The sequence below is a fragment of the Centroberyx gerrardi genome, chromosome 17 (assembly GCF_048128805.1).
Source record: "Centroberyx gerrardi isolate f3 chromosome 17, fCenGer3.hap1.cur.20231027, whole genome shotgun sequence".
Classification (NCBI taxonomy): domain Eukaryota; kingdom Metazoa; phylum Chordata; class Actinopteri; order Beryciformes; family Berycidae; genus Centroberyx; species Centroberyx gerrardi.
Window position 1 is genome coordinate 3,237,530 of NC_136013.1, and position 144,179 is coordinate 3,381,708.

At 42.4% G+C, this 144,179-nt stretch overlaps 6 protein-coding genes and 1 non-coding gene across 15 annotated transcripts in view; 2 read left to right on the top strand and 5 right to left on the bottom strand.

Moving 5' to 3' along the window:
• The window catches only part of brf1a (BRF1 general transcription factor IIIB subunit a), a 100,253-nt gene extending 93,811 nt beyond the window's left edge, over positions 1-6,442 (bottom strand). The window contains exons 1-3 of the mRNA XM_078289488.1: positions 6,287-6,442; positions 3,530-3,738; positions 1,083-1,163 (exon numbers count right to left, since the gene is read on the bottom strand). Coding sequence (XP_078145614.1) covers positions 1,083-1,163; positions 3,530-3,713 — 265 coding nt within the window. The 5' untranslated portion in view covers positions 3,714-3,738; positions 6,287-6,442. The remainder of the gene's footprint in view (positions 1-1,082; positions 1,164-3,529; positions 3,739-6,286) is intronic.
• A 10,745-nt stretch (positions 6,443-17,187) lies between these two features.
• Positions 17,188-32,247, bottom strand: zfyve21 (zinc finger, FYVE domain containing 21). Its single transcript, XM_071906137.2, has 7 exons — positions 32,094-32,247; positions 29,436-29,486; positions 28,327-28,495; positions 25,496-25,571; positions 24,508-24,599; positions 21,951-22,081; positions 17,188-20,978 (listed from the first exon to the last, which is right to left on the bottom strand). Exons 1-7 carry the CDS (start codon positions 32,217-32,219, stop codon positions 20,943-20,945), a joined length of 681 nt encoding a protein of 226 aa, XP_071762238.1. The 5' UTR covers positions 32,220-32,247; the 3' UTR covers positions 17,188-20,942.
• trnak-uuu (transfer RNA lysine (anticodon UUU)) lies at positions 30,760-30,832 on the top strand. Its single transcript has one exon. It is a non-coding gene; the product is annotated as a tRNA-Lys (tRNA).
• A 977-nt stretch (positions 32,248-33,224) lies between the features above and the next one.
• On the bottom strand, positions 33,225-88,933 carry klc1a (kinesin light chain 1a). Of its 6 annotated transcripts, none has more exons than XM_071906118.2 (16): positions 88,495-88,933; positions 80,395-80,662; positions 77,792-78,022; positions 76,168-76,246; positions 69,305-69,533; positions 67,503-67,590; positions 64,430-64,531; positions 59,503-59,676; positions 58,628-58,727; positions 58,275-58,327; positions 57,221-57,288; positions 56,447-56,555; positions 53,882-54,016; positions 44,551-44,681; positions 41,363-41,429; positions 33,225-39,172 (listed from the first exon to the last, which is right to left on the bottom strand). In XM_071906118.2, exons 2-16 carry the CDS (start codon positions 80,659-80,661, stop codon positions 39,107-39,109), a joined length of 1,899 nt encoding a protein of 632 aa, XP_071762219.1. In that variant the 5' UTR covers position 80,662; positions 88,495-88,933; the 3' UTR covers positions 33,225-39,106. The 6 variants fall into 6 exon arrangements, with proteins under 6 accessions (XP_071762219.1, XP_071762217.1, XP_071762218.1 ...); XM_071906116.2 differs by having other exon boundaries at positions 53,855-54,016; XM_071906117.2 differs by lacking the exon at positions 88,495-88,933 and adding an exon at positions 83,012-83,143 and having other exon boundaries at positions 53,855-54,016.
• Positions 88,934-90,215: 1,282 nt separating this feature from the next.
• On the bottom strand, positions 90,216-96,670 carry coa8 (cytochrome c oxidase assembly factor 8). Its single transcript, XM_071906141.2, has 5 exons — positions 96,364-96,670; positions 94,320-94,517; positions 91,909-91,972; positions 91,439-91,529; positions 90,216-90,370 (listed from the first exon to the last, which is right to left on the bottom strand). Exons 1-5 carry the CDS (start codon positions 96,508-96,510, stop codon positions 90,250-90,252), a joined length of 621 nt encoding a protein of 206 aa, XP_071762242.2. The 5' UTR covers positions 96,511-96,670; the 3' UTR covers positions 90,216-90,249.
• On the top strand, positions 95,549-104,212 carry bag5 (BCL2 associated athanogene 5). Of its 3 annotated transcripts, none has more exons than XM_071906140.2 (3): positions 95,549-95,578; positions 100,218-101,117; positions 102,248-104,212. In XM_071906140.2, exons 2-3 carry the CDS (start codon positions 100,252-100,254, stop codon positions 102,786-102,788), a joined length of 1,407 nt encoding a protein of 468 aa, XP_071762241.1. In that variant the 5' UTR covers positions 95,549-95,578; positions 100,218-100,251; the 3' UTR covers positions 102,789-104,212. The 3 variants fall into 3 exon arrangements, with proteins under 3 accessions (XP_071762241.1, XP_071762240.1, XP_071762239.1); XM_071906139.2 differs by lacking the exon at positions 95,549-95,578 and adding an exon at positions 96,682-96,966; XM_071906138.2 differs by lacking the exon at positions 95,549-95,578 and adding an exon at positions 97,403-97,514.
• Positions 104,213-138,463: 34,251 nt separating this feature from the next.
• Positions 138,464-144,179, bottom strand: part of trmt61a (tRNA methyltransferase 61A) — a 19,933-nt gene continuing 14,217 nt past the window's right edge. For both annotated transcript variants that reach the window (XM_071906130.2, XM_071906129.2), the window contains exon 4: positions 138,464-138,989. In XM_071906130.2, coding sequence (XP_071762231.2) covers positions 138,670-138,989 — 320 coding nt within the window. In that variant the 3' untranslated portion in view covers positions 138,464-138,669. The remainder of the gene's footprint in view (positions 138,990-144,179) is intronic.

The window sequence follows — 144,179 nt, forward strand, 5'->3', positions numbered from 1 at the left end:
CATCAGGCTGAGCGCTCAGAAGAAGAGAGAGTTGCCTTGGGTTTTTCATCCTTTTTTTTTGCAATGAAATTACACAATATGAAAGAAGAAAGGAGTGGCAAAAAAAAAAACAGAAAAATATCAATATATGCGGTACGGCTGTCAAAGTGACGTAGTCTTGAACGGTAGTGTACTTGTATCTCCATTTTATTGCTTTCTTGTGGTTCAGCACACACTTTTATGTTAATTTCCATCTGTTTTTAATTGTATCTGTTTGTTTGTTTGTATCTGTTTATCTCTTGTATGACCTTTTATTCCTATTTTTTATTATTTTTATTATTCAGCTCTATTATTCATTTAATTGTGGTAGTTTTACATCACTGTCTCTCTGGGTTTTATTGTATGTAAAGCACTTTGTAAACATTGTTTTTAGAAAAGTGCTATACAAATAAAGTTATTATTGTTATTATTATTATTATAGTGTATGTATATGAATGTACAAAATATTAGGAACATCTTCCTGATATTGAGTTGCACAATCCACACCTCAACTGTCTTAAAGCTTAAAAATCCTTCTGTAACTCGTCTGCTTCTCTTCATCTAAATCTCCTCTTTTGTGATTGGTTTAGATTTAATAAAGAAAATCAATAAAGGGATCACGGCGTTTACCTGGATTCACCTCATCAGTGTTGCTCATGAAAAGAGTCAGTGTCCCTAACATTTTGAGCAGTCCGTGTATATGCAATCTGGGTATGAAAGTGATGCGGATTGTCAAGATTTCCCACTAAAACACTGGAGAAAGTAACAGAACGGAGCTTTACATGAAACATTTTGCTTCACACCTGCACATGTCCTGACCTCTCCTTGTGAAAACAGAAAATCGTATAAAGCAACAAGACAAGTGATCAACATGAACAACATGGCAGATGAAGAGGAAGAGACGGACAGATTAGACTTGTAAGCCTCAAAAGCTGCAAAAAAAAAGGGGTGTGGCTAAACGGCAGGAAGGTGTTTGTTGACGTCTGGTTGGCTCACTGAGATGATGTGTAAACCCGTGCTGTAACAGGGCCAGCGGCGCCCCCTGCTGTGTGCTGCTGACTCACCCTTCAGCAGCGTCTGGGCCCGGGACTCCTTCCCAAGACCGGTGTAGTGTCCGTCCCCAAAAGAGGGGTGCTTTCCCCCAGCTGCAGAGACAGGGGAGACAGGAGGGGGGTTAAGTGAATGATACTTAATCTTAATGCCTAACAAACACATTAATGCCTAATAGTGAATGATACTTAGTGTCTATTAAGGAGATTCATGGCATCACCAGCAGCACAACACTGGTCTAACACACAGACAAATAAAGTAGAAGAAAGTGAGAACATACAAAAAACTTACTACAGGTTCTGGGTCAAACATTTTTAACAGAGAGAAAGAGGTAAAATCCACACACTGTACTGATAGCTCCCGATGGCAAGGCAACATTTCAATCTCACAGAGGTAACACAGGCCACATCCTGCCAAATTTTGACATCAATATAGATGTCATCAATACAGTGTGTGGATTTTACTTCTTTCTCTCTAACGCACAGACACAAACTTTAAAGCCTCCAGCTTAGTTGTCTGATGTACAAAGTTCAAGTTTGTATATCATACAAACTTGCATAAGGAGCAAAGCAGGAAGACTTGAAAGTAAATCAGTGGAGATCAAAACACTTTCCACCCCCTTTTTCACACAAATTGAAAAATGACTTTTTCACCGCGTTAGTTACCAGAAAAATTGGACGTTATCTGATCAGAAAGCAACCGAGCACACAGCCTGGAGCTGTAGGACATGTGGACACCATGCAGCCAGCAGCAGCAGATACAAACCACCACTGCATCAACAAAAACTAAAACTAACAATATGTTAAAAAAAATAACTCAACAATGGAGGGTGTCAGATGGACTGTTTGGGGACAGAGAGTCTTCTGTAAGGCCTGCTGCCAGTTTCCAGCAGTGGGATAAAGACATTAAAACAAATCTTAGTGGCACAAATCGAGCGTTTAGTTGCCAGAATGCAATGCAAAGGTATTATTTCATACTTAATATTGCCTCCAAAGACGACCAAAATGCCCTTAAAAAAAGTCAGATCAAGGAGGAAAAAATGCCCCTCGAAAAAAAGTGAATTTCCTACCCTGCAGTGAACCGCTTCCTCACTCGTATGGGATGGGACTGTCACTTCTACACAGTATTTAATTCCACAGCGCGCTCTAGTGGCCAGGCAGAGGAACTACCAACACAGAAGAAAAACCTAAACTCTTCAGAGTCTTCTGCTCACTCAGCAGGAGCAGAAGGCCTGCAGGTCTGAAGGTCAGACCCAGTCACAAGGTAAACGTTACAGACAGAGATAAGCAGCTGTGGAGCAGAAACCCGAGCGCTGCAAAACACAAAGCATCAGCGAGAAACCGATCTCACATGGAGGATCTTAGTAGAGCTGTCAGAATAACAAAAAGCTGTTTCCTGACGTTTATCATTCAATATCTCTGAAATATAAAGGATCAAGTCCATAAAAGTGGTGTCATTTTGTCAGTGAAGGAGTTGAAGTAGCTGCCATCCTTTAAAAAGAACTACAATTTATTTTTGTTTTGTTGCCATCCATCATTTCCTCACAGTAGGCATCAAGTCTTTCAGCATGGTGGCTCTTATTTTGTAAAGAAACTCTTCATATTCTCTAAACTAGACTCTCTTCAAAATTAGACTAAATGCCTGTGCAATTTGTTATAAAAACAGACAGCATGGAAAATAAATCACTTGACTTTGTGTCATACATCAAGTATTTAATGCTCTTTTTTTTTTTGTTTCTCTTCATTTTCAGTTTGACTTCTATCAGCTGTCTCTTCCAGCTCCACTCAATTTCCATTCATCTGCCTTACAAGCTAAATAAAACTACTTTATTGGGCTGGGCGACACTGCAGATTAGAGTCCAGCTCATTGACTTTGTCTTTTCTCTCTCTCTCTCTCTCTCTCTCACAACACACAGAAATCTTTGTCTAAACAGGAATCCCATTAAAAAGAAAGCAGCCAGATCCAGCATCCAAAATTACTATCAGCCAAGCACCAAATGATGGTAAAAATGGTCTTTGGCAGATAAATCGATAAGGCTCACCTGCCACACTGGACAGTAACTATAATTGTTTCAGCTCTACATGGAATAATATTGAAAAACAGGTGGAGTGACATTCAGTATTTCTATGAGAAATTCAGTATTTTGTCCAGTAAAAGTTTGTCTTGGCAGTTTTTTTAACATGAATTGTTTGAAGCTGAAGATGAGGACCAATGCCGAAAATGTGTAAGTGTTTTTAAGATGAGCCCATAAAATAAAGGCTTGTTAAAGTTTTTCAAAGAAGCGTTCCTTGGACTTTTGTTTCTTTCAGTTACACTCTGCACCTGCTTTTGGAGTTTGACACTTTGCACCATTTCGTAGCGCTCTCTGTTTTCTTCTTAGATCCAGTTCATATCTTTAGTTTCCCCGGCCTCGGCAGGAGAACCAGACCGGGGTTGCGGGACCGTGCCGGTGCGGACTCACCCTCTCCGGAGACGAACTGTCCCACGGCCAGCGAGCCGCCGCCTCCCGTCTCCACGAACTCCACCTCGGACACGATGATGTTGTCCTCCAGCACCGAGCCGCAGCCCATGCAGACGGCGTTGCCCCGCGCCTGGTCCACATCGATGTCCGAGCTGCCGCACGTCCTGCACGCCCTGGAGCTCATGGTGCCGCGCCGCACGCCGCAAAGCCTGATGGGAAGAGACGAAGGAGGGGGGGGTTTGAAATGAAACCGTCAGGATTCAGGAACAGGATTCAGGTGTGTGAGTTTTTCAGGTTCAAAGGATTTGTTTTCTTTGGTTTTTTACACATAATTCCCATTTATTTCTAATTGAAGATTACCATTTTCCTGCCTTTAAGGTTTTTTAACTAGGGAAGATTTTTGCTCTTTTCAGAAAAGTCCTACTTAACATTTATAGAGTTACACAAATTCACTAGAATTTTGATAGTCGATTAATAATTTTAGTCAGCAATTTGAAGAATCATTTTGAGCTCTGGTAACTTGTGATGGGCATTCATCATTGTCTTTGACATTTTATACACCGACTGCTTAATCGAAAAACAATCAGCACATTAATCGATGATGAAAAGGTGTCGAGGGACGGCAGAGTGTCACTCCTTCTCTGTCCCTGCACAGTTTTTCCTTTTCAGTCAAGGCCTGCTGCTCTAACCTTAAAACTAAACCAGTAACAAAGCAATCAAGTGTGTGATTTTCAGGCTTTCAGGTTTTTGGGACACGCCTCTCGTTGCTGATTACAGTTTCTCTGTATCTGTGCGTTTCTCTGTCCCTCTACTTGGGGACGGTAACAATTTTCTGCTGCCAAAGGTGAAACACCTGCCGTGATAGAACGGACTGAGGCGTGGACAAAAGTTTCAGCGCGTAGAGAGCAATGCAATAAACATTTGTTATTGCAAATGTTTAAATTAAGTGCAGGATTGAGTGGCACGGTGGCGCAGTGGTAGCGCTGTCGCTGTCTGGGTTCGATTCCCGCCTGGGTCGCTGTTGGCACTGGGGGCGTGTTCCCCCCATGCCTTCGGTGCCTAGTGCCCAGGTGGGCTATCTGGTAAACAGGGCCTTTCTGTGTGGAGTTTGCATGTTCTCCCCGTGCTCACTTGGGGGGTTCCCTCCATATAACATTGATAAAAACCCCCACTAAAAACATGCAAGAAGATCGTCGCCTGACCAGCGATGGACATTAAAAAGAAGTCGGTCCCCGGGCGCTGTAAATAGCTGCCCACCGCTCCTTCCCAAGATGGGAAAATGTGGAGGATAAATTTCACGGCGCCATTGAAAGCATGTGTGTGTGTGCGCCAGCCAGCCGCCATGCACGTGTGTGCATGCGTTGTAGATGGTTGCATGTGACCAGTGAGTTTGTCGACTCTGCTGGCATCATGTACAGATCCTATTCACAGGGTTCCCAGGTCAAATTCCTTGACTTTTCCATAACCAAGTTGTAGCACTTCCACGGCCTGAAATATTATATATATATATATTTAGCAAGTTCCCTGACTTTCCCTGTCTGGAATATGCCTCTCAAACTTCAATGATATTCCAGAAACTGGGGGAATACTGTATTTTGTTCTAAAAATCAAGGCTAGTATAACAGCAAACGTCACTGGACCAAGACTGGCCTTTTATCACATATCAGTCAAGTCATCCACTACTGATAGGATGGAGGTTCCTCCTGACCGCAGTTACAGAAAAACAGTCTGGAAAACCTGCAATGAAATGTTATTTTCTTTGCACATTTTATGGTTTTCTTTGCATTTTCAACCATATTTGGTATACATTAGTTCTTCATTTTAAAGGTAGTATAGGCCAGAGTTTCCCATACCATTGAATAGGTGTGGTGAGTCTCCCTGCTTTAAAGAGCTGCTAACAGTAAAAGAATTTCATTAGTCTGGGTCTCAGTGGAGAGTTTTAGTGTCCCATGATGGTCTGGATGCTGTTTCAGAGGCTTTTCCACCCGGACAAGAAGAAAACTCTGGGTTCAAACACTGAATACATGTATTTTTTGTGGCATAAAAAGAGTCAAACAGTCAAATTTAGATATTGAATAGTGGCACAAAACCCTAGTCTGCAGAACTGACGCCTCAAACTGCAAACTGTGAGTCTGGATGAAGGTCTGGCGGCTCACACAGCAGACAGCCTCCAGACAGGTTCAGTCGCACTTTGCGGCTGGTAAACGTGAAGCTGGAGTCTGCTGGTCTGCTTTCCAGCCCGGTGAGCGTCAGACGAAGCAGACTGAGCTCAGATCTGGATCATTCTCCATCCATACATCCGTGTTTGGAGAAGTTCACCCGGCCGGCTGCCGCTGCCGCTGCCGCCCTCCTCCTCCCATTAGCTGGCTAGCTACGTGGCATGCTTAGCAACCCGCTGTGTCACACAGCGCTTTCTTGTTAGCAAGCCAAGTGGCGAGTCCTTTGACTAGCTAACATTAACATTCACAATCCCAAATCGTCTCTCGTATCTATTTCTACTCTATAATCCATGTGTTATTTCACCGAGCCGGTAGTGTTTGCAGCTGCAGTCTCTTCTTCTCCTCACATGGAGATCTGCTGCTGACAGCTGATGATGCCAACAGAGAGCTAGCTTGCTAAACTTGCTAGCCGCGAAGCAAGAACGACTTCAACACACGCTGACGGACACTGACATGATGCGATAGGCATGCAGCTACTGAACTAGCCTCCTGGGTAGCTAGCACACAGACAGTGAGTGTGTTGGATAACGATACATACCGACAGTGAAGTCCAACAGTAGCCGCCTGTCGCCACGCTGCTGGCAGCTGGGGCGCGTGTCAGAGTCTCCTCACCACGCGAGTACAGCCGTTTTCTACGATAATACTGATTTTTAACGTATTTCTCATTGATTGTTTAACTTATTTCATTGTAATTTTATTTCCAGAGTGCAGCCCGTGTTGTGACAGCCCACAGCGGTTTACATATGCCGGAATAGCAGTGCAATCCTCAACACAACACACCCAACATGTGCGTTTTGATGCTGGGGAGACGGGCGAGACCAACGCAGCTCCAAGGGGCGCTGCTGAGCCTGGGTGTTGTTTAACTGGAATATTTTTGATATTACGAGTCATTTTTCGGAAACTTAAGGTGGTGCCGTGTTGTTTTAGTGTCACAAGAATGTAAAAACACCGCTGTATTAAAATACCTTCATATTTAAGCTGTGGACCGACGACAAGATACCCCTACTTGAATATTCAATGAACGTGTCCATGGTGCTTCAGTACGTCGCTGCGTCCACAAGCTGTAAAATTAAAGGGACAAGGAAAAAAATAATTAAATTAAATGTAGCTTTATTTAATTTGTTGTTCAATTAACAATGTTACAGTGCCTGACCTTGTCAATTAAAGCCATGTCTCTTTTCCCCTCTTAATATTAAACTTCATTCCCCCTGTTTGTGTTTGTATTGCACTTATTCTTTTTTTTGTATATCCCCTTGGTTGTATACATTTTGTTGTTGTGCAATAATAAATACATCCTTTGAGGCACAGTGGTTACTGGGAGAAGTGTCTTTTTTCTTCTGTATATTACTGTAGGCAATTATGGCAAGGAAAACATTTAGTGCTGCAGTAGTAGCAGGATCGTTGGTGGAAGATACTCCGTCAGGGCTTTCTTCATGTAGTGAGGAGGAGAGGCAGTGATGAAGAGAAGTGCAATTAGATTTAATGACATCTGGATTTCCAAACATGCCATTCCTGTTTGCACCACAAGGGGTCGCACAACAGCCCGCAGGTCCAGAGGGCGCAGGATCTGAGCGTGTTGGACTGAGATTAAAGAGAGTTTTCAGAGCATGAATACACCTGATTTAGTCTTTCACTCAACTGCTTCAAACCGACCATGCTGCTACACGCGCTTCTTTGTGTCTGGTTGCTTTTAACAGAATGGTGAGCAGAACCCTTCAGTATGGTTCCTCAGCCTGGTTCCTCGGCCTGGTTCTTCGGTCTGGTTCTTCAGCCTGGTTCCTCCGCCTGGTTCCTCGGCCTGGTTCATCAGTCTGGTTCTTCGGCCTGGTTCTTCGGCCTGGTTCCTCGGTCTGGTTCTTCGGCCTGGTTCCTCGGTCTGGTTCTTCGGCCTGGTTCCTCGGCCTGGTTCTTCAGTCTGGTTCCTCAGCCTGGTTCTTCAGCCTGGTTCTTCAACCTGGTTCCTCAGTCTGGTTCTTCAGTCTGGTTCCTCAGCCTGGTTCTTCAGTCTGGTTCTTCAGCCTGGTTCTTCAGTCTGGTTCCTCGGCCTGGTTCCTCGGTCTGGTTCCTCAGCCTGGTTGCTCAGCCCGGTTCTTCAGTCTGGTTCCTCAGTCTGGTTCCTCGGCCTGGTTCCTCAGCCCGGTTCCTCAGTCTGGTTCCTCAGTCTGGTTCCTCGGCCTGGTTCCTCAGCCTGGTTCCTCAGCCTGGTTCCAGGTGGAACAACGTTTGAAGCGTCAGTTACATTTTCCCGCGAGCAGCCATATGGAACACATTTGCTATCTTTTAAATTTTGGCCGTTTTGTGGTGGAGAAGACTAAACTGAAGCTCTGATATTTGCAAAAAAAAATCAGCTAAATTGGCATAAAAAGAAGAAGATGGACGACAGGAATCCCTCCGTTATCCCTCCGGTAGGTTAACATCAAACTCCATTCAAAAGTTATTTAGGTTACGTTAAGTTAGTTAGCTAACTTCAGGCGCAGATGAATCCCAAATGATCCATGAACATTTGGTTTCAGAAGTTAAATTCTTGTGCCGCGAAATATATACTTGTTTACAACACTGTAAGTTAAAATGTAACGTTAGTTGCTAGCTAGTTATTAGTTATTGCTGCCTAGGTAAGCGCTAAGCTAACAGTTAGCGTTAGCTGTGATAACTCCCAGTTACCATGGAGACCGAGATGATTTTTTAGTAAGAGGGCGATCTTTGAGTTTATATGCACCAAACAAAGCTGTGATATCAGTTTGAACCAGGCAAAGCAAGCTACAATATCCCAGGAAATCGTCCTGTCTACTGTCATCTTTGCCACCTTTACCAGCTCATCCTTTATACCTGTAAGCTAGGTTAGTTGTAACGTTAATGGGTTACTGGAGACAGCAGAAAACTTCATTAGTGTGAATGGAACTGTTGCTGGGAAAATGAAAACAATTCAGAGGTGGGGAGTCACACTTTTAATAGCTTGAGACTTGCTGCATGAAGAGAAGACTTGAGACTTGACTTGACTTGGTTTCTGGTGACTTGGGACTCGACTTTGACTTGTACTTTGATGACTTGAAAACGTTTCTAAAGTCTTGACTTGAGATCTTGTGTTTGTGTAAATGATTTCTGTTTTCTGAATTTGTGGAATGATTGAATTCATTGAAGTTGCAGATAGTTTCAGGGGTCTCTTAGGCTATTTTCTTTGCTTTATTAAATCACTGTATATGTCACACAGCTTGAATACTGAGATGGTAGACGCTCAGATCAATCTAAACGGTGATCTGTGGTGAACTTTGACCTTCTCACCCTGGCTCCAGGACGAGTCGGAGGCTAAGAGCCGCGTCTCCGGGGTGGTGGTGAGAGCTCTGCTGGAGAACGTGCTCCACTTCCTGAAGCTACTGGCGTTCCTCAGCAACTGCATCATCATCGCCCTCCAGACTGACAGAGTCATTGCCATGGTACGTATGGGTCGGCCGGACGATTTTCTCCCCTGGCTCCAAAATGAGGTTTCCCCTGTCCAGGAATTAACCAGCAAGGACTTTCTAGAGCCTGTTCAAGCCTGTCAGAAAACACTGATAGATCTCATTCAGCTCTTTCTCACAGAGCTCTCCTTTAGCTCTTTTTCAGCTGGAAAAAAAACCAAAATTGTAATATTAAAGGACAAGTTTGGTGATTTTTGGACCTATATAAAATTAGTCTTTTCCATCCCTGTGGCAGTTGGACCCACAGACAATATTGTCTCCAGAGTCAGCTGTCGGTTGAAACGGCGAGCTCCGCTTCCTCTCGCTGCTAACAATGAGTCCAAACTGTTCCTATATACAGTATATTTCATTATATATAGGAACAAAATCTGCAGTCACTGAAAATATCCTTCACTGGTTATTGCTGGGTTTAATCCATAGACGGTAAAAACTAATCTTCAGATGAAACTGGACTGTATTATAGTTTTCCCACTGCGGTGCTAAACTGTGTCATGACAATACAATGCTAGTCTACATACTTCTGAATACTGGCAAGAGGGTGAGTAACTAGGCAGATCCCAGTGCATCACAGTTTGGTTCCATTTTGTTCAGCAATGTGAGAAATCCCATTTATTTTTATTAATTTATTTTTATTTTTCCAACAACAAACACAGATACAAAAAAAGACACAGAAGTTCATTCACACGTCGCCACACAGCAAACAATCAGCAGACAAATGAGCGGAAACAGTTACAGTCGACGTTAAGAAGATTTGAAGAACTTAAACTTGTCTCATTTTCCTGTATGTGGCGTTCCCTCCATCACAGGAGTACAACACCTCCTTCGCCGTTTGTGATGACATCGTCCTCGCGTTCTTCATCTGGGAGATCCTGGTCCAGTGGTGGGACAACTTCAGGATGTTCTGGGTGGTGAGACGCAGACCAGACCGCGACCGCAGGAGCAATTCAATATTAAGTCATGATATGGTTATTTTGGGATGTCATGGCGCACAATTCTGTCTGAACTGATGATAACAAGCAAATTAAACGAGCATTTTAAAAACTCCAAACAAAATGAGGCACATTTTAGGGAATATTATTTGAAAATTTCAGTTTTGTTTGACATCACGCCGCTAACATCCCCGTTCTGTTCGTCGGGATTCGGGATGAACGTTAATTTGATTATTCAAGGTGATTTTGCACATGTGAGCGATACCATGATACACAGTATATCTATCGAAAAAGAAAATCCTGAAGATTATCGTGATATTGATTTCACCCACGTCGCCCAGCCTCACACTGGGGCGTCGGACGCTTTCATTTTCAGGGTTGAAAATGTACATTGGATGCTACACAAATAACTCATTTTCACCGCCGTTCATTTATAGCAAGCTTGTAAAATTCTAATCATTTTGCTCTGGGTGAAGAGTTGAGGCTGTCTGTCTTCTGCGTGTTTGTTCCCTCTGTTCTCGGTCTCGGTCGTGGCAGAGTGGCTGGAATATTCTGGATTTTGTGTTGACTGTAGCTTTGGTCGCTGGACCAATGCTGTTCCCTGATGGCGGTGTGACTTTACTGAAGACCATGAGGTGAGGGGACGAGCGCTCACACACACACACACACACACACACACACAGTCCTAGTCCTCCACCACACCCTGAAGCGGTCTGACTGTTAGTGTACCTGCCTGTGTGTGTGTGTGTGTTCTGCAGGGTGCTGCGTGTGATCCGCTGTACCCGGGGCATTCTGTCCATACTGGGCAACGCTGAGATACTGAAGGTCATCATGCAGTCCATCAAAGAGATGCTCTCCATCCTCTTCGCCCTCCTCGTGCTCATGACGGTGCAGGACACTCGTCTCTCTTCCTCTCTCACCTGCTGACGCTCCTCACCTGTCTCCTGTTTAAAGGTCCCAAGAGGGAAGGGAAATCCTGTTTTACATGATATGATATCATGTAAAACAGGATTTCCCTTCCCTCTTTGATTATAAAGGAGTTGGATGGTCTATCTAAACATGGTGAAAGTATCAAAACGCACGGTCGCCAACTAAATCCACACAATCCATATTAGAAAAGCGAGCCTCTAAACGAGCCGTTTGGACTTCAGTAACTTTGTGGCGTCACAAAGGTTCGCTCATTGTTATTATTATTATATTATATATATTATGGATTCACCCCGACCGCCGCTGAATAAGAATAAGACATTGATGACCCCTAGAGGAAGTACTCTATTGATTTTGATATGTTTATGATTATTATAACTATTATTAATTAACTGATTAAATTCATGTCCATGCTATTTGGACCCATATCTCACCAATGGTGCATAATATTGTATTGAAATTTATCAAGAGAATTGTTCAGGCAATTATGGAGATTTGTATGAAGTTTGCACTTTCTGTGATTATTATTAATAAAATAGTTCATTAGTTAAATGTATTATTGAGTGTTAAAAAAATAGTTAAGGTAAATACCTTTTATTATTGGGGAGATAATCCCTAGAGGATTATATCCATTCATTTTGGAGTGTTTAGGAGTAATAATATAATTAACTGGTTAACTTTATTCATTTGTCATATAAAAATAGTTATCGCATGCAAGCTTTATTATTATGAAGATTAGCCCAGAAGGAAAAATTGTATTATTTGGCAACTATAAAAATAGTTGGGACATACGCGCAATATAATTGGGAAGATTAACCCTGGAGTCTCATTGTGTGATTATTGAATGGCTTTTTATTACATTTGACTTAATGGCGTCTTCGAGGATTGGGGAATTTCGGGGATATACCCCTGCTGTCGCCCCGACAACATCGACAACGAGTTTTTGTAAGAAATAATAGACTAACAAAGTGTTTTTTTCAAAGCGGTAAAAATAAGCGGCAAAATAAAACACTGGAGAGTGAGAATATGGGATCTTTAAATGACCCCTCTGTTTCCTTTTCCACTTACCACTCCTCTTCTTGTAATTGCTCTTTGGTCTCTTTCATCCCATTTCCAAAGCCCTGATAATGATGTCACTGAAAGACAGAAAAAGTCACGGTGCGCTGCCATGTCAGATAATATCCTAAATATTGTGTGTGTGTGTGTGTGTCACCAGATGTTTGCATTTCTTGGCATGAAGATGTTCAACAGTGTTGCGCCCTCGGCCTTCAAGGACTTTCTCTCTTCCCTCTACACTCTCTTCTTCTGCCTGACCCAAGAAGGATGGATAACAGCCTACAAAGAGTTTAACAAGTACGCGCTATGCAAGGTCCAGTAAGGCGGCGGCCACACTGATCCATCAGTAAACACACAGAATTATTGACGGATAGATTTCTGTCCATTGGTTTGTTTTGGAGATAAATTCAATAAGAAACTGACCTGGAAAACCAACAGTCATCCCAACGTTACACCAGGCTTTCTCCGTTTTATCTTTGTTTTGGTCGTACCGTCGTCTCTGTGTTTGTTAGTTTTTCCAAAACAAACGTAGGAATGCCTCTGATTGGCTGAACAGATGGTGACAAAAAAGTTCAACTGGGTTGAACTTTTTGTCTGTCAAAACGGGTGGAAATCTGACAGACGGAGCGTCATCAGTCCTGTCTGGACAACAGACAGCTCTCACTGAAAATGAATTAAAATGAACGGAGATGGACTGACAGACGGATCAGTGTGGCCGCCGCCTAAAGGTAAAGAAAAACATTCTGTGTGTAGTACATAGGCCAAATAAAAGTAATTTATGCTCTGTAAGTACTGAATGTTCATTGCTGCAAGTTTCAAAGCTACTAAAACCAACCGAGCAACCAACCAATCAAGAAGAGTTTCACAGTCTAAATGCCATAATTAACATAACAGTTACAGCTATAAGTCTGTGACTCATGGCATTACCATATCCACAGCAGAGTGAGTTCCAGTGTATTAATGGTTTTCCTGCTCTGCAGTACCAATGATTGGATGAAATACATCATGGCCTCATGCTACTTCGTCATCTTCATCACGGGTGTAGTCCTCCTCTTCAACAACCTGTTGTTTGGCGTATTGCTCACCAACTTGGAGAAGTCTGAGTCCTCGCCGTCTGAGTCCTCGCCGTCTGAGGTCAGTCAGCTGAGTTCGGTGTCACCACAACCGGGCTGTGCTCCCCAAAAAAGTTGCAACTCACAGCGCTGCAGAAAAAGTTAAAGAGCAGCATTGAGTTTATTTAATAATATGCAGTAAGTCTTCCAACAGCCATTCTGATTGGTCGTCTACCTGGCCCACTTCACCGTACTATTCTGTATACTGTACTTCTTGCCCTATTATGCTGTGCAGTGCCACCGAAATATATAAAATGTACATATCACCAGGGTTGGGGCGACTCGTGAGCTGAACTGAGGATGCATGGTAAATTCCGATTCAATTCCCGAGTTGGAATTGGAATGACATGAACTTCCACTTCTAAGAGAGTTTGTCTCGACTCGCTAAACATTATAAATCAAACATTATGAATCAAATAAAAGACAGTTCAACAAATCAAACATTCAATCATGATGTATGTATTTCAATTACATGTTCTGCATGAAATACCACCTGAAAGGTCCCTTCATCGTTTTTATAGTATTCAGTCGGTCCCACATGGGACCATGTGGGACCATGTTGCACGGCACCACATGGGACCATGTTGCACAGCACCACATGGGACCATGTTGCACAGCACCACATGGGACCATGTGGGACCATGTTGCACAGCACCACATGGGGCCATGTGGGACCATGTTGCACAGCACCACATGGGACCATGTGGGACCATGTTGCACAGCACTATACTTTATCACATTATACACACCTGTTGCTCTAGTGTTTTAAAAAGACGGTACCTTACTGTATCCAGTCAAACCACACAGTTATCCAGCCAACTGCCATCACCTCTGCTCTCCCTCTCCTCCCTCTCCCTCACCTCCCTCCCTCACCTCGCTCTCCCTCACCTGCCTCTCCCTCTCCTTCACCTCCCTCTCCTCCCTCTCTCTCTCTCCCTCACCTCCCTCTCCTTTACCTCCCTCTCCCTCACCTCCCTCTCTCTCTCTCTCCCTCACCTCCCTCTCCCTCACCTCCCTCTCTCTCTCCCTCACCTCGCTCTCCCTCACCTCGCTCTCCCTCTCCACCTCCCTCTCCCTCATCTCGCTCTCCCTCACCTCCCTTTCCTTCACCTCCCTCTTCTTCACCTCCCCCTCCCTCACCTCCCTCTTCTTCACCTCCCTCTCCCTCACCTCCCTCACCTCCCTCTTCTTCACCTCCCCCTCCCTCACCTCCCTCTCCTCCCTCTCCTTCACCCGCTGCCAAAGGAGGAGGGAGTTGTGAGCAACGAGAGCCTCATCAAAGAGCTGCTGGCTGCCACCCGCCCGGAGAGCCTGAACGCCAACAGCCTGCAGGAGTTCACCGTGATCCATGCGGCCATAAAGCAGAACATGGAGGAGTACAACCGGAGCGCCAGGGAGCTGCGGAGGTAGGGAGCCGGCAGCCGGGGACGGACGGCACGAGGCCGGGCAGAGTCCGCGCTAGACTCGGATCTTAACGGGAAATTTCAAGAGCCAATGCGACAGACCGAGGAAGAGGGGAAAAGTACGGAAGTGTAAACACAAGGTCCAACATGCGCAATGGCTGCTCAGTCTTTTCACCGTCGCTTAAGACTGGAAAACTCTCTCAGTGTGTCCCCAGCTTAATGCAGTAGCAACGCTCCAATAGATGATAGAAATCATTTTAATCGTAAAGCACAACAGATGTTCAGGGATTTGTCTTGGCGCCCTCAGTGCAGAAACATATTGACATCCTACATTTTGATTAAAAAAAAAAGTCTTATATAAAAAAAAGAGTCTCCCACCTTTTTTCACCTATTTACAATTATTGGTATTAACGTATTAATTTCTGCGTTCCATCGGTATAAGTTTCCTCCGACCGGATTCCGGTGTTACGCTCGTTCAAACTGAAAGGTTTAATAAACATAAAGAAAGCGATTCACTTAAACACAATTCAGCAGCAGGACTAGTTTTTTGTAGAATCTGCTTTGTTCTCGTTCGTTTATGTGCTAGAAGCGTGATTCTCAGACTTGTTCCTCCAGACGATGGCAGTGAATGGAGAGAGAGAAAAAAACGCAATTCTCCAATCTCCTCTACCGGAGCAACAGATCGCAGAGAATCACAGATTTGGGGGTTTTATCACGGCCATGAGGTAGGAGATGTGAGAACATGAGGCGCCATGGTAGCGGGCCCGGTGCAGCATGAGGAACTCACACAGGATAGAATGAGAAGCGTGAAATAGATCCCGGTCCTGTCTGTCTATACCTTTGTCTTTGAGGACATTAAATTAGATGACTGTGCTCAGGTTACAGCGCATACAGTATATGTCAGTATTCACGCCGTGCATGTACCCTCCTTTGCCCAGCATCGTGGCGGAGATGCGCACGGCGACATTCAGCCAGGAACAGGACCAGGACCAGGACCAGGAATCGGAACAGGAACAGGACCAGGACCAGGAACAGGAATCGGAACAGGAACAGGACCAGGAGGTGATCCGGAGAGGCCAGCATGCCGGCCGCATACTGCAACACATGCGGGAGAACGCCGTGGAGCCGGGACCCGTCGGAAACATGCTGAGCACACTCGGCACCATGGAGAAGGTCCGCTGAGAAGGCCGATCACGGCTCTGCTGCTCATCCTGTTTCACAACATTAAAGCAACATTCCACTTAGTTTTAACACGGGGGCTGTTCAGGACTCGACCGCCATGAAAACCAGAATATAAACTACTGACCAAGATCAGATGCAGCTGGACCAGTTTGAGGCGTTTAGATTTTTACTTCTCGTTCATTGAATGAGCCACGAAAACAGACTGAAAACTGACACTGAACACGTTGGAGAACAGATTCAACATCAGATCCTGCTGCTGAGATTTTAAACTGACTGTGGGTCCAACGTTTCAGAACAGAATTTCACCAAATAGCAAATTTAGTGATAGAGGAGAACATAGTGGAGGGATACCACTTAGGAGAGATAGTTCCTGTTTGGGAGACCAGATCTACTTTGATTTTTAAATTCTATTTTTAGTGTAAACCAAGGATAGAAATGCAAAATGACGAAGGACCCAGGATGCTTTGTTGTGTTAAAAGCAGGATCTGTTGTTGAATCTGTTCTCCGACGTGATCAGTGTCAGTTTTCAGTCTATTTTCTTGCCTCATTCAAATGAATGGGAAGTAAAAAATCTGAACTCTACAAACTCGTCCAGCTGCATCTGATCTTGGGGAGTCGTTTATATTCTGGTTTTCATGGCGGTCGAGAGCAGAGTGACCCCCGTGTTAAAATATTGCTTTAAGCTTCTTGTTAGCACCTGACTGTATTGATGAGGAGATGAAATGGAGAGTTAGATTTAGTTATGTTGCAGGCTGCATCAGGACAGCAAGGTCTATCTTAACTTGTGTGTGTGACCACCATCTGTGTGTGTGTGTGTGTGTGGTGTGTGTGTTTCAGGCTCACGTCATAGAGTCATTGTCAGCCAATCCGATGCTGATCCATCGGCGCCTGAAGACTAGAGCCAAGGCTCTCCAAAAAGACAAAAACCTCCACGGAGCACAGAAGTAACTCTTACTGAAATATATATATATATGTATAAATAAATAGAGAAATGTGTATGGAAATAAATAGTTTTAAAAATTATATGAAAATAAACATATGGAAATAAATGAACAAATAAATGTGACAAAAAATATAAAAATAAAGCATTCAATTCTGATTCACAGCAATTTATATTTCTATATTAAAGTTTTTCTGTATCGATTTTCCACTTTTTTTTATCCCTTTATATTCTTAGTTTTTTTTTCATAGTTTTTATCCTATTAAAACCATATTGCAGCGAAAAGTCCTAGATATTTAGTTTTCTTTAAGATATTAAACTAAATATTATACTGGACTCTTGATTTGTTCTGACTTCAGATCTCATTAAGGAGTGAAAACATGCAGCTCTTTATTTAAGAATCCCTGCTGTAAACAAACGAGGAACGCCACAAACTTATAAACACTTGATTTTATTCTCAATAAGATAATCAAACAAAGGGTGTACATCATTTTCAGCATAATAAATGAAGCGGTGGGATAAAAAGGGCCGTAATCGGTGGGACCGTAAAGTGCAGGTACAAACACTGGCTGACAAATGACTTGGTAATGTTCAACGTAGTGCAAACTTCCAATCTGAATTAATAACGAACATTAAATCATAACTGAAGACGTCGCCTGCTGGGGCTGCACAATTAATCGTGTATAACCATAAATCGTGATTTTAGGAAGAATATTGGATATTTAAAGCTGCACTGGGCAACTTTGCATGTTGGAGCTCTAAATGGCAGAAATACAAGGTAGACTGGTGCCATTTAGATGAAACTTGGGAGTGATGATGCATTTTGGCACTGTGTTCTGGGGCTTAGATTCAGTTACACTGATTGGCCTGATGGGGGCGCTGCAATTTGAAACCTGCAAGTCAAAATCTCAAACTTTGAAAGGCCATAACTGCTTCCAGCTGGAGGGACGATGTTTACTTGTAGTAGACATAAGTGGCAAAAAGTACAATAAAAAAAATTTAATTCCTCAAATCGTTGAGGCTAATAATTGTGATTGCAGCATCAAAATAATCAGGATTAGGATTTCAGTCATAACTGTGCAGCCCTCATGTCTATCTTCATCACAGACAGAATGCATAATGGATGTGAAGACGGACCATCAGACCAGCTCAACATGGATAAGGGTGATGGAGAAAAAAAAAAAAAAAAAAATTTGCATAACTTCATAATCATAATACCTCTGGGACAACATCGAGAGTGAAGTGACCACACAGACGTCTGTTTACACAAAACCTCCCAGTCTTCCTCCGACCCAACTTGTTCTGATGCCCCAAACCAAATTATGAGTGATTTAAAATATTCTTAGGTGAGCAGCATTATAAAAAAAAATAATAATTACATCATTGGGGACGGGGTGGGGGGTGGGGGGGCAATATTGTCAACTTGATACAGAAAATGTTTTTATTTGGTATGACATGAACGTATGAAAAGGGGAAAAGGCCAACAAACCCACATGATAGTGTCAAAGTCAGAATTTGGACATTTTCAGCTCGTAGGTCAAAATTACAAACCTCCAAGTGTTCCAGCTTGGAAAAAACTGAGAGAAAAATGGATTTTGTTTACCCAGCGTAAAATACTGTTTCCTTTTGCAAAAGCCAAAGTTAAGTCAATGATATTTGGTAATCTCAGCTAGCTAGTCAGCGTAGAAAGTTAGCAACTCTTAACTGCAACTTTACATCTCAAATTTGTGCGTTTAACCATTTAGCACACAGGTGTTTTAACAGATGTAAAGGTCATGCAAGGCTGAAAACTGATTATAAATATGTTAACGGTAACACTGTGAGATAAAACTGCGTCTGGGAAAACTTTTCCTACTTGGAGTTCTGACTTGAAGGGCCGGTCCGCCTCATTTTTCCTTATCGGAAGTCTGAATTTCGGACTTTCAGGAACTTGAACGCAGCACTGCGGGCAGACGGGCCGGAAGATCGATTTTTCTTCCACGGGGCTACAAAGGGCTGCGGGACAGTTCACTAGCCTCTTTCACTATTTTCCGAGACAAATAGTTTTAGTTTAGAACAGGACCTACATGTGAGCCACCGGCCACAGTCGACATCTAACAGCATTTGGCCGACGGCAGGCGGTCGTTCAGTTCCCCGTCCTGCTTGTGGCTCCGCAGATCAGTTATAAAAAAGGGAAAACGACCGACAAAAATCAAAACAAAGTGTTTAGGCGTTTGCGTAGGAAAGAAACAATTACTGTACACAAGTGCTACAAAAACTATAGTCATACTTCAGCTTTAAAAAGTATGTAAGTACATACACAGCGTTCTTGTGTTAAAATAGGAATATTTAACAAAATAGTTCATACAAAAATTCGATACATGAGACTACATTTAAAGCATTTATTAAAGTGTTGTGTGTGTGTGTGTGTATTTCACTAGAATCAGTGAATAGTCTGTAGTTCCCTTAGACAGCGAGGCCTAAGGATGTAAATCTGCAAATAGAGCTGAGTTACAAACAGAATGTACAAGAAGACAAAAACAAAACACTTCACTTGAACCAGATGACACTGAACCTACATCTCATTTACCGTAAAACTCCTAATAATAAGCGCCTCGTCTCTTAACAGCCCAAGAGGAAAAATCCACCTTCAGAAACTCTCACACTGTTATATATCATCAATCTGTGATCTTCAGTTCATTCCAGGAGTTATTTAGTGATGAAGAGTTGTAATTTACTTTTCTGGTGAACCAACTTTCCCTCAACCTGCCTCGTCTACTTCTACTGCAGTAAGTGATTTACTACATTTCCCAGAATGCCTTTTGACAGCCCCAAGAGAACGGGTGTGAACTTGTTGCGTTCAATCAAAGCTCAGAAGGTGAGCGTACGGTCATATAAATATAACTAGCCAACTAGTTTGTGAACATTGGGGCGTGTTTATGGCTGTGGCCACGCCCCCTTACTCAAACCCCAGCCTGTCTCTCTGCTGCATTGCATTCTGGTCTCTCTCCTGCTCCTGCGGGTGGAGAAATTGGTCTCTCTCCTCTTCTACGATGGATTTCTCCCTGTGTGATTGTTGAACATCTCTCGGTGCAAAATGGCGGCTCTAGAAAGAAGCCCTCGCTCTTTTATTCGACGTTTACCGCTGATGTTTTAGATCGCTGGAACATTTGTAGCTGCACTGGAAATATCTGCAAAGTATATCAGCAACAGATGTTTTTTTCCATCAGTGTTGAAGTGTTTTAAGGTGGATTTTTGCTTTAAAGCTGTGTGAGACCATCCTTCATCTGGAAGATCCGCATTCTGACCTCGGACCTCCCTGGAGGCGGGAAGTGAAAACAAAACTTCCCTTCGGGGAATCGATAAAATATCACTCTCATCGTTTCTGCCAGGAAATAAAAAGCCTTGCGGACACACACACACACACTTACAGCAGCGTATGAGATCATCGTGTCATCATGAAATGTCTGGGCGACTACTGGAAGTTTTACGGCGTCTCTCGACCGGTGACGAGCGGTTATGACGGGTTGGACCTCAATGATCACGTTTCACAGAATATATTTACCGTTAAAAGTTCAAGCTCAAGTGTGAAAAAACAGACCGTAGGCATCGTGGGATCATGTGGGACGTCGGGGCCGGGCCACAAGAACAACTTCCAACTCTCAATTCTGAGAAAGTAATGGAACAGATATTGATAACGGCCTCCCAGAATCGACAGATACCGATCGGCCGTGGAAAACTCCGTTCCTGCTGCCGCGCTGCTCAGCTACTGACATTTTAATGGAGAAACGTCACTCTGTTGCATGCCCTGATTTTTTTAAGTATTAAAAACAAAGACGAATAAAAGGACACTCTGAAAGACGTAAAAGACGAAAAAGAAAAAATAGGAACAATCAGCCTACTTGTGGTAAACATGACGGTTATAGAGGTAATAAAGTTTCTTTTCTACAAACATTTTCTTCCAAAAAAATTACCATGATAAGAACTGGCATCGGGAACTGATGAGGAATCAAATGGATAAGCAGAATCAGAATTGGCGTTAATAAAATCCAAACGATACCCGTCCCCCAGCGAGGCGGGGAGAAAACACTTGGGTGTGTGCTGCCTGGAGGCTCCGTCTGTCCGTCTGTCCATCCGTCTGTCAGTCTGTCAGTCCGTCTGTCCGTCAGTCGTCTGTCAGTCGTCTGTCAGTCTGTCTGTCCGTCTGTGCCTCACTGGTCCCGAGCCTCATACAGCAGTTTGGCCGCCTGTAGGAAAGACGGACAAAGATGGAGTCTGAGATCGAAATCAGTGGGACTCCATTTGCACCTGGTAATAAACTGGGTAACACTTTATTTTCTGGGTCCACAATTTCCTAACCATTTCCTAGAAAGGGAGCTGTTCATTTCTTGGAAAGTTTCCTGGAAATGAACCATGAAATGATGTAGCAGTCGATAAGATGCTGCACACTTCTAAAAGAGTTTCCTGCAAAACTATAAACTATTTATTGGAAAAATAGCAGGCAAATTTGGTAACCCAAGTCATTATTCATATAATTATATGATATAGTTATTTGGTGAATTCCTTCCTCTAATTTCTGATTTTCATTATTTCATGAAATTTACATAATTTCATGGTTCCGTCTTGGAAATGACCAGGTACAACAGATCCTGCTTTTAAGACAACAAAGCATCCTGGGTCCTTCGTCATTTTGCATTTCTATTCTTGGTTTACACTAAAATTAGAATTTAAAAATAAAAGTAGATGCGGTCTCCCAAACAGGAACTATCTCTCCTAAATGGGATCCCTCCGCTATGTTCTCTTCTATCAATAAAAATGCTATTTGGTGAAATTCTGTTCTGAAACGTTGGACCCACAGTCAGCTGAAAATCTCAGCAGCAGGATCTGATGTTGAATCTGTTCTCCAACGTGTTCAGTGTCAGTTTTCTATTTCTATTTTCTTGCCTCAATCAAATGAACGAGAAGTAAAAATCTGAACGCTACAAACTCGTCCAGCTGCATCTGATCTTGGTCAGTAGTTTATATTAATAAACCTATTATTAATTAACTATTTTAAACCCTAACCCTAATATAAAACCTCCTTGTTTATATTCTGGTTTTCATGGCGGTCAAGAGCAGAATAACCCCCATGTTAAAACTAAGTGGAATATTGCTTTAAATTAACACTTAATTGAATCAAAAACAAACAAACAACAGCAGTCTGAGTGTTTGCTGTGTACCTTGTGCATCGCAGCCAGCCACGCTGAAGCCACCTTCTTGTCCTCCGCCGCCTCCATGCGGAGCTGCTGGGAGTCCTGGGACCCCATTGGTTTGTAATGCAGCAGCATGCCGCTGGCCCGCGAGGTTCCTCCTGCACACACACACACACACACACACACACACGCACACACACACACACAGCTTCAGTAAGACAAAAAGACTGATGGGACTAAACTGTTTGTCAAAGAAGATTTCAACTATTTCTCTGTCTTTTGAGTTATAAAAGAAGACAGAAATCATTAGGCAGACCGTTCAGATGGTTGTTATTTTTCTGCACAAGACACTTCACAAGTTATTTAATGCAAACAATACATTCTTATATAAAAGAAATGAGGGAAACTGACAGAAAAATGGAAAAGGGGAACAGTGTGGCAAACGCCTGGTGAAGAAAGACAACCGAAACTCAAAGTGTTGGCTCATGCCTTTACCAGTAACTGCTTCCTGTATGACATCATATCCCTGCTGCTGCCGTCAGCATTTTGACCGAACACAGCTGTAGCAGCGCTGCACCGCCTCAATATCAATATCAATACCAAGCCGTCAAAAACACTCAGTGCATGCAGACTGCTCGCAAATACACAGATGCAATAACAAACATATGTGAAACAGACGTCAACGGAATACAAATCGGATTAATTTTGAGGATTATTTAGGATCTATGAGGAAACAGACACTCTGACACGGCTTTCCCAAACATAAGAATGAAAGATGGATATGTATACTCCTTTTACGATGAGGGAGGTGTGGACCGGACTCGAAATGCTCATAATGTTCATAATCCGTCCAGCGACAGGCGGGTGTTATGCAGGAGTCGGGGCAGACATGAAGACATGCTCACCAACAGTCAGGCTGTGGATCCCAAAAGCACCTTAGCACCGGCAGCGTCATCGTTTGGCTCACAGTGAAGCACAAACCATCTTGGAAGTTATTCCTCGTGATCTAGAACAATTTAATCAACGTTCGCAAACCGATAAACAAAGTCCCCAGAAGTTCATTCATTTCCTGTAGAGCTGAGCAACCAATGAAACTCGACGTTTGACAAGCTTTTCGGCAGAAGAAAGTCGGCCACGGATGAACTGTTCGCGTGCATCAGCCAATCAGATTCCCGCGCTTTCTCATTTCCCGACTGATGTGATTTAATTTCACTAACAACAGTTCCACCTGGCAACTTCAAAATGGAGGAGAAGTTGATTCCAGCCGTTCAAAGCTTCCCAGTTCTCTACAGCTTTTATTTGAAAGACGACAGGAATAAACATCTCAAAAACGAAGCTTGGAGAACAGTTGCATCCATCGTTGGGGTCGACGGTAATCTCCGTTTAGTCATTTTACTGATTTTTAACTGTTTAGTTTTAGATTAATGCAACCTAATTAGTGCTCGCTAGCTAGATACAGTATGTTAACTCATCAAAACACTGACAGTGTTAAAGCAAAACCAAAGCAGCTGAGCTCAGTGATTAACAAACCACAGAGGAGGAACTGATCAGTGAAATCTGCTGCTGTAGTGTCAGGAGGGAATGAAAACCTGCAGACTAATCAGGTTCAAGAAAGGAGGAAAGTCTGCAAATAATATAATATATACCAAATAAATACAGCAGCAGACCAAGAAATGAACGCATGTCAGCACGAGGCCTTCATCAACGAAAAGGCCTGGTGATGAATAAATATTTGTCTTTATTTGGTAGTGTGGACTTTCCTCCTTTTTTGAACCAGTTTGCACAAGACTCTGCACCCTGAGGGCATCAAGAGGAGTTTGAAGGCAGCTTCAGTACAAACATATTGGTATCGGCCTTCAAAAATCCACATCAGTCGAACCCTAGATTGGAGAATCCTACACCAGAGGAATAACATATAGGAAGATGCCAAGATGCTTTTGGGAATCCGGGTTACTTCATGCATAAAGTATCTGAGAAAACAGGATTTTCAGGTAGCTTTACGCACTCAGACTGAGACCCGGGGAAACCAGCTGGGGAAACCAGACAGGGGGAGGGACAAAAAGAGTGATTGACAGGGAGGGGGGAGACTGGGTGGAGTTAACCGGGGCTAACCTTCAGAGATATAGTGACTGTCCAGCAGACTGGTGTAAGTGTGAATGTCATTCTCTGAGCCCAGAGGGAGAAGGGCCGGGCCGAGGCCGAGGCAAAGCAGCAGAGGGAGAGAGCGTGTTAATACCAGAAATACCAGAAGGGAAATTAGGTTATCGGTGTTAATCAATCAATCATTCAAATGGTTAGGAAAAAAACAAGACAGACACAAGAATTTCCAGTACAGCAGAGGATGTCTCGCTTCATCATTTATGCTATGAAAAGAAGCAAGAAATGATTTTTCTTCTGTCATAAAAAGCCTAAAATATATCACTAAATATAGTCAATAACATGCGTGAAGTTCTAGTCTTTACGATGTGATTTTTGAGGATTTCCTGGGGTTTTTTCTTATACACATGTAACCTCCGTTTATTTCTAATTCCTGCCTTTTTTTTTTGTGTTCTATTTGAAGTGACGGTCCTTTGCAGAGCCTCACCTCCTGGGCTGGTCCCGTCCGTCAAAACCTGCATGCTGGAGATCCGAGACAACTCCACCTCAAAGTGGCTTTCGCCGTCGAGGAACAGGTACCTGATGGGTGGGGAGGGGTGGGTTGGGGGGTGGGGGGTGGGGGGGTCAGACAGAGAGACATTTGCTTTTCTTTCCCAAGCAGCTCCTGTGGGGGAATTGTATGAAGAAGCTCAGTCTGGTTGTATCAGTGATTCTCAACCTTTTTCATACCAAGGATCGCAAATTCAGTCCACATTAGAGCCACGGACCCCCATTTGATGAGATTTTGTCTCTCGGACCCAAATCTGAGACTATTTTTTATTGTTAGATATGATTTTGTCCCGAATTCCAAGACTATCTGTATTGTAGGTAGAGAGAAAACAGAGAAACTAAGATCAAAACAGTCATTCTTCTACATTCTATAACTGTGTTAACTTCTTGTAAATTAAATAATGGTGAAGTTTAACAATTCATCCATTTTCTGGGGACCCCCTGGAACCTCCTCAAGGACCCCTGGTGGTCCCCGGACCCCACGTTGAGAACCACTGCCGTAGATTTATGACGGTATAGCCTGATGTTTTCTTTGGTACTCATTGGTATGGTAGTGTATCGTTCTGTTAAACTCTGAATTGGGCCTCTATAGGAATGCTCACCTTGGATTATAGCACAAGGGATATTAACATCATATCCTGTGTATTGAAAAATGCAAAAGCAAATGGGCACAACATACAAAGACAGAGCAAGTCTAAAGTCTGAGGTAGATAGATCAAGGCGGATACAATACGGATGCAATGGTTTGAGGTTTTGATGATACGATTATAGTGTGAGGAACAAAGAATCACGGTTTTACGTTTTTTAATTTGAATTGAACTGAAACTGAAACATTCCAGGTGTTGTCTGCAGCCGTGTCTGCCACAGAAAACACAATCATTACATTACTTGCCAAGATGCTCACAGCTGACTGCCAGTTACACTACCTGTGGTTGTTGGAGAGACGGCACATCATGGTTTCAGACTTCTCCGACGTTTCCAAGGTGACGACAAACGAACCGCCTGGGGAAAGGAAACAAAAACAGAAAACTGAGAAAAACTCAGACAGCAAACATCCGTCCCTCAGCGACTCATAGAGTATCACAACAAGAGTAGAAACATTTTTATTTGTCGCTCAGCCTCACTGTGGTGTTTCTGCACTGCTCTTCCCACAGATCACCTGTCAATCAAACAGTGTGGGCGGAGCTTGGATTCTCTGTTGATGCAGTTTGAGTTTCTCTTTTCTCTGTCTGTTCAGCCATGGTGGCTATCGCTGCTCATGCTAACTACCCAGTTCTTCTTCTGCTGTTTATTCCTCCAAACAAACCGGAAACGTAAAACGCATCACTTCCTGTGCGGCAGAGGATTTTTCCCAGGAAAGAGCTACCAGACACCGGCTGGTTAGAACAGACAGTGGAGAAGCTTTATGGACTGAATATAGGTTGGATCACTGTTGTTTTAATTCCATTGTTCCCACACATTATCTATTTCAAAATTCAAACGTTCCAGACTGAATTTTGTGACTGGATTTGAAGATTTCAATATAAGATTTGTTCAATATAATGTATTCACTGCTCATGTCTCAGGACTATATCGCTGTGTCGATGTGAAACGGCATGTGCAGCAAAACTTTTTCATAATTTTCCAGTACTTTTTGATATAACTTTTAAAGGCATGGTAAGAACCGTATATCAATCAGAAATAGAGACATTTGTTTATATGAAAATGTCACGGATGATAACTTTAAAATGTACAAGGCATCTTTTTCTCAACAATCCATACTTGTTTCCAACTGAGCTATTGATAATGCCGTCATCAATAAAGCATGCGGCTGCAGGCATGAAGCTGCACCAGGCTGCTAATGGATTTTTCATTAGGAGCCTGGCTGAGTGCTGCTGCTCATTTACACACACACACACACACACACACACAATGACCTGCACTAAACACACACATACACACAGACCCGCACTAAACAACACACACACCCGCACTAAGCAACACACACGCTGACCCGAACAACACACACACTGACCCGCACTAAACAACACACACACACACTGACCCGCACTAAACAACACACACACACGCACTAAACAACACACACACACACCCGCACTAAGCAACACACACACACTGACCCAAACAAAACAACACACACACTGACCCACACTAAACAACACACACACACAGACCCGCACTAAACAACACACACACACCCGCGCTAAGTAACACACACACACTGACCCGAACAAAACAACACACACACTGACATGCACTAAACAACACACGCACTGACCCGCACTAAACAACACACACACCCGCACTAAACAACACACACACACACCCGCACTAAGCAACACACACACACTGACCCAAACAAAACAACACACACACTGACCCACACTAAACAACACACACACTGACCCACACTAAACAACACACACACTGACATGCACTAAACAACACACGCACTGACCCGCACTAAACAACACACACAAACATACTGATCCCACATTAAACAACACACACACACACCCACTGACCCACACTAAACAACACACACACACACACACACACACACACTTACTCACACTAATGGATGGATGCACTCTGCAAGATTATTCTAAAGATTATTTTAATGCCATTTCTGCTTTGTTTGATGGCGTACTGTTTGGAGTGACAGGGAAGATGGGGTGTGTGTGTGTGTGTGTGTGTGTGTGTGTGTGTGTGTGTGTGTGTGTGTGTGTGTGTGTGTGTGTGTGTGTGTGTCATGTGACAAAGGCCATAAACCCATGATGAGAGAGCAAACGTTCCCACTGTGTCCCTGATGTAAAATTCCAGCACTTTTCTAGGACTTTCCATAGTCGGAGCGCTTCCACGACCTGAAAAATGTGATTCCTTCCTGGTTTGTTAAAGTTGTTTTTCAGCTCAGAAAAGTTGTAAAGATCTAAAAAATCTGGTTTCCACTACAGTCGGGCTGAAAACCATCTAATGCAGAGACAGGCTGGAAAACACTTTCTGCTATATTCCTGCAAAATTCCCTGATTTTCCCCCGACTTCACCGGAGAAACCTGACCAATTCCCCTGTCTGGAACACACCTCTCCAAACTCCATGATATTCCAGAAAGTCTTTTAAAGCCCCCAGATCTTGAATATTTGCCTGAGATGCAACTTTGGTGCGTCCAGATATCTTGTAGTGTGTATCCACCCTTTTCCCTGTTAACTATCAACACATAAAGCTGCTCATATGACAGAGCTAATGGCAATACTTCAACGAAGGAGTTCAATCGATTGATCCACGTTACTTATGCGCAGAGATGTGATCGAGACTGATATGGGTTTTTGAAAGAAAGTCGATATTTTGTGTCAATCTTATAATCTGACCATTTTCACGCCCAGAACATGACAAGCCTTCACCGTTTCCCCAAAAATTTGATTCTTTGCATCATCTATATCAGTAAAGCTCTCCATTAAAATCCATTCTAATTAACTGTTTTAAGTGGTCAGCAGTTCCTTAGAAGATTAATTTCATATCCGGTTTTCCAGACTGTTTTTCTGTAGCTGAGGTCAGGGAGGAACCTCCATCATATCGGCAGTGGACGACATGACATAAAAGGTCAATATCGGCCCGATATATCGTCTAACATTAATCAGGATAGGGCAGGAAAGAGGAATCCAATGAAAGTGAATGGCATGGTTTGAAAAAACACAAAACAAAAGCTAGTACCATTATACAGCACATACAAAAACAAACAAACATGTTTTAACCCCTCACCTCCCATGAGCACTTTGAGCTGTTTGTCGTAAAACTCCATCTCCTTCTGGGACACCAGGCTGCACTCGCCACACTGCCGCACCGGATCCACGAAACACATGCGGGGCAGCGCCACCTTCTTACTGCAGCACTTATCACAGAAACACCGGCCGCACCGCCGGCAGTGGTGCTGCCAAGGCAACAGACAGTCAGTTAAATGACACATACAGGAGTCAGGCTGTGGGCTGCAGAGAGTCTTACTTACTGCACCTTTAAATAAAGAGTTTAAACCTTGAGACAGGGTTCCCAACTTATTTTATCATTCCAAAATAGATTCATACTAATTTTTCACAACTCTACTACTGCAGTGTCATGTAAAGCAGCTTTTACAAATGCTATGACATTCAAAATGTGTTTAATTTCAGACCAGTTGCATTTTAGCCTCCTCACTTTTGTCCCATTTTTCCAAATTACTCCTGTAAATATTATTTTCAAGTTTACCAAAATGATAAACGCAGTATCATTATTTAAAATGTCTCTTCCAAAATGTTAATAATAGTTTACAATTTTCCAAAACATTTCCAGTCCTGGAAAACAAATTATCAAATTCCATAACTTTTCCAGGATTTTCATGACTGTGGGAACCCTGTTTGGTTTTTGTAAAGGACATCATGTGCAGCTCAACATCAGGAAGTTGGTCTGAACATTTTGCGGACAAAGTGCTTATTCAGTGATTCACGTTTACAGTAAACCAACCATCATTTCCATGTCTTACTTTAGTTTCAAATGTACAGCTGGCAGGTAAAATAATGAAGGTGGCAGGTGGATTCTGGATGTATCAGAGGTTCCTGTCCTGATCGTACTTTAAAACATATTTCCTAGCAAAGTTGCAAAGAAATGGGGAAACAAATAGCAGAGCCAAGGATCTACGGTGCTACTGTGTTAGCAGCAGACACTCCTTGGACAGAAATATGTCACCACAGAGCCAGCAGAGTGTGACGCTGCCAAACTGCATCTCAGGTTTCACAACAGACAGAAGAAACAAGCGGCTCAAATGTCGTCAGCGTAACTATTTTTTCTTTCCTCTGTAGATAGTCAGATAAAGTCGTGGTTTTCTGTGGCACTCGGACCTTTCTGGTGATGAAGTCGAACTTGGTGTCACACTGCATACATCTGGGACACTGGAACAGAGGGAAAAACAGGATGTTACACAACACACTGCGCCGGGCGGGTTCAGGTTCAACGGCAGCTGGACAAGACAACAGGAGCTCAATCACAGCAAGAATAACAGGCTGGACTGAGCTGTGTGGAGGTCACAGGAGTCACAAGTAGTTTAACCAAGACCTTTTTAAATTATTTTGTCTACCAGCATCTGTATGAATCAGATCTAACCTGGACAGATCTTCTCAAACTAAGGCTAAAAGCAAAGTTATCTTTTAAAAAACTTGTTAGAAGACATTTGATTGAGTTATGGTCAAATGCTTAACTTTAGTTTTGTACTGTTGTGCCATGCATATGTATTTCATTCACACTTCTGTTTGATTGAGCTTGTCTTTAGCCTTTTGATATGTAAGAATCATTGTTTACTGTACAAATGTTACTTATCTTATTAATATTTCTGCTTGTCTTTCATGCTGCAGCCCATGACAAAGTGCTCCCAATTTTTGATTTTACTGTATCCTGGTTTTAAACTTTGTGCATTTGTTTTGGCTATATAGCCTCCTCCAATGTAATGTAACCTAATCACACACACTCACGCGCACACACACACACACACTCTCTTAATTTACTTGTTTTTTGTCTTTTTGTTTGTTTGTTTGTTTTTGTTTGTTTATTGTCTTGTTTTTTTTTGTTTTTGGTTATTGTTGTTTCCATTGTATACATCATATAATTTTATTTTATTTTATCATGAGGTACTTTTATAAACCTAAAACATATTTTAGTGGGACCCCAGGAAGAACAGCTGACACCCTTGTGTACAGCTAATGGGGATCCTTATCAATAAACAAATAAACCTAATCAAACAGTGTTTCATGGGCTAACAAGTATGGATACAAGAGTGTTTAACATGAAAATGTGGAGTCCCTGGGATACAACACTACATGGGAACTGGCAGGGTTAAAGGCTCGTTTCCCACCGGGGCGACCCGGGCTAAAGCTGCCTGCACTCACAGGATTGGATAAAACCACCCACCCATGTCACATTCTGTTAGCTTCCCTGCTACTGAGGCATCCATTAAAACTAAAACATACATCCATCTTTCACTCCCAGGAAGTTGGTGTTCCTGTTGCATGACAAATCAGATTAAAAGAATTTTACCTCTTGAAAATAAACCAAGGTGATGTAAAGTGGTGAGGTGACACAAACTGCCATAATGAAGCCACTTATATCCAGTGTAACGTTAAAGATTCTGTGTTAGACGGGGCTTCAAACTACATGTCAACAACACTCAGAGCCCGGATAGCTCAGTCGGTAGAGCATCAGACTTTTAATCTGAGGGTCCAGGGTTCAAGTCCCTGTTCGGGCGGTAGCTTTTTAGGAGATCAATAAAGTGCAATCTTAAATGGAAATACAACCATGAAGGACTGGAACCTAATCTTCCCTTGCTGCCTCCATAGATACTCTATGAAAATCTGTTTCTGATCCCTCTAGGTGTTTACACCTGTGCTCAGATGTGTCTGGTGTCTCGTCAAAGCATAATGTTGAAAACTCTTCTGGCAACACAGGTGCCAGACAGACAGGAGGGTATTGTGCAGAGAGGTTTGACGAGCTGCCACACAGTGTTTGGCTGACTTTTAGCCATGACAGAGACTGTTCTACTGAATGATAAGAAGTTATTTATAACTGACAATCCATCATCATAATGGCTATTCCTCCCCCAGTCTGTTCCACCATTACAGAAACATCCTGTACACGGAAAGCAGCAGATGAGAAATGATTAACTTAGTTAACAGGACCTGACTGACAGAGCCAGGGCAAAAAGCCTCTGAGCAGCCAGTGACAGCTGCTGTTTGTTCCTGCTGCCTGTCATGTGTGTCTCCTGCTGTGATGCAACAGCCCTGACGAGACAGAGAGCTATTGTAGCCACAGTGTGGACAGTCAGAGTGCTTTGCATGGCATGGGCTGCTAGCATAGCAGCTCCATCAGCTAGCAAAAGGTAACAAGCTAGCCAACTGTGGCTGCAGTTGTTAGCCAAGCCACAAACAATGGATGCATTGTCACTTCACCAATCTGTTGTAGCTTCACATCATAACTGAAACACACTGGTGTTTTCAGGCGTATCTGAGCATTTCACTCTGCTTCTGACAGCTAGCTGTGGCAGTTAGCTGTAGCTAGCTGGTTCAGCTGCCAGGCTGGCTGGCCGTGCCTGCAACGCCCAGTCCGGGGGGCCAAGTGCGATGTCCAGAGCTGCGTCAAGCTAGCCAGGGACAGCCAGGATAATACCGGAAGTTAAGCGATTTTACTTCCAAAATAAAAGCGTACATTTTGTCAAAGGAAAAGTGTTGAGGTATCTAGCCTCAATACGCGTCGTTTTAGCACGCACCGGGTATTCTGGAAAAAAATCAAACGATTGTATTTTTGTTTACTACAAATTGTAAATATAAATCAAATATATTCTTGATTTTCACTTTGATACTTGATATTATTAAAAAACGTCGCATATGTTCACCAATAAGGTTTTGTATTTTGAAAACGTCAACCGGAGTTCCTGTGTGTTTATTCTGGCTAGCTTCACACTGCTGTCCGGATGGCTGTGGATCTGAAATAAATCCCGCCGCTTCTCTCACCTCTTTATCCGGGACCCACTGCGGCTCGTCCAGCGAGAACGGGCTGTTGAAGGCGCCGTTCTCCGGCACCATGCGAAGGCCACTCGGGCTCCGGACTAGCTTTTTGCCATCAGGCACTGAAGACATTTTCCACCAACAATTCCTCCTCGTACAGTAGCGACTCCCTCTCTGTCACAAACTCCTGGACACGCCCATCCGCCTGATTGACAGGGCGTTCAACAAATGGCTGCGACCGTTGGTGTCACGTGATGCACTGGGCGCAGAGAGTTGTTTTGGTTTTTACAACCCCGCCCATTGGCTGAAAGTAAAACACTGATGAAATGAGAAAATAATTCGTAGTTTGTTTTAGGAAGGAAATTTGAGCCTCTGGAATGTCAAAAAAGTTCATTATAAAGGCGTAGTATTGAATAAATGACATGTTCTAACAGGAAAACTGGAACAGTGAAGGTGTTAAAGCTACAATCTGCAACTTTTCTCCTGAAGACAGGAAGTGCACTGTTAGCCCCGCCCTCCCTCCAACACCTGTCAGTCATCTTGATGAGCTGTCATCCTCCAGGTTTACTGCTGCTTCACTTTGCTTCCAAATGTGATTTTATAGTCATTAAATCAGATTGGAAATTAATTCTGAGCATTATTTAAATTGGTACAAGTCGCTTTTTTTTCTACCAAAGCATAAACAATGTCACCCTGTCTATTCAAACATTTGACTTATTGAAAAACAGACAAGAGGCTGGAAAGCAGCTCAGATGTTAAGGTTTGATGCCCTATGGAAAAAAAATGTAATTTAATCATGAGAAACTCTAAAATATGTTAAAAAAAAAAAAAAAAAACCTGTTTAGCAATACTGATCTAGGCCAGAAACACGTTGAGCACAGTTTTTACACTTTTCATAATGAATAGAAAATTAGAATAAAGGCTTTTGAACCTATTTTGGATCTCTGTTGCTGCAGAAAACAGTTGAAGTACTCTCTGTACAGCAGAGGGAGCTGATGGAGCAGACTTCACCTTCTGTGCCACAGCTTTTCTTCACCCAAATCTAGTCTGTTTCCCAACACCAACCCAGAGAAAACCCCTCCAACCAAACATCACATCAAATAAGGACAATTCAAAATAATCACAGTGGAAAAGACATGATTTTGAGCATTTTATTCTTCAAATACATTTACGCCATACAATATTCTGCTGGACAAACATCACTACCGTTCAGGTAAAAGGGGGGTAGAGCAGGAGCACTTTAGTCTGCAGCCATCTGTCCCCATTATCAGTGAAATTAGAGAGCAACAAAACCAGAGGTGTGACCAAGTCAGCTTTGCTCGAGTCCCAAGTCAGTCTCAAGTGTTGAGGCACAAGTCTCAAGTCAAGTCTCAAGTCTAAATGTAGAATAGAAAGTCAAGTCAGAACAAATCAAGAGTCCAGTATCAATTTAATATCTTAAAGAAAACTAAATATCTAGGACTTTTCAATGCAATATGGTTTTAATAGGATAAAAACTTGGTAAGAGCATCATGAGTTTGATTTCTATAATCAGTTTCAACTTCAATAAATTCAATCATTCCATACAAATTCAGAAAACAGAATTTAAATTCAGTCGTCCGCTGGAACAAATCTCATCACTTTCAATCTAAGTCATTTACACAAACACAAGATCTCAAGTCAAGACTTTAGAAACCTTTTCAAGTCATCAAAGTACAAGTCAGAGTCAAGTCCCAAGTCACCAGAACCCAAGTCAAGTCAAGTCTCAAGTCTTCTCTTCATGCATCAGCTGAATATTTACCGGTGAGAACTTTGTAAAAAAAACAAATCAAACGGAGAGCAAATGGCTGCCCGGTCTCTCCGTCTCGTCACAGTCTTGGTTTCAGCTTGTTGCTCTCTAACTGCACCATGAAGTCTGCTGCAAGTCTTTCAAAATATACAGTGGACCATTCTGTTCAGATTTAACAAGGAGAAAGGGGGGCAGAGTTCGAAAAAATAGTTCCACATCACACATGAAATTTAAAAAAAAAAAAAAAAAAACAGAGCACATGTGCAACTTGAGATTCAAATTAGGGATTTTCACACACACTAAATTTCTTCTTTGTGCTCGTAAAACGTTTAGGTTCAGGAGTCTGTCGCTTGAGGTGTGGAGCGGCGGGCCAGGTGAGGAGGTTTGTACGCCGTGATCCCAGAATGCACTGTGTTTTACTCTTAAAAACACATTTACCCTTTACAGTGCTTTTTATTCTGCCGTTTTAATTTTTATGTTATTTTAATGCAGTGTAATGGTTTTAACCCATTCGCTGTTTTCGATTCATTGTTTTAATCAATGCATTTTATGTAAAGCACTTTGAGTTACATTCTGTGTATGAATGGTGCTGTATAAATAAATAAACTTAAACTTAAATAGGCTGATAAACACCAAGGAGGAGAGTGGGGTCTGTTTTCAGGCGTGAAACTGTACTAAACTAGAAGAAGAAGAAGAAGAAGAAGAAGAAGAAGAAGAAGAAGAAGAAGTAGTAGTGATGTTAAAGGGGCAGTGAGTAAACTTTTTACTGCCCCATAGCACAAAATGACCATGATATATCTGCAGGGGGTTGATGGGGTTGCTGATCAATACTGTGATTTCTTCTTCTTCTTCTTCTTCTTCTTCTTCTTCTTCTTCTTCTTCTCTCTTTCTAACCTGTACTCTGTTTTGGAACAAAAACTCCCCAACTACTGGAGTTTCAACATTTTCCAGCTCAAAACCTCAAGCCAAAAACTCAAAAGACAAAGTAGTTTTATTATTCCAGTATTCAGCATGGTGATATTTTACCTTCTGCTGGATCTCTGCTCTCAGTAGCTAGCTTACTGCTCTCTATTGTGAAAATGTGACTTTAGTGTTTATGTCAGTTACAGGCCACCGTAGCTCAAGGGTACCACGGACTTGTATGGGAGGAGATTAGTGCCGTCAGTGTTGTTGCAATTCCTGCTGGTCATCGATGAAGTTCAGATGACTTAATGCCCCTTTAAGACGTACAGATCAGGTTGAACCCTCCACACCACCGCTCCACACACCAACACCACACACACACACACACACACACACACACACACACACACAGGGAGACAAAAACGACACTTTGACAAACTAAAGGACGGTTTAACAGGAAACACACAACTCCGCTCCAGGGAGCAACGTCTACTCAAACATTTCACTCTTGTCTGTGCTTCATCTATAAATTTACATTCACTTCATCATCATCGCCACTCAAAAATAGTATTTGTATTAAAAACAGGTTGTTCTCAGTTTCCAGACAACTTCCCTCCTGTGATAACCAGCATCAGGCTGCCATTAAAGTGGATTTCTATATATTTACTTCTAGATGCCCGCAGCTTGTTCTTGCTAATGTAAAGGCAGCGATACACAGGGCAACGTTTTGGGCAACTTTGACCGAACTTTGGGCAACAGTGTCTAAAAGAATGAATGTAGAATTATTCACATACCAAGGGGAATATAGCATAGTCACAAGAACTTTGTACATCTTCTTTTAACATATTCAGTCTTAATTGCCTTTTTAACATTACATAAAATTGTGCTTTATTCATTCATAAAATGCAGGAAATTTGGCTTCTTGTGAATATAAAAATTTTCTAAAAGTATCAAATTATTTTCCATTTTATCTTATAAAAGATATTATGTATGCATTACATCAAAGAAGTCCACCTCTACATTAATTCCAAGGTTTCTCCTTAAGAAATTCAAAATTAAATCTGAAACAAAGCACTTAGTTGCCTGTTGCTCGTCTACATTGCCCCAAAAAACTGCCTGGTCCATCACTTCCATTAGAGTTAATTTATGTGCCTCATTACAGTAAGACAAAAGGAAAAAAAAAAAGCACGAAGCAGGTTGACTAACAGACTGATCAACAGTCAACAAGGAGCTTTCAACACACTCAGCTTCGACCTACGATGACAAACACAGTGAACCGAGCTGAGTCATCACTAAAGAGACAGATTAAGAGTTTCATTCCAAACTGAAATATCCGCCGAATAAAAATGGGACACCAACTCTGACTAAGTGTTTGATGGTATGAAAGTAAAAATCGTTTTGGAAATTAGTTCTCTTCAGCCTTTTACTTGTATTTCGGGGATGTAATCATTTGATAACAGGTAAATTTCTTTTTGTTATTACTGGATATATGGCGTTTTGGAATGAAACCCTTCATATATATACAGGGAATTCTCTGGTTAGGTCCAGACACTTGTTGACTTTTATCAAATTTACAATTCACAATTCTAACTGAAAGGTGTGAAGGGTCTTTTCCAACAAAGAGTAACGTCAAACAAAAGCTTATTGCACTCCCCTGCCAAACAGGACGGTTAAGTGTTCAGAACAGCTACTGCAAAGCTAACTCGCTAAGAAATAAATGCAGTAAATAAACGCATTAGTCACAACATCTGTTTAGAGAAGGTCAATATAAAAAAAAAATCAAGATAAAGAGTAAATTCGTTCAGCTTCTCCATTATTTCCAGTGCAAATCCCTCATGGCTGGTTGTTCATTACCAAAGCATATTCAATTCAGTGGCTTTTGCAGTTTTATCAACATGGGCCGGGTTTCCCCAAAAGCATTGTGTCTCTGGGTTCATTTGTTCTCTACTCTAAGTGAACGGAGCAAAGATGAATTTAGTGTAAAGATGTTTTTGGGGAAATTGAACCTGCATAAAGAGGGAGGAGGGTAATCCCTGGTCCGACACTTTTTAATTCAAATATAAAGGTCCTCTGCCTCGTCACAGGTCACACATAGGCAATAAGTAAGACTTTTACTGTCCCATCGCACAAAATGAGCACAGTGTCTGCAGGGGTCGATCGGGTTATTGATCAATAACAATGACTCAATGATTACTTCACCAGCTGCTGAGATTTCTGGCTTTCAAAACTCACTTTCTGGCCCAAACTGTTTATGTCAATTACAGGCCACCGTAGCTCAAGGGGACGGGACGGGTGTGAGAGGTGACGCTGTTCCAGAGGATTGTGCAGGAGAAGAAATCCCTCTGATCACTGATAGAGATCAATAAAGCTCATAAATCAGGCTACCTAATGGCCCTTTAAAAAGAGCATAAATAACGGTTAAAAAAAGCTCTGATAGGCTTCTCTCTTTCTGGCAGCTATTCTAAAATTAACCGAGGCTCAAGGCTTTGGATGACAATTACTGCATTGCTTGTGTTTAAGTCAAATTGTCCTCAGGCTGTTTAATGAAGATCTTTTATTCTTTATTATGTGATCAATGAATAAATTCCAGTTATTTATAAAGCGCTTTGGACTGACTGACTTCAAAGTGAATCGAGTGGCATATTATATTTGTCCCATTACATCTGAATATCTATATAAGGAACACTCCAAATGTATGATTAACATAGCAGTGTATTATTTTGGTAACAGCATATATCAACGATCTATAATATATTTGCAACCTAAAACTCTTCTGAAAATGGTCAGAAATTATTCTTGTACAATAATATATTTTTTTTAAATAATTCAGAATTTGCATTATATTTATTGGTGATTAAAAAGCATGTCGACTTTACTCGCTTGGTAAAGTGTAGTCTTGTCATTCGATACACAACAAAATACCTGGTAGCAACTGGTAAACAATGCTGTAACATTTCTCCTACCATTATTGGAGATGGTTTTGTAAGAGTTTGGTGTAACATGAGCCTGGCAGTCAGTGTGTAAAACTTAGTGACGTCCTGAGAAAGTGTCAGTTGACCTTCATGTGCCAAAGCCACGATCCTGCCTCATTACTTCAGCAGTAGACTGTTTAACCGCATCTTTAACTTTCAGGGAAACAGCACTACCAGTTTCAAGGCTTATTATACCAAGACATGAAAGACACCCTTCAGAGCAGCGCAAGGAAAGAAAAAAAAAAAAACAACCAAAAAAAAAACATAATTTACAAAACCCCAAATGTAAACATAGAACTTCATACATCAAAAAGCTAGCTCTTCCATTAAAACACAGGACAGAAGATTTTGGACGTAAAGGAAGTGAGAGGGTAATTTAAAACTGTCGCACACCCGCTCAGCAGAGGAGTTCAGGTACGCAAACGTTTCTCGGAGGCAGAAATAATCTCATTGGCTGAGTTAAACTTCAGTGGGCGGAGCCAGTCTATGGGCGGAGCCAAAGAACCACAGGCTAAAATATAAATAAAAATATAGAAATGGCAATTATTCGTCTTTTTTCATTCATTCATGATCATGGCATCATGAAGTTTGAAGGTCAGCAGCTAGCTAACTAGCTTACCTAGATAGCTATAGGCTAGTATGGCTAGTTTGAACTTGAAGGTCAGCTAGGCTAACTAGCTAACCTAGCTAACTTAGTATGACTAGATTGTATTTTTTCAGTTAGTAGCAGAGCGCTAGGCTTCATAATATTAGCTTCCTCCTCTCTTACCTCTTGTCTTTTTCACTGAGCTTTGCTTAACTTACTTAGCCAGAAAAACTAGTTCTTTGGCTCCGCCCACTGAGGTTTAACTCAACCAATCAGATTAGCTCTGCCTCCCAGAAAAGTTTGTAGAACTAAAACTCCAGTCTGCACCTGCTTCATTCAAGTGATAGCATCGTGTAAAAGAAACTGATCAAACTCGTTTACGTCACATGGGCGCTCGACCGCAACAGCACACACACACACACATACAGTACACGCACATACAATTAGACACAGATATACACTCAAATCCAAAACATACAGCAGGCTACCGCATGTTCATATTCCAAGCTCTCGTGTTCCACAATATATATTGATTAAAAAAAAACACAAAAGTGAGGAAGTGAGAGGACACAACGAAAACACCACGATAAATCCCCCTCCGAGAGAACCAGCACAGAAGATGCCTTTAAAAAGTGCAATGAAATAGTGAGAACCTGTACAGTGAGCACTTGGTGTGATGTTGAGTCGGCGTTGAGTCGGTAAGGCAACGTGATGCGGGTGAGGAAGCGTTCACAAACAGCTATGTACAGAGCGGAGGGAGCGCCTCGGCCCTCCTCCGGGTCAGAAACCTTCAACGCGCCAGGTCAGTGTGGCTGGCACTCAGGTCGCGACTCTTCCTCAGACGATTATTTCGTTCCTGGAGAAGATGCCGGGAGAGGAAATGGGATTAGGGAAAAGGTAAAAAAAAAAGGTGGAAAACAACAAATCGGCCAATTGGGGAGAGGGAGGAGGGAAAGCACTTGTAATGCAGAAAGTGAGAAAATGTATTCAAGCTTTATTCAACATTGCATAAAAAGAAATGTGTAGGAAAGCTGTGGAACATTTCTCACGGGCTCATGCACACTTGAGCAATGTGTTTCCAGTCAGTACTCTTCCTCAGGCAGCTTTTGAGTTTATGCTTGAATACATTTTCTTTCCTTTCTGCAGAACAAGAGTCCACAGGATTCATAACAAAACTTGTCTGAGGTTCATCAGTGAGAGCTATTTACTTTCACCAGATGACAGAGGCGGGGACTCGAGTCACAGATTTAATTGCTTGAGACTTGACTTGATGCATGAAGAGAAGACTTGAGACTTGACTTGACTTGGGTTCTGGTGATTACTGATTGTGATTATTGATTAGTTACAACAGTGGAGGACATCATGTTAGTCTGTGAGTCACACTGATGTTATTTCTCATGTGTCATTAGTGACGAGTTGGACATGGCTGCCTGGAAAGGCAAATACTCTGGTTTGCAATATGAACCGAAAGAACCTCATGGAGAGAGAGAGAGAGAGAGAGAGAGAGAGAGAGAAAGAAAGAAAGAAAGAAATGGATAAAGAACTGAATGGAGGGGAGAAGATATTGACTCTTGATAGTGTAGGTCAGACCAGGGTCAAATAGTATTTGCAAAAACTTCTTAATGGTTTGTTTTAACCTGCTTGGTGCACCAGGTGGGCGGGGTTTCCACATCGGGGCAATTCTCATAGTGTTTGCTAAGACACAGAAAAGTGTTTTTGAGTTTTGCTTTCATCGCTAACTGCTATAACACAACAGTGATCCAACCTATATCCAGTTCATAAAGCTTCTCCACTGTCTGTTCTAACCAGCCGGTGTCTGGTAGCTCTTTCCTGGGAAAAATCCTCTGCCGCACAGGAAATGATGCATTTTATGTTTCCGGTTTGCTTGGAATAAACAGAAGAAGAAGAACTGGGTAGTTAGCATGAGCAGTGATAGCCACCATGGCTGAACAGACAAAGAAGAGAAACTCAAACTGCATCAAGAGAAAATCCAAGCTCCGCCCACACTGTTTGATTGACAGGTGATCTGTGGGAATGAGGATTATTCTACTGTTGATGTTCACATACTTTCCTTCGACTGTCTCAACTTTCTGGCCCTCGCTGCATCATCCTATCCAGCAGCTCATGTGGGACTGAAACATTTACATCTTTAAATTTGTCTGATAATCTTATCCAGAGTGAAAATTCCCCCCTCAGATACTCTATATACTGTTATATACTATACTATTCTATACTGTTGGATATAAATCTGATTTTCAATGTAATCCAGGAGATATTTAGTGATGAAGTGTTGTAATTTACTTTTTTGGTGAACCCACTTTCCCTCAACCTGCCTCGTCTACTTCTACTTCAGTTAGTGGTTTCCTACATTTCCCAGAATGCCTTTTGACATCCTCCAGAGAACAGGTGTGAACTTGTTGCTCACAATCAAAGGTGGGCATATGGTCATATAAATATAGCTAGCTCAGCAACTAGTTTGTGAATATTGAGGCGTCTATGATCGCGGCCACGCCCCCTTAATCAAAACTAAACCAGTCTCTCTGCTGCATTGCATTCTGGTCTCTCTCCTGCTCCTGTGGGTGGAGAAATTGGTCTCTCTCCTCTTCTACGATGGATTTCTCCCTGTGTGATTGTTGAACGTCTCTCGGTGCAAAATGGCGGCTCTAGAACCAAAACCTGATGTTTACCGCTGATGTTTTACATCCTGAAACATTTTCTCATATCAAACTCCATTGTAGCTGCTGGAAATATCTGGAGGTGATTTTTTTTTTGTTGTTTTGTTCTTTTTAAAGTTAATTTTTGGGGCATTTTAGCCTTTATTTGATAGTTCATCGCTGATAGACGGCAGTGTGCGTCTCAGCAGGATTTTCCCTTTAATGGAAACACGCCGGCCATCACAGGGATTCAACCTCAACCCTTTCCGTTACGGGACGGTCTCCCCAGCCGCCTGCCCGCCCCCTGGCACCACCACAAGGCTAAAAAACCAAACCATAAAGAGCGGCTGCCGACACCGTGTGACCCCGGCCTGGAGGAGGTGTTTCCTTACTTGGTAGTGTTCCCCCGCTGCCTTGTCCGCCACGTTAAGAACCCCCAGAGAGCTGGCTCGCTTCATGCTGCACCCAGAACAGTGACATGCAGGGAGATGTCAGTGGAGGGAGGGGGGGGTCAGAGGTCAGAGGTGAGGGGTGAGGGGGGTGGAGAGTCAGGGGTGAGGATGGTGTTTTTAGCTCGGTGGAGATGGAACGTGTGTCGGTTAATGACATTTATGATATTTACACACACAGGTTAGTCTCACTGCCACCAGATGAGTCAATGTTTAAAACGCTCTGTTCAGGTTAAATACAGAAAACCCACCGAAATCAGACAGAGTGGAACCTGTGGGGTCGAGTGGCAGCAAAGTATTTACAAGCACAACACACATGTCCGGTTTCTCTGTGTCTCTGTCAACTTTTATCATCTTCCCTATAACATTTAGAAAAGTTATTATTAGGGATGGGACGATATGTTTATCTCACGATATGTGGTTCATGATTCAATACGACCACGATACGATGTGATAAATAAAAGTTTCATGACGACAAAGTCTGACTGTGCAGAATTCTGTTTATTTCTGAGCCACAAATCTTTCTAGCGATGCCATTGGCTCGCTAGAATGTAAACAGCAATTTAAAAATGTCATTACAAAGTGACAATAATATAATTTGGATGGAGAGCTTGTAAAACTGTGATGGTCAAGCGTCTCATTAGTGATTACTACAGCAGAATAACATGGAGCCGATATGAAGTTTCATTTTTCTGTCCCACAATACGCATCGCCACATTTTTGTATTGCCGATATATCGTCCCATCCCTAATCGTTATGCTTATTTGTATTAACTTGTAGAGTTTTCACAATAAGATCATGCATTCACCCAGTATTATTAATTATTATTGGAGCAGAAACCTGAGCTTAACATGAACACACTGCAAAACATGTCCACACCAACGAGACATTTTACCCATTAATCAGTCTTAAAGGGGCAATAAATAAGATATTTACTGCCTCATAGCACAAAATGACCATAACTTATCAATTATGATCAAAACCAATGACTCAACACACAGGAGAGATCAATTCTACTGATGTTACAATTCCTACTGATCATCGATTAAGGCTGGTAAAGGTCACAGATTAATAAATACACCTTTAAAATAAGAATTTTTTTTTTTAAATATCATTTTTAGAAACTTGATTTTAGTGATGATCTGGGATTTTGTTTTTATTGTCGACGATTTTGTTTTTATTGTCTTCCGCGTTCTTGTTTTACTAGTTTTCAACGCCGTTTCTCTCGTTTCCAGAATATTCCTGAAACAAGCGACAGCATCTTGAAGCCGACTGCTGCACCTGCCTCAGGAAAACATCACTTGAAAACAGATGAAATGACTTGTTAAGATGGACATCGCTGCAGTGCTTTACTTTAACTTTACTGACATCAGCCTCCTGAGTCAGAGAGTGATGATGATGATGATGACGACAGAGTGACATCATCAGCAACAGAGGAGAGCGGCACAGAGAGGAAAATGGAAAACGAGTGAGTAACACAGATGAGGCATGCAAGTATACATTCACATGGAAAGTTTATTCATAAATAAAAATTCAAACACAGCATAGAATTCGAAACAAAAACAGCCATGCAGACAAGTTGTTGTTTTTTTAAAGTAAAATTCACAAAGAAATAGAAAATAATAAAATTCCAACGCTAATAAAATGAACTATATTTCAAAACCAATTGAAATAAATAGTCCAAAAGCCACAAAATGTAATAAATAGGTGTAACTATTAAGAGGTTAAAACAAAAAATAAATGAGTTCCACAGGCTGTAAAGCATAAAGGCATTTCAGAAGCAGACATTAGTAGTTTGTGTCTCATCACAGACGCTCCTTCACACGCTGCCAGTGAGTGAAGTCATGAAGTAGTCGTGTTAGTTTTTTTTTTTCCACTGCACCAGCACCGTTCTGCACCTGCACCGGTCCTGATACGGCATCAGCACCCTTTGGTTCTCTACTGCGATACTGAACAGGTTTGGTGGGAGGAAGCAGCATGTAAACCAGAGCCAGAGCCAAAAATGTCTGGGTGCCTTGCGTCCGCGCTTCCATCATACCCACAGACCTTATTAACACGGTGGCCATTTTGAACACTCGGGGTGGGAATTTATAACCGGGAGATTGTTATAAATCAAGTGTTACTTCAACACATAAATGAGGACTTCAGACGGACCAGACAGTTAGCGAATTATCGAGCAATCTCAGGAACAGCAACCATAATGACAGCTTGGATTTAGCAGGGAAGTTAGTTAGCTTACTAGTTAGCAGAGGTCCCAAGTCAGATTCAAGTCTTGAGGCACAAGTCTCAAGTCAAGTCCCAAGTCTAAATGTAGATCACCAAATCAAGTCCAAGTCATTAAAGTCAAGTCTAAATGTAGAACAGCAAGTCAAGTCAGAACAAATCAAGAGTCCAGTATCAATTTAATATCTTAAAGAAAACGAAATATCTTTTAATAGGATAAAAACTTGTCAAGTCAAGTCTCAGGTCTTCTTTTCATGCATCAAGTCAAGTCTCAAACAATTAAAGTTACGACTCGAGTCTGACTCTAATCCGACTCCTCACCTCTGCTAGTTAGCATGCTACTAGCTAGCTGCCTTGGCTAGACTCTGGTAGCTAGTGATAAATATTGGACCAAATATATTAAAGTGTGAACCAGATTCTTGAGATCTGTTTTCTAACGTGTTTTTCAGCGGGGAATCAGGACAGAGCCGGGCTGAACTCGCTCTTCCAGGGTCGAGTTTCCCCACCCCAAAGTGTTCAAAATGGCCGCCGTGTGCATGAGGTCAACACCAAAACCGAACCATGAGGCAAAACAATAGAAAAACCAAACTGTATTGTGCCAGTATGAGTACAGCAAGGTACATTAATCAGTGGAGAAAAAAAATAATAAAAAGACATGTATGTGCCAGTAACAGCTCCCTTGTTCATTTCATGTGCAAAACAGAGCGTCAGAGTTACACCACTTCACCACCAGCAAAGTGGAGTGAATCCCTTTTTTTGTTTTGTTTTTGGTTAGTACACCAGTCGTGGACAGGAGGGGCGGAGGGGTGGAGGGGAGGGGTGGAGGGGTGGGGGCTGTACCTCTGGGCCTCCAGTGCATAATTTAAAAAGTCAGCTAGCGGGCGGGTCGGCTGTCTGGGGATAGTTACCCGGGGTTTTTGGGCTCACTGTCTCGTGAAGAGCCGCCTTTCAGCTTGCGGACGAGTTTCTCGCTGCTGCGGCGGATCGACGCTCGCAGTTTACTGAAGGAGCCGCTCCTCTTCAGAGAGCCGGAGCCGTCCTGATGGGAGACGTCACAGGGTTACACTCACACACACACACACTCACTCACACACTCCATTCAAATGACAACATACGCAGAGTGCATACACACACCCACACGCTCAAGAGTGTATATACAGAAGGGTTAGACTGATTTATCGGGCCGGTATTGGCCTTAGAATAAAAATCAAAGCTGATATGATGGAGGGGAGGATCTGACTTTACTCCACAGTTTCAGGAGTGTCAGTCTGTAAAATCTAGAATGAAACCCGTCTCAACCCACCCAAAAATTTTGTTTGCATGTTTTAATGGAGAGTTTTAGTGTCACATGCTTTAAATGTTGTTAGGGTGAGTTTTTTCCACCCTCTCCTCTTTGTAATTGTAGGGAATTCTTTTGGCTTAATAATGGTCACATTTAAATGTACAGCACAAAATAGTGGCTATTGGCAAAAAAACAATAAATCTGAAAACCCATATCAGTCAAACCCTAATATACATACACAAGCACAAACACACTCATAATGCATATAAAAATACACAATCTCATGTGCGTACACGATACAGGAATGCAGATGCACACCAGCAGATTCATTCAGTCGTCTGTGCGTTGTACTTCTAGAATGAGCAGCTTTTACTGTGTTTGCGTATTAATCCAAATATAACCCCTACCTGTATTAGTCTCCTTCACACAAAGTGTCGTCACTGACAAATTAAGCATGATCTAATCTGTATGCAAACTGTATGTGTGTGAAAGAGGCAACATGTCTGCATTCAGACAGACGGACGGCCTCATGTGCTGAAATCCTCTGAACATTAGGGAGGCCTTCACTTGATTCATAAAAGCACCAAGACCTCAGATTAGACCTGTATTAAGGTTGTGTGGCAAACTGCTTTCTGTAGCTAATTTGTTGTGTACTGAGTTTATCAGAGACAAAGAGTCTCTGGTCCAGTTTAGTCCAATCTTGAACCCTTCATGCCTACATAGATCCCCAAAAAGAAGGGAGGAGACGACAAAATCAAAAAAGAAGTCATCGCCATTTTCATTTGTATGTAAATTCTCAACCAGCTCAACCTATAAGATTATTTCTGCCTCTAATCTGTTCTTCCTTCTAGGATGTAGCAGTGGTGTCGGTGAGGAAAGAGGGAAGTGAGGTACGGCACACTGTCTCAGTCTTAAGCCTCTGGGCAGGTTGAGTCTCCCCTTCATAAACAAAAAAACAACTTTAACCTTTTTGAACCATGATGTCTTATATGTAAAACATCTAGTATGTTCACCCTCATTCACTGCATTTTAATGACCTAATTTCCCCTCAGGGATCAATGAAGTTAATCTCTTCTTAAAAGATAAGGCCAAGACTTCTGGTATTATCAACCTAGTTTGTGAATATTTGGGCTACCTCTTTAAAGAAAGTGAATGGAAAGTGAATATTACTACTATCAAATAAAGGTATTGTGTTTATTGCTTCAGGGGATACATACATAGAGTATTACAATTGTCTTTTTCACACTTGGGAAGTATTAATCACAATCACACATTAGTTTCTGTGAAAAATCCTAAATTAACCAGGACATGGGGATGTAAGTATGTCCTCGATTCCAATCAGCCAGAGTTAGCATCGCTTGCATCTACTTTAGATTTTATTGCTTTAATTCCACCCGATCCTGCCATGTTTGCATCATGTGAAGCATAGTACAGTCCAGTACAGCTGCCACACCCAGCCAATCCCAGTATTTAAATTCAATTAATGAATTCAATAATTAACCAATAAAAAACTCATGAAGCACATTGCTGATAGATGCATTCAGTCAAAATTGAAGAAGAAGCTGTAAAGTACTTAAATATGACTACAGCCACTAAAAGGTTTTAAGATTTAGGGCCCACTCAGTTATGAACACACACACACACACACACACACACACACACACACACACACACACAGAAAGAGAGGGAGCACACAAAGAGGCGACAGGCAAAGATTTAGGTGAGCAAAGAGTTAAGGTTTTATTAGAAGTTTAGAAAGACAAACTGTAAGATGCACAAACGGGACGGGAGACACGGAGGAGATTAGTAGCAGGAGCCAAGAACAGAGACGAGTAGACTATTTGAATTTCCAGCAAATGCAACAAAGGCTCATTGCTTCCTTCCATCCAACCCTCTGCACCCCCCCCCCACCCATCCCCCCCCTCCCCCCCCACCCCTTCAAGCAAACTGACATCTATATACAGTGCTATACAGAAGATGAATAGGCCCAATGCACGATGCTAAGCGCTTCGTATCGGCCGAACGTCCCACTTCCAGTCTCTAGACACTTATCACACTTCGACATTTATCTGAAAACGTTTTACAGCTGCAATTTTAAAAAATCGCCGACACTAACTACGTAGCAGGAGTCAGCCTAGCTAAAAAGCTGACGATTTAAATCCTTGAATTTTGACTGGTGTTAATGAGCCCAACGCCACCCATCGTGCATGGAGTCTATTACCATCATGACATCACAACACTGTTTTAGTCTGATATCACTGGAAAAGATGACAGCACAGAGTGATGCACTAGTGTCTAAACTCTAATAGAAGTAGAATCCTAGAGAGCCACAATAATAATAATAATCGGTGTTGCTCGGTGTGAGCGTCACGGTCATGCTGACGAGGGGAAGTCGATGTATTTACAGCATGTTGGGTTTTACTACGAGCCGGACACGTCCCGTTTGGAGTCACCACTAACAATAACTGATGTAAAATGCTGAATTTAAACTCCATTGCATGAATCATACAGGACAGACAGAAAGCCCCCCACCCCCCCCCCAGAGAGAGAGAGAGAGAGAGAGAGAGAGAGACAGAGAGAGAGAGAGAGAAAGCTGAAAAGGGAGGGAGGGATGAAGCAGGCCATTTCTCCGGGCCATTTCCGACCTGGACCCCATTTTCCCATCATATCTGACCAAAATCTCATCAATTGCGTCACTATAAAGCTACTAATGTCTTTCTTGCCTATGTGTGGCTCTTCAATACAGTCCTATAGGGCCGATACACTCTCCAAAAATCATCCCCAAAACCACCAAAAGCATGTCATTTTTAACCTACTGACTCTGTATGTATATAATTTTCAGTTTATCCAGTTATTCTGCACTACTTTACGCAGCGGTGCACGTATACAGGCAGCCACAGCCGGCCGGCAAAGTGGAAACAAGGAAGTGCTAAAGCAACAGCCAAGCTAGCATCAAAATCTTATTCTATAATTTTTTATTACCTTCTCTTTGTTCTGCTACTGTACTGTACACTGATGCTGTGACGCCCGAATTTCCCCTAGGGGATCTCATCTTATCTTATCTTAAAACTGTACGAGAAAGACGCAAATTTAGATACTTTTCATTTACACAGATTTGATTTTTGTGCGTCTTTTGGCCTGTTAGGACTGTGTTGGAAGAATCGCATCCTGGCAAGAAGATGGAGTAGCTCTATAGCGAAGCAACTGATGAGATTTTGGTCCGAATCAATCGGAGTGACGGAGAAAGATTTGGAAAACAGGGTTCAGGCCAAAAATGGTCAGAGTTATGCTTAGTTGAGAGAACAAGGTACGAAGCAGAGATTTGGTTCTGAGACATACAGTCAATTTCCGCCCTCAACCCCATTCCCTGTGTTTCCACTACAGCCAGTATGTGGGTACAGCAGTACAGAGCTTAAAGACACTGGAGAGAGAGAGAGAGACAGAGGGAGGAGGTGTTGAAGCAGAGACTACAGTGTTAAATGACATTGAAGAGAACAAGGTAAGAAGCAGAAGTTCCTCCCTGATCCTACAAACCCCCACCCAACCCCACCCGCCTTCCCATTCCCCCACATACAGCAGATACATACAGTCAAGTACAGTGCTTCAAGACACTGGAGAAAGCAAGGTAGGAAGCAGAGATTTGGTTTTAGACACACACAGACTCCCCCCCCTCCCCAAGTCTTCCCATACACAGCAGACAGGAGGGGTGTGATAGTAACGTTATGGCTCTGGTTCGGCCCGGCGTGGAGGATCCCCGCCAGAACCCAGAGGTGGAGGAGAGAGAGAGGGAGTCAGAGCTGAAGAAAACTGCAAAGCTGAAGGGAGGTTGAGGCGAGGCGAGGCGTCCGTCATGCAGAAGACAAGTTTTTAGAACCATTACAAGGCATCTGGAGTTATGCCTGCCGGTCACACAGGAGGAGAGAGAGAGAGAGAGAAGGAGAGAGAGAGAGAGAGAGAGAAGGAAATACAAACAGTGAAAGAGAGAAAAATGGAAAAAAAGAAAGACAGCGAGATAAGGATAGCCAAGTTAAAAAAGGAGTTAAAACGAAAGAGGGAGGAAGAAGAGAAAAAAACAAGATGAAAGAGTGTAGTCCAATGGAGGGAGAGGAAGAAAGGAGGAAGAAAGGGGAAATGAAAGGGTCAGACAGCAGTCAGCGCATCAAGCAGGTTTCCCAGATCAGAGACAGTATTTCTCCATCGGCTCGTGCGTCACAGAAACATCCGACAACAACAACAACAGAGCGTGACACAGCGGAATGAAAAGAATGGAGGCTGAGGCAGAAACACAGGATCGCCTCACGTCAACAAAACCACAGGCAGGGCAGGGAGACTTTTTTTTGTTTCAATCGTCTATACATACTCTTAAAATGTCAAATTTGTAAGCGCAGAATAGACAGGCATTGTTTTTCAGTGTTCTAGGTGGCATGGATTTATCTTCGAGAGCATTGCTGCTTCTCGAAAACCCCTGATAAGCAAGCCATTTACATTTAGGCAATAAAAACTGTCAAAATCTAAATGATTTAAGTCTGATAAAATACCACAACCATCAAAAAATATCAAAAAGTGTAGACTACTGCTATTCTGACGCAGACTGTAGTTGTATTCAGTTGTCTCACATGCTAAAATAATCATTTTAAGTCTTTTGTTTTTATTTCTGTTGGCCAGAAGAGGAGGGTGATGTATTTGTATGCTGGGTCAGAAAAACAACATGAACTCAAATGAATTCAACAGACTGATATTCTGTAATTCCTCTAAAAACAGGTCAGTGATCTCAGAACGCTACAATAACACTTGAACACAGAGCCGCCGGGCCTCGTCTGTCTCTTCTAACCTACTTTGGTTCCTGTTATAAAATACCCGTTCTGTTCTGTTCCCCCTGCACGGCCACCAGCCATTTTCCAAAGTCCAGTCCAGATGGCCTTAAGTCTCGCCCACTGACTCGTTAAGAAAGAAGCTCCAGAAATCAGAAAAACCAAAACAAACTGAAGAGGAAACCGACAGACTTGGCAGAGAGAAGACAAACGGGAGCGGGGGAGGAGGAGGATGAGCAGCAAACAGCGCTATCAGCCGAGTCCAGAAACACCGCGGGCCTGTTCCTGATCCAGGTATAAAAAGGCCTCACTTGACCGGGGTGAAAATCAAAAAGCTTACAACCAGGGTGGGAGAGTAACACATGCAACTAGCCAAATGCTGGTAAAATTATGGCTGTGGCTATTAAGTTTGGTCTAGAATACCAGACGCTTGGTCAGGAAAGCAGCCATCCTTTTAAGTCTTATTTTGTTCTAAATATGAATTTAACTGCTTAACTAGTAAAAGCAGAAGCCAAATTTTCCTGCGGGCTAAAGATGGCAAAAACATCATATGAAGATCACAGGGTTATTTTTTTGTTGTCAGTTCTTTTTTCTTTTTTTCTAATTTTAAAGGCTTTTGTCTGAATAAATTGATAATAATAATTTCAGGATAAGGTGTAATTCATCGACTTTGCCACTAGGTGGTGTTTCTGGACAGGGGAACACCATGTTGGAGAGATACTGTGTCTGTGTAAGGAACATTGTTAGCACAGTTACATCATGTAGAACAGGGTTAAAGTCAGTTAGACCATCACACAATACACACAGAGGGGGGAGGGGGGATGCAGGTAGGAGACGCATGAGAGCAGCCAGACAGTTGCTGAACACTAAAATTTGTTGTATTTGTTGTCTTGATGATTTCATACCGACTCTTGCATTCCTCTCTGTAATCTAGGACTGAAGTTTATTCTGCTATTGCACTCATTCTGAACTGCTTTGGATGTGAGCATGAGGAAAAAGCTCTTTAGTGATCATGATTCATCATTCAGCCTTTTTTCATTTTGGGAATTTAGCTGACGCTCTCATCCAGAGTGACTTACTGTGAGTGAGTAAAGTAAGTAAGGGGGTTCAGTGTGTTGCTCAACAACATCTCAGCTGGAAACATGGTTGTTAATGGACAGACAGGCTGTTGCAGGGACTGAACCTGTGACCTTTCAGTTACAGGACAGTCTCTCTAACCAGCAGGCCACACCACCCCATTATCCTGTATTCTACCTTATAAGCAATGACAGCACTTTGGAGGCTGGTTAAGTCAGAAAGATTGCATCTAGCATAAGCAAAAACACACATTTCTAAAACTTGTTTCACTATATTTTCCTAAACATCCATTATGCAGAGGCTTCCCTCCACTCTGGCTGCTCACATGCCAACCAAGCATGCAAAGGAAGGAAGTAAGGATCAGAAAAAACAACAACAACACACTTCTCATTCTCAGGCAGCATTACTCTGTACAGGTCACACATACTATAAGCTATAATTTTACACACAACAAACAGAAGGAAAGGAGAGGCATTTACATACAGTACAGTAAACACAGACCACACACATGGAAGTGTCCAGAAGACACTGAAGGAGTACAGTACAGAGCCCGTGTTGAGTCAGATGAACAGACTGATGAGTCATGGTGGTTGTCGGAGGACTTATTTATACTGGTGAAAAGAAAAAAGTTTTCACACCCTGCTTTGGAGAGCGCTCTAGTGGAAGTCACGTGTTTTTGACGTGTTTATCATCTGGCTTTGGCTCCTTGACAGGCAGGAATGTGGTGGAGAAACCAAACTAAATCCTATCTAAACTCTGTTTGCCCATCTTTTTAAGCTCATGCAAATCTATTTTTTTAAATTATTAATTTTATTAGGATCCCCATTAGCTGCCAATTTTAATCACAGCTAGTTTTCCTGAGGTCCTCACAAGGAACCAATACAATACAATACAAATAATCAACGATAAGATAAGCTGATTTAAATATATTTGATAAAAGTTAATATATATATTACAATAAGTAATATTAGACTGCTGCAAGACAATAAATCAAATTAATACTGAATTCGACAGACAGGCATTTGTTTATTTAAGTTTAAGGATTCAAGGACAAAACAAGATTCCACACCAGATTTGTTTCATTTATGCTACTAATCAAATTTACTTCCAGCTAGAGTTGTTTCCAAAACAAGAAAAGCTACTTTGATAGTATAAATAGGTCCAGAGATCAGCTGGTGATACTGAGACAGTCTGAGGAGGCTGAACGCTAACAGCTGGCTCACACAGCAGTGTGTTTAGATATCGGTGTGTTTGGGGCCGAGCCTCCCAGAGCCACAACCCAAGGCATGGCAGGCAGGGGACCGCAGGAGGAGATGCTGATTGGTTGTTCAGGGCGCTATGACTACTGTTGCTATGGGAGCAGGCCAGCTCTGAATAGCAGCAGCCTTGTAGAAATAAAAAGGTGAGCAGCCTACAGCGATGCTACATCTACAAGTTCTGCCACTGCAATCACTAGAGGCCAGAGAAATCCTCCAGACCTTTGAAAGTACCGACTGTGTTAGATATGTGGCTCTGCTGCACGGGGAGTTAGGTGGGTGGTGTCAACATGTGCTGCTCTACAAGTATAACCAGCAGGCTTTGCTGCACTGAATGCATATATTAAGACTGAGAGTTAGTTGCAGGTGCTCTACAGAAAGAGAGTTAAGTGGAAAATAGTGTTTGCTGCTAACAGAGCAGTATGTAAATGCAAGACACTCCGACTGAAGCACAGGCGCCGACTGTCAGAGAGTTAAGATACGGCCGAGTGAAAGCTTCAGCAGAGCAGCTGTTCACTTGGTCTCATTAATCAGTCAATCAGCAGCATCAGGCTACTAGAAGCATTAGCTACTGTGTAAAGGCGTAATTCTGACAGTCAATCAGCATTATCAATGTAATGATGTGTAGTCATTTTAACAGGTCTGTAATAGTTACCAACAAGGTTTACACTGGTAACTGTCCCCATGGGAACACTTCCTAATTAGATGGTTTAACTGACTGCTACTGAATTGAGGAACAGCCTTGGAGTATCTTCCTTGACAGAAGCCACTGATGAACAATAACACTGTAACTTTCAGTATTTAAATCAATGAACTATACTGTATAATGATAGCTAGTTATATGGGATTATATTGTTGAAACCACTTATTTCCACATCTTAGTAGCCAGTGAACACTGGCTGGGTTAAAATCTGACTATTTATTGGTGATGAAGGATTTCAACTTACAACGTACAGTTTGCCTAACACACGGGCTGCAATGAATTTTGATAGGATTTGCATTAAATCAGGGCCTGTATTAAGTATATTGGAATAGAATTTTTGATCTATAGGTAAGCTTGAGTCCTCTACATTATAGTGAAAATCACAGGACTTGTTTGTGCTCTTTCTTTCTTTTTTCTTTCCCTTCTCTGTTATTTATACCAGTTAAGAGCATATGAAGAAATAGCTGAATATGAGCATCAGTCCAGACTGTGGTTTGCCCTCGCTTTATTTTGTTATGCTAGGCCTTCCAAGCATGAGGAACTGCTGGCTATCAGATGTAAAAACGGCATTGTTCTAACTTGGCCAAATAAACCGCTCCAACATGCTTTATGTGAACGCACCTTTAAGATGAGCACGCTTACAGATACAACTCCCTGTGGGTAGTTGCAGGGTACAGCTAAATGACCAGACAGCCATGTATGTTAGAGTTGATTTAGATTTTAAAAAATCAAGATATGTGAATAAACATATGGTAGACAAGTATGTATCCTGCTGCTGTATTTTCACATATGGTCCTTGGTTGGACGCTTTTATTCAAAGTCTTACAAGAGCATGAGGTCAAACATCCCCCAGTGGGAGTTGAACCCCTAACCCTGGCAGTATTAGTGTCATAGAGCTACAAAGGATCACTTATCCTTTTCCTCTCCTTGTGCATCTATTCCAATATGCTGATTAGAGGCCCAGATTGCTTCCTATGTGGCTTCTGTCTAGAAAGCTCCAGGATGTGTGTTGTGTGTGTGTGTGTGTGTCTCCCTGGTTTGAAGGCTCTCAGTAGCGTGTGGAGGGCTGTGTACTGTACTTACCCCGTTCCACTCCACGCTCATACTCACTTCCTCGCCGCCGTCTGGCCCGCTCTCGTATTTCACCGTGTCGGAGGTCAAGCTCTCGCGGCTTCGCTGCTTCTCCCGGGCCTCCGGCTCGCTCAGGACCTCCGCCACCCGCTGCTTATGCACCGTGTCCAGACCCTGACACACACACACACACACACACACACACACAAATATACAGAAGACAGCAATAAGTGCCAATTCAATCAATTAATCCAATTAAAGCAAAAGCCGAGGACTCTGCCACCTGCTGCTTGTGCACTATGTCCACACACACACACACACACAATATACGGTGGACAGTAATAAGTACGATTCAACCAATCCAATTAATACTAAAGCTCCAGACTTCAACCACCTGCTGCACTGAATCTTGGAACAGACACACACACACACACACACACACACACACACACACACACACACACACTACAGTAGATGGCAGTAAGTAACAATTAAAAAAAGTCAATGCAAAGACAAATTTGGCAAAATTCATTGTTTCTTTGAGGGTGCTATGTGTAGCATTTTGTCTTTCTCAAAATTGAGACTACATTTCCCATAAACCCCTGTTGCGTCCTGTCACACAGAGCATGTTGATTCTTGTTCCTTCTTGTTGTGCTCCATTGATGGTGAATGGGAGACTCACTTTGTGGGCTTGTACAGTGTTTAACATCCAAACGTGCCTCATGTTGAGACAGAATATGTACGTTATTCAGCAGTATATCATTCTGAATACTAAGACAACGGAGTTGCACAGCGCTGCCTTGCCGAGAAAAACTCAGATTTTGGTGTTTTTTCATGTTTTTTTTTACGTGACCTGAAGGTTTACGTGATCCTTTATAGGCTGAGCAAGTTTCATGACCTCAGGGCCTGTGAAACACTCAAAGCCATAATAAATAATCTATCTGAAAATATGGCTGCTTTTCTAAATTAATGAGAATAAGGTTATATAAGATTGAATTTATATTTATCAGCTTAATTAAAAAGCTAAAATTCAGTGGTATTCCCTTTCAGCAATAAGCTGGCAAAGTCAAGCCGCCTGTGGCATAATTAAAGCAAGACCAGTGATACTTTTACACCACAGTGCAGACTGACGCACAGACTGTTTCCTATGACTCTGCCTGAAGAATAAATTATTCAAGAAGGGAAAAATACAGACAGAGGCAGTTCAACGAACCGTAGAACTGTGATGTTGTCAGAGTCTGGATGGCTCTTATTTCACAAACACACACTCCTTATATTAACCGATCTCTGAATATTCATTACACCTTTAACCAGGTAGATCAATAAACAACAACGTTTGTTTTCCTTGATGATATAGGTTTTGAATGCCAAAACTGAACTGTTAACACAAGACCTCGTCCTCATACAAAAGTGCAGCCAGAGATATTTGAACGCTGACACCTCTCACACTTCTACACAGTGCGACCACATTTTTCCACTTTTGCTTACTCAAGTCACACACTTGAGCAATATGTACCAAAAAATGCAAAAATGACACAGCTAGAAACATTTTAGAGAAATTTCCCTGCCCTTTGACCCTGTAGGTGACTGGAAAAGCTGTGATTATCTGTAGTATCCAGACCCAGCAGGTTCTGCTTACCAGTAATACCAGTCTCACCACCAGTATACCACAAATGACAACTGACTAAATATAGATGACTTATTTATTATTTGATGATTTGATTTACTACCAATATTTATGTGACTAGTCCCTACAGATATAACTATAGTGCCACAGGAGCTACTATTGTTTTAATTCTTGCTGCAGTGTGATGCGTTACTTTATAACCAAGAGATACTCAGCTGTAAATGCGGGCAGCACTAATGCAGATAAACGCTGGGGGGGCTTAACGGCTCCTCCCGCCCCTTATCTCCACAGGAAACCCCATTAAGTTTCATAAGCAACACAGCACCAGAGGCAGAAATTAAAAAGCTCCTCTCCAGGCTCTACCCAGCATGCTGAGTGTTTCCTCTCATCCTAAATTTTATGGCAGCGTGCGGGTTTTCCACCACTTACTCTTCCCAGAATGCTGCACTGATCCACATCTGAGGTTTGGAAACTAAAGACACTTTCTGTAATACTCGACAGATCGCCGAAGGGAATTTATAGGGTCAGCTGCCTAATAGGTAAAGATTCAGCTTTGCTTACAGGAAAAATCCATCCTCAGGTCCACATGAAAACGTCAACAAACAACAAAATTCAAGGTACATTGCCAATAGCTGTTTTTAACAGTCGTTAAATGTTTTAGGGTGGACTTTTCCTTTAATAGAACATGCAGACTAGTTGTAGAGTGGCCTCCTGACTCACTATGCCACCTTGGTGTCATTTAATGGGGAGAATAAAGGGAGTCTGGTAATGAGGAGTTGAAAAAATGATGAGAATAATCATATAAATAACAGTAAATTGGGTGGGTTGGGCTTGCACGGCTTTCTCCACAGTCACACAGCTGTACACATTATCAAAACCATCTCCTCCGTTCTCTACAGTTCTAACATGAACGGTGACATCCAAACCCCGGCTAGGAATTCTCTGGTATTACCAGTCGCACCGCCCAGCGACCACACCTGTTTTCTGGAACGCATGGCAGCTTCCTCCAGAGTCTCGGCCGCCTCGAACTTGCCCTGCCGCTTGTAGAGGGCGCCCAGGTTCTTCAGGGTGGTGGTCACTGTGGGGCTGCGGGGGCAGAGAAGAGGGAACGTCTCATGATGGAGAAGGAATAATGTTTTCAGTATCTACAAGAAGCAATACTAACTGAATATATCTGAAATACAGTTCAGTTAGTACCGCTTCTTCTAGATACTGAAGATATCATAAAATCTAATATATACACAGTACATACACACACTTATTTTGTTCCTCAGAGTATTTTTCTTTGAGACAGAGGGAGAACACACGACAGGTTTTTCCTCTCATTTCGTGTCTTGCTTTGTAAAAAGTGCTTTATAAATAAATCTGACAAGACACAGAAGTGAAGCTTCTGTCAGGATTTGATCCCAGACCAGCAGAGAGCACGGAGTCTTAATCTCTGAACACAAAATATTTAAAACCTTTTGTGAATACTTTCTGCCACTGGCACGCAGATAAGGTCATAAGAAAATAATGACAACATTGTCTAAGATGTAGTCCAAAGGCAGAGATTAGATATGGGGCAACTTTTTGGGCAACTCAGATTGGAAACACTGCCCCTGGAGTTGCCTCAGCATTGTTCCTTTAATCATGTAGGAACATCTTGATGCAAGGAAACATCTGAATAGATATTGACTCTACTGCTGGGAGCACAGCCCATATTTCCACTGCCCAAACTGCCGTCTCTTCTAGAAGTTTTTAAAGAAACTCACCTGTCTACTTTACAGGCTTTGTACCAGCCTCCATATTCTCCAAATGGTGAGCCATCCTTCTGCTTCCCCTACAAGAGAAAAATCATGTTCATCAAGTCTGGACGGATCCCGGAACTAAAATGTGAAATGACATTCAGAGATGTAAATTACCCCCATTTCAAAACGGCACGCTTTTTAATACCATCAAAGATAACATGAAAGGGTATTTAGCGGTGGGATTACAGCCGGGTCAGGATTCCTTCGCCCTGCACAACTAAACCGATAAGCCTTTTAAACCGTGACTAAAAAAACTCTTACTCCTAGTTGGGAAAGTCGGGTACTCACACCATCAGCAGTGGACGGCTATTACCGAGACTTAATCTGCTAATCCAAGTCTTTGTAGAAGTCAATCTTTCTTATTCCAAGATCCTCAAACTGTAAATGTTAAGTGTTGCTGTAAATGTTGTGAATAATTATGTCATGCTGCCAAGTTTGCTACACAGTACACATCTTTTTTTTCCTGAGTTGGCATCACTAGACTGATAATGTGAAAGTCCATGTGGTTAACCAGTGAATGTGTTGGATGTTGTCCACTGTTGCTATAATGCACACAGGAGGGTTTCTGATCTGAAAAAAGCTTGCAAACTAAATTTCCCTTAGGACAATAAATGGTATCGCCTCATATAAACACAAAGACAAGGGGACTGCAGGTTGATTGTCGGGCTCTATGCTTTCCGTTTGGTGGAAATAGCACACAGAATCACAAAAAATGGAGTTAAAAAAAATTATTCTAACATTAACATGGAATACAATGGAATGATAAGGTTTGGGGGAAAGTGAAAAAACAGTAGGACAACAAAATTGGATAATTACTCTTATTACTCTCATAATATTAATGAAGACATTTTGGGATTCTAATATTTTTGGGTGCAAAAACACAAATAAAACAAAATACAAAACTTATAAATGGATAGGCAGACACAGATTGTCAGGTAGACAAATAAAAATAAACGTCCAGAATAAAACAGTATTTGAGAAAGATGAACAGGTTTCATAGAGCACTGCAGTCACTCGCCTTGCTTTGTTCCTCTCTCTCCTCTGCATGCATCCATATTGGTTTGTTCTCATCTGCAGAGAAACAGACACACGGTCAACTGAACCGATACTGACAGACAGAATAACATTCATCCAGACAGACAGCAGGGGAGAGGACAGGTGTTAAGTCGTCGCTCTGGTTATGAAGGAGTATTCAGCTGTATCCTCCACCAAGACGATAACAGCAGCCTGGAAATATTAACCTTTACATCAAGCTATAGTGGGCAAAGGGAAAGTGTAGGAATAGTGCAAACAGTAACAGTGTGTAAAATGTAAAAATGTAAAGTGTGTGTGTGTGTGTGTACTCATTCCGTCACGTTTGCTTCATCTTACCGTCGACAGAGCCGAACTCCCTCTCGTGAGCGCGGGTGAGGATTTCTTTATACAGAGTCTCAGCCTGCTTGAACTTGCCCTGCTTCAGGTAGCAGGACGCCTAGCGGAGCCCAGAGAAACAAATGTTGAGTCATCATGACACTGGAAAATGATCATTCCCGAGTTTCGTTTCCTTTCCAGGGTTTTGCATGTTAAACTCTCAGGGTATCGACCATGCAAAGTTAGGGCTGCACATTAATCGTGTGTAATTGTATATACTGCAAGTTTATTTTCCATAACTAATAATTGTAGAACACTGGCATATCAGCAATACTGAAACATTTCATTTACAATGTCTACTGTAGTTGAAAACAGTCAAGATGTTCTTATAAGATGCCAAAAGTGCCAAAAGTAATATAATTTTGTCTTTCAAATAAAAAACTAATAATTCTGGTCACAACAGCTAGAAAAGTGATTGAGATTATCATTTTACCCTGCGCAAAATAGTTTATTTTTTGCATAATAATTCAGATTCAGTCCGATTTGTGTTTCTTCCTTGCACCACTTTAATCTGATGAAGCCAGCGGGATGAAAACACAGCATAAACAGTATTTAAATCACACTGAAAACTTTTGTAGAAACTGCTGCATCTGTGTGAGAGCTGTCGGCACTAGCAGCACGGGGCTATTTGACTCCTGTTTACATTCCCTCTTCTGTGGCCCCCATTCATATTCTGAAAAGTAAACATGTTTTTACACTTGAGCCTGAACTGTAGCAAGCTAGTGAAATGTCTATTCCTGATTACATACATAAACTGACTTCATTATTAATTGGCTATGGCAGTTTTCCCCCATGAGACACCACACCAGTTCTCCCCCCCCCACCCAGCCTCTCACCAGGTTGTTTTTGGTCTTGGCCACGTTGGGGTCGTCGGGGCCCAGTTTGGTCTGGTAGATCTCCAGCGCTCTCATGTAGTAGTACTCCACCTCCTCGTACTTGCCCTGGTTCTGACACAGCAGGGCCAGGTTGTTCAGCTGCTTGGCCACATCCGGGTGGTCCTTCCCCAGCACCTGGGGTGGGACAGAGGGAGGAGGAGGGGGGTTAAAACAACACTCGCTACTTCAAACAAAACAGATCTTAGACCCCAGCTCCTGTCTAGCACATGCCATTTGGTGGACGGCTCTTATTCAGGGTGGCAGATTACCACCAGCCAGAAGCCAAATGCTGGTAAAGCTTTGGCTGTAGCTGGTAACCAATCATTGTTTTGGGGTTCTTTTCTATTCAAAAAAATAAAAAATAAATAAAAATTTGTCTGGTAAACAGTGTAAATGGCTAGTAAAGCTTGGAATCCGCCAGCCACTGTGATCGGTGGATAAAAAAAGTTAGTTTCCTGCCTGGCTCTTATTTCCCATCATTCCTACCATGTGCTGCCTCTCTGTGTAAATTCTGTGTTATATTTCTCTGCATTTGTTTCAAATTTTTTCCTGTACTTTATTATTAAAAATTCCTTATGTCACTTTGTTAAGTTTTGGCGTTTTAATTGATGGCCGTCATCGTGTTCTTGCCGTTTTAAAACTCATTTTATCTTTCGGTTTTAATTTATTTTTTCTGTAATAGGTTTGTTTTATTTCATGCCCACGTTTTAACTGACGTATTTTTTACGTGGAGCCCAGGAAGACGAGCCTGTCACCTGCGCGTTGGCTAATGGGGATCTTTGATAAACTCATAAACTAATACATGATCATTCTAGGGATACAGGAATATTTGTTACATCTTGTGTCAGGGCACTGTGACCTTTGACCCTTGTCCTGCTTACCACTGGTTGCATATAATGTTGATGCTCTAGGAATTTAAGCTTATTCTACTGTTGCACTCTGACTAAGTCACTCTGGATAGGAGTGTAAACACCTAGCGTAAATGCACTTATTCCAAAAGCGCCACTGCAGGAGCATAACATTTTATTTACTCGTTTATTTAACAGGGACAAACACATTAAACATTGCTTCATATATAAAATACAAAATAGATGCCACGCATGCTGGTTTCAAGCCAGGGCTAATTCGCAACCCCTCTGCCTGGATTGGCTTTTGGGGTTAAAATAGAGAGCACAGGAATATTAAGACAAAGAAATACAATACAGGTAAGAACAAAGACTAAAAGCATATATTTTTCGTATGGGCGGCCCCAGTGGGAATCAAACCCGTAAACCTTGGCAGTGTTAGTGCTATGCTCCCACCTGCCTTTCGAGCTACACAGGATCGTGAAGGCTTTTGACCCGTGCCAAATGTCTGGACTATAGACCTGCTTGATTAAATAAAGGCTGAATACAGTAAACAAACACAGCAGCACAGCACCAGTCAACCAGCCACGCTTGACGGGCTGCAGTCGAAGCAAGAGGTGGCAAGAAATTTATCAAACAACAAAAGGGGGGGGGGCATATCATCCTTTCTCTCTCCAAATGAAGCAGAAATGCCATAAAAACTTTAAAAAAGTGGACGTGCTTGCATTAATCTGGATATGAGAGCAGTGTGAGCTTTTCCTGTGTGCTGAGAGAGCTTAAAGCCATTAGAGTGTAGTGTAGTGAGCGTTAAAGAGATGCAGGGGCAGCATCATTAGACACTGAGTGGATAAGCCTAGAGAACTGCAGCAAGGGTTATATCTGAGTGATCGAGTCTGACTGACTGGCAAAGAGAGAGAGACAGAGGAGAGAGACAAAGAGAGAGAGAGGGGCAAAGAATAAGAGAGAGAATACAGAGATAGGAAGAGAAAAAGACTGAGAAAAAGCAGAGAAGGGAAAAAAATCTGAGAGCAAGGGGGAGGAAGAGAAGATGGACAGGAAGATAAACATAAAAAAGGAAAGACATGCAGAGAGGGTGGAGAAGATGGATTGAGTGGGAGCAAAAAAGAGACAGAGAGAGAGAAAGATGGGGAAAAGAAAACAAAGGGGAAGAGAGAAAGTGAGACATAGGAAAGAGAAAGAGGATGGAGAAAGAGAATAGGCAGATAGAGAGGAGGGAGAAAGAAGACAGAAAGAGAAGACAGTCAGATAGAGGGGGAAGAAGAAGAAGAGAGATAGACAGAGAGAGAGATAGACAGAGCGAGTCTGCTGACTTATTGAGAAACCGCCTCATTAAAACAGTGGGGGAAAGGGACGGATGTGAAGAGTGGAAGCGGAGAGAAAAATTGAGGGAGAAAAACAGCATTGAGTGACAAGAGGTTGGAGATAAAAAAAAGATTCACAGAGTATCTCACTGTCTGTTCTCCGGGGATTTCTCCCTTCACCTTAGTGCAATATATGGCTGCGCGAGGTCTGAGATCAAAACCCATCCTGAGTGTTAGTGGATCATGTCCTTCCCTGTCGGAAACTGACAGCTCCTGTGTCTGTGATCCGGAGGATGATGTAAAGCTACGTGTGCTGTGCCACCTATCCGCTCTTCCTCAGCCTCCCACTCCTCCTCCTCCTCCGCAGCAGCAGCAGAACAGACCTGACAGCTTGCCTGTGAACATCATTAGCTGGGAAAGGATTGCCATAAGCCACACACAACGCCCAAGGTCTGGGTGGGTGAGGTATTGATCGGTGTTTATTGATGGGCAGGATGGCTTCAAAAGCCAAAGGTGCTGCAGTCCGTGGCTGTTTCTGGGAAGCTGTGAAGAAGCACTACGCTCCTATAGAATAAACTAAATAAAGGAAAAGCTGTGTCTGTGCATACTGACTGAAACCGAGCCTGATATCCAGACTATTATTCAGCCTGAGACTTCCTGAGACTAGACGTTTTCTCTGTGGAGGGGGGGTTATTTTCCCCGAACCGATCACTAGTGACTGACGTATCTGGCCGCTCTAACGTTACTTCAGTCACACTGATGCTGCAGCCAGTTAGTTTTACTAACTTTACCAAAAATGTCAGTAGAATATGACAAAAATATTGATTTTGCAAAGACAACATGTTGGTTAAGGGGGTGATTTCAACAAATCTATTCTGCCGAAACGCCAATGAAAAACCGTTGCATGAACGAAACAAACTTTCACCAGACTCTCTGAATCGCTCGACAAAATCTGAAAAGTGGGCGAGACGAGATTCAGGAGTCTGGAACCAGGCTAACTGAAAGCATTTTTCACCCAAGCAATAGGGTGAATTAAGGAATTTTAGAATTTCAGGACAATTCAGGGATTTGTTTGTTTGTGTATCTCTCTGAGACACACACACACACACATGTAGACAAGGTCAGCCGGCAGCAGGTAGTGTTTCAGTTTCTTGCACAAAGACACACAAGGATAGACATATTGGCTGCTGGTTGTACAGATCAAACCTGTGACCTTCCAGTTACAGGACGGTCTCTTTATCACCAGGCCACCCTGCCGCCCATGAAGCACCGTTTGGATGAAACTGTTTTAATGGGTGCGGGGGAAATAAAGCAGAGAATCAGTAGATTCTGTGCAGACAATATACATCTTTATTCAAAGTTGAACAAATCTGCCAACTATCTTCTTCATGTTTTCTAACTTTTATATGCCCAAATAAAAGAACTCTAAACACTTAAATGCTTCAGCAGCACTTTGTAGAAATAGAGATGCGCGTATACCTTTCATTCTCCCCTTTCTGTCCTCCTTCCCATCTCCCACCTACCAAACTCAGGGAGAAGAGCTTTCTATAAAAAGGCGAAACTGCGGGGAAAAACGTATTCTTCTGATTCAGCAACTCTGCCCCCCCCCCCCCCCCCCCCCCAATCCCCCTCCCCCCTCGCCTGTCCAGGAACACTCAGTGGCAAATCTCCCAGCTTAAGCAAGAGCGTTATCATCTGAGTTTAAGGAGTATAAAAAAAAATGAAATGGCTCAGCTAAACCCGAGCTGACGTCTCATTCTCAGAGGAGAGCGAGAGGCAGAGTGAAGGAGGGCTCGCTCAAAGGGAAGAGCTGAGGACAGACACAGAATGATAAATAAAAAGAGACTTTTCTGCACTTTCAGGATTGCTGAGCAGTGCCTTTATAAGCGGCAAATTAGAGGTGAGGCAAAATAATGAAAACCTCCGAGGATTTCAGGCTCTCCAAAGCCACACCGCTTCTTTGAACAATAGAAAGCAACTGGGAGAATGGGGAAAGGGGAATGAGCCTGGGGGGGAACACATTAAGTTGAAAAAGTCATTAAGTCTGACTATTTAAAACTTAGAAAAGGAGCTGAGGAAAAAGAGTTATCTGCTACCTTGGGCATTCAGTATCCTAATGGACAAAACGGTAGACCACATATTGGAGCCAAGTAATCAATAACAAAATACAGAGAAAACACCCTTACATTTGTATTTTCTGTGGTACAAGTAGCAGTTTTGTCTTCATTACTTTAATTCTAAACAATCTAAAATCCATTTTATTGGCTTTCGGTCTGTGAGTTAGAGCCACTGATTAAGGCTTCAACAGCTTAAAACACACTGGTTTTGAGAGAATTACAGTCTGGTGCAGCAAAACATTTCACTTTATTTTAGTGCTTTGCCATGGCGGGATAAAGTGTTTGCATTTCATTCTGCTGCATTCAGAAGCAGGGGTTCATCTTGTATGTACGTTTGCTTGTGTTTGACTGCCTTTGCACCCATGTGGGACACAGAAAGAGCCTGAGATGTGCGGACCAAGTTGTTAAGTGTACTGAAGGGAAAACAAAATGCTCCGTAGTTGACGTCTGCCAGCTCTGGAGTGGAAGTAGAAATTGTTTTTGGAGCATGAAACATCCTCTTAGTCAGACTAGTGGAAACAAATCGTCTAAATTCCTTACAATTTGTTCACGTAAGTATGGCTGAGTGCAATTTTTTCTTTTCTTTCTGTGACCTTTGACCCACCTTTTCTCTGATCTCCAGCGCTCTCTTGCACAGAGGCTCCGCTTCCTTGTACTTCCCCCTCTTCCCATACAGCACAGCCAGGTTGTTGAGGGTGGCAGCCACCTGGCAGGGACACACACACACACACACACACACACACACACACACACAAGTTAATACTTCAAAGATCTTTTTTCAAGCTTGGGGTTGAGCCTCAATCATCTTCACCCATGTGCGCAGTGCGTGTGCGACCGCAAGACTCCACCACAGCAGCATTGAGTGCCATTGATCTGGTGAAGCGAGTGACTGACAAGGAGGAAGAGGAAGAGGGGAAACAGGAAGTGATTATGGTGGGTTGTAATTCGATCCCAATCAGCTGTACGATGAATCTCCACCACGTGCAGTCAGGAGGAGGGAGGCCACAGAGGCGCCTGCAGCTCACCTCTGAACTCTGATTCAAACCAGGCTGTGGAGCCCATGTGGAAAGGAAGAAGGGGGGTGAGGGGGGCAGAGTGGGGAGGTGAAGGGAAGGGGGGGGGTTCAGGAAGGAGAGAGAAGGAGTGGAGCAGCAATAGAGAGAAGAGAGAGTAGGGGGAAGAGGGGGAGTGGAGATGAGGAAAGGGAGGCGTGAGTATCGGATAGGAATCCTACTGGTTTCAATTAAAAAATTCCATATTTTTCCCAGACCTTAATTCCTTGATTTGATTTGAAGATTTTGGTGTTCAATATGATTTGCGCAGATTGTCATCTTGCCCTTACAAACTATGCTATATCACTCTATAGATGAAGATTATTCTTCACAGCAACAAATATCAGAATATGTGAGATGACAGGGGTCTGAAACCACTGCAAATGTATAGTGGAATGTATGTTGGGAAAGTACAACAGTATATTTCCGTAGTTTGTGTAATCACTAATCTTATCAAGACTTGGAAGTAACCAAATTCTTTCACCGTATACATTTTCCAGACCCGAGCAGGAACCATGATAAGAAAGAAGAAGAGGGAAGGAAGAGGAGAGGGGAACAGAGGGGAAAAGGAAAAGACAGAGGGAGAAAGAGGAGGGTGAAGAGAAAGGGGAGTAGAGAGGACAGAGAGATAAAGAGGGGGAGAGGAGGAAGAGGAGGAGATTGGGGGCAGGAGGAGGGGAGACAGGACTAGATTCAAAATGAACAAGCAAAAAAAAGATGGGAAGGAAACAAAACAATCAAGAAAAAGGTGAATCATTGTCAGATACAAATTGGTTGCACTTGCGGCCAAAACTTTAAGGATTTCCTGATATCGAATCAAAGAAAAATCACTTCCTTGTGGAGGAGGAGGAGGTGGGAGGGGGAACCTAACCTCAGTTTCTCCCAGTGGAGAGTGATGGAGGTCCAGAGAGTGGAGACACAAGCCTGTCGGGGTTAACACAGTTAGTGGACCGGCTGTCTGCTTACAGTCACACTCACACACACACAGAGGTTAATTATTTACTCAAATCCTTTGTGTTCACTTTAGTCGTCCTGGACTTAAAGACGGATGTGTTTTCTTTGCAGTCTTGGGGAAACGGGATTGGTTTCAATTAAGGCTGGGCGACTGGACGAATACATTGGGGTGGAAAATCCCTTGCCGATTTAAATTACTTTGATCTTTGGTAATTTAAAATGTATAAAGGTAGGCAGTCTGAACACAGTTTCCCAGAGCCTTCATCAGCATGTGCAGGTTTTGTCCCATTAGAGTGTCTTGTGCTACTGTTTCCTATTGGGAATACACGATTTCTCGACTGCCGGGACTTTATACGATAACTTAAAATGTAAAACTGCTCCTTCCTGGGGCGTCCTGGAGGCTCAGCATGTCATTCCCCTCTCTCTCTCCTAATCTTTCATGTCTATCTCTACTGTACAAACTATCATAAAAAAAAGGCAAAAGCCCAGAAAGAATTATCTTAAAATAAATAAATAAATAAGCTCCTTCCTTACGCATTTAAAAAAAGGTACATTTCAATTGAAGTCATCAATCTCACACTGCGGACAATCTCACTCTGGGATCGGCTATATAAGTGATACAGATTGGTTGCCGGGAGGATGCACATTATTGCCCAACTCGCGTTTCAATGCATCAGTTTAAGACCGCATGAATTGCAAAGTGCTACGAGCAAAAAACAAGTACCTGTTGTCGCAGATTATTGAGATGTTAATCAAAATTTTACACCCAAATGCAGGTTGCGAAAACTGTCCTTCATAAAACACCTAAATGAAGAGTGGAGAGAAATGGTTTTGGGCTGTATTGATATGAATCTTTTGGATTGCATCATCTCCTAGAAGTACCTTACACCTTACAGCCAGGAGCATCACTTAGCAATTCAAGTCATTTTGCACTTAATGGAGTCTTGGATATTGATAAATGCCACAAAAAGTAATTCAACTTGTACTTTGGCTGCGGTGTTATTACGGCTGTCTGTGGTGTTATATGTGTGCCTGGTGGCCAGCTGTGCCAAATATTCTAACATTCATTTTATCGATCCCCAAGGGAAATCGGGGCGTTCTGGCAGCCAAAAGTAAGTGTAGCTTGGAGAGCAAAGTGTCAAAAAAGTAATAACAATATGAGTAAAAATAAAATTATATGATGTTAGATGGTTTAGACTGCCGAAGGGCAAGTCTAACAGGGTGAGGAACTCTTATTTCCCATGCCATTAACTGGCTTAACTCTGGTTAATGTATTTATTGTAGCACAGTCCATTGCTAGTGCTGTTTATTTTAATGCTGCTCTATGGATGGATGATTTTATGAATTTATGGCTCTTGTGTCTTATGTTTTATGTACTTTTGTGTATTTCTATGTTTATAGGTTTTTCACGCCATTTCCCCTCGGAGACAATAAAGCTGAATTGAATTAAAGGACGTTGCATCTCTATGATGTGAATAAAAGGTTTGCTCAAGATGGCTAAAATGCATTTGGCGTTCACGATGGCTGTTTCACAAATTGACAGATTTACAGCTTTGCAGTTTACAGCTTTAAAAATTTACAGATGTAACAAAAATTCAGCGTCCTAGAGCACAAGCCCATAAACTGCAGTGATAAACAAATTTGCTGTAGAAGAAAGAAGAAAGCACTCACAGCTGGATGGTCCCTGCCAAGAGTCTTCTCCCTGATGGCCAGAGCATCATTCAGCAGGTTGGCTGCCTCCTTGTATTTGTTCTGATCCCTGAGACACACACACACACACACACACACACACACACACACACAGAGATAAACAGACAGAAGCAAACAGACACAGAGACAGACAGAAGTATACAGAGACACATGGACAGAGTAACACACACACACAAACAAAAGAGAGAAGAGACATAAACTATGCTTGTAATTTCCACCAACAGCTCATTACTTTCAGATGACATGGCAGAAATGGCTTTCCTACAGTTCCCACAATCAGCGCTGGAGTTCTGTGACAACCAGCCGGCCCGGTCTCTCACTCCCCCGGGGAAACCAAAGACCTGAGCCGACTATTCAGACGCCAAGATTTGTGGAAGTAAACAACATGGGACCGACCCTGGAGAATACTTGTCCAGCTCTTGAGTGTCATTTCTTTTGTTCTGTTGTACTCGGGGTGGGAAATTAACACCGACTCCAACACTGCTGCTGCACTGTAAATCTTTGGCTGTGGCTGCGGCGTTTGTCCGCTCTACCTCTGACGTAGGCGTGGGGACCCGACTGTCGTTCGGACGTCCTATAGAGGCCGGTCACGCAATGCTTCGAGGGTGGTTACCGAAAGTTACGAGGGACATGCCACGATGTCGGAGAGGGGGGCAACAAGAGGACATGCTGTTCCGTTATCACCTCTTTCTCCCTGAAATAAACTAAGAAAAACCGTGATTTCTGTGTGGAGGGAGGGCTTTCAAACTGTGCTGGAAGAGACAACAAGGTTTTAATCTTTCCTTCTGTTGATAACAAGCAAACATAGTGGCTTGTGTCTCATACTCACTGGTAAACACTGTCTCAACATTCCTTAACAGGCCTCTATTCCATTCTGAAAACCTGAGAGCCTTGTAAAACAGTGAAAGTGGCCGGGGAATTCAGGGATTTACAAGCCAGTGTGAGGACTGCAGACAAAACGTAAAGCTCGCTTCACTGGTTCTACCGTTTTTTGATGTTTGAAGCAAAACTGGTTCCAGCCAAATACTAGAATACAAGCCACAACACTGGTTCCAAAATTGTAGAGCGTCTACATTTCTGGCCAAGAAAATTGATTGTGTAATTGTTGTTGTCTACACCTTATTCAATGCATAAATATTGTCAAATACACCCACATTCAGAGGAATACACTAGGGCTAGAATATAAAGCATGGTCGATTAAACTGTAAAACAGGGGCTCCCAAGGTATTTCATCTCACACTAAGCTAAGATCTTAGAAGTTTTTTTTTTGTTGTTAGTTAGGATTTAGTATAGGATTACATAACTATACTGTAGGTGAGAAGGGAGCAGTGAAACCTCTGAGCAAAATAGTTCCCTCTACACATTTTCTCATGTTTTTTTTTTTTCTTGTATGCATTGAGCGTCTACGGCTGGTGGCACCGGGTAGGTTAGGCTATGTAGAATAGGTAGGCTGTTATGTCTCGCTAAAATCTGCTTTTGTATGTCTTGTGCTTTTACTTATATTTGTCCTATATCATTCTGTTCTGTGGTTGATTGTTAGATCTAGTTAGACTCTTTCTCTGTAAAGTCCTTTGAGACAGGCTTGTGATAAAGGACTATACAAATAAATAAACTTGCACTTCAACTTGCACTTGCGCTACTTGTCTAGAAAATGATATTAATAGTGAAATTAACCTATTCCTCATTTTGCTGGGAAGCCCCTGGAACCCCATCAAGGACCGTCCCAGGACCTCCAGCTACAATACTAGACATGAGGGACTAACCTGTAGACCAGGGCTAGGATATTGAGCATGGTGGCCACATCTGGGTGGTCATGTCCAGAAGTCTTCTCCAGGTCTTCCAGAGCCTGCTTGCAGAGGGGCACGGCCACCTCATACCTGCCCTGGGAGGCATACTGGATCACCAGGTTGTGCAGGGTCCTCAGGCGGGCCGGGATCTCATAGCCTCCCTGCTGGGCAGCTGCTGCCGCTGCGCTGCTGTGAGGCTGCTGGACTGGAGACACATGGAGAGAGGGGAGGGATAAGGAGGGAAATCACCATTTAGCCATGGGTTGTTAGCAATTTTCCAATGGAATCACATCAAAAAAAAGGAAACGTGGGAAATGTCATTTTAGCAATTTGACAGACTGGCAGAGAATTCCACACACGCTGCCAGTGATGAAGTGTATCCAAAACATGTTTAGAAACATGCAGGCCATGTATTGACTTTAACTGTGTGTTGCGTTTGGATCGGGGGTCAATTCAAACTTTCAATCCACTCAAAATGTACAATTGAACTGCTTTTCTCCTACTAGATTCATTCACAGACTGGTTATGAGACCCCTCTGAAACCTTGTTCTTCTATTTTGAATTCCTAAAAAAGTAGACAAAACTGAAACCAAAATAACTGGCACTGGTTGGCCATTAACATATGCCATGTAAACAAAAACTATTATACTCATAAACAATGCACTCATTCTGCTAGGATGCACAGCAATTGTACTGACTTCTGTAATTCAGGTTTAATGGGGTCAGGAGGACATGACTAGAATCTCTCTCATGCCATGCCGTCTGTCTGTCTGTCTCTGTGTGTGTGTGTGTGTGTGTGTGTGTGTGTGTATAAAGGAGAGGTCAGGAAACCACCTGATTGGGTTTCTTATTAAAGGCTGGCAGCTCTATATTTACTCTGAAGGAGGGCCGGTCGGGTTTGGAGCAGGAGCGGCCCACAGCAGTAATAACACCGGTCTCTCACAGGAAGCAGCGAGAGACCAAATGATACCAGGTGCTCAAAACCACTCGCTGCAGAACAGCCCGTCCCTACCTACGCTCATGGCAGCGGAAAATGTTTATAGCACTGGGGATAAATATAGCATCAATGTTCGCAGCCCAGTAAAGCTCAACAGCATTTTCACAACAAAGGAATGCACCGATATCCAGAATTTCCCCAAGCATTTAAATACTGAATTTCCCCAAGTATTTAAATCCGTTACCAAGAACTACAAAGCAAATTTTATGTCTTTTTCCCCCACACATAAAAATGATGCTACATCCCTCATACTACACTATACTTGATATAGTCTATATCATTTGTTGACAGTCAGGGATCTGATTGAAAACCTGGTATCAGTGCATCCTTATTTTTTTTCCCCAGAGTCTGTACATCAATGAAATTCATTCAAAGCTCTGATTTTTATCCTTACTTGTATGAAAAGAAAATGGTAGCATTTCTTGTCTAATCAGACATACGAAGAAGAAACAAAACAAGCAACAGCTGCCTAATATTAGGTGTCATCTGCAATTCATTTCTCAGTTTCATTTCTCTGCTTCAGTCTCGCTTCCTCAGTCTCAAAGCTTAAAAATCCTCCTTTAACCTCTCCTCCCCTTCACCTGTATTTCCCCCCGCATGACTGAAGTGGATTTAATAAGTGAAATCAATATGGGATCAGTGCTTTCACCCGGATTTACCCGGTTGGTCTGTTTCATGGCAAGGGCAGGTGTTTGTAGGGCTGGGCGATAATTCAATATTATCGTTTATCGTCTTTCAGTGGAATAATATCGTGATGATATGAAGATATTTTAATATCGTGACACACATTTCTGCTGTCTAAATTGATGATGACAAGCAAATTTTACTTAAAAACTCTCATAAAATAAGGTATGGTAGGAATATTATTTGAATATTTCTGTTTTGTTTGACATCACACCTAACATTACCATTCGGTTCAATGAGACGAACATTAATTTGATTATTTAACGTGATTTTGCATACATGAACCATATCGTGATATATATTGATATCGAGAAAAATCCTTATGATTATCGTGATATTGATTTCAACCATATCGCCCAGCCCTAGGTGTTTGTATTGTAGTTCAAGAGAATGTCCTGTAACCAAGAGATCACAGGTTCGACTCCGGCACTTCGACGCTGAATCCCTACCTGCTCACTCACTGCAAGTCACTCTGGAGCTAAATGACTGAAGTGTCAATATTTGTACAGACAGTCAAGTGTATATAAGCCTGAGGTCATTTTAAAAAAGGCAGAGCCGCCGTCATTATTATCTTCTTCACTGCTGCTGACAGCGCTTCGCCAAAACCCGAAAGCTTTTCAGTGAGACTGAATAAGCATGAGGGGGAAAGGCGTCTAATCCACTCCATTTCACGTAAAGAGAGAGGATTAATGCAAGTGGCGGCGGCGTTTGATGATGCGTTCCTTCTCCGTGCTCTGGCAGATCCTGAGTGCAACCCGTCTCGCTCTGCCCACACTTTTCCCTTTCATCCCCTTCTTCCTCCTCTCCGTCTTTCTTTCCATCTCCTCTCATCCCTCCAATCTCTTCATTCACTCAGCACACACACACACAGATAATACTTAAAGCCCGGCAGTAATTTTGTTTCTGCTCATCTGTTTCATAAGGAGTTTCATTACTCTACTAATGAGACTTAAAGCACTTATTTAACCAGGTAAGGCTGACTGAGCATGTAAGCTCTTTTTCAGCAACACCCTGCTTCACATTCATTCCAACCTGATCTCACACAAATTAACACGACTTGTTAACACCAAATTACATGAAGGAGGCAACAGGAGTTCAATTCCCAGCGGAAGTAGAACAGTGAATTTTTTGCGAATGTTTTTCTTATTTAACCATAACCAAAGCCTTTCCCTAACCTTAACCAAGTTGTTTTAGTTGCCTAAACTTAACCTTTGGCCAACCTTTAGCTGAAAATGCCACGTCCAGTTCATAAACATATCAAGAGTTCATTTCCAAAATGCTGCAGACATATTTTGGAAACAATTCACCATCTCAAATTCATCTTTCAGGTGATCTAGTCTGTAAAAACATTATAATTTTTTCAACCAAGAACTCAAGTTACCTACCACCTTTTAAAAAGGTACTATTTAAATTTTGTGTTGGAAATCATGTTTAAAAGAGCAGGTGTCAAATCCACATAAATACAAACAGAGATAAAAAAAAAAGTATTAATAATAATAAATAAATTATCCAACTACTTTTATGCTCATCCACCCTCTATATGCAGCTCCAGGGCAATTACTGGAAATGTAGCCTTTACATCTCAGGCAATATCTCAATAATTCAGATGAGAAGTGTCATATAATTCATCAGTTTCTTCTGTATCATTATACAGTATTGACCTCCAAAGTGAAACCCTTTTACTGCGATTTATGCTGTTGAAAGTAAATCTTCTGCTTCAAGTTGCCCACTCCCACTCCTTTCCCACAGCTACAAGCTAAACTCTGCCTTTCCTGCCTATTCATAATTCACTAGGTGCTCACTACAGAAAGAGCTCTACCAACACTGCTCGAGAAAAAGCTGAAAAACAGAATAATTTAGCCAGTTTTCCCTCTAAATCGTGAAGAAATGTAGTCCTAACGTTGAGAATTCACGTTTTTATTTTGATAAAGCATCCCAAGAACAACCTGCTCTACCTCTACTGCACTGCAACCTGCACTAGAATCATAATTTGTGCCAAAATGGGGAGAGATGTGGCACAAAAACTAAAATTACACCCACGCACCACTGCAAGGGTGGGAAATTATTACCAGCCACATACTGGTGAAGTTTACTACTCTACCAGCCGCTTTGACAGGTAACTAATCATTCAAACAATCATTCCCATTCGATTCAGGTTCCCATTCGATTCCAGAAATCTATTTGGTTTATATAATAGTGAAAGGGGCTGGTACATTTCAGTGAACAGCCATTATGACCTAATGTTGTCACGATAACTAAAACTTCAATACTATTTCAATACAGTTGCAAAAGATTGAATTCATTATTGAGTTTTATAAACGTTCAACAAATAGATTCTGCAAGCTAAATTTCCATTTCAGCGTCACCAGGGGATGTAAATATGCGGATTGGAATAGTTAAAAGAAGAAAGAGGAGAATTGGAAAAGTTAAAAGAAGGAGGAGGCGGCTTGGAACAGACTGCCAGCGAACTGCAGCAGTCAGAGTGTAAACATGGCAACAGCATTAAACAGTCGACCACGTCTTGAACTGGATCCCAGTCCACCTAAACTGGTTGACAAACTGGTGCCAGGAGCCAGAGCGACATCAAAACCCCTGTGCAAAGGTTTCTACAAAGCTGAAGTGTGGCAACACATGGCTTCATGGTTTTTCTTGTTACCTCCGCCAATGGAGCTGGACGGGGGTTTTGTTTTCGCCCCATTCCGTCTGTTTGTTTGTTTGTCTGTTAGCAGGATTTCTCAAAAAGTTATCAATGGATTTGCACAAAACCTTGTGGAAAGATTGGTCATGGGGCAAGGAAGTACTGATTGTCAGGCCAAGTGACCAAAGCTGGGTGTGGTGGTGGGCGTGGCTTCTCACAAAAACGCATATGATGTATGAAAGGATTCACGTGACACCATCAAACTTTGTGGACAATCACAGACAGAGCCAAACCCTCCATTATTGGCCCAATCAAACAACATGGAGGCACTGGAGAGCTCATTTCCAGTTTAGACATAACCGCCCTGCTAATGTTTCCAAATTTGTTCCAGTGGTAGAAGGGCAGCTCTAATGGAAACTGAACAGATATAGAGCTGATTGGTCATGTGGTGTTGTGATAATTGTCTAAAATGCTTACAAGTGTCAAGAACTGGAACAGGCAGATCTTATGTCCCATTTCAGGTCCAGTCATGTAAACGTGTGAATCTCCTGATTTTAAACAAGGTGGTAATGTGGCATGGAAGAAATTATTAACTTTTGGTGAAAATCCGACATGTGGAACTAGCATATTTTGACAATTGCATAGTGTTGGCGGAGGTATTCGCTCTACTGAGTGCCATTGAGCTTTCTATGGTACTGTAGACATATCAGATTTTTAGATATTAAACTTGGTATTGGTATCAAAGTCAAAATTCTGGTATTGTGACCATTAAACAAAAAAAATAGTTTAACTGACTACAGCTCCATAAAACACATAGAAACGAGGGCTGAACGATTTTGAAAAAATATCTAATTGCGATTATTTTGACTGATATTGCAATTGCGATATGATTTGCGATATTAGAGGGAATGATCATTTTTACATCATTATTCTCATTTTCATTGAAAAACGTATTAAAATGATTATGGTGTGATTTTTGCGGGGATCTGTACCAAACAAAGATGCTTTCTTAAGTCTGTAGAATATGATGTGTAGGCCAGGACATCTCTGCAGCACGACAATATTTAATTTAAAATGGTATTTTGACACACATTTTAACAAATATTGCGCCTCCTACTATTTGAAAATTGCAGTAGGCCATATTGCGATTTCGATAAAATTTCGATTAATTGTTCAGCCCTAATAGAAACACTGTAACTATAGGGTTTAACAGTGATCTGGTTCACAGGTTCCCTCTCCATCTGGCCTGCTGCCAGGCTGAACGAGGTCCTGACTAATGGGCCTTCACAGCCAACAGAGCTCGGCTGTCTGGGCCACTGAGCTATTGGGAGACCACCCCATTTAACGCTGGGGGAAGGGGTGGAGGTGAGGAGAGGGGAAAAATTGGAGAGAAAATTGTATTGTATAATGGAGTGCGTGTGTGAGAGAGTGAGTGAGATAGAGCGAAAAAGAAGAGAGTGTAAGAGAGAGAGATGGAGAGAGAGAGATTTATAAGACCGAGGAAAAGGGCTGAGGAGCGATGAAACAGCGGGGGACACTTACAGCCATATATTATGTGATGTATAGTTAACTCCGGGGACATCCACCTACTACACTTTGATATATTAGGTGAGTGTAGTCGGTACAAAGACTTGAAGAGTTTTGTTCCCAAATGAGGTTTCCATTTCACAGGAGTGACACTTAGGATGTTACTGCCAACACGAGAATAAAACTAATTCTGTAAAAACATTTAAGTCATTAGCTGCCAACCTTCACCTGCCAAATACTAACAATCCAAGTGACGAAATTCAATTAATGCAGGTAGATGTAGAGCATTTTTGGAATAAATCCCACAAAGGACGGTTGAGGAGTAAAACAAAATGTTTCTTTAACTATGCTGCCCCAAAAAAGGCAAATATCAGTAACTATTTGTGTGCTTCAAAAGATCAAATCAAGATCAGATCAAAGATCAAAGTAAGATTTATATTTCATATTGACAAAAAGTATAACCATAAAATCTGTCAAATAATAAACAGCCCACCTCTGTAGCAGCAATATTTTTGTTGGGGCTTTTGTTTTACTTTTACTTTTGTTTTTCCTCAGTATCATCTTTTAAATCACTTCTTAACAGCCATTTTTATAGGTTTGTTGGTATGTGATATCTGCTAGGCTATATTTTTATGATTATATCTTTTTTTACCTTCTATTCATATCTTTTTATGTTGTGCTGCCTTCTTGTTTTTACTAGTTTTATTGTATGAGTATGATGTTTTTATTTGACTGTTGGAACACATTGTGAAATGTTTTCAAGTTTTTTACTATCATCATTATCTCAATTTCTGCTCTTCTGTTTTTGTAGGTTCAGCATCGCTTGGGAGTTAATTTGGGTCACAGACTTGCTTCTGGTTCGTACCCGCATGACAAGAGCACCCTTGCTATTAAAGCTATGTCCCAAGGCAAGATACTGCATTTCTTATTGGGGTCCCGGACTGAAACAACGTCCCCGGAGTAGAGAGAGGAAGAGGAAGGTGGAACACTTACTGCCTGGGGCTTGGTCGTCCTGGTCATCTGGGAAGAGATCGTCCAGAGTCTCTTTACTGGAGTCAGAGTCCTTCTCCTCCTGAGGGGGGGAGGGAGGGAGGAAAGGTAGCGAAAGAGAGGAGGAGAGAGGAAAGGAGAAAGATGATACAGAAAAAGGGGAGAAAGAGAGAAAGAGACACAGAGAGCAGAAAGAGAGAGGAGGGGAAGAAAAAGATTAGGGCCAAACTGATTGGATTTTCTCTCAATTTAAGGAAGAAATTTTCCAACTTCCCATTTATCTGCTGATGTTAGACTTTTCTGTAGCCTGGATCTGGGCAAGCACATCTCAACTAAAATACTTGAGATAGTTTTTATTGATAGTTTTCCCTCGGCGCTGCTGCTGATAAAGTGTTCAGGGAAGAGACTAAGACACCACAGAAAGCAGGAAGCAGTGGGGTGCATGGGGGGGCAACAGGATATAAGACTCTTTATTACAAATGAATGGGAGCTGAATGTCCAAACAATCCTGAAATCCTGGAGAAAAACTTTCAACTAGTCACAATGCTGAGCGTCTCCTGGCTAGTAAGAGCACATTCAAAATCCAGATGCTTGATCCAGATAATCAAACAGAATAAATGATGCCCACCTACACCTGATGAAGCCCAGTTGGGGTCAAAACAAAGGAAACACTAAGACGACATTAACCCAGCATGTAGGTATATTTCTTCCCAATTTCTTTGGCTAATGCATATTATACAACAGGCGGTTTTAGCCAAGCTATCTTTATTGGTTGCTATGCCAAATCTTGTGGCAACCAGGGAGCTAGGTGGCAATCTTTCTTGCTTTCTCCTGTTTGTTTTTTTAATTCTTATGCATACTCAAGGAATACTCAAGGAAATTTCACTCAGTACACACATGTTGGTAATCGTTGAATACAAGCACCCAACACCCTTGAGGATGTTCTTTGCTGTAATTATGGTACTTTGGTGCTGCCAATGGTACTCAACTGTGTCTTGCACCAATAGTCACAGCAAAGAATGTCCTCTCAGGTATTATTGCGATAACGACAATGTATTAATGCTGCATAAAGTTATTATCAATATCAAAAATTCCACATTGATACTTGTGTCCTTGTGAAGCGTGTTCGTCCTTAGTTGTCTCGAATGCCTATAAAACTGAGCTCAGAGAACACATCTTTAAGGTTTGAGATGGTCTGCATGCTTGAGGTCGTGCAAACAATTACGATACACAGCTGTTCATTTTCCCAACTGTTTCAACCATCAATAGATTCTTGGCTCTGAACTATAGAGCAGTGGTTTAAAATAATCTGGCATCGTGACCCAAGAGTATGCAGGTTTTACTAATAAGATCCCCTCTCTGATAGAAAGTGTGCTAATTGGAATGAAAACTTGCATCCTCTTGTGCAACGATGACACATGATTGAAAACCACTATAGACTATAGCACTGTTTATTTGTGCCAGCTAGTTTGGACATGATGCGTCATTCTCTAAATGAATCTTAGGGCTTCCCATTCATTCTTGTTGGCCAAGTCACCATCCGATACATTCGATATGTTGTGGTTTTTCATCCAAACGTGTCAGAGGAGACACAAGATCACATATTGAGAAAGACCAATGGACTCACGGAGGGGGAGAGGTCCTCGTCGTACTTCTTCAGCTGGTTCATGAACTCCAGGTGCTTCTTCTCCTCCTCCAGCTGGGCCACGCTCTGCTCGCTCTTCTGCAGTTTCTGCTGGGTGCCAGCCAGCTCGTCCCGCAGCCACTGGTTCTCCTGGCAGAGCCGGCGGACCTGAGCCCGCAGCTTCTGCTTCTCCGACTCCACCGAGCTCAGGTGGCCCGACAGCGCCATCATCACCTGGGGGGAAGAGGGGGGCGGAGCTTCATCAGACATGAAACTAGTTGCTTCATACTTCAATGCTACCAATCACATTTACCGATACCCAGGATCTAGCCCTTTTGGGATGACAAATGAGGTATGGTAGGAATATTATTTTCAAATTTTAGTTTTGTTTGACATCACACCTGACATTGATTATTTAACGTGATTTTTCATGCGAGCCATATCGTGATATACTGTGTATCGATATTGAAAAAAAACCTTATGATTGTTGATATATTGATTTCAACCATACTGCCCAGCCTTAATCAGAATTATACTCTCTTTTATCTACAGTTAGTCTTAGAAATAGTTAATAAAACTATTCTAACCAAGCCATTGGTCAAAACAACAATAAGCTAAGGGGACGGCTGAACCTAATGGCTTCAAAAACGTCATACCAAATCTTTACAATACCTGTGATATGAAAGAGTGTGAGGTACTGTAGTATCTCAAGAGTCTTAAGCCTCATCAGTACTAAAATCTATGGTCCATATAGGACAGCAGGTTGTACCATTAATACAAGAAAACAAAGTACCCCAATATCTGAATATAATTGGATATAATGACCGACTAAGTGGTAGCACAATGGGTAGAGCAAGCCAGTAAAACTGCCAGGGATAGGAGTACCTTTCCCACCGGAGCTAAAAATGTGTGCACTAATGGTACTGCGAGGCACTTTGGGTAAAAGCGTCCACCAAATGGCATATGTTTAAAGGTGAAAGGCTGAGAGGGGTATAATTAGACGAAGAGTTGGAGGCATCGGGGTCTGAGGGCGTCAGAGCAGGGAAATTATGCAGAAAAATATGAATCACGCAGTACTTTGCCAGAACTGCAAGCGATCCAAAAAGGCAAATGTGGATATAAGGGTGAAAAAAAGTGGAAGCTGAAGTGCAGCGGATTGTGTCTTTATTTATTAAACAATGCCTGCTGGGAGGTGGCGAGAGCAGCAACAATGACTAATGCGTGGATTGCCAGTGACTCATAGGCTAGTATTATGCAAACTGAATAATGACACAACTTATCAGTAGTTTTCAAACTTTCTCTCTTCAAACCCACATTTTTTCATGATTTATTCCTGTGCTGCAAAAACATATTTTCTATTTTCTTTCATCAGGAGAATTTGAGAACCTCACGACTCACCTTCAGGACAGGAATTAAGTCTTTCAGAAACACTGATTTAAGTTTACTGTATGTATTTTATATGGAGGGTGGGTCGATGAAATTAAATAGGGAGAGTGAGAATAATGTGTCCAAGATGGTTGGCGTTTTCCAACTCCTGCATATGAGAATTCATATTCACACGAGGGTTCATGTATGTCTGCCTTCATTTCTTGTCCCATATTTATCCTGAGTACAGTGAGACAAATTCCTAGCAACTAGTGGCAGCTGGTGTACCAGTAGGAACGACACACCGGTAGACATCTGTGCTGAGGTTTATATTTGCCCATATGGTTTCTATCTATCTAGATGAGCCAGAAAGGCTGCAGGCAAACAATCTTTGGCTGAACATTAGCCATGTGGCTGTATTTACATTCTACACACTTGATGTCAAGCAGTTTGTCATTAGTCGCAAAATTGCTGATAACATGTGGGTAGGGCTGCTGTACGAGCAGCAGCACCCATGTGCCTTTGTTTATGTCAGCAGAGACATGGAGCTTGAGGGAAGTAAAAGTAAAATTAGCGCACCTCCTATTCTCCGAAGAAGAGATTATCTAAAAAAGGCGGCATCCTCCATTGTGTGGACATTTGGTTTGGTAATAAGAAGTCAGACATTGAGCAGGAAAATATCATCTGCAAGCTTTTTCACACGACTGTTATTGATAGGAGTGGAAACACCAGCAACTTTCCTGAATTTTGTGTGTGATAAGTGATATCTTATCTTATTTTTTAAACTTATTTTACCACCTGAGACTGAAACATGTGCATAGGTACGAATACTGGAAGCTGTTTTTGTTTCAGTTTTATCCAAAAGTGTATGTGATATCTGCCCTTAAATTAACAAAATGTTTAAATAACTGCACTGCTGAAACACTGAAAAAAACTGAAAAAAATATATTATGATATAAAATTGTGGCCATATAGCCCACCAGTACGAGCAACTTTGGATGATATGACAAGAAATGAATGAATCTTGAATCTTGGATGTGATGGAAAGTCAATCCACACAAACCTAAAGACTATACAACATCTTCCTGGTGAGCAGTTCAAATCTGAGGTTGGAGGATCAGTTTTTAAGTCACACAAAATGAGGAATAAATAAAAAAAATACTATGTAAAAGAATGAGCCTGATATTTTTTTAGCAAATGAAATACCCAGACAGAGACTCCGGGAGGTTGCCTGCATTTACCTGTGCCTCGCTCAGCCCCAGCTCCAGCATCTCCAGGGACTTGCGGATCATGTGGGACTTCTCCTCCACCAGGACGCCCTCCTCATCCTGCTTCAGGCAGCGCAGCGTGCCCAGCAGGCCGTCCAGGATGGAGTGGTGCTCCTGCTTCAGGGCCTCCAGCCCCTGGATCACCTGCTTGGTCCGGGAAATGATCTCATCCTGGGACAGCTTCTCCCCAGGGTCCTCCTCCTCCTTCACACACACCATGGTGGACATGTCCTCACGCATCCTAGAGTTAACGGGGGAAAAGTTGAACGTCAAAACGATGCATTAATCTATTTAACATGGGTGAATCCTGTATCAGTTTATGCGAGTCTGTACTGGGTGTCCTCGCGCATCCTGGAGCACAGGAAATGAGAAAACTGAATGCCAAAACATTGTATGAACTGCATGAAAACTTTGTATGAAACATTGTATGAAAGACAGTATCAATGCATATGAATCTATATATGATGTCCTCACGCAATCTGGAGTACAAAGAGTGCTCTTTAATGGATGCAGAAGGACAAATCATTTTATGAATCCCGATGTAAACAAGGAAACTGAAAAGCAACTTGACATCATCTAGAGACTCTCTGAACTTGGATGCACAGGAATCCACCAATCTTGTGTTAAAATTACTTAAGATTAAGATCCAGTGTATATTAAGTGGATAAGACTATTACTGTTTAGCCCTGAGAGAACAATAAAATGAACTCTATAGGGGTTGAACTGGGGTGAGAAATGAACACTAGCTACTGTAAATACTAGTACATTTTGATTGTCGTTCTCTTCTACCTGCTACTTTGGCAGCTAATGAATAAAAAGAGGCTGGTGAATGTTGGAATCTACCAACATACAGCCATTGTGGCCAGTGGACAAAGTAGTTAGTTTCCTAATCTGTATAATTGGATGTTGTGTAAATGAATGAGATTCTGTCTAGTAAGCTTTCATGCATCCAGCAGCCAGAGAGAGCAAAAGGAGGGGAGGGAAGGTACGTCTGGCATATTGATGAATGTATAGAATTTAAGAATGAGCAAACATGTAGGCTAATCCTCAAACGTTTCATTCAAAGCTGGTCTCTTGGCTGCTACACAGCCTTGTACAGCACTACTGGCGAACAGGCTCTCGCAGCATTCATCAGTGATTCATCCCCCTTTTCGATCAATACTCTGCTCGGAGACAGCAGGGGCTCGGACACGACGAAAGGTTAGAGAAGCGTGTTTGTGACTGGAGGGTTTCCTGGCTCAGGTTGGGGAAAATCCGGATGGGGAAAGTCAATAAGAAATGTTCACCCTTCCCTCTACAACCGCACTCGAGGTGCCTTTGAGCAAGGCACTGAACCCCTGCTACCTGCTGCAGTGGAAACGCTCAGTACAACAGTGTGAGCAGTGCAGCAGGGTGTTGCAGAAATGAACCAAAGGTTAAATGTACCGGAACGTTTGTGATGCCGTTTGAAGCGCTCTAAAAACCTAAGCAGGCATCTTTAAAGGGGGTGAAAAGAGAGAGACTTTGATTTAACTGTGAAGAAAAGTTCAAACCAAACCACAGACGTTAAAACTTGCCACCGGCTGACAGTTCAAATCCAAATCTGAAGCTTGTGTGGGCTGTGTGTGGTTTACAGATATCGGCAGATATGAGGGGAAAAGCTGTCGGAGAAAAAAGCTTGAAAGGCATTGATAGGACGCTGTTAGCAAAATTTTAGATTACAGGATCAGTGGCTGCCACTATTCTGAAATTAGGCTGCTCTGAATAATCAGGACATATATGATACAGACATATATCAACTTGAAATTTCAAATTGGTGATCAGCTTATACTTCAATACAGTTTTGTAAAGCTGAAAATAAAATATATAATAATTGTTTGTATTATCTGTTGGCTACACAAGTGTCGCACTTACTCACATATGAATTCAAAGTCAGTATTCATTAGCTTTATCTGTATTTAATCAGTATCATCCAATAAAAAACTACTAAAAAATGTAAACCTGAGGCTGCACATTTGATGATGTAGCTATAACTGTATATCACGATTTTAGTTTCCACAATTATGAATGTGGATGAATGGAGTGTCCGCTGTAGATAAAAATAATCGAGATATTCATATAAGATGCCAAAAGTATGGTAGAATAACTTTGTTCCTCGAATTATCAAGAATAACAGTTATTATTAATCATGATTCAATATCTAGCATAATGATCAGCACTCTCGTTTTAGCCATAATCATGCAGTCCAAAACCTGAACCAGCCTTGTTGATAAAGGAAGACTATTAGATGAAGGTAAAACATACGCAATAACAGCATGTTAAGACAACACTGCAAGCAAATATCTGTTCTTTGGACATCGTCCCTCGACAAACTCCTCATGCGCTCCATCCTGACTTTCTTTGCTTTGTATTCGTTACACACACATAAGAGGATTATGAGCAAGCGCCTCGGCAGCACTTGTAGCGAGCAGCCTAATAAATCTCTGCAAGCACACCAATCTGAAAAAAGGAAAACACTCTGTCATCCAACTAATTAGAGAAGCAGTGAAAAGAGCTTTTTACATGTTTGTGTGAAAAATGCAGAAGAAAATGACTCTTGGGTGTTACTGACCTAACATTAGGCTTATCCTTGATGTTGCTATGGTGCAACCTTGTGGGTTAAACCAGCTTGCTCTCTTCAAGATAAGTTGCTATGGTGCCAGGTGAATGAAGCAGGCATGTCTTGAATTGCCTCAGATTTCTCATTTCAATTCAAGTGTGGACCAGTGCGGTTCAAATTGCAAAACAATAGCTGAAGAACGCCCCGAGCAGCCGAGGCAGACGGAGGAAGAACTAGCCTCGCTCCATGTGACTCAGCAACCAGCCTCCAGCCTATCAGGTGACAGCAGAGGGGAGATGGGGGAAGCAGGAAATAGCCTCTCTGCACAGGAGGAGAATGAAAACAGCAGCTCTAGGTGACCAGGGCCGGGGAGCACTGGGAGATTTTCCCGATACCCATCAGCGAAGGAAACTCGCAAAAATGTCAAAAATTCACTAATTTATCAGCAAACTAGATTTTTAGAGCAGGGCTTCCAAACTTCTGTTCTCTATCTGCCAAAGTGGCTGTTAGAGTACACAAACTTACCTTACTTACTTATCAGCATTTGTCTGGTGGCTGGTGCTAATTTTCCACTGGTACATTGAATTCAATATAAATTCCAAATGATAGTTTTATGATAGCTTTGATTTTCATGAATACCTACAAATAAAAACGTCAGTCCTTGGATAATGTTCATTACAAAGTAATTAACAATACCTCTTTATGAAAAGAGTTACATGGGATGATAAAATCTAATCTGATAACAATATCTTTCCTTGGATAATGTTCATTATAAAGTAATTAACAATACTTCTTTATGAAATGAGTTACATGGGATGATAAAATCTATGATAAAATCCCAGCTGACAATAATATGTATCAGGGTGGGAAATGAGCATCAGCCACCTGGTGAAATTTACCAACCACTGTGGCCAGGAGGCTAAAAAGTGAAGTTTCCTGCTGTGATATCTGCATCACCTAATCAATCAAAGTGCTGTTGAGAGGGAGGGTGTATTGATCGGGGGTCAGCTTACACCCTCTGCCTCCTAAATGTAACAATTAAAGGGGAAACTGCAGATCATACCAGTTCCTTCCAGTGTTTCCTTTACATTCATTTAGCTGCAGTACAGCTCATTGAAAAAAATAATTACAGAACAACTTTCCATACATCATGATATAAGTATCCAAATAAGAGCCTTTATTGACTGCAACAGCTACAGGATCGGATCTTAGAACGGGCCAAGGGGCAAACCTGGGTCTCGCAAACAAATATTACCCAAACATCTACAAAAAACATTGTTTAATGCTCCGCTAAAACGATGCAAGGTCCATTTTTAGTTGCTAGAAACGTCCACAACTGCAAAGAACAAGACGGACCGCAACAGACAGCGCCTGCAGTGTAAAACAGAAGTGAAAGTGACAGCCCGGGCCTTTCTTTCCTGTTCTGAACCAACAATCTTTTATTTCTGCCGTCAGATGAGTCTCAGAGCAGAAAGCACCGTAGGGAAAGGCAGAGGGGAACTATTTCTGATGTTAACTTTTGAAATGTAAATAGCTGGTTTGAAGTGGAGCCCCGGGGATGCTGCAACTCTTCATATAAGCGGGTTAATGCAGTGATGGAGACGCGATATTGAGGGTGTGGGATGGGTGGGTGGGTGAAGCTGGTGGTGGTGGGGGGGGGTTTAAAAACAAACTCCCACCCTGTGCAGAACAACATCTGACGGTGACTGGGATTCAAAAGACAACACAGCAGGCGATGGACTGACCTAATATATGTATAAAAAGCAAACAATCCACCCGAGATCGACGATACACCACTAAGCGAGAATATTAAGCTCTGAAGAAAGCTGCGGGGGGAAAGTGAATCAGTGAAGAAGAGGAACATCAAGTGCTTGCTCTGCGCTTCATGCATGAGGATGTAGCTGGCAAGAGGATGAGCAACAGTGCTAAGAAAGGCTTAGTCAGTGATGTGTAGGCTGAGAGTCTAACGATATGAGCCATTATTCAGGACCACATTTGATGAAAGTGAAAGTCTAAAAGAAAAGAAAATCATTGCCTCTCTGTGCTGCTATACTGCAAGTTACATTTACTGGACACATTTCATCTTAAAGTAATAATCTGTGACATTTTCATATAAATAAATGTGTGTTTTGCTGCTCTCTATCTCCAATTGATATGACACCATTGTAATTCAGCCTTTAATCAGATCATGAAAGCTTTTTGCTGTTCTAAACAGCCGGTGTCTGGTAGGTCTTTCCTGGGAAAAGTCCTCTGCCACACAGGAAGTGATGCGTTTTACGTTTCCGGTTTGTTTGGAATAAACAGAAGAAGAAGAACTGGGTAGTTAGCATGAGCAGCGATAGATACAGAAACAGAAAACAGAGCACCACCTCAGAAAACAGAAAATTCATGAACAGAAAATCCAAGGAAAAAGACGTCACAGTCCCCACAGTTTGACTGACAGGTGATCTCTGAGAAGTGCAGTGCAGAAACACCACAGCAATGAGGCTGAGCAAAAAAAAAAAAATGTAAACCCAAGCAAAAAAAAACCCCACAAAAACACCAAACAAGAATTTTACCACTTTAAAATGATCATGGATGTCTACTGTACTCTTGCGCTGTCCCAGACATTGCATCTTTGATCTAAACTGTTCATCCAAAACATCAATCATACTTGACCATCAAGCCTTGACTAATTTATCATGTGATCATGTTCGCTCCTAGCTTCAGGGACCAACAAATGGGTTAACAAATCAGGCAGTCATGAGCCATGACTCTGCACAGCTCAGACACAGGAAATGAGAAGTATGATTGGTATTAATAATGAACAGATTTGGTCTTCTGTATCTGGTCGACAGCAGGAGCTCCAGGCAGCAAAGCAGTTACGCCGAAGGGGCTGAGTAAATATAGCGAACATCTTATCCTAACTGAACCCAGCACAACAACATGACTGTCTGGCTTTGTGTGAATTCATTTGTCTACAGCCTGCTGTCTTGAGCCATGTGTCACCTCCCAAAATGAGTCGCAGGCTGACTTCTGGCAAGCCGTCACATGACAAGAGCAGCAATATCTTCTATTTTCCATGAGTGAGCCCAGGGCGAGAGATTAAATTTATCATTTGAATCCCCGGGTGAAAAAGTTTAAGACCCTCTGAGACACAGCAGTGGCTCTGTTCCTTACTGCAGCCCCCCCAAGGCTGAACAATACCAAGAATATACTGTATACTACTGGAATCATTTGGACAGATAGTGCAGTTGCAATATAACTTGCAAAAGATTTTTCTCAGATGTAGCTTTAGGTTTTAACTCTATATTACTTTTACTGCTTTGAAACAGATTTCTTTTCTATGATTTCTTCATATTAGCCCATCTAGTATTTCTGTTTGTTTCTGCCAGACAGTTCTCATCCTCACTACTCAACACACTGATTGTGTCTATTTTAAATATGGCTTTTTATATGGGCCCATATGCCTTCGCTATATAGATGCTGCATTTTTTTTTTTTTATTTAAGATCAGTCAGTTGAACAGCCCTAGCTTGACCCAGACGCAATTATGAAGCTCTGGTCATCTGCTTGGTGACTTTGCCCATGGGGAAAAATCATTGCTGCCACAACAAGCCTTGTTGACAAATCCCAGCGGTCTGAACTTAACTTCAAAATGGCTCTCCAGAAGTGGGGACTCGAGTCACACTCGAGTTACAGTTTTAATTGTTTGAGACTTGACTTGATGCATTAAGAGAATACTTGAGACTTGACTTGGGTTCTGGTGACTTGAAAAAGTTTCTATAGTCTTGGCAAAAGATCTTATGTTTGTGTAAATGACTTAGATTGAAAGTGATGAGATTTGTTCCCCCAGACGACTGAATTTAAATTCTGTCAAACTCATGATGCTCTTACCAAGGTTTTATCCTATTAAAACGGTTGTGCCCTATTGAAAAGTCCTACATATTTTGTTGTGGTTAAGATATTAAATTGATACTGGACTCTTGATTTGTTCTGACTTGACTCAGTGTTCTACATTTAGACTTGGGGCTTGACTTGAGACTTGTGCCTCAAGACTCGACTGGCTTGGGACTCGAGCAAAGTCACATCTCTGTGGGTCTCTGAATACTGAATGTATTATACACAGTGATGTGTAGTCCTCTGTCTGTATTATGTCTTGCACTGAATATGAGGTCCTGTGATCTCTGTGTTTTCCGTATGTCCTCGTGTTACTAGAGCAGTTGTAATTTCATTGAGAAAAAATTCCTTCACATTAGTTGATTTTTTTTTTTTTGATTCTCTGCAGCGAGAGAAGCAAGCTTGAAGGAACGGGTGAGAGCCAAAGCTTTGCTGCTACTGAATCTCTTGTCTGGGTGCTGTGGGTTCGACCCTCGGTTGCTTGTCATGTTACTGATATAAGAATTGAAGTTTGTTCTACAGTTATATGCGCGGTAGATCACTATGGAGAATTGCTTCGTCTAAAAGCCTACAGTAGGAAAATAAATTAAAATGCACCAGCTCCAGAACAAAGGTAGCACCATACATTCAGGTGTGGTGCCTCAGGTGTCAGGTTTTAGTGAGTGCTGTGTTTTTGTTGTAGGTTGGCTTATGTACATATTATACAGACCAACTGTACCTCCAAAAGCTTTCAATGAGGCGGCTGAGTTACAGCATTACAACAAGACCCCACCATAATAATCATTCCCTACTCCCAGCCAGCACACTATAAGGTTGACACATAAAACCTCTGGGATCTCTGAGCCAACAACAAGCCGTCCCAGGGGAACAGAGGAGACCTACACGTTGTCATGAGTACTCCAGGTAGATTAAACATTAAAGACTGCAGGGCAGGGCAAACAAAACTCACAGATTGTGTGTTCTTGTGATTTCTGCAGTGCAGACTCGGTGTGCGTGTGTTTGTCTCCTGAATCTCATAATATTCATAGACACCTCTCAGTCTTGCAGCTGTGGGTCCTACACTGAGATCCACTGTCCCTTGGCGGTGTCTGAATCTGTCTCCTCAACACAGGCAGCTTTCACAGCGCTCACCCCGCTCTGAATATCAATGACAAGAATCCAACACAGCTATACTAAAATTCACAATCAGACTTTTCCGTGCAGCAATGAGCAGTCCACCTTTTGCACAGTAGTTTGGCATTATTTGACAGCGTCCATGGGAGTAGTTCCTGGTGCTTCGACCAATCTCGCTTGCAATTGGATTAACCTGAAGAACCAGTTAGCCAGTTGTCCTCAGCCACTCTAACTGCAATGCTAACTTTGAGCTAGCACTGTCACTGACAGTCAATCTGCTAATGCCGTCTAATTCCTGCAACTAATGTTTACTGAATAAAATCACAACACGGAGTTAATGCTGTACAATAGGGCTGCCCAAATGATACAATCACTCAAATGTTTGTTGTCTAACAAAAATAATATTAGCGTGAAAATATGACACAACACCAATATGTTTGAATGTAGTTAACGATTAACATGGAATTGCACCATTTCCCAGGAAATAGACTGAGCCACTCTTACCGTTCTCTGGGACATCCGTTGCCAATGTAGACTGTAACGTTAGGTTTCTGTGCCACTTAACAAGTAAAATACGACTATTTTTAGATAGAGGTGTTGGTTCTTGAACCTGCGACGTTAGCCGACACACCTAAAAACATCAAAGTTAGGAGTAAACAAAACCAAATTTCCAAACAGTCGCTGTGTCGCGGCTGTGATCGGGTTCTGCTGATCGACGCTGGCTTCACTGCATCAACCGCGGAGGTAACGTTAATGATGACCAGCTAGCTACATACTTAGCTAGCCACCTATCTAGCAAAACAGTGACTTAAACTAAGAAATACAAGAAAACTCCGTTCTCCTTTAGTTCCATGGTAGGAACAGGTCAGTAAAACTAACTTGATAGCGGCTTCATGGGGCTAAAAAGTTGACTAGCAGCCCACGAAGATGACAGCTCGCTGGTCCACTGACTGAGCGGTGCGTGAAAATGGCGTTGCCCGGCGGCGCCCCCCCTCTTCCTAGATAATGATGTCATCTCCTAGATTAAAGTGAAAGCGGCGGTGCACGTTGAACACACCGGTTAATTTAATGGTGTAACTAATCTGCAAAGTAAAAAAATCTGGAAGAATCCACCCTAAAACACTTAAAATATTTATTATCATATTATTTATTCAGGAGGGTTTTTACTTGTTAACTTTACTTTTTGTTAATTATTATTATATGAATATGAATATTAAAGTGCAGTACAAATAAAATGCACTATATATATATATTTTTAACACTGTTAAAAACTGCTATTGGCAGTGCCTTGCATTTCTGGGTCCATTTTGTTGTGCTGTGGTCTATTTCTCTGATTCTAGCGGATAATTGGTCAAAAGTAGACAGCCTGAAGTCACATCGAGATATATCCCGCACAGCTACAATGGAGTTTAATAGCAGAACATCTTTCAACAATCTAAAACATCAACGGTAAACGTCAGGTTTTGGTGTCAGTTCCTCAGAATCAAAGAGCGAGGGCTTCTTTCTATTTGCCATTTTTGCACCAAGAGACGTTCAACAATCATACAGGGAGAAATCCATCGTAGAAGAGGAGAGAGACCAATTTCTCCACCCACAGGAGCAGGAGAGAGACCAGAATGCAATGCAGCAGAGAGACAGGTTGGGCTTTGAGTAAGGGCCACTCTCTTGCTCTTACTATCACTATCACTGTTGGTCTCTTCATCTACACAACACCCACAGCTGAATGCAACAAGTTCAGGCTCGTTCTCTGGGGTTTGTTGCAAGTAATTCTGGGAAATGTAGGAAATCACTGACTGAACAACTGGATTTTCTAATAACACGCATGCAGGTGTGAACAGACTCAATAGAGCCGTTCATTTCAATTAATTTTACTAGCCAACACTCTTCAGATGGATCGCTTCTGAAGGATTAACACTGTTTTTCAATGTAAGTGCAAGAGCAGGATAGATGGACGTCACAACAAGAGACAGACTGAGCTAATAAATCAAATAATAGTTCACTTTTTTTTTCTGTCTCCAGATGAGTCTTGAAAATGTATGTACTTCAGGGACCACACACACACACACACACACACAAAGAAGTAAGCAGAGAGACAGCAATCTCCCATTAGAAATGAGTGATAGCTTTATGTCCAAAAAACTGAAATCCTGAAAAGAAAAAGTCATTTGAGACACAAGTGAATAACAGAAGTACACAGCGCACTAAAAATAAAGACAAACACTCAGTTGAGGGGAGGGTGGGTGAAAACTTTATTTATCATCAGGTGGTAGGAGTGCTCTTCTTCTCGCTGCTGCGTCTCTCGGCAACAGTTCTCCATGCGCTGTGCAGGGCGACTCGGCCCATGAGCAAGGTGATGGTGAAGTTGCGTCGGTACCATTCCCTGGTAGCCAGAGGGGAAGAGGGAAACAGAGACTTCAGATAACAGATTATGCTGCGCTGCCACAAAATGAGATTCTATAGAAAGTTTAGTTCCATTTGGAAAAAGTGACATCCAGTCTTCTTTTTCTGTTGTTCCACTCGTTTTAAGTTTCCTTGGATAAGGGTAAGCTAAATGCCTAAAATATAAACACAAATACAAAATAAATGCCAAATTATGGTACTTTTTTAAATGATGGCAGGTAACTTAAGTTCTTAACTGACAAAATGATAATGAAGTTTACAGACTGGATCCCCTCAATTTAAGATATATGGACTTATAAAGTTAAGGTAATGTTTTTTTGTTTTTTTTTAAATGAAGCATTTTGGAATATACTTATATACATATACATTCAAATCTAGTTGTATGGCAACACTTAATACATGATGCTACAGTAGCTGGCTGGCAACCTTAAACATTAAGATAAGACAAGATAAGATTGCACTTTATTGATCCCCTAGGGGAAATTCAGAGATGAATTGAACAATATTGGGACTGAATGTAGATCAAAGAATGCTATTTCATCATACAGCACAACATAATAAAGCCTGAACTTTGCTGGAAGCTCATTTGCACACAGATAAACTGTTTCAGCTAGACTGAAACAATAAGGAAATAATACTCGGGGAAGGGAGGGGCACAATCTTATATTACTATATTTATTCAGTGTGCCAACACCTAAAGCCTAATAGCGAGGAATAACAAGGACAGTATTGTTCTCCCCTTTATGGTGCAATCAAACGTCAGAGTTTAAAGCCCACACAGAAGAAGAAGAGCTGGTGCAGAGGTGATGTGTGTGTGTGTGTGTGTGTGTGTGTGTGTGGGCGGGAACCTTCTCTTTCCACATGAATCTAGAACCTAAAGCCAGGCAGCCGTTTTGCAATTCTAATTCAAGTGCAGCTCTTCAAAGCCTGAGATGTTTGTTGTTTTCTGTACACATGGTATAACAGACTCCAGCACAACGCACAGGCAGCTCCCATGGAGGAAAACCCGCCCGCCCGCCCGCCCAGCGGCACCATGGGAGATACTCACTTGTTGTAATTTGCATGTCTTATTCTGTTTTTGTCCAAGAAGCTTTTGTAAAACACTGCCATTTCCTCGCTGTTCAGAGATCGCCTTCGTCCTGAGGGAGGAGAGAAGGCACAGCAGAGAACATCAGATTCTCACGTCCTTTTTAAACCGCCTGCTCTTACATAAAGACACTCCCGTTCACCGTGCTTCTGCATTGTCACTTTATTGACTTCGCGGTCCATCAGGCTTTCACCTGAGCTCCATCCGTCTCCACCTGTCAGACAAAAGCGACTGATGCATTGTGACTGAATTTATGATCTGTGCAGGAGCGAGGTGTGCCGGAGTTTCCTTTCTACTTCTAAGAATTTAATCTCCTTTTCTTCAAAGCGCCCGCACACGGGAGATTTTGGGGAGTGCAAAGGAGTCTCTACCTGCGGATAAGCCACCAACCGCTCACAGTATAATATGCAGAATTAGCTGCATCTGCTCACCTTGCTCATCTCGCTCTGACAAGCCTTCTGCCTTCAGCTGGGAGATGATGAAAGCATCCTTTTCCTGCAGAGAAAAAACAGAATTAAGACGTTTTAAAAATGTCTTTGTTGGTGAATTCTACCAAACTCAAGGCTTTTAAGTTTCTCATGAAGTTTTGAATGTAGTTATTCGGATGAGAAAAACAGCATAATAAACTTCATCTGTGTTGTGATCCCTGGACAGTGGGTATCTCAGTATCTAAGAGCAGATTCTCTTGTGCAATGCTGCTCTCTGCTGGTGAAAATAGGAATTTGACCAATAACACCCATCATTTCCATAACAGCTTCACATTCAAAAGGACAGAAACATCATTAGAGATATGATTAATAATGATAACAATGATAATATGATACTGATCCCCGCAAGGAAATTCTACTTCGACCGAAAGATCAGATTTAAAGGTCTGATTATTATTTACACAGAAAATTGTTAGGCACTTTTTTCTAATATACTTATATAATAACTACATTTCTCCTTAGTTTGATTTCCCTTAAGTTTACTTCTCTTGGACTGAGGTAACTGGTAAAACTGAAAATATATAATTGTTCCTGGCTGATCTTTGGTTATCATCTCGTCTGATATTAAATCCATGTTAGCACATCCTCTGTATTCATCAAGTAGAACAATTAGAACAATTTTAGTGCTAAAACCTGCATGGGAACCAAACCCGGGACCAGAAGGGACAAGGCTGGAAGTAACTAATTACATTTACTCATGTTACTGTAATTGAGTAGCTTTTTTGTGTACTTGTACTCTTCAGAGTATTTTTTAAAGTCAGTAATTATGCTTTTACTTACGTACGTTTTTGCTGAAGTATTGTACAGCTACATTTTAAATCACATCCATTACAGAGTATGAAAAATAAGAAAACACCGAGCCTGTAGAGTAATTAATATGCCAGATATGTGTGTTACTGTAGATTTTAAAGAGATAATCCGCAAGAATCTTGTTTTTCTTGATTCTGCCGATACCTTTGGTGATAAGCGGTCACTGTTTAGGTGTTTTGCAGTCCATGGAGCCACTGGCCCAACATGCTGTAATAATAAAGACACTCAGCGTCGACTGCAGCCTCTTATATTGCTTCTGCCTTCTTGTATTTATCCCAAACAAACCACTGTTGTTGCTTTCTTAAACATAAAACGCATCCCTTCCTGTGCAGCAGAGGACCCACTCATAGGTGTTAAAAGCGTTCATGAACTGTGTTGAATCACTTGTATGGTATCAATTGATGATAAGAGTAGCAAAACAGACATTTAATTATATGAAAATATTGCAGATTATTACTTTAAACGCTTAAGCTATGTGCATATTACAGGTGGAAGCCCAAATCAGATTTTTTTTTGTTCATATGTGACACAGATCTCACTTTTTCTGAGCAGTGTGAAGACAAAAATCTGCCGCCTGTTGCACCAGCTGAACACACACTCTATCATAGTTAGGGTGTAAACAGGAGTGGAAGTAACTAATTGCATTTACTCACGTTATTGTAATTGAGTAGCTTTTTTGTGTACTTATATTTGAGTATTTCATAAAGTCTGTAACTTTACTTTTACTTGACTACATTTTTGCCGAAGTATTGCACTTCACTACATTTTAAACCACATCCATTACAGAGGACAGACTTTGTGTCTCTCCATCAGCAACAGAAACTGGACCAACGTAATTGGCTCATCCTCTGAACAGCCCTTTGAGACATGCTTGTGATAAAGAGCTATACAGATAAACAAACTTGAACTTGCACTTGTAAGACAGACTGACAGACAGATGAACCGAGGGCCGGATGAATGTCTTATCTCTTATTAACTCAACACGTCTTTTATTACCACAAGAGGGCAGTGAAGCCTTTCTGCTGCTCTCTCCCTCAGCCACAGCTGAGCGATGGCTACAAGTTCCACAGACACACTGTTCACAGACCAGTTCTCTTGATGAAAATGCAAAACTGATTAGAATTAAAGGAGCGTTTTCATTGTCAGTAATCCCTTCCTTCACAAATGACTGGCTCTTAAAGGAAAGGAGAATGATGACGCCTTTATGTTTATGTCATATGATATGAGAATAACTTGTTTGTGTTTTTGATTTCTCACACTTTTCCTTCTCCCTTCTCATTGTATTGATTTGGAGAACAGATAATGGTGACAAGGTTCTGCTTAATTAATAATGTTGTGATTTCTTTGTGGGGATGATCTTCAATGACATGCATTATAAAAATGTTAAAAATAAAGATTTTACTGTCATGTTTTTGTTGCTGTTGTGCGGTAACTTTCCTGAAAGCGCTGCAACCAGAAGATAATGTTTTTGTCGACTGACCTCTGAAAAGACGACTTCCCAAAGAAAATCAATAAAGACATTTTCATTATTTGTGAACGCCAACCTTGTTGAAGGTGATGTTCTGCTCGGTCCAGAACTCGTGGTTCCAGTCCTCCGTCTCCTGCCTCAGGTTCCTCAGCCTCTTCTGCAGCTCGGTCTCGTTCTCGGGGATGTGGTATATGATCGGCCGCAGGTTTGACAGGCGGTTTGGGGGACCAATCCAGTCGTGTGTGGAGTCAGCTGCTGGCCGGAAGTTAGATCTCTACACACAAAGAGAGACAAGACAAATCAGACATTTTTTGCTTATGTATATTGCAGATGATGTTTATCTAGAACTTTGATTTTGTGCTGGGATGCTGTTTTCTTGGCAAGATCTGTCTTGAAAAAAATATTTTTTAATCTCAGCAGGTCGATCTGATTAAAGTAATTATCCATTTTCATATGAATACATTTCTATTTTGCTACTCTCTATTGCCAGTTGATATAACACAATAATAATTCAACCTATATCCAGTTGATGAAAGCTCTTCCATTGTCTGTTCTAAACAGCCGGTGTCTGGTAGCTCTTTCCTGGGAAAAGTCCTGGAAGCGATGTGTTTTACGTTTCCGGTTTGTTTGGAACAAACAGAAGAAGAAGAACTGGGTAGTTAGCATGAGCAGTGATAGCCACCATGACTGAACAGACAAAGAAAAGAGAAATTCAAACTGCATCAACAGAGAATCCAAGCTCCGCCCACACTGTTTGATTGACAGGTGATCTGTGGGAAGTGCAGTGCAGAAACACCACAGTGATGAGGCTGAGCAACAAAGATGGGGGCTAAATAAAAAATATGAATGAGTGAAACAAACCAGAGATAAAGTCACATTGTGTTTGTTTACATCTCTCAGTAAAAATGCTGTCAACAACATAACAGTCAGCCTGCCGCCTAGACTCTAATGGTTTTGGTCTACTGGGAGCAGGTCATGACCCGACCGGTTGACCAGTCCCACATCCCCAAAATGTTTAAAACTAGACGACAAAATAAACTTTAAAACAGATCACAAATTAGGACAGACACAGGAAACTGGCTTCTGGTTCAGGAAGACTGTGATGGTCAAACAGGATGGAAATTTGAAAGGAAAAACGCCTGAATCATGTGGGTGAGGGGAAAAGTTAAAAGTTAAGTAAATAGTTGAGCTTTAAATACACACAGAGATGATGTCACGTGGTTTCACTAATGAGCAGGATCCACTGAAGTCTGTTTATCATTTCTAACCAGACTTCATGAGGAGAAGAGCAGTGAGAAGAAGAGCAGGCTGCAGGACAGAGGGACAAGACAGCAGGTAGCTACAGCTATTAACAATGTCAGTTCAATTTTATTAGAAACTAGGGATGGGATGATATATCGAAACGATCAGCTTGACCATCACAATTTCACACACTGTCCATTGAAATTATATGATTTGCACTTTGTAATGATATCTTGAAATTGTTGTTTACATTCTAGCGAGCCAGCGCCATTGCTTGAAAGATTTGTGGCTCAGAAAAAAATACTTTGTTGTCATTTAACTTTTATTTATTACATTGTATCGTGGTTGTATCGAATCGTGAACCCGATATCAAGTATCAAATCCTACTGTGAGATGAGCATATTGTCCCATCCTTATTAGGCTATAAACACTGGTTATCTAAGAATACAAGTTTAGCGTTATACAACCGATACACTCTTTGTAAGTTTTAGATAACTAACAGACTAAATTCCTAGATTGGAGTGTAAAAAAGACAATTATCAATCTACAATTTGTAGAACTTTGGGGGGGGGGGGGGGGGGGGGGCATTACTTTGGATACTGGGTCCATCTATTGCCACTGTGCTAAGTAGTTAGTAAACCCACTGATGTTGCAAAAGTGTTGCCTAAGTTTCGGCTGCTGACAAAATGTTGACAACCATTCCAGGAGAAGCAATGTCATGGCAACCAGATATATGCACGAGACAAAACCATGCCAACAACCTCTCAAGGCCGGTAGACATAACACTGGATACTGGATATGAAACATCCAACTCCGAAATCTACTGTAATTTAACGGTAATATTTCTGGTTCAGTAGATGAGATGATGATTCACGAACCTTGGGTGATTTGTCCTGCTGGGTTGCCTGTTTGGAGCTGCACTGCCGCCTGGTTACTGCTGATAAACTGGGCGGGCGCAGATGAGCTTGGAGATTAAAGGGACAGGATATCCTCCATAACAAACATGCCGCTGTTTTAGACGCCATTTCGGTTGCAATAACTCTCCTAAACGGCGTTTTTGAGATATAAATACGACGCTGCGTCCTGTTTGCCCCGCACTTCAGTTCATGTTGATGTCCTTCTTCAAGACGCGCGGTCACGTGAGTCGGGAACAGAAAATGCTGGACGACCAAAACATACACGCTTTACAAATAGTCAAACAACTCTACCGCAGAATAACAAATAGATAAATGTCGTTTTGTATTGATATGAACCTCTTTTTTGTAAAATAGACGTCTGTTTACATGCTTTGCTTGTCAAAACGAGTCGATGCAGATATCGCGGGGTTTTAATTCCATTGATTTGTAATGAGAAACTCCGTGTTTGGTCATGCTTGTGAACAGTAAAGTAACTAGGTAGTAAAGCCTAGGCTAATGTTTAGCTTGAGTCTGAGGTGCGCACCTTTCCACATCAATTCAGATGGCTGTACGTTGGCTATGCAGGTAAGAATTGAATTATAAAGCTGGTTAAGTAGTACAAATTTCGTAAGAACAGAAAGTTACAGTCATTTGACCGAGGTGGGGCACAGTCAGGTGATCAACGGTAGCTAACGCAGCTACTGTACCTAGCTTGACACAGACAATGCTATTCACAGAACAGCGGACGTGGATAAAGCAGCCGCTGTGTAATGCTACTCCCTTGGCGCTTAACTGAGAGGTCTAATCGTCGTATTTTGGATCCAAACCGCTCCGTGTCAGCGCTCTGTAGACTTCACTAACGTACAAGTCTGTCCAGTAAGTTATTTAACTGTACATTTTGAGGCACGACTCGCTCGAAGCAGCCCTTCAGCCTGTGGGCGGGGCGACTCCAGCCCGACCGCAGTCATCTGGACGGCGCTGAAGCGACCGGAGCAGCATCTGAAAACCCACTCACTGAAAATTTTTTTTTGGATTATCCGTGTGGATGCCACGTTTCCCCGGGAATTGCCTTTTAGCTGATGGAAACAGACATCTTTAAAAATGTGTGCGAATGTGTTCGGAGTTTTGAAAAGGTGAGAGATATATTCTTCGCATTTGGGAAGGCGGTGAGACATGGCAGGCTGGTATTTGCTACTGTGCAACTGACAGATGAGATGCGATGTGGGTTTAGGAGATACTGATAAAGACAGTGATGCTATATGACAAGTCTGCAGGTGTGTGGTCTTTTTTTTAAATTCGGTTGTTGCAGTGGGAATCTTCATATTTATACAAAGGCCAGTACCTAAGATTTTCTACGGCGACATAATGCGCAAATCCCTGCCGGTGGAGGCAGCTCCACCGGTGCTGAGCTCTGCTTGGAGCTGGAAAAAAGGTGCTTGAACGTTTGGGGAAATATCAGGCAGTGATGCTGATTCCATATTACCTCCATCACACCAGGCCTGATGTGCCATGCTGTGTGACTCAGAGGAAGGAAGACTTGATTCCTACTACCAGACCTATTCTTAGCTTCCAGATCATCACACTACATCAGACAGAGCCCAGAGCTGCTCCTGCTTCCCTGCCTCTCTACTGGATCAAACTAAAGGCATGAGCTGGTTGCATGTGGATTTTTTTTTTTTTTGTTGAGCTTATCCTAATAAATACTCAGATTTGTAAGCTCTGCCCAGGCAAACATCCATCCTCTCTATTCTGGAGATGCCCATCCCTCTTCCCTCTTACATAAAGTACTTTGGGGAACGCTCATACATAATCCTATCTATTCTAATAAATGATATTGATTCTATGAATAACAAATATCTTATTGTGGGCTACAGTATTCACATGCAGCGGTCGCATCATGTTTCCAGGCGCTTCTGTCTGATAATGACAGACTGTCTCATGATGCAACCTCTCCCCCTGAGCCATGTTCTGTTGCAAAAACTAAAATCCTTTTCTTATCTTAATCCTTTGTGTTACCATTCACCCTGTAGATATAAAAAGTGGGCTTTGATGTACACTGTGCAGTTTTGGGTTTTTTTGGGTTGATGGGGAAAGAAATCCCTCAGTGAACAGTTTTGCTGCTCTCTTTTTCTGAATCCAAAGTAGAGATTTTAAGGCTTCAGGTTGCTCCTCGCAATTCACAAACCGGTGCTCGCCAGCGTTTCAGGTAGTCATCCCGGCGGTGTGCATTGCAACGCCTGACCAGTGAGGAGGATTATGCGTGCTTGACTGACACCAAATATGTTTTATCCCACACCGAATCGAGCTTACCTACAGCCCTAATCTGAGAGGAACTGCCAAATATTCAAACACTCTCGATAATCCCTGGGGGGAGCCAGATCTGTCTCGTGGGTAAAATTTCAGGCTACACACACACACACACACACACACACACACACACAGTCTTTCACTTCTGGGACACACCCTTCCTCTTGATACACCCTTCCTCTTTAAAACTACAGAGAATGACCTGTATACTGTGACTTAATGAACATAATGAATTTACAGTCGTGTGCAACACCAGGCAGAGCTACCTTGACTTCTAGGCAACTAAAATACTATAAGATCCCTGTTATTTAGCAGAGTAAGTACCTCTCATCTCTGGTCACTGCTTTTACTGGTGGAGTTTTTGTAAGTGGTGTTGAGTTGGGAATTGATTTCACTGCTTGAGGCATGTGTGACGCAGTTCACAAGGCTTTTAGTTTGACTGAATCTTTTTGATGTTCTTAACTTGAATATTTTGGGTGCTGTTGGTCAGCTGCATTTTTTCGCTCGGCATTTAAAGCTAGATGGACAGGCTGGATGCTTTTTGTGTGGATTAGGAAGCTATCAGCATCATGTTAGCTTATAACTGTGACAGGAGCCTAATGCTTCGAACGGTTGTCACTACAAAATGTAGGTTAACCTCGTTCGTTTTGTTTTTTTTGCCTGGTTGTTAGGCAGAATTTCATGTGAATGGATTTGGTGGTCATTTATTCTTTTGTCTTTTATCATTAGATTATCCTGTAGTTTTGTCTCACAAGAAACAAGGTCAAGGTTAAGAAAAGACATCTCATTGCTCCTTTGGTACATTTATTACTCACAAATTCATTCATTCACTCCTGTTGACTATGTATTTACAATGATATGTATAGTCTACAGTCCATATTGCCCTTTATGTGGGGTCCTGTTGTCCTTGTTCTGTATGCTGTGTACTGTGAAACTTGTTGTCTGTCTCTACAAGTGTCACAAAGACAAATCCCAGAACATTTATTCTAGTTGGTGATTTAAGTGAGCTGCAGACTGTGTGTGTTTGTCCCAGTTTGCCAATAGGCTATGGAGCAACATGGGCTAACAAACCTAAACCTCTCTAACAAATAGCGTTTACTGTGAGCTTTAGAGCTTGTCACACTGTTCTTTCTTGTGACTTGTAGCATAATTAGGGCCTCGTGGTCCGCTGATGTGTAAATGGTAGAAAATCTAGTTGCAACTGCATTGTTGTACATTCCTCTGGACTGTAATCAGGGTGGGAGTTTAACAACAGTCACCAACCACATGCTGGTAAATGTTTGTCTTCTGTTTGTCTTCTCCACCAGCCACTTTGGCAGGTAACCAAACATCACTGGGAGGTCCTGTTCTGTTCCAAAAATGTGACTGTCAGAATAGTAAAAGCAGCTTTTGAAGTGATCCAGCCTCTGTTGCCAGTGGACAAACATGTTAACTCCCTGCCCTGCTCTAATGAGGCTCTGCTCCGCTCTGCCCTGAATTGTTGCTTATTGTTCTGACTTCCTTTGTCCTGCTGTGTGCCTTTTTTCCAGCCTGTTTGGGAAGCCCTTTGATGGTGGGAAGAGGATGGACCATGGCGGCCCGCCGCAACAGCAGCAGCAGCAGCATCCGATGCAGCAGCAGCAGCCGTACCACCCGCAGCACCCGGCCATGATGCGCCTGTACGAGATCCAGAGAGAGGTGGCGTCTCTGGGGCCGCAGGTCTGCACCTTCAGCGGCCTGCAGAACGACCGCGAGTACAAGCGGCTGGAGCGCGAGCTGACGCGGCTGCTGCTGGAGGTGGACCAGGTCGACACGGAGGGCAAGGCCGAGCTGCAGGGGGCGCGCAAGCGGGCCGCGCAGGAGGTGGAGGGCATGCTGCGCTACTTGGAGGAGAACGCCACCCACCCGTCCCGCCTGGCCATGGAGGAGCTGAGCCGGGAGGCGCGCCGGCTGGTGGACGAGGGCGTGGTGGCGCCGCAGCGCGCCGGCGGGGCGGCCGAGATCAGCGACGAGCTGGTGGACGCGCTGCAGGAGCTCATCCTGAAGCTCACCCAGGTCAAGACCGGAGGCAGGGTGCCGCTCCGCAAGGCGCGTTACCGGGCGCTGACCCGCATGTGCGCCGTGCAGGACGTGATCGAAGGGCGCACGCAGCAGCAGACCCTCTCCCTGCCGCTGTCGGGGGACACCCACGAGGCCGTGCACTGCATCAACCAGGTGATGGTGAAGGTGAGCGTGGCGCGCAGCCAGCTGGTGGCGCTGCTGATGGGCCTGAGCGGGAGGGACAGCTGCGCCCACCTGTCGCGCATCCTGACGGAGATGCTGGTGGAGCTGGACGCCCTGGACGTGTCGGGGAACGCGGCGGTCAGAAACTACCGGAAACAAGTGGTGGAGGAGATTAACGGGCTGCTGAAACACCTGGACCTGGAGGGGGAGGGAGACGACACGCGCAGGTAGGCAACACCGCCGGCTGATCGGAGAGGATGTAGTGGTGCGTTCATGTGCTGTCAGGATTACCAGATATACAACTTTCCCACCATGAAGTACCACTTGAACACCCCCCAAATTAGACACTGAAGGGGGGGGGGGTGCTTTGTTGAAGTAGGATTTGAGTTATACTACACACAGACAGTCAGAACCGGGGCAAAACTGAATTAGACTTTGACATATGAGTAGAGGTGCACCGATACCAGTTTTTCAGAACCCATACGAGTACCAAGTACTTTATTATGTTGATCAGCCGATTTGAGTACCACTCTGTTAACATTCATTCATGCTGCCTAATATTGGCCTATTATAAAACAACAGGAACAAGAGCTTCATTTGATTAAAAATATGCACTGAAAATTGCGTAACAGCTCTCAATCACATAAAGGAAAATAAAAGACAGTAATAAAATAGAAAATTGGCAGAATATTCTTTTTCACAAACGGCGACATTTCATCATTTTCATGTCGGTTCGCCTACCAGCAGCAAACCAGCCAGAATAAAAAAATATTACCTTCCAGAAATTTCAGTAATACAAAGTACCTACGTGAATATATTTGCGGGGGGGGCTCTATAGTGAATTAATTTCTTTTAATCCTGTTCATACCATATATTTACACCGACATTACATAATAATAATAATTCGGCTTTTTTCCAAAAGTGGCGGTGACAAATTTTACGCTTTTATTTTGAAGGCAGAATCGCCTTCTGGTGTCATTGTGACTGTCCCTGGCTGGTTTGATGGAGCTGCTTCGCCTCCTCCACTCTCAGCGCTGCCAGACACCTTGGCTTGGCACAGCTGGCGCTTTGCATCACCACACTGCAGACATTTTTCCTCCCGCCGGAAAAGTATTTTATTGCACCATAGCGCGGCTCATTAAAGTATCGGTATCAGGACAGCTGACCCGAGTACGAGCCGGTTCTGATACGGCGGGTACTATCAGTGCACCTCTGCGGATATGAGCAGCAGGACGTATAGTATGCTCATGAAAGGTTTAAGTTTCGTGGTCGTGTTCCTGACCCCGCAGATGTGATTATAGGGATTGATTGTGTGCTAGGAATTACAAAAAGTGATTGATTGTGTGCGTTTCATCAGGTACGACTTGGCGCAGAACAACTCCATCCGTGAGATCGAGGCCGTGCGGGGTCACGTCTCCCACCTGCGGGGGGAGGTCCTGCGGCATTGTGGGATGGGCGAGTTCAGCTTCAGACCCAAGGCGGAGCTGCAGAGCCTCCTCACCCACCTGGACCAGGTGGACACGGCCAAGAACCCGTGCATCCGCGAGGCCCGCCGCCGCGCCGTGCTGGAGGTCCAGGCCGTCATCACCTTCCTGGACCTCCGCGAGGCGCTGGCCCGCCGCCAGCCGGGCCCCGCCGAGCACCCGTCCCACCGGGCCGTGTGGCTGGTCCTGGGCAGCCTGTCGGACCTGCAGGCCCAGGTGCTGGGCTTCGACGGCAAGCGGGCCGACAAGAGCTACATGATGCTGGAGGAGCTGCTGACCAAGCAGCTGCTGGCGCTGGACGCCGTGGACCCGCAGGGCGACGAGGGAACCAAGATGGCGCGGAAGCAGGCGGTGAAGTTTGCCCAGAACATTCTCAGCTACCTGGACATGAAGACGGACGAGTGGGAGTACTGATTCCTAAAAACATGGGTCACAGAACATCTTTCCTGGACGTGACGGCCATGTTGGGGGGGGGGAACTCACTGCAGGAGAGCGGGAGGAGCTGATACTGTCTGTATATAAACTGTTGCATTATCACTCCATGGGCTGGCCTCTGTAAATATCGGACTAAAATCCCAGAATGCACTGCAGCAGCGCTTTTTCGTCTTTTCGTGGTAGTTGTGGCCGACCCTGCTGAAGAGAAGTCAACAACGAAGAACTCCTTTTGTGAAATACACTTTGGAAATTCATGTTAAATTCCTGACATTTTGCGTGCTTTTTGAAGGTTTACAGAAAACCCGTTTTTTGAAATCTCCTGTATGTGTGTGTATGTGAGTTGTCGTCTGTGTCGTCGTCTTGGTGTGTGGTCGTTAAGCCTGCTGCCAAAGCACTAAATAATGCCTGTTACAGTGGCCGCATCCTTCGGACTGCAGTTGATATTGATAAGTTACCCGGGAGTGATTGCTTAGCATCGGCATCCCTGTCTGGCCTAATTAATTTGCCTGTCAGTTGCTAGTGAAGACAGCCAATCCATGTGTTAAATACAGTGACCTAATTAGGGAGAGAACAGCAGGAGTTAAGATTACAAGTCACCCACTGCTTCCATGTGAACAGGGCTGGGTATCAGTTATGATACCTGTTGGTAATGTGAAGATTTTTGGGTGTTAAGACATCAAAAAGTATAAAAAAATGCAAAATTATTGGACCATTTACAACCAGAGATCAGGTTTTCTTTTAACTTACAGGAACAAGTATAGAGGAAATCAATTGAGCTAGGTTTGATGGCAAGTACAGAAAATAATTTACTCTAATCTACAATGAAATGTGCTTTCATTAATCAAAGAAAGGTTTTTGGGGGGCATTTTAGAAGCGGTATCAAAACTGAGACATTTCCCAGCAGCACCCAGCCGAACTCTGTGTTAAAGCAGAGGTTGTAGTCACAGAGGGAACGGTGGGAGTTTACATTATTGATGTGAGGTCACTCTCCGCTCCTGCGTTGACCCTGTTTATCCCCTCAGCGTTTGGTCTGTGTTTCTGGTAGCGGTCCAATCCACACTTTGGTGGCAAACTCCCCAAACCCTGCAAAAAAAAAAAAAAACCCACAGCTGTCGCGGGCAACCGGTCAAAACGACAAATGAAAAGGCGAGCCTCTTTACAGATTTTTCTCCTGCGAGCTGCGATCAAGCGGCGCCGACGAAGTTAACATGAGGCTCAAATCTGTGTCGATGTCGTCAGCCAGCCGGGCGCGGACGGGAGGTTTTAAAAGGGAAGTCGTGCGGTACGAAGATGAGTCCCTTGCTGCTTGTGTAGTCGTTAGTCTGAAATATGTTTCAAATGTTCGTTGTGACTTTGTGTGTTCGCTAGGCTATAAATGGATCAGGGTTGAATTCAGAGATGGAGAGGAGGGGCGGGTGGGTGGGTGGGGTAATTTTGCTGTTGCTGCTTTAGGTTTTCGTTTCTACCCGATGTTTTCTATTGACGGAGGAGTGTGACTGTGAGAGGCCCAGGGGAGGGGAGGGGAGGGGAGGGGAGGGGAGGGCGGGGTGGTGAGATCCACCGGATTGACATATTAAGGCTGAAACGCACAGGGCCGGCAGTCAGGCAGGCGATGAGCGACGGCAGTGAGCGGTGACGGTGATCACAGCCGACGGAGCCTTCTAGAAACCACCGAGCTGCAGCTGAAGATGGAGCGAGGGAGCGAAGGAGGGAGGGAGGGAGGGAGGGAGAGGACTGTTAGAGGAAAAAGACGAGTCCAAATCTCTGTGCCTTTATTTTCACCCTTCCCTTTGACCTTTTTGTCGAAAAGCAACCCTCGTTGTCCAGCGAGCGAAGAGCGAGGGGCGTGAGCAGCTGCTCTTTTTGATATGTACTGATGCACAAGAATGAGGAAACAAAAGCACTGAATGTGTACATGGCGAGCACCTTGGCTGTTATCGCCAGAAGAAATTTGCACTAGTTGTCAGAAATCGACGCTCTTTAGAGGAACTGCAGTGTTTACTCCCTGCTGAAGGCGGTGGTACACTGGGCAATCATTCGGGGCAACAAACAGTAGATTTGCAACACTTTGTGCAACAAGATGACAAAGTGAGACACACCGCAAGCAACCTGGTTGATGGTTCGCTGTATTGTGATCGAAATTAGGTAGCGGTAATCGAAAATAAACAGGAAAAACTCAATAATTAATCAGTAATATAACTTCAGAGCTTCCCATCGACTCCATTTTCTGTTCTTTCTCTAAAAGTTGTAGAGAACCGGGAAGCTTTGAATGGCTGGAATAAACTCGCCGTCCATTATTGTTCATGAAACAAAAGCTGGGAAACAAGAAAGCGCAGGAATCTGATTGGTTGACGAGTGTGAAAAGTTCAGCCCTGACCGGCTTTTTCTCTTTCTCGACTTATTGGGAGTTTGTCGAGCGTCCACACATGGACAGGAAATGAAAGCATTTCCGGTGACTTGTTTATCTTGTCGCTCGCGGCGTGTGAGAGGTCAAATCAGTCCGATCGTTTCCTGGCAACAAGATGTTCCTTTTGTGATTGAAGCAACAATGCCGAAGCCACTCTTCAGCTGCCTAAACAGTTGCCCTGTGTATCGCTGCTTTTTTTTTTTTTTTGTTGTTTTTAAATACAAAACGATGTTCCAGTCGACTCCCACAGAAGCTTTTCATCCACCGCATTAAGCTGCTGCTGGAAGATTTGTGGCACAAAGCGTCCGGCCGGCCTCCTGGGTGCGGGCCTGACTCACACAGGAGGAGATTGGATTTAAACAGTGTTCATTAAACATGGTCCGCCTGGCTCTTATTGCAACAGATGCTTATTCACAGCAAACCTTACGCTCTCTCAAACCAAACCGACCCGGACACACCTTAAGTTCACCGTCTCTTTTTTTTTTATATACGCAGAATATATATCAGTCCTTGCCGTTAGCAGCATTTCTATACATTGCTTCCTTTTAAAACATATCCATTTTGTTTGATTTGTCAAAGATTTAATACTGTATATGAGCTATTACTTAGATCTTTTTTTTGTCTTCTCATCATAGTGTCTTGAAGCCTGTTTTCTATTCAGTATTCATTAAGCGTCTGTGAGTAGGTGTAGCCCCGCTGGTCGAAGATCGCTGGTCACCGTGCAAAGTTTCACACACCTTAAAAAGGAGGATGGTAGTGAGGTAAAACACTATTTTCTCAAAGTTTTCCTTTAAAAACTGAGATTTGTACTATAATTTCTCTTTTGGTATTCTGGTCCCAAATATCACCATTCCTCCTCTGAGGTAGTTTACTGTATGCATATGGAAATAATGGAATTGAGAATATTAATAGAATGAATAACAGTATTACAAAATCCATGTTAAGTGTCATTTTTGTGGAGAGACATCAGTGCTGTATTGCTCTGATTTGTTAAGTATTAACACTAGAAATGCAATGAGGGGTTCTGAGGGTCTAATGCAAGACCGACAAGCCAAGTCAACTGAGAGGGGTAAAATATGATTATAACTACTATTTCCTTGCATGATTGTGAAAATTTTAAGGTTTGTTCAGACATTGGGTCGAGGGAAAGTCATGACAGCTGAGATATTTCAATTCTAAAATTCAAAACAAAAGCCAGTTCACGCTTCCGAAAAGAATACTCTTTGAAAGAAATACAAAAAATAATAAACACATTTTTAGGCCTCCTTCTTATAAATCCATTCTACAATATACCAATGTTAAAGAAAATAAATGTGAGCTTGTTTTTTTCTGAGAAAGAGAGACTACTTCTTCCCAGAATTACCATGACTTGGTATCAAAAACTGATAAGGAACCGAATTGATAAGCAGAATTGTAATGGATGAAGTTGAAGCGATACCCAAACCTGAACCAAACCCCGAGCTAAAATAAGTTGTCAGTGTCCCGGGCCTCCTGCACGTGTCAGTCGTCACACAGCGGCCTGTATTCCCCCGACCTGCAGGAAAACAGGACAGGACCGCTAAAAGCAGCGCGAGGTCATCTGGAGTTTCTGAACTTGGCTGAATCAGGGAGGGAAATAAACACCAAACACACGGCAAATACTGCTGCGTTTTGGCTGTGGTCGGTAAAGATTTGTCAGTAGAGCCGGGCGATAATTCAATATTATCGTTTATCGTCTTTCAGAGGAATCATATCATGATGATTTGGTGATTTTTGGGATATCATGACACACAATTCTGCCGTCTAAACTGATGATAACAAGCTAATTTTATTTAAAAACTGACAAAATGAGGTCTGAAACGCTTAAAGGAATATTTGAAAATTTCAGTTTTGTTTGACACCTAACATTACCATTCGGTTCAATGGGATGGACATTAAGTTGATTATTTAATGTGATTTTGCATCCTGAGACATATCGTGATATATAACGATATTGGAAAAAAAATGTATGATTATGGTGATATTGATTTCAACCGTATCGCCCAGCCCTACATGATTTGAAGCTCTTATTCTACTCTAAAAAATGTAGTTGGCAGGTAAAACGGTAAGAGTGGCTTGAGGATTTAGAGACACTAAGTTTCATGCTGTAGGTTGAATGTAGTCACTGAGGAATGTTTTGTCTGTATTTCTTTGAACCAAAGTTGATTTATTTAAGCGCACTTTTTTTTAGGTTCCTTAGTTACCGTTATTGCTTTGCCTTTTTTTCTGTAAATGACAGGAATGTGTCTGCGATGGCAAAGGTATTGCATTTTTTTTTTTTTTTTTTTTTCCAAAATCAATATGTTTTCTTGAGTCGCCTTTAACTGCATTGATTGTGACGGGCTTTTGCGCTTGTACAAAAAAAAGCACACTGAGACTGGAAAGAGTTGTGTGAATGCTCCATGGATAGTTTTGTTTTGAATTTGTATTCCTACCGCAAAATAAAGACGGCGAGTCTTGATCAGTGTTATGTTGATGCGTTTTATTCCTGGACCAGCAGCTCTCCAGAGGAGACGTGGGAACTCGACACGCAGCTTTTAACACTGATCACAAATTCCACAAACCTTTAAAATGCCTCGTCAGGCTATTTTAAGAAACATATTACCAAGGGAAGCGGGATAAAAGACACTTCATGCACTACAGACTCACTCCCTGCAGTCGACTGAGGCATTAAAATTTCAGCTGACTCTCATGCAGAGCAGGTAGGAGGTCAGAGTCTCCTGAAGGACTCTGACAGGACGCAGGCTGCAGGATCAGACCTGCGTCCTTCCTGTCCCGGGACAGGACGCCATGCTGCCAAAAGATCTGATCTGTAACTCTTTCATCTTAGTCAATTTCACCATCAAGAATCAACAATGGAAGACAGAAAACTGCAACAGATGAGTTACAGGATGACCTGAATCCAGAGCTTCCTTCACACAGGAAAAGAGAAACTGATTTTTAACTCTTTGAGGTCCAGATTTGATCTTTTCATGGTTGTTGAAACGGGGAGAAACCACATGGAGTCTGTTTTTCCTTCTCTGTTTCATCATATCTGGGCCACTGAGATTAAAATCAAATGTTCTGTTCCTGTGTAAACGCAGCCTAACATTTGACATGTTTCATTCCAAAATGAAATATCCACCATTTGAATAAAGTGACACTTATACATACATGGTTAATGGTTAAAAGCACAAATTTAAAACAAATTTGGGTAATGTCTTAAAGGAGAGTGGGTACCTCAAGTACTTGGTTGACAAAATGCTTCTAAAAACAGTTCTATTGACTGGATTCTCTGTATTTTTAGATATGAACTTCAGGTGATGACTTTTTTCTAAAATGGATATATACAGTTTTGGAAATAAACTTCATTTAGAGAACAGGACCAGGCTTGTAAGATCAGTGTGTCACTTGGAAAGCCACCCAGATAAAGGCCGCTCCTCTTGCCCAGTTTTATTCACTAGCATCCAGAGGTGGAAAGTAACTAAGTACATTTACTCAAGTACTGCACTTCAGTACAGTTTTGAGGTACTGGCACTTTACTTTTCAGAGGGAAATCTTGTACTTTTTCCTCCACTACATTTATCTGCCGGCTGGAGTTACTTGTTACTTTGCAGAATAAGGTTTTACATGCAAAACATACGATAAGCTCATAAAATATGTTGCATTGTTAGAGTTTAAACTGCCCAACAGTATATTAGACCAACATTAAAATACTTCTTAGAGGTTAATGCATCAATAATTTAACTCTCTGACAGAATGAGGACTTTTACTTTTGATACTTAAGCACACTTTACTGCTAATACTTCTGTACTTTTACTTAAGTAAACGTTTGAATGCAGAACTTTTACCTTTAATGAAGTATTTTTCCATTATGGTACTGTTATTTAAGTAAAGGATTTGAGTACTTTTTCCACCACTGCTAGCAACCATGTTGTTACTGATAGCAACACATTCCAGCTATGGCCTGACTTACACACTTAAGTATCAGTACAATTAGAGACAGTGTGTGACCTTGACCCCGAGACCTTTACATGAACCGGCTGCTCAGTATCGGTCCACTTCGACGTGAAGTTTCCCTTGTTTTCAATATTTGTTATGGATCTGTTTTACTGAGCCTTTGTTCTAACCTTTATTGACCTCTATTGGCAACAAAGATATGTACTGGCACATAGCACAAAATTACCATAATATATCTGTCGGGGGTTGATGGGGTCATTGATCAATACCAATGACTCATTGATTGATTACTTGGCCAGCTGCAGAGATTTCTGACTTTCAAAACTTTCTGGCCCGAACTCATTTCAGCTACGAAGCCTCAAAAGCCTTGTTCTCAAGACAAAAGAGCAGATGACAAAGCAGTTTTATTATTATTTCAGTATTCTGCATGGTGATATTTTACCTCTTCACTAGACGTTTCTGTTGGATCTCTGCTCTAATTAGCTAGCTTACTCCAGTTGTGAAAATGTGACTTTACTGCTGTACCAGAGACTTGTGTTGAAGGAGATCAGTTCTATCGATGTTGTTGCAGTTCCTACTGATCGCCTACAGAGGTCGATAAAGATCACAGATTACTTAATGCCCCTTTAAGCGTCTGTGTCCTCCACACACTCCACAGATACACTCATACACACTCGAGCCAGTTGCATAAAGGTAGAATAGTAGGTAGACCTAGCCTTAAGGATGAGGTTGGTTTTCTAGGAAATCGAAGTCGGTCCACGTCTTCTTCATTGTTGTAGATCTCTAATGTGTTGTTTCTGTCTCTAAAGACTCGCTCTCTTCTTCAGGCTCTTTCCAAAAACCAATTTGATTTGACATTTTGTATGAAACAGCTTCAGTATTTAAACTTCCCACTCTGACAGTTTTAGGCCGACTCGTTGCTATAACAACAAAGTTCATAACTCAAGCATAGCCAGTGGGGAGGCTAACTTTGGGTAACTTTCCTACCTCAAAATAAGTCAGTCTTAATATTTAGAATTAGACTAGTCTAACCTGAGAATATAAGACTAGTCTAAGGCTTAGACTATCCTTAAACTAGGTTCATGGGATGCAGCTCAGATCTTTGTGAGGCTCATATCTGTTTTTCCCATGTCACTGTCATTGTCCATGTTCCTGTCACTGCCGTCCCGGTGGAGGATCCCTCTGTGACTCCACCCGCCCAAGGTTTCTAAAAAAAAAATTAAACAAAACTAAAACAAATTTAGGCTGTTATGTCTTGATAAAATCTGCTTTTGTGTGTCTTGCTCTTCCCGATGTTTATCCCCATTTCATTCCAAATCCCTTAATTTTACCCCTGAAATGTCCTTAATTTTTTTCCATTACATAAACATTAATTATCCATTAAAAATAACAGCTTTAAAAAAGTAAGGTTAGTATCATGGGTTTTTAAGGGATTTATTCATGGGTTGATTCATGAAGACGCTAGTAATTAAGGGATTTTTCATGCCTTTTGTGCAGGTTTACAGGGTTATTAAGTGGAAATTAATGGAAAAGTTCCCGTCTCCCTGAATTTTTCATTAAATTAGAAAGTAAGGAGTCAAGAGTAAGGGGATGTTTAAGGAGGTTTCAATGGGATCTCCTCCATTAATAACTCCCTTAATTTATTTTAAGGGGATTTTGCATGAATTAAGGGGTGAATTAATTCAAATTAATGAAAATATAAGGTTATTTTAAGGGATTAGATGTGGTTGATTGTAGATCAGCTAGATCTAGTGAGGATCTTTCTCTGTTCAGTCCTTTGAGGCACACATGTGATAAAGGGCTTTAGAAATAAACAAGCTTGAACTTGAACTTGAACTTTTCCAGATCTGTGACTCAGTGGGAGCCTGGGCCGGACGGGACGAGGCCGCCGTCACGTTGTCCGGTCCCTGACCGCCAGGCCGCCGCGCACACACACACACACACACACACGCATACACACACACACTCTCTCTCTCTCTCTCCGTGTGTGGGACGGGATGACCTTTCACACTCAGAGGTCAAGACTGAGTCACATCTGCTCCATCAGCAGCAACAGAGCCGGTGGTGCTGCACCGCCCTATGAGGTCACGTACATTTACATTTTAGGCATTTAGCTGTCGTTCTGATTCAGAGCGACTGACAATCATAAATGACTAGATTGCCAATATTTCCCCTGTTGAGGATTTCTGCCAGATGCCATATTGCTTTCCTCTTCTCTGAGATATGTGCTTCAGGTACAGTGCCAAAGTGTTTCTATACTGCAGGGAAGCATATCTGATGTGGTTTAACATTACAGCTTAAGCTATTGATTACACCAGAAGTAGCATAATGAATTACTACTACTCAAATAAAGGCGTAGCACTTACCTCACATTATTATTATGATTATAAGACATGTAAAAGAACCTGGTTAGGGTTAAGGTTAGGATTAGGATTAGGTTAAGATTAAATTTACCCCCATAACGTGGTTAGTTAGGGTTATAGGACAGTAACTGATTCATAAAACAATTCCATATGTTGGAATGTGTTTCTCCCTAGCTGATAGTTAATATACTCAGTTGATGAAGTCTACTGATAAACACTTGAGATTCCCCTTATAGTCCACTAGTGGTTTGTTGAATACATGTTTACTTGTCTGTTGAGACTAATCTTGTTGACAGTTAAGTGTTGTAGAGAGTCAACAGTGGATTATCACAATAAAGTATTATCTCACATTATTATTCTGATTACTAGACACGTAAAAGAACCTGGTTAAAGTTAGGATAGGATTAGGGTTCAGTTTAAATTTACCCCCATATTAAAACTTGGTTATTTAGGTTATAGGACAGTAAACCAACTGATTCATAAAACAATTCTATATGTTGAAATGTGTTTCTATAGCTGATAGTCAACAGATACTCAGTTGATGGAGTCTATTGATAAACAGTTGAGATTCCCCTTATAGTCCAGTAGTGGTTTGTTGAATACATGTTACTTGTCTGTTGATTAACTAATTTAGTCCACATTAGAGCCACAGACCCCCATTTGATGAGATTTTGTCTCTCGGACCCAAATCTGAGAATATTTTTATTGTTCGATATGATTTTGTCCAGAATTCCACGGCTGTCTGTATTGTAGGCAGAGAGATAACAGAGAAACTATGATCAAAACAGTCATTCTTCTACATTCTCTAACTGTGTTAACTTCTTGTAAATGAAATAATGCTGAAGTTTAACAATTCATCAATTTGCTGGGGACCCCCTGGAAGCCCTTCAAAGACCCCTGGTGGTCCCCGGACCCCACGTTGAGAACCACTGTTGTAGAGAATGAAGAGTGGACTATCAAGCTTTACCTCACAGTATTATGACGACTACTACCTGGGACATCCCTGCTTTACATATGACCACCAGAGGGCGCCACATAACAAGCTCAGCCTGCAGCCTCTGACCCTGTAAATGTCCATAACACATTTGGGGGGGGTGGGGGTGTGGGGTGGGGGTGTTGATGAGCTGTTCTGGGCGAGGCTCCATTCACATGTATTGATGATTACGCTCCGTCAGGCTCTGTGGTGATATTGCATAAGCTGTGACACAGAGGTGATAAACGCTCAGAACATTTCACTGCATCAACAACATGGATCCACACCGCTGCATCACAGGGAGCTCAGCCTGCCGAGGCCCTGATGCAGGCCTCAGGGGGCGCGGCTCATCTCGTTTTTCAAAGCTACAAGTCAGACTTTTGCTGCAGTAGAAACATTAAGAGTTCAATTCCAAACCTTATATTTATTTTTTGAGGATGACACATGACATGACACCATTCAAAATCTCTCAAATATCAAGTAGAATCCAATATGTCAATGTGTTTCATTTTGTCAAAACAAGGACTTAAGTAAGGGATAAGTAAGGGGCTTTTATTTACCAGCTGGACATTATCCCACATACCAAACACACTATAATCATGTGACACTCAATGTTGATTTAAAATGATTTTATTACAAGCTTAAGTAACTTACAAGCTTCCACCAACAAACTTAGTCCAGCTGTATACAAATCAGTATAATACAGCTATTCACATTTGGTTCAGGACAATCTAAAAATACATGGATTGGCTGTATGAGTACGGTGTGTTTTTCCCTACATTTTTTATGGCCTAACCCTGCGTTCAGAAATATCAGACCTCAGAATGCATTCACTAGAGAGTCAGAACTGAATATTCAACAAAGTGGTGTAATAATATGCTTCAAAAACGTACCATGACTTCATTTTGTCTCATCAATCGCAGAATCACTTTTCTCCAGTGTAAGATACCTGAGGGGAAACTAAATCACTGTCAAATTTGTTGAATCCATTCCCCGCCTGCTGGATGTGTGACACAGGTCAAATGGGTTAAGAGTCCATTTTAACCCCTCGGCTCCCAGTTATAGCTGCTTACACTAATCAACCCCCCCACCCCCCACCCCTCCTCCCTCCAGGCCTCTTTTCTCACCCAGTAAAGAGGCTCTGGGAATATTACATAACCACTCCTCCCTTTCTGCACCGTTACCCAGCTGACAGAGAGAGAGACCAAGCTGCATTCTGCATGACATAACCCTCCACACACTCAACACACTGCCCTCCCTTCATCTCTCCGTGTTTCTCTCTCTATCCCCCCCCCCCCCCCCCACCCCCCACCCCCCCACCCCCCCACCCCCCCACCCCCCGGCGCTGATCTCTCTATCCCCTCTGTGTCTCTCTCAACTCAAAGTGCTTCTCTGGTGTGGCTGGTTTCACACGGGCAAAGCAGACACACTGCAACTGTAAGGACTGTGCACAACATGAATTAACAGGGATGTAGTTAGTGTAGCAGAAACTGAATCTGAATTGCATTAATGTGAATTTCTGATGCTTTCTGATGAATTGAATCACTGTAGCATATGCAAAACACTGAAACAGAATTGCAGAATTGGAATTTGTCTCGTCAAATTTGAAACTGAATGTAATGGATTGAAGTTGAATTTGGTCATTATTGCTTTCAACTTTAAACTTTTATTTCAAACTAATCTGAGGTAAAAAAAAAAAAATGAAATTAAACCCTCAATACGCTTTCAAATTCAGTTGTTGCAATTCAATTTAAAATCTCTAAGATTTATGGTGCATTCATGTGTTGGTGGGAAAGTCCGACAGCTGGGACTTCCAAGTCGGCAAATGTGCTTTTTTGTCGGAAAATCAAACCAGGAAGACAAACAATAAACAAACACAGACGCCCTGCAGCTAAACAAGCTAATTTGACGAACTTCATTCAAACAAATGTTAGGTTAGTCTGGCTAACAACAAGGTGCATGTGTATGTGAAAACTTTATTTTTTTCACCTTGTTGAGAAGGTTAAAGGTCACCAATTCTCAGAATTTCTGACTTAATCATCCAACTTTGTAGGGTGTTCATGTGAAATTTCCAAGTAGGAAATTTGTTTTTCCGATATATCCGATGAATGCACAAAGTTAGGTGGGCGTGGCTTGAGGTGTGTTCGTTTTCTGCCAGCACTAATCTCTGCCCATGTGTAGTACTGTGAGTCTCTTCTGGACATCTTGCACTTGTCTCGGCCTCATGCCTGTTTTGACTCGGCCTCGTCTCGGTCCTGGCCAGTACTGGATGACATAACCCTCCACACATCAACACACTGTCCTCCCTTTATCTCCATGTTTCTCTCTCCATTTCCCCCCTGGCGCTCTTAAAGCAATATTCCACTTAGTTTTAACATGGGGGTTATTTGCCACTTGACCGCCATGCAAACCAGAATATAAACTACTCAGCAAGATCAGACGCAGCTGGACGAGTTTGTAGCGGTTTGACTGAACAGATTCAACAACAGATCCCGCTTTTAAGAGAATAAAGCAGTCATTGGTCCATTGTCATTTTGCATTTCTATTTGTGGTTTACACTAAAAGTATCTAAAAAAAACTATCTCTCCTAAATGGTATCCCTCCACTATGTTCTCTTCTATCAATAAAAATGCTATTTGGCAAAATTCTGTTTTAAAACGTTGGACCAACAGTCAGTTGAAAATCACAGCAGCAGGATCTGTTGTTGAATCTCTTCACCAACGTGTTAAATGTCATTCAAATGAAAGGGAAGTAAAAATCTGAATGCTACAAACTCGTCCAGCTGCTGTTTGCTAGTAGCATGATCGACTATTTGTTATGTAGTTATGATTTCTTAGCAAGCTGAAAGGTTTTATGTTGACTTGTTATCTTGGGTGTTTTGTAGCATGCTAGCTAACATCCTGTTTGCTAGTAGCGTGGTTGTTGTGGCTGTTTTGTTAGTAGCATGTTTTGATTGATTTCTATGTTGTGTCACACCACCACCTTCTTCGGGGACTCACCATAATTGTTTTCGACAGCCCGTCATCCCGAAAACAAACGCCCATTGCTCCGAAAATACACTCTCTCCCTGCAGGGCCGACTGATTGCGGGCCGTGAATCTTTCTAACTGCAGGGAGAGTGTGTATTTTCGGAGCGATGGGCTGTCGGACAAATGGGCTTTCGGTCCAATGGGACATTTTTCGGACTATTGGGGTTTGGGAATAATGGGCCGTCGGCACAATGGCTCGGCACCGTCAAAACCAACTTAGTCAAGTCAATTCCAGGTCCAGTCGACTTCAAGTAAAGACCGGGTCTATTACCAATAAACATTTGAAATCAATATACCAGTGAATATGCGACTAACAAATAGCCAGACCAGCCGCTACTAGCAAACACTGTCAGCTGGCATGCTACACACACCAAAACTAACAAGCCAGAACACAGCTCTGCATGAACAGAAATAAAGGAATAACCTAAACCCCAGTTTTCTTTCTCCTCTCTCTCTCTCTCTCTCTCTCTCTCTCTCTCTCTCACTCTCTCCCTCCATGTCAGCAGTGTTACATGCTGTTCACTGTTGTGGATTCAGAGTGTATCTGTGAACTTGTTAGCATGGTAGAGCAAACACAGCTGTACGCTGAATGTGCAAAACATCAGGACCGCCTTCCTCACACTGAGTTGAATCCTCCTCTCAGTTGTCTCATCCATTTACATCTCCTCTTAATGGCTGAAGTGGATTTAATGAGTGCAAACAAAAATGAATCATAGCTTTAAACTGGATTCACCTGCTCAGTCTAATGGAAAGACAAAGCCAGCTTAATATTTTATTCAGCCTCATATAAACTGAAAGAATGGGAGGATGTGCACTGATTCATGTTCAATCACATTTTACACTGTGCTCAAGGCCTCCAGCAGTGGCATTTGAATAGATTATGAATTTTATGAGCCCCAAGGAGAATTTGTCTTCAATATAAAGAGATCCAATTCTCACTTACTGCAGAAATTAAACCGTTCATCCAGAACGAAGCGAAAGACTGGAAGAACATAATCCTGAAAAGAGTTTAGCAACTGAAATAGAAGACGCTCTGTTGTACTCTGATAACTTGAAATTAGTCATTTATTATCAGCTGCTTTTCTAATTAAACATCATGGGATAGTGTGGTGTGTGTGTGTGTGTGTGTGTGTGTGTGTGTGTGTGTGTGTGTGTGAGAGAGAGAGAGGGGGGGGCTCTTTGTCAGCTTTTCACATATTCACAATCAAATATCTCCTCTGTTACTATATACATATTGATATTTTTATATTTTACAACGCTGTGTTTATACATACCCATATGCATACATTAATATAGCAAGTCTGTTTATACATACCTCTGTTTATATATCTATATATCTATTTAAATTTACTTATATAGCCCTACTGCACAAATTTCATGTCTATTTTGCATTGTTTTACCTATATTTCTGCACATTCTCCATCTTCAAGTGTTGAAATTGTCGGCAGCTACAGTTACATAACCCTGCAAATGTTTGTATTCTACTTAACTGCTTTTATTGTTTTATTACTTTTACTATTTTCATTGTTTCTACTATTTATTGCCTACTTTATGTTCTGTTTGCTCTTTTCTCCTTGCTGAATCCTGTTACTTTTGCTGCTGCAGTGACCTAATTTCATCAATAAAGGTTCATCTGATCTGATCTTATCTTGTGTGTATACAAACACACTGTCACAGCTCGGCTCAGATTAGCTGTAAGCGAGCGGCAGATGGTTTATCTCAACAACATCAACATTTCAAAAATCCTTTTTTAGCGAAGCTGACCTTAGACATGTTCAAACATAATCAAGTGACTTCACCGTTGTGCAAATGCACATTCAAAAAAGATGCTGGAAAATCTGCTCTGAACATTTTTTACTGTACAGTCCCGCTCTCCCGCCGGGGTCAGGGGGGCGTTTGGTATTTGGGGGGAAAGTGAAGCGTCCCAGTGTGTTTCCAGCGGAGCGGAGCTTGTTGGCCGGGGTCCGAGGCCCCATCTGCCTGAGCTGTAAAGTGGGTTAGGATGACTAGTTTTGCTGGAAACCTCGCCAAATAAACACGCCAGCTCTGGCTCGGACGACAGCTGGGAGACTCATTTTCCCTCCGGCCTCCCTGTGAGAAATTCTGCGGCTTAACAGAATTTATGCACCGTCAGTCAGTGAACAACAGTCGCAGATCTCAGACGAAGGGAACGCAGAGGACAGAGGAGGTTTTTTTTTAAGCTTCGTTTATCCGGGGGAAGGATTTTTCGGAGCGCACATGTTCTTTTTCAGCAACGCCCTGCTTCACTGTCCTACAGTTACACACAGTCAGACCGGCAAGCAACTCCTTTTTTGAATGAAAGAGGAAATTCACTGAGAGTTTCATTATGACTCAAATTCTAACACATTGCATTAGGTGCATTTCATAAAAATGCAATAAAATAATTCCATCAAATCTCATCTGCTGACTCCAACACTTAGCTGATGGTTGCCTTTCTTCTTTTTTTAAATATATGAAATTTGCATGTATTTTTCTAGTAATAACATACATATAGCCTCTCTATTCATAGCATTCCCATGATGTCACATATAGATCCTACCAATGTGATGCTTTACCTACACAGCTCATTGACTGTGGCTGTCATTTGATTATAATCATCTGTTCATTTATTACAATCACCTGTTATTTCTCCTACAAAGATGGTGATGTAACAGAATACTATTTAATATGCATACGAAGCATGGAATGCCTTGCTCATGGGCAGCTTGACAGAAGTTGTTGAGTGAGGAGAGAGCCTGATTCACGCTCGATTTCACTTTCCTCCTTCCAGATTTTCCCAGCCAGATTAGGGATTCAAACTGGCAACCTTCCAGTCACAACAGTGAGGCAGACATTTGGAGAAAAGACATTACGCTCCAGTTGAAACAGAATTTACAATTTACATAACCCCATTCAGTCCGGGTCAGGAGTCAGGAGCCTTTGGTAGAAAGAACAGAGACATTTTGGAGACGACTGGGTGAGAATATGTTTCAGGACAAGAGGGAAAATACTTGGAACAGACCTGAAAGAAAAAATCCACAGTTTCCCAACTGAGATTAACTAACTAACTAACCGTCTGCCTGTCTGTATGTATCAGGGTTTAGACCGATATATCTGGCCAATATTGAGCTTTTTTAAAATATCAAATATCATGTCGTCCACCTCTGATCTGATGGAGGTTCCTCCTGAACACAGCTACAGAAAAACAAAACTGGAAAACCTGACTCATTCATTCATTTGATTGTTTAATCATGCATTTTGTAAATTAATTCTTCATGTAAAGGCTGAATGTATCCCAGAGTTTCTTTACCACTGAATAGGTGTGGTGGGTCTCCCTGTCTTAAAGAGCTGCTGACACTAAAAGAATTTCATCAGTCTGGGTTTCAGTGGAGAGTTTTAGTGTCCCATGATGCTCTGAATGCTGTTTCAGACAAGAATAAAACTCTGGGGGGAAACACTGAAATATTTTTGGCATGAAAATGGTCAAATTTAAATTAAAGTTTAAAAATATTGGTATTGGCCATATGTATGTATATATGTACTGTATGTATGTATGTTTAAGCAATGTCACACGAAAGGGAGTGATGTTGTACTGTATAGCAGCACGGCTGTGATTCAGTCGTAGGCACGAGGCTGCAGGCTGAAGATAATTAGAGCCCTGCTGATATACAGATATACAGTCTTTTCCCACTTATGGGTCCCGCATGGGTTTTCTGTGGGCTGCCCACACTTGGGCCAGCCCACAGAAAGCCCATGCCGGCCCACTGTGGCTTTGCCCATGCAGGGCCCACGCTGTTTCCCCACCCATGGGCCTGCGTGGGTTTTTTGTGGGCTTTCCCAGGTGTGGGCAGCCCACAGAAAGCCCATACTGGCTTTCTGTAATTATTAAAACTTAATAATTTGACAAACAATTTTGACATGACTCAGAGACATTTGAATTTCTGGATGTAAAGATTTGAAGATGAACACCAATGACAGACGCCTCTCCTTTTTGGATGACTGCCTTAACAATAGGACTTTTTTTTTTACCAGCAAGTGAAATATCAAAACATTATTCATTTATTTATTTATTTTTGTATTGTTTTATTTAATTTATTTATTTTTATTAGGTACTAGATTTTTTTTACTAAGCCTCAACAACTGTCACATGACAGGACACCATAGTGTGTTGTGAGTATCGCTATTTTTGCCAAACTGTCCCCAAAAAAATAACATTGAGAGCATAGTTACAGGCCAAATGATTTAGTCTGCGTCTCATATCCTACAGCTAACCAAACAAACCAGTTTTCAGTAGCTGAAATGTGACTATTTTGTTAGCTAGCTGGCTAACCAAATAGCTGACGTTTGAGTGAGCATTTGGGTGAGTTTTTGATGTCACTCTACCTTATGTGAACATTAGTTGTTTCAGCCTGAAGCTACTTAGTTAACGTTAAGTGCTAGAATAAGATGTTAGAAAGCAGGAAGGGAATGGGTTATAACGTTAGTTGGCCAGCTGTTGGATTTCTACTCAAATTTCACTTCACAAGCTAATCGTTAGCTAGCGCCCTAACGTTAGCAATTGCCGCTAGCTAGTTACCTAAACAATTCGATTTGGGCTTCAATAAACGCCACCAGTCATACTCAAAATTGTCCCGTAGTGGGCAGCCCGCACCAAGCCGTGCAGCTTTGGGCCTGGTGGCAGCCCACTAGGCATGTGTGGCCCCAAACGTTGGGGCCCACATGTGGCCACCATTTCATTGCTGATATGGGCCCACTGCTGGGTAACTGATGTATAAATGTATTATGTACTGTATGTATATATGTATGTACTCTATCCATCTATCTATCTATCTCACTATCTATCAGACAGATACAGTGGAAACTTCTTGGTATCGGACGGTAATAGATTGCTACAACACCCCTAACTGACAGTGATGGGGACAGCGCCATATTTGGCCGGTTGCCACAGCAACAGCAGGAATTACTCACTCCTGCACGGCAGCTGCCCTCTGTTTGCCCTGTGGATATTATTGTGTGTCTCCACTCCCACACTGCACATCTACAATTCACTCTGAATCCTGCAGATCCTATCAGAAATAGAAAGTGCAGTTATCTAACACGATGCATTTTGCAGAGAGAGAGAGAGAGAGTATTCATGTAATAAATATCAGTGTAATAAGTCAGCTGAATGCCTAAAATATAAGAGAAAGAGAACATGTTCTTATTAGAAAAATAGGGTGCGGTCCATCCAAAGCATTTCCATTGCATTTCATACTTTCTATATGCATTCTAGCACCGTTTACAAATGCACAGGATCTGTCCCTGGTGCTATTAAAGTGGGATGAGCGCCTACGCAGAAACCTTAATGTTACAGTAAAGGGGGAGGCAGGGTGAGAGCGGGTGCTCATATTTTATTCAGATCCATAAGTTCTCTAATATAACCACCGTTTCTCCTGGAATGGAAAGCAGCAAAAATAGTTCACTTAAGAGCCGACGTCTCTCTTTTCCACGATGTTAATATTTTTTGGGTGAATGGTAGAAAGCTGGCACACTGCCGTTGGAGCTGTAGGGGGCAGCCGATCCTCGTGGCACGACTGAGTCCCTCACCTTGAACACAGTGTGCTATATATCGGCTTGTTTGGGTTTTTAGGGCAGGGGAAGCTGTTTTTCCCCCCTGTGGGAATTTGTGCTGTTTGTTCTAGGCCAGCGGTTCCCAACCTGGGATCCAACACACCTTTAAAGAGAAGGGGGGGGGGGCTTCCAAAATGTCAGCCGTGGAAAAGGAATCATACTGAAGAGAGACTATAAGAGCTCAGGGCAAAATGAGTCTTTCTAATTCCAGTTGTACTACAATTAATTTGAATCTCATTTCGGGGGTTCCTGAGGGAGAAAGGTCGCTTGCTGCTGCGGGCTGCAGGCGGCGTCTGGCTCGACCAATAAGGAAGTGAAACTGGGCGGCGCCGCTCCTGTTCGCCACTCACAAATTATGAAACGCTTCCTCTTTGTTCGCTAATGATTACAGGGGAACATTTACTTATCCACCATCCCACTTTTTAAAGGGGCAACAGGCAAGATTTTTACTGCCTCACAGCACAAAATGACCCCAATATATCAGCGGGGGCTGATTGGGTTGTTGATCAATACCAATGAGTCATTGATTGCCTCACCGGCTGCTGAGATTTCTGGCTTTCAAACCTCACTTTACAGCCCGTATTACTATATTATCTATTGGATATGATGCTCCTTGGAGTATGTTCACTCCCTTTTCCAAGGAAACAGTGAACGCCCCACTTATCCTCTCTGCTGTTTTGGCAGACAGGCTTTCCATCACAGAACTGACCGATTCTAATTCAGAAAGAGCTTGGACCAGGTTCAAACAAATATAGGTTTTTATGTTTTTGTTTCTGAAGAGCCACAGCGTTCCCCAGCCACCGGCTTTATTACTATTGATTCCTGATCGAAGCGTAATGGCTGATGGAGTGAACGTCTCTCCCTCTTCCCGGTCTCGCTGATCTCCTCTGCACCGCTGCAGGCCTGGCTGCGGTCCAACATGCGGCTCCGGTCTGCCCACCGGCCTCGCTGCACGTTCCCCCCCGGGCCGCATGCAAGACGCAGTCTGTCTTGTAACACCGGCAGGAATGTGACACACCTTTCTGTCACTGGCAACTGAAATGACACACGAAGCTGAAAACGCTGCAACCCGCACCGCCACTAACCCATTCTGCACAAGCACTGAAGGGTTTTACATCATGTTACATTGTAGGCTTTTAGCTGAGGCCTCTATGGAGAATTACAATGAGTGCAACAGTTGAATAAGCTTCAATTCATACATCGGCAATATTACAAGCAACCAATGGTAAGGAGTGCAAGGGTCAGAGCCACTGTTGTCATTCAATCAACCAACCAATCAATCAACCAATCAATCAATCAATTAATCAATCAATCAATCATTTATTTGTATAGCACATGCCCATATTAAAAGCAGGGTTACTTCACAAAATAAAACCAACATAACAAATGAAAGTGATATATGAGTTAAAACAAGCAAGAGAAAATTGCAGCAGATTACTACAGAAAATAAAAACAAGCATAATGGATAAAATAGTTAAATATACAAGTTAAAATAACAACCCAGAAGAAGATGGGAAGATGGGCTTTAAGTTGTCTTTTAAAAGTACTAAGTGTTTCAATATCTTTAAGACTTTCTCGTGGGGTGATTTTCATTTTATCGCTCCAAATTAAGAATTTGATTATCTTGTATAGGTTGAGAAAATTATGAAACCCGTTTGAAACCCTACTGAACAGTCTCAAAATTGCATGATGGTCAAGCTAAACATAAGGAGGTTTTTCTTAGTTTCTGAAAACATTTTCGGCGACACAAGGCTTTCACCCGACAAAATATAGAGGACCCACTCTGTAAAAGTGCCAGCATTTGTTTTATTTTTTTTTGCAACCTGTTTGTACAATCATAAAAAAACATTTTGTACTAGTAGGTGTCACTTTTTCCAAACGGTGGAGATCTCATGTAGGAATGAATCTCTCCATATAGTTTCTATTGTTAGGCAGCTGTCTGCATGCAGCTCATCAGTCAGACGCTCGTCCATGTTTCCACTTTCTGAGAAGCAAACAATGGCTGGACGCTCACAGCATCCCATGACACAGTGACTCACCGGCTGCTTTTACACAGAAACAGACAAAAACATATCTGATTTTAACTCTTGGCAGCCCGGCTGTGTTCGCCTGGAGGCTGAAACGGGAACAGATCAGCTTCCACGTGGTTTTAGATCGGAGCCACTAAGGGTTAAATCTCTTTTCCTGTGTGTAAATAAAGCGTCTGATTCCCATCTGCCTGTTTCTAACCTCAGCTGTTGTATTTTTCTGTCTTCAGGCCATTATGAATGTGTGTGGTTATTTGCACGCTTGATGGGTAAATTGACGATGGTTTATTATTGAAGTTATTATCTGATTAAACGATGACATAATGACTCACAGGTTCATATCTACCTGTCCTAAATTCACCTCAGGGCCGGCTGTAAAGAACTTTTAAAGAATTAAAACTCCGTCCAAGGGGGCATGTTTTGACTTGGTTTTTTGTTTTCCACTACATTTTAAATCACATCTGAGTACAAAAGTTTGTTGACTCTCCATAAGCACAAGTCAGAAATTACAAGCATGTGGAGGAAATGTAATACTGAACACCAAGCAGAGGAGGAGTGGTTTTGTGGTTTTGTTGAGTTGCTTCTTGGGAATCGTCCTGTTAAAGCAGCGGCTGGACAAAGTCTAAAGTAAAGATCTGCTTATCTAACCTTCTGGAGGTGTGGGGAAGGCGTTGGCACGGCAACGACTTGGGCATAACTACAGTGTAAACCAATTTCACTAAAAACAGTTGCACAATAATTCACATTTTCAATCTATTTTAACACCAGAAGTGACATGTTGTTCACTCGGGTGTTGCTGTAGAGATTCAGTAATACAACAAGTCTGCAGTGGAATACTTAAAGTTTTGTACGGATAACAATTCCTGTCCCAACCAGCGCCTTCGAAAAAGCACCACAGTGCAGAGGGCATCTATAACCTGCTGTATAACATATTGAATTATCAACCAGGGCACAATCATGTGGCCACAATATAACCATAATCATAATCATATAAAATGACCATAAACACAACCGTTATATCATATTCACAAAACCGGGGTGGAAACTGGGAGAGGCCGTTTCATATCAGATCATTTCAACTTTGTAATCCACTCATATGATAAGTACTAAGTATATTTTTCTGTATATTAAAACTTAAAAGTGCTATAATTTAAGGAACAAAACAAGCACATTAACATACAACCAGGTATAATAAAGGAGAAACCTGCTGCATTCAGGCCCATAACTTGTTAGTAAAATATGACTCATTTGAATAGTTAAAATGGACTTATGGATGCAGCATCATCGTGAAAAAAAAGCCTTCTTCGCTCCAAAGTTTATACTTGCAGTGTTGCTTATTAAAAAGCTAAAAGAAGTCAGTGTGTGTTACATGCCTCTTCAACTAAATAGTTCAATTACAAAACTCAAACAGTGAGACTGGCCTACATATGAGTCTGCTGCCCTTTAAAAAGGCAGCGACTGTTGAGCTGTTATCACAAGGTTAGGCACATTCAAACAAACCTCACACTGTCAGTATGTACAGTATAGAGATATGAGCCGACGTGCAGGTCACTAGGTCCTTGTTTGATATTGGCTGTTTATGACTTTACACTTCCTCCTGTGACATCACCGGCAGCCAATCAGCTTTTACTGGTCCTCATCTTCCCTGATAACCCGTGTGTTACTGTTAGTTAAATCAGACATGTAAAACAGTCGACCAGGGAGTAGCATTGGACCGATATGAGTTTTATATCAATACTTATATTCTTGTTTTAAAGCTGATGATAGCCGATATTTTGTGCCGATATTCAACATCTTTAAATTTGACAATTTTCATGCCAAGTATCCAGTGTTTCCCTGGAATTTTCTTCTTGTCAGGGTGGAAAAGCCTCTGAAACAGCATTGAGAGCATCATGGGACACTAAAACTCTCCACTGAAACCAGTAATAAATGTCCGTTTTGCTAACTGATATAACACAACAGTGATTCAGCCTATATTCAGTTCATGAAGCTTCTCCACTGTCTGTTCTAAACAGCCGGTGTCTGGTCGCTCTTTCCTGGGAAAAATCCTCTGCCGCACAGGAAGTGATGCGTTTTACGTTTCCTGGTTTGTTTGGAATCAACAGAAGAAGAAGAACTGGGTAGTTAGCATGAGCAGCGATAGATAGCCAGCATGGCTGAACAGACAAAGAAAAGAGAAACTCAAACTGCATCAATAGAAATCCCAAGCTCCGCCCACACTGTTTGATTGACAGGTGAAGTGCAGTGCAGAACAGAGCGCTGAGCAAATAAAAAAAACCAAAGCAAAACCACAAATGACCACTTTTAATGAGGAATAAATTTACAAAACACACAATTGAACAATTAAATGAATGTAAAAAAAAAAAAAAAATGTCATTGCATGTTTATTTTTTATATATCAGCAAACTGGTATATCGGTGTAACCCTGGTAGGAAAAGTACTGCACACTGCAGTATCTTATCTGGACAAAGTGTAAGAGTGAAGCCTGAGCTGAGCTTCCAGCCAGAGTACATAATACACCAGCAGATACGCAGTGTGTTATCTTTATGTTTTAACCGTGAGCCGCTGTCCCTCTAGTCCTCTGCAGAGGTAACCTCTACTGGAGATCTGCAACACTGCTGGAAAAGTTCAAGTTCAAGTTTATTTATATAGTGCTTTAATAAACAAAACAAGTTTGTACTAAAGTGCTTTACAGAAATCTGTTATAAAAGACGAGAATAAAAATGCAAGAAGAATAAAAACACATAAGAGCAGAAAAATAAAATAAGTAGACAGACACACGGCCACACACACACACAGCCATGGGTATACATCCATCCACAGACAGTGAGAGTGACTGTAATGAAGCTTGATGCAGACTGTTTGTGTGGGAAAGTGATTTTAAAATGTCTTCGCCAAAAGAAGGGAGGAAACACAATCTGCCGCTTGTTGGACGCTTTTATCCAAAGAGCCTTTGAGTGCAGGCATTTTTAGCAGGTGGCCCCAGTGGGAACTGAATCCATAACCCTGGAAATATTAGTGCCGTTTTCGACTCAAGCTATAAAGGCATCATTTGTTACTGTCGGGGGGGGGGGGGAGCCTGTAAAGGCCCTGACACACCAAACCGACGTCAAAGAACCAGCGGCGACGAAGGCCGACTGTTGCGTCGCCTCACGTCGCCTGCGTCTGGTCCAAAAAGTTGCACTTGAACACACCGCAAAGACTACACCCGACGGCCAACTAGCATGTACGTTCTGCGCCTGCGTGAGGGGAAATAACCATATGTCTGATAAGAAGTTGCAAATGGCACTGGCGTTGTCAGCCCTTGGTCTTTTGGTTGTGGAAGCAGAAAGGAAGAGGCGGAGGCGAAAAATAAGGAGAAACCGCACTAAATGGGTGAAATCATGAATAACGTTACTCCAGCGACAGGCTCAAGGGGCTTTCCCCAACCTGTGTCGAGAGCTGGAGATAAATGAAACCTCCGATTTTAAAAATTTTGCTCGGCTCTTTCCTGTTCAGTTCCACATGTTGAAGGAATTTATCAGTCCAATCATCCAGAGGCAAAACACGAACTACCAATCAGAGTGATCTCTCTCACCGACGGGCTCCGACGCCAATTCAACATGCTCAATCGGCCGAAAAGCCGCCGACGGGGTCCGACTAGTGCCGACGGTGCGGGACACACCGCAAAAACTAGGGACACCGACGCTTACCGACGGCCCGACATTGGCCAACGGCCGACCGTCGGCCTGGTGTGTCAGGGCCTTTAGTCCGGTGCAGTGGCGAGTCGACAGAAACGTACATGAGGCCGGTGGTTCCCAACCTGTTTGACTTCCAAAAGACGAAGCGATACCTACTGGTGAGCAGAGACACCAAACATCTGCTGAGGGACTGTCGTGTTTTCACTGCAGTTACATTGGAAGACTGATTTTTCCATTTCACATTTCTCTACAATTCAAACTGCTTGCGGAAGCATTTCACTAGTTAGTAGAAGATTAATTTCTTACTTTCCTGATAAGGTAAGTCGTGTCATTTTACAGCGTTAGATTGTTTGATTTAGGATTCACACATTTTGTTGGACTTCTTCATCGTAAGCGGGTTTAATCCTTTTGTTGGGGATGTAACATTAGCCTAGCAGGCCTTGCTAAGGGTATGTTAGCAGTAACGTTAGCTGTTAAGTTGAAGTAGTGAGCTATTATTAGGGATTTGACTTCATTACATTATTTGCCAAGGCACTCACAGCGGGCAAGCATGTAATTAGTGCTAAACTAGTTATTGACATTTTTGCAGGCTATTTTACTTCATTAATTATTGGACGAAGTTGCAAATGTTCATTATTTAAAGCTGCAACGGGAACTTCACACATTGGTGGCTCCAAATGGCAGCAAGAGGTAACTATTCAAGAAACTTTAACTTCACTACCCAGAAATCCTGTAGTGTGAGGTCAGTAAACGTCACACAGCTCGCTCATGTTTACCAGCCGGCCGGTCTGCGATGCTTTATACCAAAGAAAACCAAAGAGACGAGAGAGGAGAAGATCTAACGCTGCTGAGTCCAGCTTTCTCTGCTGCTGGTTAGGAGACAGTTTGGATTTCACTCTGAAGTTTTGATTCGTCACCTCCTGTGGGTGGAGAAGAGTTCATCCCCAATACCAGAATTTAATTTGGGTAGAAAGAGAGAATTTACAGCATTGCAGTCAGTGTGGATGGGACGCTCTTTGTGATTTAGGCTGAGAAGACGGGTGAATTTCTACATCCAAATCTTGTGCAGCTTTCCCATGAAGAAAACATTCATCGTTGCGATTACAAACGTTACTAAACATGTATCAGAAACATAATAATCTCCTGCCCCCCCTGGTCCCGCCCGGCCAGGCAGAGCCGCAGAGCCACCGCACAACACAAGTGACATTTTCAGAGCTGCAGATAACAAAGACTCAGCTGACGGGCCGATGACGTCCGAGTGAGGAGAACAAAGCCTCGGCTCTGACCCTGAGAAACCCCGACAATCACAAGAGATAACACACACACACACACACACACACACACACACACACAGGCAGAGATGCAGACACAGATACAAAGACATACACTTAAACACACACTCACACACACACACAGAGCATCTCTACTCATCTCGGGGCGTTGCCGCTTCCTGTCTGTGATGTCAGATTTCTGCTGCACAGGAATAAAAGACATCTTGTTCTGGTTTTCCCAGATTAGGAGCAGACATGCGGTCGCACCAATCGTACATTTTGTCAATACATGCTCTGCTCCCATGAATGATAGTGACAAATGTATAACTGTAACTGTGCATAAGCAGTATTTTTCATGTTGGGACACACAGCCATGATGAGGCAGCCGAGGGACTATTTAAGTTTCTGACATAATTGATCTTCCTCTTCAGTGGCTCCAGGAAACCTCCAAAACATCCCAGAGATCCATTTTTTTAAAGCTCTTTTTCCATTTTCCGTCTTATTTTTTACAATTACCCAGTCATGCAGCACAAAGCAAAACACATCTAGCCCTGCTCTCTCTCCATCAGAATCAGCATCAACTCTATTCTCCAAGTACAGGCAAAAGGAATTTGTGCCTGTAATGAGTATAATTTGTGTGTATGAATGGATGTTAACAGGATGGTGGAAGTGAATGAGTAACCCTCTCATCTTCCTTCAAAACTACTGTCAAAGTGCCTTCGAGCAAGGCATTTAAAGTCACAATAAAATGAAAAATGACTCTTTCCACCACGTTAGCTAATTTTCCATGTCATAATACACACCTATTTAACATCCCTTGACTTTTACTTACTGGAAAACAGTGTATTTTTAGTGGTGACCTCATCATGTACCAGTAAGCGTAAATAAAAATTCCAACCAATAAAACTATCGCAGATTTTTTAACAATCCCGCCCTTCCGCCCCTCCCATCAAATAAAATTATTTCTCTCCCGAACTGATGTTCCCATTGGTTTACACTTTTGAACGATCCCTCCCTACGTTAAGCCCCGCCCCAACATCCTGTTTCAACAGGAAATACGTCACATTAAGGAAGTAAGTTGCTTTCAAAAATACCGTTTCACCGGGTCTTCAGCCCCTCCGGCTGCTCAGCGGCCGACAGCAGAAGACTGCGGTTGTGATGGAAAACTGGCAGCCAGGTGTGAAAGTGTGTAGCTGTTGTGAGCGTGTGGCGGCGTGTTGCTGAAAAACAAAAATAGATCCTCAGTAAACCTTCCTGTGATAAATGAAGGTTCAAAAATGCATCCAGTGAACAGAGGTGAAGATCCAACCTGCAGCAGATCACTGGGATCAGGTCTGGGATCAGATCTGCTCCCCCTGTCACCTGATCATCTGACAACCCCCCCCCCATTAAATGGTTGAGATAAAAATCCTCCATTCTTATGCTAATAATTGCACCCACTGGTACCCACTGATTGGCAGATTCCCCTAATAGGAAAGTATGCTAAAAGATCTTTGATGGAAAGGGAAAAAAACATGATGTGTAATTTCACCCATGCTTTGTATCCAGTGTGTCGTACGAGTCGGCATCGGCTTTCCATCCCAAAACTGATCAATTCTAATTTAGGAAAGGATTGGCACAGGTTCAAACGAGCATGTCATCAATACTTCACCTCATCAGGCTGCAGGACGGTGCCTGAGGCCCTTTGTGAGATATGGACGTCCGCTCTGCAGAAAGGAAAAATTTTCCCCTTTAGACCCGTTGACCCTCAGCAAGCATCCGTCCTGCTGAAGTGTCTTTGAGCAAGACAGTGAAACCCTACCAGCTGTAACTGAACTGTATCTTCTTATTACATTATTACTGAGAAACTGGCACTTTAATGTTAATTTGCTTATTGGCAAATATAGCACATACCTCACAGAACATGACTTACAACCCTTTCAGAATCACTGGGTCCACTGTTAAATATATATGATTCACCAGGCTTTTTTTTTTTTTTTTACACAAAATGTTTTGTTTTTCTTAATAATAATGAACATATCATAGTAGTGACATTAAAAAAAGCAGACAGCATATATGCCTAGACAAAACAACTATTCACATTGGACATAACAGTCACAGCAGAATCACATGCATAGAACATTCACACACACACACACACACATACAAATATATATACAAATTAGCTCAGTACAAAGTTGTTACCACTGCAACTATCATCATCATTATTGTCACTCATTTTAATAAAATGTCACAGTTATTTTAAGGTTGTTTCTTTCACCCGGGTTGCTTTCATCCCCCAGCAGTGTATTTTGTGCATGAAGACTGTAGGAATAACAGGCCAACCAGTTATTAAAGTTGAAATTGTCTTGACATGATGATCATTTACATGCAGAATTTACCAGAAAACCCTAAGAAAGGTCTTAAGTCATGTTGTGTGAGATGTGTATGTTTTCTGATTAGCAGGGAAACACGAAACTGACGGATTTTGCAACAGTTTGACATGACTTCTTTGCGGAGAGTGCAGCATTCATTGAGCTAACTTTACAAAGTTAATTAAAATCTATAACTAATGCATATGTTATGTAAATAGATTCTAAACGCTCTCAAATAACTAATTCCTATTCATGGAAACAGGAGGTGGTGTAAGGACTGTATTTCAGATATTAAATCACCCAGACATGTTATCGGGGATTTTGCAAGTGGACCGAAGGAGGGGAGCTGTGATTGGTTCAGTCAGATACTGTCACAGCAGGCAGATTGACTCCTGTCCCGACACCGAAGGGTCGCAGGTTCAATCCTCAGGTCAGCCAGTAGAGTCCAGTAGAGCGGCTCAGTGTCCGGCAGTAGATGAGACTGTGATTAAATTGTTTAGCTGTGTGAATGTGAAGCAGAGCGTTCCTGAGCAAGTGTGTACGCTCAGCAAAAAAAGCCTTCCTTGCATGAATAATGTTTGAAATGAAAATGTCCTTAAGGGAGACACTGGGGCCTTACCTGCTGCAGGTGGACTGTGAATTGCTGAATCGCTCTGACACCTCATGTATATTACACTCCACTAGACAGTAGTAGAAATCTGGTGACTCAGGACAATATGCAAAGAACACACACTGCTTTTTTACAATGTGTGTGAAAAGACGACGTGTTGCTCTGAATCCCCAGCGGATGACGGAGCGGTGAGGCAGAAGATGAAGAAGCTTAATGCAGAATCGCTTTGCGACCGAGACTGAAATAAAAACACTACCAGTCCTGTCATGTGACGATCCATCAGCAACAGAACTGTGAAGAGACGCCATTTTAAAAGGTCCCATGTTATTCTTTTTCCACGATTTTGTCCTCAAATCTACTCTGGCTCACGATCAGAATAATTCTTCATGATGTTTTGCAATGAAGTTTAGTAAAAAGTTGAATAAAATCAGCTAAATTGAATGAATGTAAAGTCCTCACAATACTGGACCCTGATTGGCCGCCTGCAGCAGCAGCTCCTCTAATTCAAATGAGGTAAACCTGCTGAGTGGAGGCTTTCCAGTTCAAATGCTGCAAACTGGCCTGATTGGACGGATTTCAGGGATTCTTTAGTGAGGGAGCCAATCAGGATCGAGTCCGGTTGTGATGTGTTTCCTGGAGTAATGGTGCATTCCACTGTAGAGCTGCAACGATTAATCGATTAATTGATTAGTTGTCAACTATTAAATTACTCGCCAACTATTTTGATAATCGATTAATCGGTTTGAGTAATTTTTTAAGAAAAATAAGTCAAAATTCTCAGATTCCAGCTTCTTAAATGTGAATATTTTCTGGTTTCTTTACTCCTCTATGACAGTAAACTGAATATCTTTGGGTTGTGGACAAAACAAGACATTTGAGGACGTCATCTTGGGCTTCGGGAAACACTGATCGACATTTTTCACCATTTTCTGACATTTTATAGACCAAACAACTAATCGATTAATCGAGAAAATAATCGACAGATTAATCAACAATGAAAATAATCGTTAGTTGCAGCCCTATTCCATTGGAAGTCGGAAGTCGGTAGTTCCAACTCGGAACTACTGATCTAAATGCGTGCCGGTGCGTCTTCTCGGGAAAACACTGACGCAACAGCTTTTACCCTTTAACGTTAACGGCAGCTATCTGACAGCTCGTTAGCAGGCGAGTTCATACAGCAAAGACTTCCATCTACTAACGAAGCACAAGTCACTGAATTACGTTACAAATGGAAACTACAAAGTTGTTACAACACGTTTTCATAACACAAAAACTACATATCAAGTAAAATCAAGTTTTATTAAGTACAGCTTGATGCTGTGACGTCAGCTGTGTTTATGTCGGAGAACTCGGGCACAATGAATCTTGCCTGAATTTCCGACCGGGAATTTCCACTCGAACGACCGTTCTGTTGCACTTTTCCACGTTGGAAATCGCTTTTCTCCGAGTTCCGAGTGCAGTGAAATGCAGCATTAGACTGAAACTGCCTGTAAAAAAGAATCGATTTCTAAAAATGCAATAACCAGTCCCTCCAGGAACTTGCGATTTTGCGATCGCAATAATTAACGCAAATTCAAGAAATCTCCGCAATATTTGCGAGAGCTCGCAGTTTTGCAAAATTGCCGCAACTTTTGTCATGGTAACTTACGTCATCGCAGCGCGCATTCAGGTGGAAGATGAACAAAGCTCACCTGCCAACAAAAATTACTGCCATAGACCGTGCAAAACAAAACAAAAGCAGCAAGAATCGAGGTGAGTGCAAAATTCAAGCTCTTGGAAGAGTTAAGAGTGTAAGAGTTTAATAGCTTAAACGGAGAGTGGGAGAGAATAGGGGGAGGCTGTATGTGTGTGTGTGTGAGTGAGTGTGAGAGAGAGAGAGTGAGAGAGAGAGAGAGAGAGAGAGAGAGAGCAATTTTTCCCAATTCCCGCAATTTTATCGCAAAAAGAGCACATAAAACCTCGCAAATTGTATCGCAATTTTTGAGAAAAGCCGCAGCAAAATCAAGCATTTTTGGCCGCAATAATCACAAAAAAACTCCTGGTGGGACTGAATAACTCTAAATTTAACCACTGAAACAAATCCAAATTTTACCAATGTCTTCATTAAACATCTTTGATTACATATGTATGTGATTAGAGGGAATTTTTTATTCCTGTAATAGGGGACCTTTAACCTTCCCACTACTGCCTTGTTAAATGAGCAGCTCACCCTACTTTGCCCTATTTATATCACTCACTATCTATGGGAAAAGGCTGTACATCAACTTCCTGCCTGGCTGTCCATCCAAATAAAGGCCGGAGCAGAACCACTGCCATCGAGAAACCAAACTCAGTGTGTGTGTTTATAATTTACTGTCCATAGTGTGTATTTCACTGTCCCTTTGCCCCGTGATGTGATGCTGTCTTCCTACCAAGAGGCATGAACCTCCGTAAGCCGACAGCATTTCTCTGCATCAGTGTCACCAAGATAAATTCCTGTGCATTTATTTTTATTGGAGTCCAAAAGCACACACACACACACACACACAGAGAGAGACTTGTGTAAGTGTGTAAGCGGTTTATTTGAACCCGAGCACCAACAAGAAGACGCAGCTTTGCTTCCTGAGTCTATTTTTCAGCTTCTAATCTCATCACTGCTACTTTTCTCCTCTCCCTCTCCTCCTCTTTTAGCCCCAGCAGGATTAAAGGGTTAAAAGACGGTAGGTTACCGTGTTCGTACAATGTCGTGGGTTCGAACTCAGCATCTTTGTCGTGTGTCATCTCCTCTCACTCCTGTCATACCTGTCTTCCTCCATTGCATACTGTCGATTGAAGCAGAAATGCAGCGAGGAGGGATGTGGATTAAAAGAGTGAGACAGTTTAAGTGCTGAAAGGGGAAAAAAAACAGGGATGCAGATGGAGGATGGAGATTATCAGATGGTGAGAGCCTGTGTGGTGCGTGGATATACTAAAAATATGTCGGATTAATCTCTTTTTATAGCCTCAGATACTATTATGATGCAGAATCCCTGACTGATGAGTGAATGATCATAATTACATTTTAGTTTGCCACCAAAATGATTTCTTTCTTTTATACTGACTTAACATTGACAGAGAGCTGAGTTGACGCTTCTTGTGTCCCGTTTTGATCACTCTTCTCCCTGTGAACCATTCTAGTGCGATTTTAGTGCGATTAATGACCAAAACTAAACTAGTTTTACTCTAAAAATTGGAGGTGGCAAAGTGGCTTGGTCTTCTACACCTCCTGTTAACTTTCTAACCTAACACAAACAGTTCCACCCCATTTAGTTCAATTAGCGACCAAAAATAAAACAGTTTTAACTTGAAAACATTCATATAAAGTTGAGTAAACGCCTCCTCTGTCCCGTCTCGATCTTGTAAACTTCTCTCGACCACATAACCATCTGTCCCAACACGCCCTCTCCTTTCTGAGAAAATATCCCACCCCATTTAGCTCAATTAGCGATGCAAACTCGTCTATTTTTATCTTGAAAACACTGACACAGAGTCGAGTACGCGCCGCTCGTGTCCCGTTCTCAGCTCATCCCCTATTCTCGTCGACCATGTAACCCCTCGCAGCCCGACACGCCCTCTCGCCTCCCTGTGGTCCCGTCGTCGCGTGCCGGTCCCGTAACGTCCCGTGCGCGGTCACTGGCGGTCTGTTACTCTCTTGGTGTTTTCGGTCATGGGACGTTTGCCCCATCAGAGCTCGGCTCAGGAGGGCAGATGACAAGCTGATTAACCGGCTCAGAGCTGCTATTCTCAGCCTCGGCCGTCCAGATTAGACTCTCCGGAGCGGCCCGCTGCCTCTGGCTGCTGCTGGGACGATTCACTGAGTGCATGAGCATTTTTTACACATTCACTCAATTACACGCCTTCATTTTCTGGGAGCGGCCCAGTACAGACACAGTTTGTTTTTTGTATAGGAGCAGTTATGCTACCTTCACATATGAAGCGATAATTGCACCTCTGTGCGCTAATGTTGCGGAAATGAGCGGATCTCAAGAAACCAGAGGGACAGATTCACATTTTAATATATTTGCCCCATTATTAACAGCTACCAGAGTCTCACTTATGTAGCTAGCTAGTGGCTTTCTAACTAGTAAGCCAGCTAACTAACCTATCTGCTAAATTCAAGCAGTTGTGGTTGTTGGTCATGAGATTGCTAAATAATTTGATAACTGTTTGGTCCACCTGAAGCCCTCCCTTATGTGTTGAAGTAACATTAGTTGTATATGTGACTAGTTTTACATGCCAATCTTCTGAATAGTTTCCCACGCTGAGTGTTCAAATTGGCCGCCGTATGAATGAGGTCAACTAGAGGGACGGGGAGCGTTACTCACTTCCCCAGACACATTTTCCTAGGAATACAAACCAGTCACTTCTTCTTCTAACCTTTACACTGCCGCTTCCCCATTTCCACTGCAGGGTTTAACAGGTCTGCAGCGGCTTATTCTTGATTTGTGTCTGCCAAATTCACATCAAAATATAGTATTTTTGCCTCCTATGAGTCTAACAGTGTTACCCAAGGTTTGTAGTGGCCACTCAAAAACTAGTTGATTTGGTGTCTTGTGGCCAATGATTGTTAGACAAGATGTAGATTAAAAAACGATATTTTCCAATCACAGGTTGTGATTTGACCTGGCCTTTGGCTTGGCAGGTCCCACTTGGCCCAGAGGTGGAAAACTGTCTGTGTGACTCATGGTCACACACACCACAACCTGTCTTTACACAGTCCAACACATCACACCGAAGCAACCGCTGGGCTTTTTATAACCCACACTGAGCCGGGGATTATGCTGTTAACCAGCCTGATGTACACAAACAGTCTCTAAATGGAGTACAGGACTGACTAACACAGCAGCCACTGGCAGGTGTTACAGCACTGAAAAATGAAGATTAATTTAACGAGATATCTACAGACTGAAAAATGTGGCACCTACTCACAAAATGACAAAACGACTCAAGTCCTTTGCTAGCGAAATAATAATTTAGGGATGATATAATCAGTGATATTTCTCAGATATTAAACAACGAACATCGTAAACCTTCTTTTCCCACTAATGTTTTGGAAAAAGAAACCCTTCAAGTGATTCCCGAAAGCCAAGATGAATGAGAACACCCAGAGTCCAAATCAAATACAGCAGTAATGATTTTTCCGGTGCGCCGGATCCGCTCCTCTGCGCCGGGGGGAATGGGAAACCTCAAGAGACTCGGCCGGCGGCGCGGCAATCCCTCAGCCTGGCGGTGAGGTGACGGTGTGCGTGTCTGAGCCGAGTCGGGGGAGGAGTCGACTGAAGCGCATCCGCACCTCCTCCGTCTGCAGCGGCAGCCATTTCTCTGCCTTTTTTGGTGCGGAGCCTCGGCCAGCTGAGCGGCGACGCAGACCGCAGGCAGAGGGCCGGCGGTTTAAAAACATAAAACATGTCACAGCGCAAGAGGAGAGAGCGGTAACACAGAGTTGGTCTGAAGGTGTAGGGGATTGTTTTTATGGACTGCATGTACCTTTAAGTTCTGTTTTTTATGCCTGCAAGGATAAATGGATTGAAATGAATAACTTTGCTCAGAAGTAAAAATGAATGGTGACGCATTGTATTTTACATTTTGGGCATTTAGCTGAAACTTTTATCCAGAGAGACTTACAATGAGTGAGCAGGTAGAGGATCAGTGCCTTGCTCAAGGGTTATAACAATAATAATCAGGGTTCCCACACCTTCTTAAACATCAAATTCAAGGACTTTCCAGGCCCAATTCCCTCAAATTCAAGGACCCAACACGGCATAGTTTGAGACACGGATCAAGGTTAATTACTGTTACAACACTGAGAATTTTTATAATGAGAACTAGCAGCTTTACAGAAGCTCACAGACAACAATTAAAAAGAGAGAGAGGCTTGAATGTGTGAACACTTCTCAACAACGTCTCTAAATTCAAGCACTTTCAATGACCCATGTCTATTTATGTCTATTTTTTAAAACTTTCAAGGCCTTGATTTCTTTTTCTCAAATTCACAAACTGTCAAGGATTCCAAGGACCCGTGGGGACCTTGAATAATATAATAATAATAATAACAATAATATATTTGTATAGCACTATTGTAAAACAGGTTTACAAAGTGCTTTTTGTAACGGTGGAACAAGGAGACAAAGATCTTTTCACACGTTTATTGTATTCACCTAAATACAAAGTGCAAAAATAAAAAAGTAAGAACACTTCATCCCCCTACAAATGAAAACTTTGATTTAAAACATGATAAAAGGGGAGGCACTTCAATCAATTATTATCCAAACAGTTACTGAGCATATCGTTCTTTTCAAACGACATCGATGTCAACTTGATTTTCACTCCTGCTTGATGCAAGCAACAAACCGGTGCCAAGTGACAGTAATATAAAAATTATGTAACACAAAACTGTAAATCCTCCGGCGATGCCCTGCCAACCAAAACCTGGAGGGACTCGGCAACCAGCTGCATTTCCACAGTCTTATTAATGTGCGTGTCTTTGGGAAATATTGGAGCGAGGCTGGGAGTACGGATTATAAACCGCGTCCTCTTCCTCTGGGGTAAAAATACATGAGCAAAAAAAAAAAAAAAAAAAGAACCGGAGCTGAAGAACATCTCTTAAATCACTCCAGTGGTTTAGGATTTTCCAGTAGGAAGAGAGTGAAGTCTTAAGGCAGCAGATGCGTTTGTACTACTGAATATCAGGCCTGGTTTTCTCAAAGCATCTGCACACTGATCATCTTTCGTCCGTTAATTCACACTGAACAAAGATTATCTTCGCACTGAGACACTGTTGGGAAAGCTCTCTTATTATATACTGTCTTATTCTTATACTTTATTCTATATTTCTCCATAAACCTTGAAGGCAGTGATGCGTAGGAAACAAAATGAGACACAACAATTACAGACAAAGCCATCGAAGAAGTTCGTTTTTCTGACATGCCTGCTACACTGTTCCTCCAACCATCTGACATAATAATCTGCTTCACTTTCATATAAAAAAATGTCTGTTTTGCTGCTATATCTGATTCATAAAGCCCAACAGTGATTCAACCTTTAGCCACTTAATGAAAGCTTTTCCACTGTCTGTTCTAAACAGCCGGAGTCTGGTAGCTCTTTCCTGGGAAAAATCCTCTGCCGCACAGGAAGTGATGCGTTTTGCGTTTCCGGTTTGTTTGGAATCAACAGAAGAAGAAGAAGAACTGGGTAGTTAGCATGAGCAGTGATAGATAGCCACCATGGCTGAACAGACAAAGAAAAGAGAAACTCAAATGGCATCAACAAAGAATTCAAGCTCCGCCCACACTGTTTGATTGACAGGTGATCTGTGGGAAGTGCAGTGCAGAAACACCAAAGTGAGGCTGAGCAACAAAGATGGAGACGAAATAAAAACAGTATGAAACTCGCAGATTAAAAAGAGTTTTGGAAAATGAAACTTCTCTCGTCTTCTCAGGCGTTAGAAGGAGTTTGATTGAGAGACATGATGGCTGCTTGACGAATGACTTCTAAGATGGCTGCTAACTGTATGACCGAGATCTCCTTTGCTTCAAAACGTCTCCCATGATGCACCGGGGCCTTTAGGTCCGCGGTTTGGTGGCGAAGGTCAGGTACCCCGTGTGACCGGCCATCTCCCTGGGAGGGGTGGTGGTTTTACAGGTGACCTGGTTATGGGCGGCGGGGGGCGGGGCGGCGGGCTGGGTGTCCGAGGAGGAGGAGGAGGAGGAGGAGGAGGAGGGGGCGGGGCCAAAGTCAGGCAGCGGCAGGGTGACGGTCCGGACGTCGTGGACCCTCAGCAGGACCTCCAGGGTGCTGATCTCCTGGAAACCCTGCTCCGCCAGAGCCTCGCACGTCCGCTGAACCTGCTCTATACAGGGAGAGAAGGAGCACACACGACCCCCTGCAGAGAGAGAGAGAGAGGGGGAGAGGGGGGGAGGGGGGAGAGAGAGAGAGAGAGAGAGAGAGGGGGAGAGAGAGAGAGGGGGGGGGGGGAGAGATAGAGATAGAGAGAGAGAGGGGGAGGGGGGAGAGAGAGAGAGAGAGAGAGAGAGAGAGGGGGGGGGGGGGGGAGAGAGAGGGAGAGAGAGAGAGAGGGGGAGAGTGGGGGGGAGGGGGGAGAGAGAGAGAGTAAGAGAGAGAGAGAGGGAGAGAGAGAGAGAGAGAGGGAGAGAGAGAGAGAGAGAGGGAGAGAGAGAGAGTAAGAGAGAGAGAGAGAGAGGTAGTGAATGTTGGGGCAGCATAAAGAAGTTACACTGCCTAAGAATCATTACATGACATTATTGCTGGTATAGAACTGACTGACTGTATTTATGTTTATATGTTTTTATGCATCTGGCAGCAAGGAGAATTTCCCCTCGGGGACAATAAAGTAATAAACAGGACCTCACATACAGTGGAAAATGTAAGACACACTGAAGACAGTCTATTTAAAACCACTCTATATACAGTATATACTGTGTATATATATATATATATATATATGTATATGTATATTCAATATCCTATAGTCACAGGTGTTGGAGCTTGCCTGGTCCTAACCAGACTTTGATTCTTTGACCCTAACATGCTGCAGCTGGATGGGAGGTCCAGCTCGCTCGGCTGTGTTGGAGCCACATGGCCGACAGTCCGGCTGCAGCTGTAGGAGGAAGTGCAGTGAATCACCAAGAATTTATTGGTCCGTGCAGAACGAGTGGGAGAAGTGGAAATCTTGACTGCTGTCAACTCTGACCCTGGACAGGGCTGTAGCTAGCCTGTCAATCAATTCACAATCTAAACTGAAATCACAATTCACTTCGTAATGAGAGCCCTCGCTATTAAAATGTATTTATATGCTGGCTGTACATTGAGAACCATTTAATAGCAACATATTGTCATATTTCAAATTTGAAGGAAAATCCACTTCCTGAATTGACTGAACTGAAAGCAACTTGTGTCCAAAACAACCCAGAGGCCAAGTCTTCAGCTGCAGTAATCCTGCCCAGTGATACAACTGACTCCAGGGCGAGAGACTAATTGGTTGTCACTCCCAGTCAAAACTGTCAGGGCCTGGCCAGATGAAGCCAAGGCAGGGACACAGATGGAGGAGGACGGTAGCTGTCTGCTGGTTCAGTATCGAAGCCTGGGATACAAATATAGAGGAGGAGAAAGGAAAGGCCAGCGGCAGTGTGAAGTGTTGTTTACGCTCTGGGCTAGGTGGCCGGGTGCTAAAAAACAAGGACACAGTGTGACAGACGCAAAGCAGCCCAATGTTCAGCAGAGAGGCGAGCGACTGATCCTGGTTCAGCCTACCTGCCACTAGGGGCAGATAGGCTAACTGTGAGAGGGTGAGTGAGTGAATGAATGAATGCGTGAATGAACATTTTTAGAATGCGTTGACATCCTTCAGCCAAAAAGAGCAATCAATGCATCAACTAACTAGCAACTCATCTTTGAATTCCTAGATTAGCTAACGCTAGCTAGCTAATGTTTGGCTAACTGAATGCACAGCAAAGCCAGTCTACCCTTTGTTTTCTTGGTATTTCTTATTATGCAATATGAAGTGTCCTGCATTATTTAGCTAGTTAGATAACATTTACCCAATTTGCTCTCTCTAAAATATTAATAAACCAGATTATTTTATCTTCCCTTTGTTCCTTACATTTCTTTAGTGAACTTTTATTTCCTGACATTTATTTTCCTTTCAATAATAGGGATGGACGATTCTACATTTTTTGGAGTCGATTCTGACTGCGACTCCTTGTAATGGAACTGATGGAATCAATTCTAAATTAATTCCGATTCCAAATGAAGTTTTACGCCGGTTGGCATTCAACCAATGAGCCTTGAATTTCTCCCTCTCCCCTCGCGCCTCATTGTGAAATGGATCAGACCAAGGCAGTCGAACACAGATTAGTATAGATAGGCCTAAATCAGAATTAATTAATTACAAATTAATTTGAATGAAACAGTTTCTACAATTCCAGAGTCAGGAGTCGACTCCGATTCCGTTTATTAGTAGAATCGATTCTCAGAATCGGTGTGATGGAATCGAGAATCGACTTTTTTTGGAGTCGACTCTCCATCCCTATTCAATAACGCTCAGACCAAGATGGCAAATGGTAGGGTACAATTGCTGTGAATGCAGATAGGTAAAAGTTAGCTAGCTAGCGTTAGCTAGCAAACAGACTACTTAGGTTATACGTTAGAGCAGCTAAACTCCTGGTTGAGTTAGCTGCTTGGAAATGCCAGTGCGCCTGCTGATGATGTGATAACTACAGAAACACTGTAACTGACTGAAGGATGTTACCCTGTCATATTAGCCTTGTTGACTTTTACATGTTGTTGTCTCTGTTATTAACAAAGTGTAAAACTGTCAGAACTGATAACTTGGTAATCCTAAGAGGTATAAAGAGAGACTAATATGTTAGCTTTACCCTGCAAGTACCTGGATGAGCAGTGTGTATCTACGCTGCTGAACCATGACTCCGCCCAGAGATGGTGCCAAGGAAGAGAGAGGGAACGAAGCCACTAACAGGTGTAGTTTACCTTCAGTGATTCTCTTTACATAAGATCACTGCAGATCCACTTAACCCAGGATCTCTACTCACCTCCTCTGAGGCCAACACACAGCTAGAGGTGCTTAACCTCCTGGGAAACTCATGTAGTGTTTGGGAGATTGTAGGCACCAAAACAAAATGTTTATGGATTGGAACAGTCAGAGAAGACGGGAAGTACATCCAAAATATGGCAAAAACAAGAGATTACTCAATTAGGACACTCATGATGATGCATTTCGGCAAATCTTTCTCAGAGCATCAAACATGAAACACATCAGCAGTTCATAAACAACAAGTGTCCCTACAATAATTTTAAGTACAAAATGTACTGATGAAGCACACTCTTCCTCTACAAAATGACCATGCATCTGTGTAGAAGGCTTCTGTGTTTTCAGTGTTTTCTGTAATGCAGTTTGACAGGATTATGTGTAGAAATGTTTTCAATATTTCTATGCCAAGGGTTCCTAAACTTAATAAAGACTTAAACTTATTAAATTTAGTCTCCCCCCTAGGGAAACCCATACTATGACTACTACTACTAACAACAATAACATGCTTTTCTAAGACCCAAAAGCTCTTTCAAAGCATATCCTCGACATGTGGGGAAACAAAAGGAGGCCTGCGACCCTTTCTGGGCTACAGCTCTAGTTCTAGCTCTAGGATGATCGGGCGATGAGCCAGCGCTCTAATAAAGAGAGATCACCCACCGGTCTGGTCTCTCCTCTCTAAATGAAACCCTGTGGTGACCACAGCGGGAGGCCGGGGCAGCGGGCCAAGAAAACGTTCACTCGCTGACCTGAAGAGTAAAGAATGTGAGTCCTGCGAGTTCAGCTGCCCTTACGGTAGGTACAGACGTATAGAGTTACTATATATTTTCCATTCTAAAATTCAACACTTTCCCACACCCCAAATTTTTTTAGACATATTAGATTTATCATTCATTTTTTAAACACTCTTGCCTATGTATGTGTAGATTAATTTCAGTCATCCAGGTAGTAAGATGTAAGAAGTTCAGAAGTCCAGTGGATTTCGTTTCTAACACTCTTAGATGTTTTCCAAGCTATGTTGTGATTCTATTGTGTTTTTCCATCCTCAGATATGTGGATATTGTCAAAAGCATTTTCTTGACTTTTCCACACTTTCCAACACTTTGATGCAGCCGCTGTACAAGTCCCACTTTCTACTCCATGCATCAGTAAACTACTGTTGCTCCACCCCAAGAAGAATCATTTGGAAGATTTAAATTCTGTTATCTATTCAGCAAAAAAGAACAAATTCAGTAACTCTTGGAGGCTGATGGATGTTCTAAAAATACAAACATAAAAACTTTATCTTTATTGGTACAGAACCAATTCTAACAACTCTCTTTATTGCTGTAGAATTGGTTCTGTACAAACAGATGTCTTTTTAGGAACATCCATCCATCCACTCTTTGTTCTTTTTACTGTCCTTTTCTAATTCACACACTGTAAGACAAGGTAGTTTTGTTTTTCTTATCTATTGAGCAGTCAGTGGGTGAAAGACAGAGTCTGGACAAGTCGTTTGAGTTACAATACGGCCATTTTATCTAACTTAATTTGCCATTTTAAAACATTTAAAGAAAAGAATAAGCCGCAGTGACCGCTACAATATTAATGGAAGACAGATGAAGGACAGATGCATGATGGGAGATGCGGTGTCAGTCTGTCACCACTAGGGCTGGGCGATACAGCCCGAGTTTCACATCACTACATACTGTCACATTTACCTCGATAACGATAAATGAAATTGTAATTTATTTTTCTAACCCCAGTGCAGAAATATTACACTTCACCATTAGCGTCATAAGTATACAAATATGTAAAAGTATGCTTTTATTTTGAAGGTAAACCCACTTTACTTCTGGTCTTATTCTGTCCTCCTCTAGCCGGCTTGACACAGCTGCTTCTGCACTCTCTGAAGGGCAGCTCTGTTTAACTGAAGCAACACAAATGAAATCGTTCATGCAAAAATTGGCTACTTGACAAATGTATTTACCGAACAGGCCGACACGTAGAAAATTTGGTCGGTGAGAGAGTGCCAGTGTTGGTTTTGGTATACCGCCCAGCCCTAGTCACCACGCCTTTATACTCTGAAGCCACCAACACACTGAAAAGGTACTTCACTGCCGACGAGATAAAGACCTAAAAACCCGTCTAGAGAGGGCAGCCATGTTGAAGAGACCATTGTGTGCAACAAATAATACAGGAGACGTCGGGATGTTTCAGATTGCGGTCGTTCCTTCGACAAACAGGACCAGCATTCTCTCTCTGGACAGCTATAAACACTCTCTGTGGTCTCCTGGCAACCGGGCCCCAACACACAGGGAGGGGTTGAGTTGATGATTATACAAGGGTGTCTTCAAGCACTTATTAATAGCCTGAAATATACGTTATCGACCGTACCTTAACTCTAGAATTTGCCAAACTCTTGAACTCGAGGGCCATCGACACAGGGGTTCTTCATTGTTTGTGTTCATGAGCCGTGTTTGCCTTAGTCTTGCATAATAAGTCTCATAAGTCTCTGAGGGAGGAGGG

Bases quoted from the DNA above. Each gene is read 5' to 3' on its own strand.
- klc1a (XM_071906116.2), bottom strand. From the start codon at position 80,661: ATGCGTGAGGACATGTCCACCATGGTGTGTGTGAAGGAGGAGGAGGAC. The intron at 59,677-64,429 runs GTGGGTCAAAGG...GTCCCACCCCAG, and splicing joins CGCTGGAGATCAGAGAAAAG to GTGCTGGGGAAGGACCACCC. The intron at 58,728-59,502 runs GTGAGAGGCTGG...GGGCTCCGCTAG, and splicing joins CCAAGACCAAAAACAACCTG to GCGTCCTGCTACCTGAAGCA.
- zfyve21 (XM_071906137.2), bottom strand. From the start codon at position 32,219: ATGTCTTCAGTGCCTGATGGCAAAAAGCTAGTCCGGAGCCCGAGTGGC. The intron at 28,496-29,435 runs GTCCGAGTGCCA...TTGCCTTGGCAG, and splicing joins TCGACTTCATCACCAGAAAG to CACCACTGCCGGCGGTGCGG. The intron at 22,082-24,507 runs GTGAGGCTCTGC...GTGTGTGTGCAG, and splicing joins GGACGGGACCAGCCCAGGAG to GAGGAACCTCGCGGGCCAGC.
- bag5 (XM_071906138.2), top strand. From the start codon at position 97,483: ATGTGTGCGAATGTGTTCGGAGTTTTGAAAAG. The intron at 97,515-100,217 runs GTGAGAGATATA...CCTTTTTTCCAG, and splicing joins GTGTTCGGAGTTTTGAAAAG to CCTGTTTGGGAAGCCCTTTG. The intron at 101,118-102,247 runs GTAGGCAACACC...GCGTTTCATCAG, and splicing joins GAGGGAGACGACACGCGCAG to GTACGACTTGGCGCAGAACA.
- coa8 (XM_071906141.2), bottom strand. From the start codon at position 96,510: ATGGCGTCTAAAACAGCGGCATGTTTGTTATGGAGGATATCCTGTCCC. The intron at 94,518-96,363 runs GTTCGTGAATCA...CTTTGTGTGTAG, and splicing joins AGCAGGACAAATCACCCAAG to AGATCTAACTTCCGGCCAGC. The intron at 90,371-91,438 runs GTGAGTATCTCC...TCTGGCTACCAG, and splicing joins AGACATGCAAATTACAACAA to GGAATGGTACCGACGCAACT.